Below are 134246 nucleotides of genomic sequence, written 5' to 3' on the forward strand. Positions count from 1 at the left end.
GGCTTTTTCAACTTTTTTATACCAGCAAAAATAACCAAAAGAAACAATAAATAAAAGGTGCTAAAGTTAACATTAAGGATTCAATTGTAATATACTGACAATCTGGGAATCCAAATCCTCAAGCTCTCTTGATACTCACAGGTCTCTGCAAACTATGAAGCAAATACATAAATAACTCAAAATATGATTGAGACTGTGAAAGGCTTTTTAAACTAAGATAACATGATCCAGATTAACTTTTTTTTTTTAAACACAAGAATATATGAATTGTCTACACCTGAATAAAACATATTTAACAATTAAAAAAATTAACAACCACAAAAATGAAAAACTTTAAACAAAAGTGAACATCATTTCATTTTAGGGCACACAAAAGCCCCTTGCAGTAGCTTCCAGTAGTGGCCTTACTGTTGTGTCTCCCTCCTACAGATGCATAAAATGAAGTTCAACTCCACACTGAGATGATGGCTAACAGGGCAACATAATGGTCACATACAGCAAAATGCCACACCCTGGTCATGACAATATATCCCACTGCAGAGTCTCCATCCTGTGCAGGAACAGCACACAGAGATGTCATTCTGTTACACATTATTCAAAAGCTACTTTGTGGCCACAAACTGCTAGTCAACACTAACCTTTCTGTCATGTAACGTTTGAAAAATGGGAAAGCTTTGGGTTTTTATAGTTTAACTCCTTGTATTTAAATTTTTAAATGACAAGGTTACTAAAACTCATGCACGCTGCAAAAAACGTCATGCAGTAGTTAAGGTAAACCATCCAAGCAGTTTTTATTCATTAATATTCATAAATACACACAGCAGCTTCATTAGAGATTTTTCATTTTTTTTCCTCTTCAGTTTGAATGTGGACTATTAGGAGAGCCTTTTGCATGTCAAGGTACAGGACACAGAGCTTTTTGCTCTGCACTGCAGCCTACATTTACCTGCTAGAAGTAAAAATTAGTTAAGTGGAAATGATTATCATATATATCTTTTCTCTCTTTCTTTTGAATGTACACAATGTAACAAGAGTGACAGACCTGAAATTACAATCACCAAAACAAACCCAAGATAGTTGTTGTCCACTTTCATTGGCAAATACAGCACAGAGGACATTGTCTGCAAAGTGGGATGTCATCAAAGAGGAGGTGGAGGAGGCTCATTTCCTTTATTACTCTCTTTTAAATTTAGGTTTTCTAAAGCAACATCTAGAGGCATAATATCTACACAGCCCATAGCACCAAAATCTGCAATCTCCCCCCGCTCATCCTCATCTGAGGAGGAACTTTCTTCCTGCATCAAAGTGGACAGTAGAAGCTCCTGAACAAACAGGCTGCAGTCTGCCCGTTCACTTTCCATTGACTGACGCTCTGCTTCCGACATCTTCGGATCATTCAACCTGTACAGCAGCAAGGGAAGAGAAGACAGGCAGTTGGTAAAAGCCCTTTTCACTGATGACACTACTGACAGGCACCAAAAGGCACTCAAAAGTCACTCCTTCATGACAGCCCTGCTTGCCCTTCCACATGTACAGCTTTGGCAGCCTCTGACCACCCTTTTCCTGTTGCTACAATAGCATTCAAAGTGGAGCCTAAAGTTAGAAGAAAATAAACTATTTGTGAGGTTTCTTGCTATTCAGAAGTCTTTTAGGGAGGGCTGTTGTGATTTCCTAGACACTCATTACATGCCCATTTTGTTTCTAGGTCAATTTCTGAATTCACATATGCCACAGAATAGATGACTGCATGTGTAAAGCTTAGGGATTCCCAAAGCACAATAGAACGATCATTCCACCACTTCTCCCAGGTCACAATGCATGCCCTGACTGGCAAGGAAATTGCTCAATCCAACTCTGAAAGTCACTGTCATCTGTGACACTTGCAGGTACTTTTGATTAAATTTCTCAAATAATAATGAGGTTTTGATTGAAAGATGTCACATGGTGTTATTTTGCACTTAAGACAAAAATCAGATTGACTCAAATCCAGGTTTCTTGACACAGGAGTTGTTAAAACACCCACACTCTTTCACAATACCAAACAAAAAGAATATGTACAGCAGGGCATGGCCAGGGAGATGTAGAAAACGTTATTTAGTGTCAATAGACAACCTTCTAAAAGCACTGTAATAGCATGGTGGGTGACTTCTCTTTAAAATAACCCTGGGATCCAAGTATAATTTCTAAGCCAGATAAGTATTCTGTTAATTAATAGCCTCCCTTATCTGCTTTGTTATTGAGTCTCTAAAATAATTTATGTATAAACGGCTATTCAACTTCCAGCTTTTACTAAAGATCAATTTCCTATTGAACAATACTATCTTCTGATTCTCTCCCTCTCCATTACAACTCAAGTGTATATACTTGTATCACTGGAAATGCACTTGTTTTGCTGGAAGTAGTAGGGGAAACAAGCACAATTTAGTTAAGAAATATTTTTTTTGTTTCTCTTGAAGTTGAGATGCAGCAACTAATGTTTACCCATTTCTCAGAAGCAGACAGACAGTAGGTTTGAAAAGATGTTACAAATGCAAACAAAAGCAGAGTACATTGGCTACAGACTTGAAGAATCTGGCAGAAGTCCCCTACCTGAGCCATGACTAACTTACTCAACCAAAACCCAAAACCAGCCTCCTTTTCAAGGTTTGCAGAAATCCATACTCAAGTTTATTCCTTTGAACACGTTCTAGCTGTGTCACAAAAAGTACAGTGCCTTGTGAGATTGCCTCTCCTTTTTGCAGCACTAGACCACCACAGAGTATTTCTGCAGCCAGCTCTGGGAGCTGGCTTTCCACAAGCAAAATAATTCCCCATGCTCCAGCTATAAACCGCTACTCTCGGATATCGAATTACCAGTTTTACCTCCATGCTACAAATGCGGATGAAGCATTTTTTATATATATTACATATTCTGTGACCACTGTTGATGTCTACCATGAATATTCTGTATGGTGAATTAGCCTGTTAATTCTGCAATGTATCTGATCAGCCACTGCTTTACAAGGGCATGTGCCTAACAAGTTTCATTGAGCTCTATGTCTCTATTAGGGCTAAGGCAAACAGAAATGGTAGAAGTTACCTTGTAAGAAGAAACTGGGAATTCTGGATAGTCTGTTGACTGTTTTCTGTGTTAGATGTGTTGGTGGTTGTTGTAGATTGTGTCATAGTGGTGCTGACATTGATCGTGTTGGTGCGTCTAGTTGCATTGCGTGCAGTCTCCAGTTGCTGTCTTGCTGCCTGCGCATGTTGTCGTTCCAACTGCAGTTGCATCTGCAGCTGCTGTAACTGAGAAGCAGAAGGGCCAGAGGAGTTGAGCTGTCCTGCTGAACGCCTCACACCTGACAGCTGAGATAAAAGCTCTGCCAGAGAAGAGAAAGTTCTATGATGAGAGATCTTAAATAAGCATTACACAATAGAATAGATACACCTTGACTTCCAGTGCATAAACTCCTTTTTAAAAGCAATAAAATCAAACAATGCTGAAGAGCCCATGAAGCTCATGAAAAAAGTCCTAGCATTCAATGTCTCAAAGCATAATGAAGATAAAGACTTATTTATGCAGATTCATTCCAAGTAAGAAGACAAAATGTAATGCCTTCAAAATAACAGGAGAGCTAATCTACAGGAAACGCCTGGCCAATGACGTCCTCTGCAGCAGCTCTCCGAAACTTCAAGTCAAAATAGCAGTTGACTAAGAAAATACTTAAAATCACAACCAAAGCCAAAATTATCTTCCTCTCAACACATGTTCCCTCAAAACACAGGCTTCACTTTCCCAGTATCTCAGAGGGAAGCTGTGCTGCAGCAAAGAAAAAACATCATACCATTGTTCCAAACATTTTTTTAAAATACTTACTTAGAAAAACATATTAAAGCATTGCCTCACATCAAAACTGAAGTGGTCAAGCATTTGTGCTGTATGATTTTTTATTTCTGCTAGAAGTACAGAGATGGCCTAGCAATTAAAAGAACTCTGTCCATAAATCTTCCAGTTCAGAGGGATGGAATACTTATAGCAAGTTTCATCCACAAAGAATTTTTTGAAATAAATACTAGCAGCAAATTACTCCTCAGTGCATTACTGCAGCATCTCTTCTACACCCTGTGAAAAATGCACTTATATCACCTGCTTGCTGTAGTTGATACAAGGGCAGAGGAAGTAGGGGATGATATTGCTTCTGCCCCTCATCCCTACATCACAAAGTTACTATATAGGTCAATTTTCCTTCCTTAACAAAATACGGATCCTTCTAAATAAGGCTTTCTTTGAGGAAATAAAGCAAAATGTAGTTGTTTTCCACATCAGGAACTCAGGATGGTCAAGTCACTTTTATCAACAGTGACAGCAATATCAAGATTAAATAACTTAACTCCATTGCAACTACTAGAAAGTGCCACAGGGGGAAAAAACATCTTAAAAGCATAATGTGTTATAACCTCCATTTGTTTTAATCAGAAAAATTTTGATGGTCTTCCCTACTTATTACTCCAGTAAAAGGGGAGCCATATCAAACTTCCAAACAGGATTCAGATGTATTTATTCTCACTGCAAGTTAAAGCGTAAGTTAAACCTTACAATAGAGCAAGAGTATTTTGGAAGCAGATGTGAGGTTGAGACAGTGAAGTGGTGTAAGGAGGGCATCCAGCTCAGTGTGCAACTGAACTCTGAATGCAAAAACACAGCTTTCACCAAAAAAAATATTCAGAAGAATGCCATTTTATACCACATTTAATGTTGTTAAGTGGGGAGGCCTTGTGAGGCTGAAAACAAACCTCAGCAGCTACATCACATTTAACTGAGCTGAACAAGCTGCTCTTGCAAGAGAAAGTCAAGGTCTTGCATTGGAGATGTCACAAACATCCTCCTTCCTTGCACAAATCCAGTTCTTTTCAGATCTTCCTGTGACCTCACTTAACATTTCTTCTCTTGATGGTATACTTCATCCCAGCTAATTTAATCAGTTAGATCTGGTCACAACAGGCCAACAGGGCACCAGAGGCAGTAGAAGGCAGGCAAGGGGACCATGATTAAGGAAGGCAGTGGAGCCACAGCTCCCCTTTCAGAGCCAATGCCTCGTTAAGATGGCTGTCTGTCTACCTCCCTCTGAAGAAGTCACAACATGATTAAATAGGAAGCTCCAGTTTAAGCATTATGACTTCTTGGCATCTGAAGTAAAGGTAGATTATGACAGAAATTCTGAGGTTTCCCTGACACACTGGCATGGTCAAAGACCGCTGCATAAACACATTTAGATTTCCCCCTAGGGAAAATTATATTTGGTTTTGGATTTGTCTTCATTCTCTATTTTTTCTTTCCCATAAAAAAAAGTTCTTTTCACATCAGAGCTAAACATACACCAAATAAGTTATTCCTGGGAATCCTAAAGACATCTTCATTATTTCTGGTGTTGAAAATGAGACACCCTTTCCTCCTCACAGTTTTTCTAAACTTTACCAAAATACACTGCAAATGCTTGCAACAGTACATTTATGTAAGAATTTCCAAGTACATAAAAAAAGGGCATGATATTAGCAAGTCTGTCATTCATACAGCAGCCTGAATGCAAACTGAACATATTTTAAATGTCCATTAATACTCAAATTCAGCCAATTTCATCTTCATTGAAACAGATACTTACTTCCATAAACACCTTTATCCACATGACAATTAAAATGAGATGTATTGAAACAGGTGATGGAAGTTGGACACAATCACTTGTAAAAATATATACCTGTGCATAGATTAGGTTTGGGAAACTTATACTGTCTAGAACTAAAAGCACAAGCTACAGGCAGCAGTTTCAGCATCTCCATGCACAGGCCCTGTTGACAACCCAGCCAAGCACATGGCTCACGTGTGAGCAGCGATCAAATCACACTTGCACTGTGGAACATATCTATACATGCAGATTCATAACAACTGGGCAACTATTATCATTCTGAATTTTAATTCCTCCATGTAAGAAGGAAACTAGGGTAAAATTAATGGTTACAGCTCTTACCAGCTATAGGATCCATGGCTTCCCTATTGCTTGGAGAATATGAACTCTGAGAAGATGAAAGCCCACCAGAGGAACTGGTAGTAAAGTGCATGTTTGATCTACGTGCACGAGGGCCTCCTAAACCCCGGCCTGGGTGGAACATCCTACGTACATGCCGAACACCACTGGATTCATCGTAACCAAGAAGTTAAGAAAACAGAACTGTTTGGCATCGACTATTAAACAGCAAGGACATTTGATGGGTGAAATACACAGGTGTGCACTGTTCCTCACTCCTAAAATAATGATTCAACTTCTGAAGCAAAGGTAAACTACACTGTAGCTATGGTGCAAGTAAGACATACTGATCTGAGCTCAAGATACCTAGTGCTGTGTACACCAAACTCCCAGTGTTTCTCCAACTTTTTGTAGTGTCTACAAAAAAATCAGCATTACTTTCTTAGTTTTTGTAGATCAAAGTTTTCTACTCACTAATCTGAAAACTGACATGCATATTCACCCAAGCTTATTACAGAGGTTTTTATTCTCCCTCCCCAATTCTTAAGTATCAAAAATAATAAAGCTTCTTGCCATTCCTATCAAAAGTGCATAATACTGTATTCCTTTTGACTTCCATACTTCATTATTTTATCCAAGTTTTATCACTTCAGTCCTTAAGATACTGAGGTTTCTGGAGTATTCAGCACTTTCATCACACCCCTTTCTTTCACCTTTCCTCTTTTAGCCAAAGAAATAGCAGTAATTCCAGTTATGATAATGATGCCTTTAATTTTCCTGGTTTACCCTACTTGTCCATATCAGATGCTTATATTTCAAATCATACCTTTTATACACTTTCTCATATAAATTCAGACAATCAACAAATTATTTGAAGATTTTTTTTTGTCAGAAAGTTATTAACATTCATTCTTCCAAGACAGATAAGGCTTCCTTTTATTTTAAAAATTCCAAGTATAATTCACTAGTGCAAAATGAAATAGCATAGGCTTGAATATTTTTATTTTACTGTTACTACACTCTTAGCTTAGATCCTCCCAACTCCCATCTTCTTTGTTTTTATAATCACAGATTTATCTAGGTTGGAAAAGACCTTGAAGATCATCCAGTCCAACCATTAACCTAACACTGACAGTTCCCAACTACACCATATCCCTCAGCGCTATGTCAGCCCGACTCTTAAACACCTTCAGAGATGGGGACTCCACCACTGCCCTGGGCAGCCCATTCATTCCAACGCCTAACAACCTGTTCTGCAAAGAAATGCTTCCTAATATCCAGTCTAAACCTTCCTTGGGGCAACTTGAGGCCATTAATAGTATGCTTACTACTTATATGGTATCCATTACTGTACAAGAGTAATGTCCAATGTACTTTTCACAAAACACAGAGTGGAAAACCTCAGGGCATCATGGAGGTCAAGAACTTAAAACTGAAAGAAGTTACTAGACTTCTCATGGCAAGAAAGAACTTCTGGCTATTACAAAAGTATTTTAGAGAACGTTTGCCTCTTTCAAACTCAGTTACACTACAGTGTGAACCACTTAATATCTAGGGTGTAAGAGGAAGATCTCCCCTGGCACATAACATACTCTGCCTAGCATAGGGTGCCTTTCACCTCTGAGTGTACTAAAACTGGATGCTGCTGGTGAGGAGATACCATATTAGATGGACTAATGTCCCCATGGTGTTTGGCAAGCTTTTCATAACTAGACCTGGTAGAAAGGGACAATATTGGGGGATTTTTCAAGCCGACACAATACTGTGGTATAACTTTCCTAATTGCAGCTTTTAAAGTGCTTTGAGATAAACCATTCTTTAAATACTTAGCTAAGTGTGCACCAAAGTCTCATGAGCTATGCTAGAGTAAGAAAAACCTTTGTAAATCTTAATTTGTGACAAACAGATAAACTGAATAGTCATGTGAGAACTATTTGTATGATTGATGCTGAAAAGCTGTATTTAATAAATTTTCAAGTATTTTCCTGCTGAAGTAAGAAACTGGGCTTTAAAGAGCTGTCTCTAGACTGTATGAATAAAGGACATACCTTGCAATGGCTGCACAAGGTCTATAACAGGAAACACATGCAGCCTTCTGGGACAATTTAAGAAAAAAACACAAAAAAACCAAAAACCAAAATAAACCACACATGTCTAATCAACACTTGGAAGATGAGGCCAGCCACTCCTCATAACTCCAGGAGTAAAAGCTTACCTCAAACTAACAGAAATCCTCACTCTAGAAAAAGTGCAAGCAAAGAGAATCTTCTCTCTTTCCATCTCCTTTTTGTACATGAAGTTTGTTACACAGCATGGAAAGTTGTTCTGTACAACTTTAAATTCATATGATGTTTGGAACAGCAATAAAATGGTATTAGAGACCAGCTCTCTCACAGCTCCATGACTTTGACAGTTATTCCTTCCTACACCACCAGACCTTGGATGAAAAGGGGCATCTCTTCTTTTTTTCCTACTTCAGACCTGCCTGTTGCTAGATATGATGTAGAGCCCAGCATGGAATAATCACTTCAGGATACACTTATGTTTTGGAGACTTGACAACACTGATCACTAAATAACAGTGTACAAGCAAAAAATTCTACATGCATTGTTTTTAATACTGATTCATGGACAATGTATTCCCAAAATATATCCAAGATAGATCCATTTTGGTATGACCAACATTGAAGCCTTACTCTGTATTTGAAAAGATCGATTTTGCTAGCTCAAACATTCCCAAACTAAGAGTCATCTATCTGGTGGCATCTCTGATACTGGAGGGGGAGAAAAAACTGCAGAATCACCAATTCTAATCAAACACCTCGTTCATTCCAGTAGGAAATTAATTTCACCCTTAACTTGGAAAATTTAAGCTTCCTGGACTACAGAGCAGTTAAGCTCATGTTGGAAGCCCACACTTTTACCTTTGGTACATTGCTATGTAGTTAATAGGGATGTAAATTTTGTTAGAAAAAAAGCATATTAGAAAGGTGCTATGAAAAACTCACAATTGGTAGAAAGAGCAGAACTAAACTTACACAAGAATTGCTCAGTGACTCACTACACCAGTTATCAAGCAACACTGAAAAGCCATCTAAAGGCCAGGAAAGATCCAATGGTCTGGAAGATGCTCTCCCCTCAATCTCATCCCATCTCTACCTGAAAGGGAGGATGACAAGACCCTGCCTTGGGGGGCATCTGACCATGGAGGACCTCCCTGGACACTTCTGATCAAGCTCACAGGACCAGAGCCACTGCATTCAGCACTCTGCTCCTCCCAACCACTAAGAGCCCCTCTCCTGTCCACAGGGAAAGGTGGAGATAACAGCTTTTATCTAACTTTGTAGTGTTCTTAGCATTATTAATTACTCCTCTGCAGAGCAAATAAATGTGAAAGTCCTTTGCACTGATCCAATTATTCTGTAGTAACTAACATGTGGCTTTAGCCTGTCCTGACCCTAAAGTCATGGTAATTCTAGCAAACTTAAAATGTAATCAAACACAATCAAAACTGAAACAGAGCCATCTTCCTTAACACTGTCTCCCTGCTGCTAGTATAATAAACTCTACTTGCTAGGGCTTAGATTTTTTTTTTCCTTTTTTTTAAAATCTTTTTTAAAAAGCCACTATCAAAGTAATAAATTTTTTTTTTGTCTGTCTGTTCAAATGAGCCACAAAGGAATACTTCAGAGAGATTACTTACTGTATGTAGGCTATGTACCCTGCATGTCATTTAAATAAAAAGCCCAAACCAAAATACTTTTCATCAGATAATCTGGGATGGGGGGGTGGGATTAAAAAAAAGAAACCAGCTCTTCAGCATATGTTCTTCTGTATAACCTGTTGCTAAGCTAACTGAAAGACAACATCCTATTTCCCAGCAAATCTAAAAGTTTTCTGAGTTATATTACAAAATCTCAGTAACACTATGAAGTTATATTATTAAAACACGGTGTTAAAAGTAGTTTAGAAAGTTTAAAATCATTTCTCAAAACCAGCTAAGCTTGAATCATCCTCAGACTACCATCTTCATGTCACAAATATTTAACGAGTACATAAAGCAGTAATAAGTCTAATGATCAGGCAGGATAAACCACAGTGCAAACAGAAAAACCTCTCAAAGTTCTTTAAACATTTTCACTGTTAGAGCAAAAAGCACTATCAAGTATACTTACAGTCTGTTCACAGTCTGGTATTTATAATTTTCTAAACTAGCAAATGAACCTTTATATTTTTGACATACAGATCTTTAGCAGCATAAGTTCCACGAAAACCAGAACCTTTTTACTATAAAAATCAAAACAAGTCATCATTGCTGCTACATGAAACAGCCTAGCCTTTCTGCCTCAACTTGGAAAGGATATTAAATCTCTAGGAGCTCTGTGTTCCAGTGTAAGATGAGCTGCGAAGTCATCTGTGACATGATTCGGATCCCCTCCAGGTAATGCTGCACATATTGGACAAATCTGAAATGACAAAGTGAGAAAAAAAAACAGCTTTACAAATTTTACACAAAACAGACACATCGAGTCAATGATTAGATGTTGATTCTTATGCTTTAAAGAAAATCACATTCTAGGTACTCACAAACACTTGGATAACAATATATTCAAAAGACCCAGAAAACATATGCAAGTGCAAAAATTATTTTAGGAATCTTTATGATTTTCAGAACGCTATGAAAACCAGAGCTACAATTTTGAAATGCAATGTCTTGAAAATTAGTCTTTGTATGCCAGTTCTGCCACAGACAGCAGTCTGATTACACAGGATTACTATTGCCTGCTTGACACTCATCCCAGAGGAGTCAGAATGAAACTACATGTAAGTATTTGTTAAAGTATCAAACTGGGAACACCCATTCAGACAGTGTATAACTACAGGTCTGACAGAAAAGAGTTGATCTCCATGTCCCTACCACAACAGTATTTTGGGAGAAGGCACTGATGTCTTTTTTTTTTTTAAACGAAAATACACGTTAAGTAGACAGTGCCATTACAATTTCCATAATTACGACTTATTTTCTGAATGACCACAAACAGTTTGAAAAGTATCTTCCTTCTTTCTTTGAAATATTTTGCAGACTAATTTTAAAATTTTACAGATGGCAGACAAAAAAATAATTCTACATAATTATTCCCCAAATGTTAAGTGCTCAGTACTTTGACAGTTAAATGCAACCGCTGTCTATGAATTTACCTTTGTTCCTCACAGTCAAACAGTCTTGACTTTATGGAGCAACTCTGGCTGCAACATAAAGTCCAGGTTGCCTGTGCTCTTCATGCATACACTTAAATTGTTGACAGTAGATATCAAAAGATTGGGGGTGCTAAGAACACCTATACAACAGCATACACACCTATATTACTCTTATGGAGGTGAGGACAAGGTCTTGAAATAAGTTTACTATAAAATCTCCACTGCTTTTCACAGCAACTGCTACATTTTTAACGCCACCTTAATTTTTGTAGTCAGCTCTATGCAGAAAACCAGACATTTTAAGAGCATTTCGCTAGAACCTCTTCCCATTTATTTTTAATGTTCAGCATTCCTTTTCAGAGAACATCTCTTCCCAGATTTTTTACCACTACAGAAGCCATACAAGCAGACATGCTACAGAGCAAAGACATCTTATTACAGTGTAATATAATAAATACTCAACTATGCCAACATATCATACCCTTCAGGGATATAGGAATACATGAATATTGGACAGATGGTTCTGAAGTCCATAAACTTATTTATAGGCTACCTAATCTTTGAGAATGTCTTTCACAACAACAGGAGACAACACCTTAAAGCAATGTGGTTTTCGTTTAAGCTACTCTGAGGAAGCAGAACCCCAACATGAGAAGAACAACACACGTCTGAAAGCAGTGAAGCAAAAGAAAGTTCTTTTGCTAAGAGGACAATGGCATTATGAACAATGTGTATGTGCCTGATAAGAGAGACAGCCCTCAGAAAAAAAATCGACTAAGAAAAGGTTATAAAGAGCAAGTATCCTAACACTAATTCTAAAAATGAACTAAATGTCACAAACAGTCTGACTGGGAAAAGTTACTCAAGCATTGTTACATGCAAGCAAAAATTCTGTTAAGCATAAACTCTGACAAAACAAAGACTGTAGCGTCACAGATGAAACATGACAACTGAAAATCACTTTTAACAGAACACACACGAACAAATGGTGCAGACAAGAGGAAAACACCATCAGAAGCTTCCCCTGAAGTTATGATCATCTGTATTAAAAAAATCAGCATGTTACCCTGAATGATGTCTGAAAGATGACTGCAAAGTCCTACATCAATCATGTTCACAGAATACCTGCCAGTTTCCAGAAGTCTGCTTATATTACCACTACTTCCCTATTTAAATACAAGGTAACCACCTGAAATCACAGTATTTCTGTAACCTCAACAAGAGACACTGTAATCTTCAAAAATGAAAGAGAAACCAGACTGCCCTAGATAGTCTGTTTTTGTCTATTACTGCAAGAAAAGCTCTCCTCAATTTTATCAGTAACATATCCTAGTCCTTACAGTTCATGTACAAGGAGCCTAGCTACTGCCTTGCAAAACTCAAGAAAGTGGTTGCAGTACCATGCAACAATAGAAAATTTGTGTCTGTTCTGAAATGAGGTTCAGAGATGACATCTTATCTAGCAGTGGAACTGGCTGTTCCCTGGACACCCAGCCTCATGAGCTGGGACATGGGGAGGGGAAGCAGACTGAGGTCAGCACAATTAAAGAGGAGGTGGTCAGAGACCTGCTGCACCACTTGGATGCACACAGGTCTGTGGGACCAGATGGGTTACACCCGAGGGTGCTGAAAGAGTTGGCAGATGTGCTTGCCAAGCTGCTGTCCATGATTTACCTGAAGTCATGGCTGACTGGGGAGGTCCCACTGGACTGGAGGGTGGCAAATGTGACACCCATCTACAAGAGAGGCAGAAAGGAGGATCCAGGAAACTATAGACCTGTCAGTCTGACCTCGGTGCCAGGGAAGGTCATGGAGCAGGTCACCTCGAGTGCCATTGCAAGTCATATAATGGACAACCAGGGGATCAGGCCCAGTCAGCATGGGTTTATGAAAGGCAGGTCCTGCCTGACAAACCTGATCTCCTTCTATGACAAGATAACCCGACTATTGGACGAGGGAAAAGCTGTGGATATTGTCTACCTGGATTTTCGAAAAGCATTTGACACAGTTCCCCACAGAATTCTCATAGAAAAACTGGCTGCCCATGGCCTGGATGAGCGTACGGTCTGCTGGGTCAAGCACTGGCTGGATGGACGGTCCCAGAGAGTGGTGGTCAGTGGAGCTAAATCCAGCTGGTGGCCAGTCACACACACACGTGGTGTTCCTCAGGGCTCGGTGTTGGGACCATTTCTGTTCAACATCTTCATTGATGATCTTGGTAAGGACACAGAGTGTATCATCAGTAAGTTCACAGATGACACCAAGTTAAGTGGGAGTGTTGGTCTGCATGAGAATAGGGAGGCTCTGCAGAGAGACTTGGATAGATTGGATCAGTGGGCCAACGTCAACGGGATGAGCTTCAACAAGGCCAAGTGCCAGGTCCTGCACTTGGGCCACAACAGCCCCCTGCACAGCTACAGGCTTGGGGAGGTGTGGCTGGAGCTGTCTGGAAGAGAAGGATCTGGGGGTTCTCATTGACAAGCAGCTGAACACAAGCCAGCAGTGTGCCCAGGTGGCCAAGAAAGCCAACGGCATCCTGGCTTGTGTCAGAAACAGTGTGACCAGCAGAAGTAGGGAGGTGACAGTCCCCCTGTACTCTGCACTGGTGAGGCCACACCTGGAGTGTTGTGTCCAGTTTTGGTCACCTCAATACGAGAGAGATATCGAGGTGCTGGAGTGAGTGCAGAGGAGGGCAACGAATCTGGTGAAGGGCCTGGAGAACAAATCCTATGAGAAGCGATTGAAGGAGCTGGGACTGTTTAGTCTGAGGAAGAGAAGGCTGAGGGGAGACCTCATCACTCTCTACAGCTACCTGAAAGGACAGTGTAGAGAGGTTGGTGCTGGTCTCTTCTCACAGGTGATTAGCGATAGAACAGGAGGGAATGGCTTTAAACTGCAACAGGGGAGGTTCAGACTGGGCATTAGGAAAAAATGTTTCAGAGAAAGAGTGGTCAGACAGTGGAATAGGTTGCCCAGGGAGGGGGTGGAGTCACCATGTCTGGATGTGTTTAAGGGTGGTTTAGATGAGATGCTGAGGGATATGGTGTAGGAGAGAACTTTGTAGAGTAGGGCTGGTGGTTGGCCATAACACTTTCTCCTCAAGGCCTAAAATGGTGTTCCAGGCAGTGGCATGGGCCACGCCATGAGTTTCTAACGAACCAGTGGCTGCTTCCACCATTGTAAGCACATAGTGTTTGCCTTGCCGAGTTTGTGGGAAGAGTGATATAATGAATCTGCCCGGCCTTCCCATATTTATATTTTGACCATCGTCCTCCATACCGTTTGGCTTGATCGTAACACATCTCATATTCATGAATTACCTGTGCAGTAACATCCATGGTTAAGTCCACCCCTCGGTCACGAGCCCCTCTATATGTTGCATCTCTTCCCTGATGGCCTGAGGAGTCATGGGCCCAGCGAGCCATAAACTGTTCACCCTCATGTTGCCAGTCCAGATCTACTTGAGCCACCTTGATCTTGTGTCCTGGTTCAGCTAGGATAGGGTTAAGCTTCCCAACAGAGAGAGAGGGGGAAGGGATCTCCAGCCGGGTTATTCATACCATGCTGGTGTCAGGTCCAGGGGCGGTTCACCTTGCTCTTTGGCAGGCTTGGCGGCGGGAATCCTTTGTCCGTAAACCAGCTACCAGTATTTCTCTGTATATCTTTTATCTTGCTCACTGTTATTGCTGTTTATTGTTATTATCACTGTTACTGTTGTTGTTCAGATTGTTTTATCACTCTGTTGTATTAAATTCCTTGTTACTTTAGCCCGGGTCTGTGCCTAACTTCCAGCCCGACCGGCCGCGGGTGGGGGAGGGGCAACAGCAACGTGCTCTCAGATCCCGGCAGGAATTAAACCTGCACATCTTGGCAGCCTGATCCACAGGTTGGTTGTTCTGATGTTCTGCAGTGGCCTGGCTCTTGGGTACATGAGCATCTACCTGGTGTACTTTCACAAGCAGATTCTCTAGTCAAGCAGCAATGTCTTGCCATAATTCAGCAGCCCAGATGGGTTTGCCTCTGTGCTGCCAGTTGCTCCATTCCCACTGCTGTAATCACCCCCACAGGGCATTTGCCACCATCCATGAGTCAGTACAGAGGTAGAGCACCAGCCACTTTTCCCACTCAGCGGAAGGTCAGCTATACCAAAAGCCCACCGATACCCTTTTGGGTCCTTAAAATACCCTCTCCTGAGATAATCTGTGCCAAGAATGCATGGAGCGTCTGGGCCAGTCACAATGGGGTGTTTTTCCCACTCTTTTCCACTTAGGCCCATCTTGGCCTCCAATACAGTCAGCTGTTGAGACCCCCCCCGTCACTCCTGAAATACAGATGGGCTCTGCTCCTTTAAAGTTTGATGGCATTAGAGTGCATTGCGCACTAGTACCCACTACAGCCTTATACTGCTGGGGGTCAGATGTGCCAGGCCATCGAATCCAAAGAGTCCGGTAAACTCAGCTGTCCCTGTCCTCCGCCTGGCTGGAGGCAGGGCCCCTCTGCTGTTGGTCATAATACCCACTAATGACAAATGGGTTAGTGTGGTGTGCACAGGTTTCAGCCTCATCTTGATCACTCACTTCTTATGAATACAAGTCAGAAGTTCTTCTCATAGGATCATGAGCAAAGTCGACTTTTCTGCTCCGTTTGGGCACTTGATTACTGGAAACCGGAGCAGCATTTCTCCTGAAAGTGAAATGGGGAGTAAGAATAGAAAATTGAAATAAAATACAGAAACTAGACATTGAGTAAATAAAACTTAGGAATTAGAGATCTAGTAGTTATAGGTTGACCAAGTTAGAATGGAGTTGCAAGATAGGAAGGAATGGAGTAGCAAGATAAGACGACAGCCCTGGAAACTGGTTGAAACCAGCCCTGTGGTTTAGACTAAACCCAGGAGGCTACAAAGACTGCACTAGAAACAGAGGTGAAAAGTTCCACAGTGAGGAAGAGGAGATACTTTATCTCCGAGACCCCAGCCCATGACCACGAGGAGACACTGCGCAGGTGTAACTAGGAGGAGACCAGGACGGTGCACATGGAAATGACTTCTTAGAATTCATTATAATAAAACCTGTCTTTCTGTGGAGAGATCATGACTATGTACAGGCATTTTTGAAAATATCATGAATATGTAACACTTCGTTGTATAAAGCCAAGACAAATTACCATGGTGGTTGTGCACGTTTGTGGTGGAGCAATCCCCTGTGAGCCTCAGCTCTGGATAAACACACTTTTTAACCTTATAGGTTGTGGAGTTGTGTTTCTGCAAGTCAGAAGGACCACATTCTGTACTTGTTCTTCCTTCCAGCTCACATAGCTGCTTTTCTAGGGGGTAGGTAGGTTTGCCATCCCATTTCTTTATGTCTTCTCCATGGTCACACAGGCAACACCAACAGCTTCCCCCATGGTGTGTACCAGTTCCCTCAAGTAGGGAAACGATTGGTCCCAATAGCCGAGATTCTGGTCTGTGCAGGTGGGAAGTAGGACATGTCCTCTTTAATTTGATGGACATCTTGAAATAATTTGTTCATAGCTGTGATGATGGGGGAAGATACACTTTCTTTGTATTGTTGTAGTTGGCGAGCCAGTTCATTCACTGTTGGTCCCTATTCATCTGTCCAGTCCATTATTGCTAAAGTATTGGCATATGATGAAGGAGTGCTCCATACAGAAGTCCTCCACAGGGGCCAGGTGCATCATCACCCTGTACACTGTGAGGGAATTTCCTTGTGTATTTCTTCTTCTGTATGGGAGCAACTGACACTGTCATGGGTTGGTTCTCTGGATCAGCTACAGCACCTGTCCCCGGGCTTGTAGCAGCTGCAGCCTCTGTTACTTGGTTACCAGGTGCAGAGCCCTTCTCTTCCTCTTGAGGGTGCTGAACAGTGTTAAATAGCACTCCGTAAGTGTGGGCTATGCCCCAGCATGTTGCAGTATGCTGTGCCACTCTGGAATTACCCGGGGTGACAACATATTTTTTCCAAATATTCCACAAGTTCTTCAGGATTCTGCACCTGTGCAGGAGTGAAGTTCCAATACACCGGAGGTACCCACTGTTCCAGATGCTTGCCCATTCTACTCCACACGCCCAGCCACTACCCTGGGGTAGGTTTCCAAGTGATACTGTTAAATAGTAGCTTAACCATAAACAAAACCAAAACCACATTCAGGAACACACTAGCTCCTAACAGCACGCCAACCATGTTTATGTCAACATTCCAAATATATTTGAACCCCCAAAGTTTCTCAAACACACTGTAAATCGCCCCAGGGCCGATGACTGCACCCTATCATAGATGAGCATCACATAGTACAACAGAAACTTACAGAGCACAGCAACCACACCCCCACAGCAATAACAGGACCCAATGGTGCCAGCCTAAGCCAGAGGAGAGCCCACCCACCTAAATCCCTGGGCATGACATCACAAGGTATGAAATACTCCAATGAAAGTTAACTCCATCCTGGTCAAAACCAGGACAACATGGTCCTGGGCAACCAGCTGTAGGTGGCCCTGCTGGAGCAGGGGCTGGACAAGACGACTGCCAGAGGTCCCTTCCAACCTCAGTCAGTGTGATTCCTGCCCACAAGTACCTAATAGTGGTGTACTGCCAAATACCTGAGAAATCAGCAAGTATATGTCTTCTCTGTGACACTCTGAACATAAAATGGCAAAATTTAAGGGATGAAAAATTCTTTGAGTCGTTCTTTGAAAAACAGGGAGTGGGGTGGTATGAGGGCTGTAAAACAAAAGTGATTCTGTCCTTGTAAACTTCCCTTAAAGATTTAAAAATAAATATCCAAAATAAACCACAGCTTTGGATGGACAGAGATACTGAGAGGTCTACAAGTTCAGTATCGAAGCAAATAATTGCTTGAAAGCCAAAGACCCCAGACATTTAGAATCTGTAATATGTTCCTATTTAGTAACGTAGCCTTTCACTATTTACAGTAAGACTGCCGTATTCAAGTAGTTTTATGTGAACACACTAAACATTTATCACAAAAGCTAGACTCAAAACTTAGCACAAACATACACAATCATACTCAAGGATTATTGTTTAGAACAAAGATATAACAATGTTGCAGACTGACTCAGAAAAAGGGGGGTTTTTTTGTACACATACAACTCTTTCAGGAAACAGTGGAGTAGCGGGTGTCTAGAATCACAAATTTAGGCTTTATGTAGTGAGTTCTAGAAGTCACAGCTACAAACAAGGATGTGTCAAATTTTAAAACCTAGAATCTTAACATTGTGTGTCAGGAACATATCACTGACATCAAGTGGTACAAGTCAGAACTGCAATACCAAACCACCAAAGAAAGTCATCCAAATGTGGAATTTTCAATGATTGACACCATGTTTGCAAGCTGCAAAGTTATAATCTCGATGAGTTTTTCTGTAAAAATTGTAATGTGTAGCTAAATTAAATTATGATCCTACAGTGCAATTGATTGTGAAGCAGACTATTTCACTTCACGTTTTTAAGAAAGACCAGAACACCTTTGCATCTCAAAAAGGTAGACAAGCACCTTCACTATCACTCCTTCACACAAGATCCTTAATAGGCTTAGAAAGGTTAATTTTCTTCGACCGAATTCCTTGGAATTTATACAAACTAGAAGATTAGAATAGAGAAATGTGTTGGGTTTGTGTGGGGCAGGGTTTTGGTAGTGGGAGAGGAGGCTACAGAGGTGGCTCCTGTGAGAAGATTCTTGAAGTTCCCCCAGCTCCAAGTCAGATTTGTCTCCAGTCAAGGCCAAGCCTCTGTGGTAACAGATTTAAAAAAGGGAACCTGAGAGGAGGAGTTGTGAGGGAGATACCTATGCAAATACTAAGGTCAGTTGAAGAAAGGAGCAGGGAGTGGAAAGGTGCACCCAAGCACAGTTTCCCCTGCAGCCTGTGGTGAGAGGGCAGGCTGTCCCCCTGCAGCCCATGGAGGTCCACAGTGGAGCAGATGCCCACCTGCAGCCTGTGGAGGATCCCACACCAGAGCAGGTGGCTGCATGTAAGGAAGGCTGGGACTCCGAGGGAAGCCCATGAGGGAAGCCTGTGTTGGAGCAGTCTGTTGCTGGGAGGACTGGAGTCCGCAGTAGGGACCCACATTGGAGTAGTTCGTGAAGAGCTGCAGCCTATGGGAATGACTCACATCAGAGAAAGTTTGTGGAGGACTGTATCCCATGATGGAAGACCCCACACTGGAGAAGGGGAAGAGTGTGAAGAGTTGTCCCACTGAGGAGGAAGCAGAGACAACATGTAATGAACTGAATGCAACTCCCATTCCCTGACCCCTGCACTGCTTGAGGGGAGGAGGTAAGAGAAATCAGGAGAAAAGCTGAGCCCAGAAAGAAGAAAGGGGTGGGGGGTGAAGGTCTTTAAGATGTGGTCGTATTTCTCACTGTCCTGCTCTTTTTGATTGGTAAATTGGTGGTGGTGTGTTCAAATTAAATTGAAGATCTTTTTTTCCTCCCCAATTCGAGTCTGTCTTTTGCCCATGACCATAATGGGTGAATAATTTCTCCCTGTCCTGGTCTGAATATGAGCCTTTAGTTTTATTTTCTGTTCCCTACCCCTGAAGATAAAAGGAGTGAGCAAGCAACTGACCAGTTGCCCTCTGGACTTGAACCACAAGAACCTCCTCTTAGGCAATTTCTTTACAATATATTAGTGATGTGTAATCAACTTCAAGCATTCATATTTTTCTAGGAATCTATGGTACAGCAATTAATCAGACAAGAGTACCCTGGATGTCATTCTAATAATCTAGTTTCTCCTACTCCAAAAGACAACCAGGAGCTAACATTTCAGATTAAAGTATTCCTGTTGACACTTGGTTAAGTGTGTTTTTAACTGTGTTAAGTGTCCTAATGGTTAAGGATGAGGAAAACCCCTGCTTTAACAATAGTTTCAAAAGAATGACAGCTTTCACTGCATAGATATACTAGGTCCATCACAAAAGCTATCTGAAACCAAACTGTCTGCATGTCTTCCTCTCTCAGTTACAAAATACTGGCACAGCTATGAGCTTCCAGGACAATTACATACTGGTTATGAAAAGGGGTACAGATACACAGAATAACCATGAGAACATTCTAAACTTTGTCTTACAGGATAATAAGCTCCTAAACATGGCAGCTTTTACATCAGGACAACCAAACAGCAACCATAGAAGAAAGCAAGCTCATTATATTACAATACCCAGGAAACACAGAATTTTAAATGTCACTGTTGAATGTAGTATGTCTTCTCACAAAACATTTAAATGAACTCATGCTTTAAAAAAAAATAACAAGAACAGGAGGGTACCAATTTTCCAGAAGAGAGACTCTTCTTAATGTATTTCCACCACAACTGAAATCCAGTTCTGAAACTTCTTACCACTTCTGTTGATGTTTCTGCATGCTCAGAAGTAACATGTTCTTGAAGAGATGTTTCCGTATAACCCATTTTCCCACAATAAGGACAAGTAAAAGACTGTGGCTGTTCTACAGAGAAAGCTTCTCCACCATAGTACAAATCTGGAACAGAAAGTGTTTAAATAGAGGTTACTTCAAAGCAGTAGCATAATTAATTTTTTTCATGTAAACCTCTGTTTGTAAGTGTACTTCCATGTAACCACTGTCCGTTTAATCTGGTTTTAACTGAAATTTATATTTTAATCTTGTATAAAGGCTATAGGCTGATATTCAAGAAGTGTTCACTTACTGATCACAAAAAACAGACAGACTACATTTCATTTTCATTAGCAAATATAACATCGTTTTCTAACATTCATTAGGTGCAAAAACTTCTATGATAATAATGATGATATTGCCAAATCTTCACTTTCCCTTCACCCTTCTTATTCCATGTACAGGGTCATCTATGGTATTTTTTAAACATAAGATGATTTTTCAGAAGCTGACTCTCAACAGTACCTCAAAAATTTAGATTAAAATTTAGAAGTCCTCCATGATACCACATGTCAATATTTATGCCATAGCTGAACCACTACTTTACAATAAGCAGTGTTAGAAATGTCTCAAATATATAAGAGATTGATAGTGAAAAAGGAATCTGATTACGTTATACAACAGTAGCAACTTTAAGTTGTATTGAATTTAAGCACTTTTGCACTACTGATGAAAAGCAGGCACTTCTAAGTTGCTAATGTAGAAGTTCCCCCAAACTTAACATGAAAATTTATCAAACCATGCAAGAAAAGAATGCTTCTCTCTCATCTTCTGCAGGTATTATGTACTCAACAGGAAATGACGAATATACTTCACATTCACATCAAGCTAAAAAGTGTGATTTTCTTCAGCAAGTAATTTAAAATCTTTTCACTGACATTTTTTCTAGGACTTATAATAAGTAACTGAAATATTTTCATAGAATTATGAATATTCTGATATAAAAATTGGACAAGTCTGAACAGATACTAGAACTCATGTTCTGCACCACAAGGCAGTATCAGTCTACCCAATGCATTAGGAGTATGTCCTTCTGATGTTACAGCTTCCTGCGGTTTATGACATCTGCTACTGACCACTCTTTAGGACATGACTAGGAAGAGCAGAATAACATTTCTGTTTCTGCAGCCTTACAAAAGATGATGTTTAAGCTAAAAATGTACATACCTGTAATGCACTATATTAACAGATAGTATTTTACACATAACCAGGTTTTGAAACCTAACACTGCAAGACTAATACAGGAAATTACCTTCTTAGTAACATACTAATATGCAGAGTTAAAGACAGAGAACAAGATTGAATACACTGCAGAATAAAGTTTATGTTCAGTAGTCCTTGTTCCCCTTATTTTGAAACTGCTTCCAGAGAATTTAAATCCTGGAGGATGAGAGAAAGATAATCCTTTAATCAGGCATGCCAAGAAATGTCCAAGTAGACAGTCTTGCCAAAGAAGAAACACTACCTGATACACTGGGCCTTTTAACCGGTTCATCAAAATAACTGTCACATTAAGCTTGAGTACCGTTCTGCATCTTTGGTTCATTTATTCACATACATGAGGAAAACAATGTCCAACTAGCCAAAGTAAAAAGTTCCCAGCCAATTAAGTCTTAGTTCCCAAAGGTGGAATTTGAGATTCCATTAAAAGTTTTATACAATAAGGCACAGAAGTTACTTTTCATTAGAGAATGGAATTGTGTATCAGATATGATTGAAACAGAGAACTATACAGACCAAAAGTCAGCATGAATGTAAACTGGAAGACCTGTCCAAAAGATTAGCACCCCCATCCTGCTACCTTAAGGTTGTCTAAACAGTATTGACACAAACAGCTGCCTGGAATCATTATTAAAGGGAAATCCCAAAGGTCCTTGCACAACATGTATCGGGACTCAGTTCTGACTGCATCTGAGTCACCCAACACAGGAACAATGGGCATTTCCTTGACAAGTTGTCAGGCATTCAGCTGGCATCTGAACAAGAAGACATGTGATATGTCTCAATTCAAAGCATCTGTCCTTACCTGTTCCCCTATAAATCCATGAGAAGAATCAGTGAAGCTATGGAGAGGAAGGTCTATCTTCCCACATTTCCAGGAGAGGTTGCTGGCCAACATTTAAATATACCATATTCAACTGAAGATGAAAATACTACCGGATTGGAAGAAAGCCTCTCACAAACTCTTCAGTCTGCTTGTTTGGTTTATAACTTAAGTATCAATCACCTTTAGAGTGTGTTCTGAACGATCAAAAACAGGAACAACAGTAAATTCCCCCACGTCAAACTAAAACTATCTGTAGTTCTTACTTACAGCAAGCTTGTGATTATTCTATGAGTAGATTGGTGCTACAGTTACTCCAGCAGGTGACCAGAAAAACTGGATCTGAAGGAGGATTACACCTTTAGCATTAAGAACACTGACAGTCCCTATGTACAGGTGTTAAGCAACGTCACACTACAAGGATGAACCAATTAGATGTACTTACATGCACAACTACCTTTTGACTTCAACAGCTTCTCTAAAGTTACAGGACACACATTTTTCAGGAGTTTCCAAGTCTTCCATTTTCTCTTATTTACATGATATACAATAAAGACATACATGAAAATTAACCTGCTCCAAGTTTGAGGTGTTGTGGAGACTGTTTCAGATACAACAAACAGGAGATATACACAATTCACAGAACTTCAAGATTTTGGAACTCTTAAGCAGTACCACTTCAGTACATATTTTATTAAGTACTCCTCAAAGTTCCTCCAAGAATCACACTCAGACTCCCATTCTGATGTAGTCAAAAACATGTGTGGGTAAAAAAAAAATTACCAATATGCTGCAGCATACTCAAATATGATGAACTTATACATGTCATGGTTTCAAATGAGGAAAGCACGAACAAGGTTTACATGGGATAATGTTCTTAAGCAGTCACTAAAACTCTCTGAATGGATCAGCCATACAGGCTCTGGAAGAAATATTCTTTCAGAAAAATGTATCTGTAAGGCAAAAGATTCAAGATGATGGTTGACTAGAACAGATAAATGCAAAATGCTCCAATGAAGACAGATGAAAGAATCCTCTTTGCAACTACACGAAGAAAAATTCTAACTAAAGCAGCTCATTACACAAGTTGTTACAGATTCAAAAAGCTTTCTTACTTCTACAATATCATTGCAGAGAGGAAATGCAAACTTCAGTTTTCACTTTTTTGGTGTCCTAAAGATATAACAAAGCCAAAGCTTAGAAATAGGGCCAAACTTTTGAACTGAACAGTTAAGAATAATTCCAAATTTAACTGCATTTAATCTGCTTCAAACAGCACACAGAAACACTGTATTATTCTCTGAAACATAACAACAAGAACTTGTGCAAAAAAATTCTGTAAACCTGTGGGAACAATAAAAATGCCAGCTGCAAACACATCAAAAAGTAATGACAGTTTGTTCAGCTGATCCTCTACTTTCCCTCAAGCTTTGGTATGACCCTCATGTTGATGCTTACATACCTATTTACTGATTGGAAAACTGAAATTCTTCATCACTGCAAACATATACACACACACACGGAACAAAACCAAGCCGAATTTTCCTTTGAGGACTCTAGCTGAGCGGACTCATTTCTGGAAAATTTCCAAGTCCTGGCATGTTATATACTGATTGGGATAAAATAAAAGATGATGATTCAAAGGGGCAAGCTAATGAAAGAGGGGCTCAACATCTTATTCTTTAGAGGATCTGCATATAAGAGTAACTTTTGCACCTACCACCTAAAGATATCTCAAAATTATCAGATTGTCTAAAAACCTCTACCTTATAAACCCCACTACTTCATGAATACATGTATTTTCAAGTAAGGTAGAAGTACCAACTCCAACTTCCCAGCTCAACAAAGGGCACAGGGCCACAACCAGTCTGAGATGAGTGGTAAATAAATTAGCATGCAGGTAAAAATAACTTTTCCTTAGATATGTTATTAAGTCAGTCCAAATTTCAAGAATTCCAGCAGTATATATACTGTCCTATCACAGAGGGGAGAGATTTGAAAAGTACTGTCAAAACCTGTGTTTCCAGTCCTTGCTTTTAGAGGACATGAAACAAGCCATTTATTAATTTAAAAATAAAAATATCAATTCTTTCTAGTGTCCTGATTATACTCCTGCATATTCTCCCACTCATACCTCCTCCCACATCTTTCTCATAATACACAGCAAACTTACATGCATATCCTAAATAAGTATGCCTTCATCTGGGAAAAAAAATAAATTAAAATGCACCTTTCAGAAGCAAAATCAGTCACTGGCAAATCCAAATTTTTCCTTTGAAAGTTTATACTTCCTTTTTTGCTCCTCAACTTTAATCTCTCCCTTTTACAATCAAAAACTACCACTTTTCTGATCTGAAATACAGGTCACCAAATAAATTTTCTTTTAGACTATAACAAAAAAAGAGGTTGGTAATTAAGTGATACCATGAATCTTTGTGTCTAGTTTTAGTGTTGAAGTTACTTGAATGGATATTTCTCCACCTGTTTCAATTTTACAAGTATGTCAAAAATCCTAAAAATTAACACAGTCATATTACTGACTATTAAAGGCTCATTTGCTAAGAAAGACCATAACAATTAGAGGTAATATGGAAAAAAATTAAAAGGCCATGCCTCCATAGCTGCAGAAGCAAAGCAACCGACAAATGTATTACAGTTTCATCACTGTTATGATACAATTGACCCATGATCCCTTCTGGCCACAAAGAAAGCTTTCAGTTAATGTATTTTGTTTTTTTCTAAATACCTCCCTACACAAAATCAGGTAGTCCATACCTCTTCAAACTCCTCTCAACCTCTAAAGCCCTCTTCAAAGTAGCTAGGAAGACAGTGTTGCTTAGTGAAAAAGAAAACCAGACTAAACCACATCCCTCTAGGAGAGAATTCATTACCCCACACTGCTTATCATTTAGACTACAAAGGAGTAAAAGGATCAGAATACTGTCTAAAGAGGACTTAACAACAGTTTATGAAGCTAAGATTTCAAATTCAACTGTGTTCAGACATCATAGCTTTTCCTGGAAAAAACAAGAAACACAACCAAATTTAATGTGAAAACTAAACCAAAAACATGAGCAGTTTTGCTTTATTACCCGTCAATAGCTACAGACTGCTTGTACTTAACATTTAAATCTAATTAGCACATTCTTAAACTAGGCAGGAGGTTAGTAATGAGACAGAAGAGCAGTAGGATTCCTTAGATTAAAAAAAAAATAAAAATCAATCTTTCAAGATGATTTAGAGCTACATTTTATAACAGCTTGTCTTTGCTTTCTGTTAAGACATATTTTTTACAAGGGAACACAGCAGTCTGGAATTTTAGTTTCACTTTTCTAAGGTAATTTCAATTAGATATAAATGTATAGATAAGAATGTTGGTATTATAAAAGTTGTAGTGTATATGAATTTTTTTTAAATGTTTGAAGAAACTAAATCGTGGCAGCACACCACATTTTATAAAGTATGTATTTCCCTGTATCACTGATCAAGGAGTCATACTATTCAAAACAGTATTACTGTTAAAACCACTTTTCTGTTTTGCTGCAGATTTTCTGAACAGAAAACCGTTCTAAAACCTGCTAGATATTCTGCTATAAACTTAGAAATAATGCTTACCTACCTTCAATTTATAAACATTTGCATAAATAAAGGGGCCAACAGCAACCTTACAAAATTCATTCCAGCCCCACTTCAGGCAGGCAGGATGCCAGTAGGGCCAGGGAGCAGCTCTGAGGAGGCGCTGCTGGGTGCAGGATGGGCAGCAAGCTGAGCAGGGGCCAGCCATGTGCCTAGAGCAACATTAGGAGTGATCCCTTTGGCTCAGCACCCATCAGACTCATGCAGGCACTGCACATTGTATGAGGCCTACAGCGGAGACATCAAATTGAAGTGAGTTCAGCAGAAAGCTATTAAGATGGCAGGGCTGGAGTACTCACCCTGCAAGGAGAGGGTGCAGGGCCAGCACTGGTTCCACCTAGAGCAGACAGCTTGGGTCACCTAACAGCTGCCCCCATACCTACAGAAACAGGATCAAGGAGACAAAGCCAGACTATTCACAGTGCTGCAGTATGGGAGGACAAGAGGATATAAGGAAAAAGTTTTCCCCATGTAGACAGACAGTGGAATAGGATATCCAAACAGGCCCTGTGCCATCTCTACTCCTGGAGGTTTTCAGGACCCAAGTAGGCAAAGACCTGACTAACCATGTCTGATCTCACAGCTTAGAGCAGAAGGTTGGACCAGAAGACCCCAGAAATTCCTTCCAACCACAATTATCCTATGAAACAAAGATACACTATGATATAGCTGTAATATTCATCTAGACACTAATATTCTGTTAATCAACCAATGTTGTCCTGTTTTACAGACTGGAGAGATCTATTCCCAACAGGTGGGATCTCTACCCACCTCACTTGGAACTCTTCTACCACAAAGGCAGTGCAAGAGCCACGTCTGCTAGAGTAAAATGACAGCTTGGTTTAATCTGTAAACAGCTGCTCATTCCTTCCAACCAGAGCATCACTATTTCAATCTTCCACTAAGTTTCCAGTACAGCTATATCTAACAGGAAGAACAGCACATCCTCCATTTTTCTTCATGCAATTTCACCAGCCACCAATCTCAGCATTCCACCTCACAGCCACAAAGCACTGGGCTGTTTCCATGTGAGAAACACGTTGGCAGTGTAACAATGATTACATGCAGGTATTCAGATAGCCAGATGTTTTGTTTCCCCAAACAGACACTGTGGCCCTGAGCTGACCAACAGGCCTTTAGCTGCCTTGACAGCCTCAAAGCAGACCTCCACACACACCCTCTACCCATGGGCTACATCTAAGGTCTCACCATCTGGCCATGAACTATGCTGTAGCTGCACCCTGCCCTCTTTCTGCCTTGGATGGGTTTCCTGCATGAACCCCAGGGCTGACATGTTACACTTGCTTTGCCTGGGACTGTCAATAAGACCCACTCCTGTTACCAACCCTGACCTGCGCACCTCAAGTGAGGACACTGCCCCTGCCTGTGCTGTGGTCACCTTCAGCTCCTGTTTTGTTATTCCTTGTGGAGTAGTCCTGGTCTTGCTGCTTCCCAACGGTAAAAACCATGTGGTGAAGCTGTGAACAAGCACAGATGCTAGTGAAGATGGGAAAGAATTTGCAGCCCATCTACCAGTACTGATCAGCACCAAAACTGCAGATGCTGCTCAAAGGCAGGGTCAACTGGCTGGAAAGTAGCTCTGCTGAAAAGGACCAAGAGATCCCTGTGGACAGCAAGACAAACATGAGCCAGCAGTGAGCCCTTGCGCCACTGAAAGCAAACAATGACCCGGGCTAAATCCCTAAGAGAACAACCACCACATTAAGGGATGAGATATTCCATGTTGCTTGACACTTCCTAAGCAACACAGGGTTCAATTTTGTTCTCTCCAATTCAAGACATATATTGAAATAGAATGGATAGGATCTAGGGTTCACCAAAAGTGGTGAAATGTCCCTTGATGAAATAGTAGGCTTGGCTTGGCGGGATAGTCCAATTTATGTCATTGCTTCCACCAGAAGGTTGGTTCAGATGATCCCTGGTGTCCCCTTCCAAACAAACTAGACTATTCTATGATGCTCTGACTTATCAAGGTATGCACTTACCAGACAGATGTTGTTCAAGCAGTTAGGAAAAAAAAAAAAAAAAAAAAATCTCAAAAGCCTCAAGCTGATTTCTGGTAAAAGCAGTCAGACCTCACACTACAGATTATCAAGGAAACCATTCCTTAAGTAGCTTCCTTTGCCTAGGGCTTCGGCACAAAAGGTGGCAGGATCTTCTGTCACATAAGGACCTGAACTGACAAGTGAAGGTATGTATACTTGTTCTGTAGTTTTATCACAGTAACACTGTATGATTGGGGTAGAGACTTCTACTAACAATTTGTATTACTTTCTTCGCCAGTACAACCTCTTTAAAATGGTGGGCGTAATGTGGAAGCCACATGCTTAAAATCATAAAGCATTGTAACAGCTCAGGATTCTTTTTCAGGAGAAAGAAAACTGGAAAGTTTGCTATGAACTTCTCCATTGTCCTGACAAATTGTCCTACAAAAGGAACAAAAGTACAATGACTGCCTGGTAAGCACATTCCTGTTCTTTACACAGGCCTATTCCAGTTCTACTCTCTGACCCCTCAGAAATAAACTAATTGGATTTGTGCTTTAAAGGCCACTTGTCACTACATATGAGACTTTGCATTTTATTTTAAGCTCTGTCCCTGTTACTGCAGCATATCACTCTTGGTGTGTCTGTGAAAGTTTTTTCCAGTGTCTTTTGTGGGGACTGAAGAACAATAGCACTGCCATTGCTCTGCTTGCTTCAAAAGCAAGACCCCATCTTGTTTCAAAATTAATACTAGGTCATACATTGACTCCTGAAAGACAAATATACCACCCAGATGGCACAAGAGTGAATACGTGCATAGTCAGAAATCACTAGGGCTTTTTGTTTTCAGTGTTCATGTATGGGCTCCTATACTAGTCTGAGTCTTGAGGAAGGGTGGGAGAAATGATCAAAAAAATATCAAGATGACAACAAAAATATCCTTTAGAGAACCTGAAGAAGTCCACATTCCTGCAATACAATCTGTGACATTATTACAGTACCTAGGAATCCTAAAATCTAATCAGAATTTTCACTGAGGCAAAAAAACGTTTGTTGGGTATCTGTATGCAGCAGGGGTTTTTGGTAGCAGGGGAGGGGGCTACAGCAGTGGTCCCCTGTGAGAAACTTTGCAAAGCTCCCCCAGCTCCAAGTAGGACCTGCCTCTGGGCCAAGGCTGAGCCAATTAGTGATGGTGGCAGCACCTCTACGATAACATATTTAAAAAGGGGAACATGGGAGGAGGAGTCGGAGTTGTGAAGGAGAAACCTATGCAAATACGAAGGTCAGTAGGAGCAAGGGGGTGGGGGGGGAAAAGCAGTGCACCAGAGCAGACACTCTGCTGCAGCCCACGGTGAGAGAGCAGGCTGTGCCTTTGCAGGCCATGGAGGTCACTGGTGGCAGATGCCAACCCGCAGCCTATGCAAGACCCCACGCCGGAGCAGGTGACTGTGTCCAACAAAGGTCAGGACTCTATGGGAAGCCCTCACTGTTGTAGTTCAGCACTGGGAAGACTACAACACATGGGAGGGACCCATGCTGGAGCAGCTCGGGAGGAGTTGCATCCCATGGGAAGGACTCATGTTGTAGAAAGTTTATGGAGGACTGTCTTCCATTAAAGGGACCAAAGACTGGAACAAGGGGAAATGTGAAGAGTCCTTCTTAGGAGTAGTGGACTGACCATAACCTCATACAGAAATCAGGAGCCAAACTAAGCCTGGGAAGAAGAGAGGGGTGGGAAAGAAGGTGTTTTTAAGATGTGGTAATACTTCTCACTGTCCTACTCTACCACCTCCTGTGGTGGTGTGTTTGAATTAAATTGATGTCCTTTTTCTTCCCCTAATCAGTCTGTCTTTTGCACATGACCATAATGGCGAGTCATCCCTCCCCATCCTTATCTTGATTCCCAAGCCTTTTGTTTTATTTTCTCCTTCCCATTCCTGAGGGGGAAGGAGTGAGCAAGGAGATGTGTGGTGCTCAGTTCCCCTCCAGGCTCTGACCACAACAATATGTTAACTACTTTTACTCTGAAACAATCCAAGACTAAGATATGACCATCCATGTCATTAGCTGTCCACCACAAACCTGAACTTGGTCACAGCTTTAGGCACAGAGTACTTAAGCAAATTCCACAGTTCTGTATATAGACAGTACTGGCCAGAATAGTGATGGGAACTAGAGGTACACAGTCCTTTTCATCAGCTGCAGATGGACCTTGAGCAAGTGACCCACTGATACCCACATTCACTTTTAAAATCAGAAGAATTACACTTCCTCTGAAGTGCTTTTGCACTAGAAAGATCCCATATACTGCTTCCTTCTTGGTAAAACATTCACCTTTGACTAGTTGTCCACTTCCCTCCCCATCATCCACAAAACCTGTAAGTTTTCATTCTATTAAAAGCAGTTGTAATACCTTAGAATCAAACCTGATTACAGACAACAGTATTTAAGTTTGCCAATGGCCATGTAAACTACAATTCACACACCCACCTATACTAACAGCTTTCCATTCTGTGTTTCTACTGAAGTTTTCCTTATTTATTTAGGAAAACTCCCTACTCATAGTGTCATACATTAGAAAACATTCTCCTTTCATTTGGCTTCCCATATCACTAGGAAGTGACTGAAGACTTCATTACTTCTATGCCATTTAGTTTTACATTGCTAATCTTCCCTCTGAGATGTTATTTCAACCCATTAATATCCACTTCCTTAGAGATTTTTAATACTCACTAGAGTACAGATATACTGACAACACTGAAACAGGTCATTCTAGAAAATCAGTAATGGTAGAACCAGTAAATAAACCTAAGATTCCTTAGCTCCTAATTTTTTGGATGTTCCTCAAAGTCACATGATCTCCTTGGCTACACAAGACTCTTTGAAAAATTGTTGTAGCTTCTCTAAGCATCTGTACAACACTGTAAATGAACACTTTTTTTATGTCTGTCTTACATTCTACAGGGAATTGTAAGATATAAAAACATTTTAAGAATGATGTCACAGAACTTCCTGAACCTTAAGGAGTATGTTATTTATAAATATACCCTAATTCATTCTCTTCATCAAGCTTACAAGGCCACCAGTACTAGGCTGTCATCAACGTTTGCTGTGATTCGCAATTGGTGGTGATGTATTCTTTCCTGTTCTTGTTCTACAGCATTAATCAGATCAAACCAGGAGTCTTGCTGCAGAGCTGAGCTGCAGTATTATTCTTCCTAACACTGGTTCTGTGGGAGTAATGGTTGGAGATCATGCCATATGAAATTCCTAGAGCTTGTTTTCTTATTCTTCTTATTTAAAGGTGCCACAGTAGCATAAACACCAAGCAATACAGGTGGCCTTTGGAATTCTATTACCCATCTCAATACTTCACTGTGAACGTTTTTCCACCCTGCCATCTGCATGCTTCATGCAGACTTAAAATAGTAAAAAATAACCCCTCTCTGCCTCTACATACACAAATAAAATATATTAAACCAAACGATATGGTTATCAAAACTTCTGGAAGAGAAATATCCAAGTTGCAACGTTCTTATGAATGCTCTGGTGATAGGCATTTAAGAGAGTAGTGTTTAAAACAAGTTTCCTCATTGCAGTACACTGAAAGCTTTGACATTTAAAGTTAGTTTAAGGTTTCATAGCAAGCATGTTTCAGTCCTCATACCCCTATGATGAACATTTAATGTTTACAGCAATGCTGTCCTTTTAGCCTGTGTGCAACATCCAAGTGTAACTGTTGCTAAGGGACTAAGAAGTCTGGACTGTGCATCTCAGTGACCAGAACCCTGAACTAACATACTGCAGAGAATTCTATGTCATTAGTGAGACAAAAAAAAAAAAAAAAAAAGAAGCCTAAGAAAAATATACAAGCTAAAAAGGTGGCATGCATTTTTGATAATGCACTAAATTATTTCCTTCCAAACCCTGGATTCCCAGGGCATGGATTTCTGTAGTCATGACTAGACAGTCTTAGGGCAAGCAGAGGCCTGAAAATTAAAAGAAAATGGAAGGCATCTTCATTCAAAGGCTGTTTCGAGAAACCAGCTACATGTTTACATATATAGCTATTCTCTAACCTTTAAAGGAATAAAAGTAGATTTTACTTCTGTTTTAATCAAAAAGGTAAAGTAGTAATTTACAGATGATAAGACTTCAGCTTTTAAGAAGTCATCATGTTTAAAGAATTCAAAACTTAAAGAATACAGCAAAAATTGCTAAAATAATTATTAAAATGCTAGCTCTGTGGGCTTAACACAAAAACAAAATTCACATCCAGCACCAGCAAAACCTTAAAGCAGTGGGTTGTCACAAAAGTATCTGGTGAGATACAGCTTATTAAAAACATGATGCAATAGAAACAAGCAGCAGGACAGGAGACAAGAACAAATTTTTTTTAGTCTTAAGTATTGACATGACTTTACAGTCACAAACAATTCTTAAATTCGACCTTCAAAGGACTTCCAAGTAGACTACATGCCACTAATCTTTTATATTCAGTACAGCCCATCACTATCCTGCTGTACCTACAGTCCTACATAACCCACCATTGAATAACATTTTTACAAAATCTCACCAGCATTTTTCTGACTGTACACTGTGTCACTTAAGTAAAGCATATTGGGGGGAAGAAAGTTGCCACATCTTCTGAAGTGGAAGTTAATTCAGACTAGTCATTGATATTAAGTATATTTATTAGTCTGACAACCTGCTCTTAACAGACCAAAATAAAAAATATTTTAAAATACATATTCACCAACTAAAACACATATAAATCAGTTCTTTCATGCTAAAATCAAAGAAAGCATACTTGTTTCTTAGAAGATGAGAAATTGCTCTTGTGTGCTAATGGGGGAAGTGGTAAGTAGAAACATGAAAATCCATATTGTATTTGTAGACACAACATTGTAATAAATTACAAGTTTGAAATTATCACTTACCAAAATCTACTCTTGTTAGTATGCACTGCATTGGATGGTCAGTTGTATGCCTTGTCGTTGTTGCACCACTTTCATAACAAGTCGCACACAGATCGTAATCGTAGCAAATTAAACACTTGTATCTGCGACCTCGAAAATTTCCTTTTAAACATGCATCACAGCTGACACCTGTAAACAAAAAAGTTGCTTTTAAAACAGCAATAAATGCACTTTTATTAATAAGAGACAGATTCCTTGCTATTGCCTCTCATCAAGCAAGAGGAGACAGACATCTCTGACATGGGCAGCTGACACAAGACTCAATTTTTAAGTGTATTTATGACTTTTGAAGACACTGCTCTCCCAAAATTAGAATATTGAATTTTTGAAGTAAAACAAGGGCACACTCAAGCACCTGAAATAATCATAGGTTACACTATAAAATCTCTTCAAAGGCACCTTCCAACAGGTACCTTTATCTACACAGAATCATCTAGGTTGGAAAAGACCTTGAAGATCATATAGTCCAACGTTCACCTAACACTGACAGTTCCCAACTACACCAGATCCCTCAGCGCTATGTCAGCCCGACTTTTAAACACCTCCAGGGATGGGGACTCCACCACCTCCCTGGGCAGCCCATTCCAACGCCTAACAACCCCTTCTGGAAAGAAATGCTTCCTAATATCCAGTCTAAACCTTCCCTGGTGCAACTTGAGGCCATTCCCTCTTGTCCTATCGCTTGTTACTGGTTACAGAGACTCATCCCCAGCTCTCTGCAACCTCCTTTCAGGTAGCTGTAGAGGGCGATGAGGTCTCCCCTCAGCCTCCTCTTCTCCAGACTAAACACCCCCAGTTCCCTCAGCCGCTCCTCATAGGACATGTGCTCCAGACCCTGCACCAGCTTCGCTGCCCTTCTCTGGACACGCTCGAGTCATTCAATGTCCTTTTTGTAGTGAGGGGCTGAAAAAACTGAACACAGTAATCAAGGTGTGGCCTCCCCAGTGCCGAGTACAGGGGTAAGATCCCTTCCCTGTCCCTGCTGGCCACGCTAGTGCTGACACAAGCCAGGATGCCATTGGCCTTCTTGGCCACCTGGGCACACTGCTGGCTCCTGTTCAGCCAGCTGTCAATCAGCACCCCCAGGTCCCTCTCTGACTGGCAGCTCTCCAGCCACTCCTCCCCAAGCCTGTAGCGCTGCTGGGGGTTGTTGTGGCCCAAGGGCAGCCCCCGGCATTTGGCCTTATGGAAACTCCTCCAGTTGGCCTCAGCCCATGGCTCCAGCCTGTCCAGGTCTCTCTGCAGAGCCTCCCTACCCTCGAGCACATCAACACTCCCACCCAACTTGGTGTCATCTGCAAACTGACTGAGGGTGCACTCGATCCCCTCGTCTAGATCATCAATAAAGATGTTGAACAGGAGTGGCCCCAAAACCCAGCCCTGGGGGACACCACTCGTGACCGGCTGCCAGCTGGATTTAACTCTGTTCACCACAATTCTCCGGGCCCAGCCATCCAGACAGTTTTTTACTCAGCAAAGTGTGCGATTCTCCAAGCCATGAGCAGCCAGTTTTATCAGGAGAATGCTGTGGGAAACAGTGTCAGAGGCCTTACTAAAGTCAAGGTAAACAACATCCACAGCCTTTCCCTCATCCAATAAGCAGGTCGCCCTGTCACAGAAGGAGATCAGGTTTGTCAGGCAGGACCTGCCTTTCATAAACCCATGCTGACTGGGCCTAAGCATCTGGTTGTCTCGCATGTGTTGTATGAGGGTGTTTAGGATGGGCTGCTCCATCAGCTTCCTAGGCACCGAAGTCAAGCTGACAGGCCTGTCATTTCCCAGTTCATCCTTCCAAACCTTTTTATAGGTGGGCGTCACACTGGCCAATTTCCAATCTGTCGGGACCTCCCCGGTCAGCCAGGACTGCTGGTAAATGATGGAAAGTGGCTTGGCGAGCACCCCAGCCAGCTCCTTCAGCACCCTCTGGTGTATCCCATCTGGTCCCACAGACTTGTGTGTGTCTGTGTGATGCAGCAGGTCACTGACTGTCTCCTCCTGGACTGCAGGGGGGTCGTTCTCCCAGTCTCTGTCTTCTGGCTGAGGAGGCTGGATTCCCTCAGTACAACCAGTCTTGTTATTAAAGACTGAGGCAAAGAAGGCATTAAGCACCTCAGCCTTCTCCTCATCACTTGTTACCATGTTTCCTCCGGCATCTAGCAGGGGATGGAGACTCTCCCTGGACTTCCTTTTGCTACTGACATACTTAAAGAAACTTTTCTTGTTGTCCTTGATTGCTGAAGCCAGATTAATTTCCAGTTGGGCTTTAGCCCTCCTGATTTCCACCCTGCATAGCCTCACAGCCTCTCTGTAATCACTGTGTGTGGCTAGCCCCTTCTTCCAAAGGCTGTAAACTCTCCTTTCCTCTCCGAGTTGCAGCTAAAGCTCCCTGTTCAGCCAGGGTGGTCTTCTCTGGCATCAGCTTCTCTTAGAGCACCTGGGGACAGCCTGCTGCTGAGCCATTAACACTTCCTTCTTAAAGAGTGCCCAGCCTTCCTGGGCCCCTGTACCCTTCAGGAGAGTCTCCCAGGGGATCCTTTCAAGCAGGTGCTTAAACAAGACAAAGTCAGCCCTTCTGAAGTCGAGGATGTCAGTCCTGCTTATCCCTCACCTGGCCTCTCTAAGAATAGAGAACTCTATTATTTCATGATTGCTGTGCCCTAGTCGGCCTCCAACCGACACATCATCCAGAAGCCCTTCTCTGTTCAAAGAGGAGATCCAGCAGGGCACCTTTTCTGGTCTGTTCACTCACCAGCTGCATCAGGAAGTTGTCTCCCACATGTTCCAGGAATCTCTGAGACAGTCCCACTCTGCTGTGTTGTATTTCCAGCAGATGTCTGGGAAGGTAAGTTCTCCCACAAGAACAAGGGCAAGCAATCATGAGATTTCTCCTAAATGCCTACAAAATATCTCATCCACCTCTCTGTCCTGGTTGGGTGGCCTGTAGTAGGCTCCTACTACATCTGCTCTGTGGGCCTTCCCCCTGATTCTAACACAGAGACACTCTACCCTGTCTTCACTACACTTGTACTCAGAGCAATCATAACAGTCCTTAACATACAGAGCCACCCCACCATCTCTCCTTGTCTGTCCCTTCTAAAGAGCTCGTAGCCATCAACTGGCACACTCCAGTCATGGGAGACATCCCACCATGTTTCTGTAATAGCAACAACATCGTAATTCTCCTGTTTCATCACGGCTACTCTTCCTGTTTGTTACCCATGCTGTGTGCATTGGTATACACGCACTTCAGATGGGCTGATGTTTTGCCCCCTTCCCCCTTCAAATCTAGTTTAAAGCTCTGTCTATGAGCCCAGCTAACTCCTGCCCCAAGATTCTCTTCCCCCTCCAGGACAGGTGCATCCCATCTGATGCCAAAAGGTCAGGAGTTGACTGTTCAGTTAGGAATCTTGGGCCAAACAGTCTTGAAAGCTAAACAGTAGGAAAAACCAACAATAAGCAAAGCAACCACTAACAACAATCCACTAGTTTTTCAGTTTTTAGTTTCATACTTCCTAATACTTTAATTTTGAAGAACACCTTAACCATCCCTGACATTATATGTGAAGTAGAAATTAGGACCTTTTTCCATTTTAAATAACAGAAAAAAAGTTAAGGTGTTTTTTGAAATTAGGTTGCATCAGTTCTCTCTACCTTATTTCTTTCTCAAGCTCAATCTTTGCACTATAAGGTAGTCACACAGCCTGGGTCAAAGAAAGCTTTCAAAGGTTTTCATTTTTCTCTGTGTGATTTCAGTTCTCTCTTGGTTATTTAGTTAAATGAAGAAGAAGTGTCACCATCTTGTAATCTGTCAAGTCTAACACAAACTTCTTTCAGCTGCAGCAGCAAATTAAGGGCCTCCAGGAAAGAAACCAGTGTATACAATTAAGGCAAGATTTTGATCACCATCCTCTTTTTAGCATGAGCTAAGACACATTCTTTATAGCTTGGTACAAACACAAACAACTTTAGAGAAATTAAAGTGTTTAGTATAGACACATTAGCCTTCTTCCTACTTTTTTAAGCCTAACTTCCAGAGGACTAGTATTAATTACAGAAATAATTCTGCAATTTTTGTTGTGCTACTCCACTCTGTAGCATCTGAACAGCAGCTTTACCACACATAACACAAGAATGCAACAGTAAGCAATTTCTTTTAAATCTCTACTACTTGTTCAAACAATTGCATCATCACATTCAGATGAACAGTGGACAAAGTTATTTTATATTTTTTCCTTCAGCTTCTTTACGTACAGGGATAACTTAAGGTATTACACTGTGCTTATATGAACACTGAATCTATTTCTTTAGTTGCCTCACTCAGTATCTACTTTCAAAGCATCAACCAACATGGAATAGTGTATCAGAAGAAAATATTTCAAGAACCTTCATGAATAGCCTTGAAACCCTACATTTTAAGGATGGCTCTGTTACCATCTTCAAAGTTGTCTTTTTTCAAAATCTTTTTCACTGGACATGCTTTTCTCTGAAGCTTCATCCATAAACTCTGACGGATCTGTAACAATGTTTGATGGACACCGAGAGCAACCCACCTTCTGAAAACACCAGCTTATTAACTCTGTAGAATTAATTTATTTGCTTCAGCTCGTTTGTTTGCTTCTTTCCCATACAGATATCTACAAAATTTTACCTATGCAGCAACCATATCTCCCTGACAATGCATGCTATACACAAACCACTTATTGGATATTGGCAATATGACAAGTCTTTTCGTTGCCTACTAAACCTTCTGGAAAACAATTGATCAGCAAGTTAGACTTCACACTGAAATAAGCAGACTAGTTTAACCTAGAGTCTGTGCCGGACACTAACAGCTTTCCAGATTAACTACTTAAGCCATGGTTCTCCAGTAAGTCATATTCTCCCTACTTTTTTCCTTTAAACTCAGAACAGTTGATTTAATGAAGATGTAAGCCTCTTTGCAACAGTCAAACTACTCCTGTCACATGTTTGCTCATATATTCCTACTTGTGCTTAAGAAGTTTTCATTTACATGTTTTCTTCATGCCAATACTTCTCCATATCATTTCAAACTGCAATCCCCTTACACTTTGTGATGTTAACTTTGGAGAAACTCATCCATAAACATAAATTGCAACATAAAGTTTGTATTTAAAACTTAAGAACATTTCCAGTGGAAATGTACAACAATGTCTTCAAGCAACAGACTAATTTTGGATTTTATGATCAATTATCAGGAAATCTACAACCTGATTAAAACAGAAAAAAATAACATTAGCGTAACACATCACTATGGCTGGTGAAGTCAGACAAGAATAACAAAGTTAGTATGCTTTCTGTATCTCTCAAGGTTAACATTTTGCCACAACCATCACATTCTTCCCTTCAAGAAAGGGGTTTACAGAAGGGAATGTACTATATTACTTTTATATCCATTTGTGTAGCAGAGAATGAAAACTACAAAAGGGAAAATAATTAGATTAAAAGCCTCAGTTTGGGAGCTAAACTCAGTGCTTAAATCCCCAGACCTCCTCCTGAATCCAGTAGGACCTCTTTTCCAGAAGTCACATCACTTATTCTTCCCATTTTACAACAATCTCAAAGTCAGGTCTGCTACAGTTCTTCCTGTACTTCAAGCCTACTACTTGACTGTCAAAACCTCACCTAATACAATCTGGGATCTGGAAACTGAAATACCTAGGCAGATAACCTCTTCCCACCCTATTCTTTCTACTATAGTAATTACTTACTTTCTTATCAAAGCTTTAATTTTGTTTTTAATTTTTCTCTACTTGTATCTTTACATAAACTGAAATATCTTTCCCTGCACAAGTCTCAAACTCTCAAAGATAACATAATTTCAGTAAGTACAACATGTCTTTCAACAGATGCCTATCCAACATTTTCCCGTGTTTATCTTACATTTGCAAACACAGTTATGTTAGAGACTCAAGAATGTCAGATTATGCTGATGGGTATTAACCACAGGTTTTGATGAAGCAAACAAAAACTCAAAAGAGTAGCCTGAAAAATGTGTGACAAGGATTTAGAAACTCAGCATACATTTCTGACTTGCATGAAACACCAGTGACTTCTAAAAGAATCCTTGAATGAAATCCTATTAATCCTGAATGAACTGCTATTCAATGAGACCTTCTGATTCACCTTTCACAAAGCAACAATTTGGAGAAATTAGAGTAAAAAATATCCATTTCAGTTACGGACTACGTTTTCATTATCAGAGATGACAGAGGTGGCTTCCTCAAAGCTTTTTCTACTTTGTTATTGCTATACAAGTCACATATACTGCATAGCATATATCATATCTAACTAAAACCTTGCTTGCTCAATGACAGAGCATGTTGGGGGTTTTTTAATGCAACACTGTTCCACTAGAGGGTACTATTGTGTTAAAAGCCTAAGGAGTTTTGGTTCACTTCAATTCTCAAACTTCAAGGTCTGAAAGTTTCTTCAGCAGTATTCCCTCGCAGCACCAGTCTTAGCCTATCCAGCTTCACATTTTCGTTAAACGAATCAGGAGATACCAAATAGTCCCATTAATAAAATGTTTTATCCTTCAATACAAAATTCTTACTACTTTTGTGTCAAGCCATCTCACATCTTCACCTAAATCCAAGCCAATAACTTCAGGGAAGACATTATCACACAAGCATTTTATATGTAACATGTTGAATAATGATTTAAGAAAAAAAACTACCAAGGACAACTCCCATTCCCAGCACCCTTCATACTTCGTTTCTGATAGTCAAATATAATTTACTCTTACAACATAAAATTGACTTTGCTGTGAGTTAACTAAAACAGAAGCAACATGGACTTAACAGAGACTGGAGGGAACACATAACCTGATTTCATAATGAAGAGATGATGCTGGACAGACATGGTTCAAATACTACATACATCAGTCTTTGTTTTTACAGTTAACAAGCAAAAGCATGACACAAGTTAATGTGTCCTGAATGTCCCAAGCCATTACTGTCTTGGATGGACACCCATTTGTAACAGAGAAAAAGTTTTTTTCCCCACTTGGTCCCCTCAGATAAAATGGGTAATCAGAATAATATTAGAAGCCCAATAATCTGACTCAGATAAAAGTGACCTGAGAATCTCTGGAGAACTCAGCTTCTATGAGGAACATATGGTCAAAGATAAGCTATACAGAGACACTGGGGTACGTTCCTGCCTCAAACAATGTGAGCTTCTAAACTTAATCAATACTATGGATGTATAATTTAATTTTTAGAAACTTCAGAGAAAATTCTATCCACTAATCAGTAGAAAACATTTAAAACTCATATGAAGCCTGCATGGGAAGTATTCAAACAGTGAAAACTGTTGTCACTGAAGTTGCTCAGTTGTTTCTAAGACTGAAGATAGGAAAATATATGTCATTTGATACCATTAAAAATTGAAGTGTCAAATGTTTCTTAATAGCCTCATCTCTTAATGCAAACTACTGCCTAATTTGAGAGGTTAATTCCTAGTTAGGAACAGAAGCTTCTGTTGTTTCTGTGATAATTTCACCAGAAATTCAGCCAAACTGTAGAACTTTGATTTCTGGGTTTTGTTTGGGGTTTTTTCATTTACTAAAGCAGACTGTGAAAACAAACATCAAGGAGACCTACAACACAAAACCATATTCCACCACACTGGTAGCTCCAAGTGCTGAACAGAAAATCCACACACTGTACCACTGAAGTAACTAAAAATGCACCATTCCCTCACACATCCTATGTGCAACAGGGCTGAACATGCACTATCTTCTATAGCAGAGTGAAAGCAGCAACCAGACTAAGGCATCTACAAAAAGAGGTAGTAGGATTAAAGCTGCAAACAGGGATGATGTTGCCTTGGAACTGGAAAGAAAGTGAGGAGGAAAGGGAAGGAATCTGGCCTATGTTAGACCAGAAAGGCATTTGTTTTCTGAATAGCACTCCTCCTTCCTCTCTAGAGTCTGGATAGAAACAGATCCCCTAATCTCGTCAGCTCCCTGTTGTCAACAAGTTTCATGAAGCCTACTTGCAGTGTCTGGTACTTGTCTAGAGCTGGTCTCAAAAGAAAGAATCAAGCAGTATGGCTGGCCCAACAACTTCCAGCTTGGTTCTAATGCATGAGCATCAGTCAGCCTGCTACCAAAAGGAGTTTTTCCATTTTTGCTTTTGCTTCCCAAGTTGTGAAAGTTATACACAGAACAGTTTCAGTCATATGGGACATCAAGAACAAGTGATTAGTAAGCACTGCAAAGCACACTCAACACTATGCAGGAATCATGCAGGGAGGGAGAGAGAGAGATATCCCAAGAAACTGTCCTTTTCTCTCTGGAATTCCCCGATTCATTAATTTGTCATGCCTTCCAATTCTGACATCACATCAAGAACCTCACACAGCTGATGGCCTCATGCCTCTGTTTCAGATGTGTAATAGAATACATGTGTCTGCTTAATCCTCAGAGTAGCCCATCCTGTGCACTGAGACAGTCAGGGAGGAATGTCCCAGACACAAACTAGTATCTGGTCCAGTAATTAAACTCATTATCTTAACGCCCATATGTATGGGATGAAATAAAGTTCTGCTTCCTAACTTGAATTTGTAACCCTTATAAAGTCAGTCCACCCATTTCTATTTGATTACACAAATTTTAATAACTGTAGTACTAAAATCAGTCAAAGAATAAGATGACCATTACAACCATTTATATTTCCCTGAAACACCATTGAAAATTAATTGAATACTGAAAAAGTCACTCAAAATTTCTTCTCCAGATCTAACAGAGAAAGGCCACAATATCTAAACTTAAGAAGAGCTATTTTTACTCCTTAAAAAAGCATACTGAAATGCTAACAAAGTGTCTGTAGTTCTTCAACAGCTTAATCAAAAAACTCCTAAGCAGTCTTTGGGATTTACTGCTCACACGAAGGTTTTACATATCTCATATTGACCAGTAGATGGCATGCCATGCCACCAATGACGTTTAATCATCAGGTCCAAGAACTTTGCCACTATCAGTGCAAATATAAACACCAAGTGAATATTTTCCTTTTTTAAAATAGACCCCAGAAACACTGCTAGTTTCATTACTACCTTACCTGAAACTGGCTGAAAGAGGGAGGTTTTTTTTCTTACATCCCCAGATGTGTGATATAACAGCCAACTAGCAAACCTTGTGCAACCAATTTTTTTTTAATAAGCACCACCTTTTCAAAAAAAAATCCAATTAAAAACATCAGTATTAATTTACTGACCACCGTCTAAAAATTCTTGTAAAGTTCATTTGCCCAAGTACCAAATCAGTAATAAAGGAGATACTATAAAAATACTGAGGTTTGAATATTACGCATTAATTTATTCTGACTGGAAATAGGCCAAAACAGGTTCTGTACAAGCACACACCCATGAACTCAATTGGTTCTTGTCAATATTAAACATCTATTCTCTCTACACAATTAAAAAATAGCAATCACTTTCTTGGTAAACATTTTACATAAAAATCTGCAGATTCTTCCATATCTCTGTATTGCTGGGATGCCAGGCACGTAAACAAGAAATGGCTCTAGTGGTTGCTGAAAACTCTGGACTTACAGTCTAGACATCTTTCACCAAGCATCACTATACAGCCTATGATGCAAAAACCCCTACTTTCCTGACAAGTTAGGTGGAATACCGTCCCATCCTCCATAACAGAGAACAAACTTGTCTACACTGAAAAGACAAAGTAACACACATCCCTGTGCCAAAATACAGAAAGCAAGCATGAATGGAAAAATTTTAACAAGTTCATAAGAGTCCTGAAAAACTCCTTCAGATAATATGAGAAAGCAGCTGCAGAAAACCAATTCTCAAAACACATTTTTTAACTAGCCTACCTGTTTCTACTTAAGGACTTCTGGTTAGAAAAATACAAGTGTGGAATCCACCTTTACTGGAAGAGAGATATAACATTCAAAACCTCCTAGAATAATATTTGCTATGCCTTATTACTTTTGCAAATTACTACAAACCCCACAATACAGAAACAAACCACTCTCTCTCGATATATCAGCCAAAAAAAAAAAAAAGAAAAAAGCACATTAACTAGTTACTGACAAGCTAAATAAGGTTTTCTAGGCTTCATATCCTGATCAGACACTTTAGTTACTCCCTAAATTCAGGACAGGGAAAAGTAGGTTGCAGTTTTAAGTCCTGGCCTCCTACAGCACAAAGGTGTTTTCTCTCAGAGTACCACAGACTTCTGTATTTTCAACAAAAAATGTCAAGTATCTTCCAAGTATCTTCTCAGAATAGGGTGTTACATTTAACATATCTAAATATTTAGAAACCAGCAGAATTCTTAACCTATCATGAGAACTGATTCACAGTGAAAGGTTTTGCCAGACATATTTCAAAGCAGAACTTGACATAGTGTATATTGTAAAGATTTTTGATCAAGTAGATTTAGATTTCTAATTTAATATTTTATCCTGTCTCATGTTTCTTATCATTCAATGAATATAATTTAATTTGACCACCAAAACCATCACAACTTGAAAGCCTGATTAAAATCAAACAAATTGCAACATGTTTATTACAGTGCAGAAAGGTTATAATGTGGCAGCAAAGGGAACTGGCACCAGACATGATCTTATTTAACATCTCTGTTAATCTAGAAAATGGCAGAAATCATGTGAATTCTATTAACGGAAAATTACTTAAACTGAGGAAGCTGTAAACAGTGCCAGAGCAAGAAAATAACACTAACAGCACTGGGCTAAATCATGTATCTTAGTAAAATCAATAGCAAAATTTCTAATTTAATAGCATGGGACCAGGTTCCTGATTTTCTTTCAGGGGTAAACAGACAACAGAAAGATGCAGCTCAGGTAAACATCAAAAGAGTACTGGGCTAGGCAAGGGGTGGGATGGAATGGCAGGCAGGGAATAGCATTACACACAAATGAGTTTTATAGGTGTAAGAAACACTGAGAAAATCCTGAAGAGACATTAAACCAAAGAACTAGTACTTCTCTGTCAAGCCCTGCAAGAATTAAGAGGTAGTCCTCTCAGAAAACAAACCTTTGCATATTTTGGTTTACAGTGTTCAGAGAAACTGAAGAAGAATAGTGACAAAAAAAGCAAGAGCAAACAAGGATAACAAGACTCATGTCCAATTAGGCATGGGAGAGAATTGAGTAGTATGGGTCAACTGAGAAGTTAAAGTGCTTGAAGATTCACTAGCCTTGATTCCTTTTTTAATGGGCCACCATTTCAGGCAGATAGAAAAACATCAGTAGTCAACACACCTGGCAGAGGCAAAATTCATTAGTTTTCCTTGTAAATTCTTACCTTTGCAAGCAGCTTAGCAGAAATAAAGTACTCAGTTTAGGTACACCCTATGCATAGCTCTGGTGTCTGGAACATACTCAGCTTTACTTCCTTTTACACCATCAGACTCACTCTTGACCCTCTTATTCTTAAACATTACCTAAAGAGGCAAACATGGCAAGCTTTTCTCCCCTGCAGCACAGAGAAGAGGTTAAGGTTTAGCACAGGCAGCAATGCAGAAAGCAGGCAGCACTGGCTGGGCAACCATGAAGCTAGAAGTGAAAGGCAAAAAAGTTTTCATATGCAGCAAGCATTCCAGTTCTCACAGTAATACCTTATGATTACAGCATGTCTCACAGTAGCTGAGACTTACATAAAAGACTTGCACATGGTGGTCTGGAAATACATAAACTTCTCATGTCAGGAAAACACATCCAGAAAGCAGATGGGATAGGGAAGGAGAGAACAAGTGGTTCTCCACTAAAGAAACCAGCAATGGCTGATAGACCACAAGCAGGCATTCCTCCCTGTCACCCAACTGAATTCACAGGAGGAGCACAAGAACACTTTCAAGCATACAGAATCATCTAGGTTGGAAAAAACCTTGACGATCATCTAGTCCAACCATTAACCTAACACTGACAGTTCCCAACTACACCAGATCCCTCAGCACTGTGTCAACCCGACTTCCAGGGATGGGGACTCCACCACCTTCCTGGGCAGCCCATTCCAACACCTAACAACCCCTTCTGGAAAGAAATGCTTCCTAATATCCAGTCTAAACCTTCCCTGGTGCAACTTGAGGCCATTCCCTCTTGTCCTGTCGCTTGTTACTTGGTTAAAGAGACTCATCCCCAGCTCTCTGCACCCTCCTTTCAGGTAGCTGTAGAGGGCGATGAGGTCTCCCCTCAGCCTCCTCTTCTCCAGACTAAACACCCCCAGTTCCCTCAGCCGCTCCCTGTACGACCTGCGCTCCAGACCCTGCACCAGCTCCGTTGCCCTTCTTTGGACATGCCAAGTAATTCAGTGTCGTTTTTGTAGTGAGGGGTATGAATAGCACCACAGCGTCATAAAAGGAACCTATATTTCCTTGACACCATAAGAGTTCTACGCACTTGCAAAAATTACTGAGTTTCTCTGAAAACAAGACAGAATGATAGCAAATTTATTTTTTAAAAAGCGATAGGAAACTAAAATCTGCAGTATATTCATTTTAAGTAGTAGTAATGTTCTACTCTCAGCTTTCTCAGGCATTTTCCTTACTATGAACATAAACAGACTGCCTTGGCAACCATTTTTACACCCACTCTTTGTTACAGAGAACAGTTTCTCAGGCTGGTAACATGCCTGCAGAAACTACAATTGCTTATGATGTAAAAGCTATACCAGAAAAGTGCTGTGGGAAATGCAGTAACCTAAAGCAAAAGAGGTTTCAGGCCTAGTTTGGTCAGGCTTTGAGTTTGTTCCATTTCTCTCCCCTTTCTGATTCTGCATGGCACGCACTTCTTCGCTAACTGGTCATACATTCCCTGGACTGGCAACCCAGTAATTTGCTAGCCATACCAAATGTATACCTTTCTCCTTCTTCCTCTCGTTTGGAAGAGTTTCATTTAGTTTTATTACTTGTAGTTTCTTTTTTCCTCTCCTCTTATACCACATAAGCATAAAGAACCAAATATTATCAGAATATTACCTTCTGAACACTTCCCCAACAGTTCCATCCATCCTTTACACATATATATCCAATTTACTTTTCAGAATAATTTCCTAACCACTGTGTTTGAAAATAATCAGTCAGATAATTTTCCTAAATAGCATCACTAAACACTAAAAGCTATCACTGATTCATAGATCACAGTTCATGAATCTTCAGTACTTAAGTCTTTTTATGGTATTTAGCTCAATCTCTTCAGATTTATTTTTTTAAGAAAAAATACTTTAGAAAAATAATTCTGTTCAGATCTGTGCTCAAAGTAAACCTGATTCTCAGAAAAAACACTAACAATTGGATTTTTAATCCAACACACTAAAAAGGAAAGCATCACTTGGGACAAATATATATTAAAAAAAAAAAAATCTGTCAAGCCAGATAACAGGGATCAATTAACTGCAGAAAACATGAAACAAGTTCATCAGCTTCACTACTGTTTTGCTATAAAATCCCAATTATATTAAGAAATTTAAGGACAGGAAGGAAGCATTTGTTTTTATTCCTAAAACTGAAAGCAGCCACCTACTATTTCAAAGAGAAAAAACAATCTCTATTTTTAACTGTATAGAAGCTGGAAAAATATTAAGGTCAGTATGCAGAGCACCTATTCTCAGAGGGGGAAAAAAACAACTCTGAAGAAAACAGCCCCTGTGGTTTCAATATAACTCTTTTGTTGCAAGTAGAAAACGCGAAAATACAGAATAGAATCCAAACAATTAGATTTTTGTTCTATCCTGCCAAAATTTGGACTCCCAAATCCTCAAGTTAAATTTTAATACAGAAAATTGCCAAGCATTCTTGACTTACACCATAAGAATCATATAGGTACAATTCTCATCAGCTTGCTTCAGACAAAAAGCCTTCTGCAGACCCTCATCCTTACTCTGAATAGCAGACAGCACAGTTCAGTCTTGCTCTAGAACACAACATTCGGAATTAAACAATGCCAAAAACATTTGGAAAACTGCATCTGAACAAAGGATCAACAGCCAGATTAAAAGTCTAAAACATACAGTTGCAGGGAAACATTTAGTATGGGAATCTAAATTAACAAATGAATGGTAATTACAAAAAAAACATTTCCCAGAGAGTTCTAAAAATTTGGAAATTAAGCTTTAACAAGAGATGTTTTTATAAATGAAAAGAAAAATATAACTTGCTGTCTGTTATTTATTTGCTGAACTACAAGAATAAAGCAGGTGTCTAATAATACAACATTTTATCAAAACAGATTAAACATACCTCACTTCATAATTTAAGAAATAAGGAGAGGGAGTATCAAAGCCTATTAGGTCTCACTCCTTCCTTACTATAGTCTCAGATGCCATGCTGCAGTTACAAAATGCACGAAACACTATTTTAAGGATAAGGGAAGAATTAACTGTACAAACAAATCTGGCATACCTGCATTGAAAGAAATTTTTAAATGATATGCCTATTAAAAAAAAATTGAGTGTTATAATACAAATATATGACTAAGGCCTACATAATGAAGCTGGGGAAGCTGGAGATAACAAAGATACTTTCACTGTTTTACGTCTATTTCCAAATCTGGGAAGCACAGATACAGTGCATTCATAACACTGAAAACAACTTTTTCTTTACACTTGCAGACCAAGTTATAAGCCATGTCCTCCATTTCCCACTGGATACAGTCTAAATTCCACACAGAACGGTAGTTTTTGCCCACTAAGCTGCTGAGCTATTTCAAGTTCCGAGATGTTTATGAGAGAAAACATTCACCCAGATACTTGCATCTTCTGTAGTTAGTACCTTCTTTATACACACTATTTTTTTTTAAGACTGCTTTACTGCACACTCTGTTGGATACTCAAGTTTGGTCTGAGAATGCATTTAAAACATGCAACCAGTTTTACCACTAAAATTGCACAGACTTCTAGTTTAGATACCCATAACTGAGATTGGGTATGAGTGTGAAGCTATACATTCGCCTTGACAACCTTCAAGGTGGTGGTCACTGGGGAGCAAGGATGAAGAGATACCTTCAGCCTATTCAGCAGTACAGAATGTGACATTCGTAATGCAACTTCAAGCTGACTGTTACTTTAACAGGTTTTCTGAGCACTCTATGGACTGTTACAAAGCACCAGCTCCTACAGGAAACAGCAAGCTTTAACTATTTTCCCTCCAAACTCTGCTGCATGTGCTAAAGTTCACAGTTACCTTACTTCACCGATATACCTCTCAGCAAAGCAATAAAACTCAGAAGCAGTTAAGCACCTCTTACCTTCCCAAAGTTTACAATTCTACATTAATTCTTCAGTATGACACTGCACCTGAAATACTGTCACCATAGGCTATATTTTACAGGCAGTTTTGAATCTTTTTCTTCCCATTTGCAGGCATCTTTCAGTACAGCTAACACACTCACATACAGCAACTTAGAGCCTACAGTACAGCAAATAGCAAGTCCATTTTTCTTGTGTACAGTTAGAAGACACCTAACAATTGTTGCAATAGGAAAACAAAAGTATTCACAACCCTATTACTTAAACACAATTTCTTTAGGTTTTTTTACTCCAAAAGTCTGCTTCATCTTGAATATAGGTCATCAGATCACTCAGAGTATTTCCTCCACAGCTTCTCATTTCTGAGACATTCCTCAGAGTCCCAGCAGCTTGTCTAGAGTTCCTGGATTATCTTGAAGAAGCTATAGTATGGACCTTTACAACCGCCAAGATCTCCAACTGCCTAGGAGCATGAAGTATCATGCAGGTAGGAGCATCTTACAGATTAGGGAACTTTAATTCAATGTCATATTACAAAAGTTAAGTAAGTATCTGCTTTCTTCAAAAGCATTAATTTGTGAGTAATGACAATGGAAGGAAGGAAAAACAGGTTTGGAAAAAGCTCAACACAAAGTTTAATGTAAGCACTACAAACAATTTATCAGCTGCTGACATGAAATATTTGCTCTGAAAAAAATACATCATAGTATTCATCAGAGCTAGAATCTGGAGTCCTGTACCTCAATCGATTATCACCCCAACATACTTAACTCTCAGCTAGACAACTGTACTCTGGTATATAACTCAACAATCCACTCCAGCTTTCCAGTCAGTTTCCTTGAATTCCTAATGCTTCCAAGAACAAAATATTAACTAAGTTTTGAGGCACAATGAGAATGACACCTCCCACTAACTGGTGTTAATACTTAAAGAGCTAGATAATGTCACAACAGACTACAAAACAACCACACATCCTATTAAAATCCTCCATTTAAATTATTTTTTAAATGTGACCATCAGTTAAACTTGAGAATTTGCATCCTGCAGATCCTCTACTTCTAAATAAACTTCACACAGCAGTTTGGAATAACACAGGAACATTTATCTGTAGCAACCTCTGCCACTACAAATTCTAACAGCAGTCAATTATTCTAAGCAATCTTACTTGCAAATCCTCACTTATAAAGCCATTCTTCTATAGCAAAATTGCAAGCTGTTTTCTCAGCTCCTCACAGAAGTATTCCAGAATAAGGAACATTTGGTATGCTCTCAGATCCTGCCTGGAAATTCATAGGCCTTATGCCAAAACAATCTGGGAGAAGATACTTCCAGATCATAGTATCCATTCTTTCTGCATTCAGAGGGGAAAATAGGTTTATTCACCTTTGCAGTTTTCCAAAATTGAAGATAACCAAGGGAGAAGAGAGCTGAAAAATGTATCTGATCTCCTCCTAAGCAAAGACACTCAGTCATCTTAAATCTGTAAGGTATCTAATATAATTAACAAACACAAGTCTAAACTATAAAAAAAATGGTGCCAGTTTACAGCAGAAGTAACCAATTTCAAACTGCACAGTCAAGAGCTCAAACTACATTTTCATCTTAATCAGAACAGTACAAATGATAAAAGGGGACAGGTATAGAATTAAGATCACCTGAGCTACTTAGCACATCTAGACTGAAGAAAGTTTAGTAATGATGTAGAAGGCTCTGCATTCTCTATAGCTTACTTTTGCAAAGCTTTGGTGTTTTCAAGGGTATCCCCGAATTCTCATTCCCAATCTTATCTCATTTTCCACAGCTAGGTTTAGGGACAGTCTACTTTGGGCATGTGAAAAAAATAATACTAACAATAATTCCAGGTGCTAAGTCAGTGGCATTATTTACTCTCAGAAAGCAAAGAGATAAAGTCAGAAGAAACTTTGGAAACTGTAGTGGTAGAACTATGTCTGACCAGTTGTGACCTGTGTTCTACCACTGTTACTCTCTGTGAAGCTGCTCTCAGACTCAATTTCATCAGTGAATCACAAGGTGCTTCTCATTACAGAAACTTTCCACTTGCAGAGACAATCCACACCTCAGCTTGCATACTGATACACACATAATACCTGTACACTAAACACTGTTTGTGTTAGGCACATCTCATTGTTACTGCCTGTATTAAAAGCATATGCAAATATTTGCAATAATTCAAACATTTGCTTTGTTGGAAGTGAAAGTGAGATGATGATACCATAAGCACAGACAAGCCTTTGTGCCCAAACCACAGATTTCTTCAGAGCTAATTTCATTCTAACTATCACAAAAGGGTGTCCAACTGACAAAGGTTTATAGTCAGACTCACAACAGTTCAAATTCTTTCCAGGTGAACACCAATTTCTAAGCATGTTAACACACACACAAACTGGTAAGATGCAAAGAGTATATTACCAGTAAAACCGAACATTGTTTCTTACCAGAATTATTCATTCAGAAGACAAAGTTACTGACAATCACACAAAAAGTCCTTACATGACTATATCCTAACACACTTCTGACACTGAAAATTTTGTATGAGCTATTGCTGCTGAAGCTACGATACTTGACATAGGTATCCAGAGAATATCACCTGTTTAACAGCTCAGAGCACAGCTCTCCACCCAGCTAACCTCCAGGACACCTGCATTCAATGTCCAAGTAATTCTGATGTTGTTCTAGAGACACACCCATATGCTTACTCCCAGAAGCTGCTGTGAAGTTCCTGCCATATATCAAACATCTGGAGAACAACTCTCTTGGTCTGTAGAAGTACAGAATTTGTTTAGAAATTGGTTTATAATTACATTCCTAATATGAATATTTCAAACCACTTTATCCCATCCCGTCACATTAATTCATGTTAATTTCTACACTAACTGTTCACACATAAAGACTTCACCTCATCCTTTCACTTTTTTTGGGGTAAATACAGTCTAGGAGTATAGTAATAGTAATCGCCTTAAGCCAAGAATACTGGCTGCTTTAGTATCAATAAGCCAAAAGAAGTCAGACCTTAAATGTCATTTACACTAGGAATCAACTGCTACTGAAGAGTGTTATAAACAATGACTCTCCTCAACAAATAATTAAAGAATTAATCAGTCATAACCTGACTAGTAAGTAAAATCTTCACTACTAAAGCCACATGTCTCTAACAAAAACAAAACACAAATCCGTCTATGTAATAGGTCAGAGAAACCGCTGCCTAAACGTTTTCAGCAACAGCTATTCTCTGAAATAAGTGAGGGCTAGTTGTGCTACCAAGAAACACTAGAGATCTGCTTTTCAAAGAGGCTTATAGAGGCAGGCATTACAGTTCTATTGTACTTAACTCAATGTGGGTCTACACCTTCTCCAAGTATTTTTGAAAATCCCACCCTAGAGCACTCAGAGGTGCTCTAGTAGGAGAGGGAGATGATATCAAAGGGGAGGAAGAGCAATGATAAGGAAATAAGAGGGTGAAAGATTTCAAAGCCGAAGAAGGAAAGCAAAGAAGATAATTTATCCTACCAGAGACAGCACCTCTTGTCAGACAAGACAAGAAATATTGCCTCTCAAAAAGAATCTGGCACCAGGAAGTGGCAGAAGTGATGGGGGAAGACCAAATCCAACCTGAGGTAAGAAAACAAATGGAGTTGTGATTTTTTTAAAAACTTTGTTGCTTCATCTTATTTTTGCAATGTATTTTTTAAAAACTGGGATTTTATTTTTTTTTTAATTAATGTCTGTCTTCAGCTGGATTTTGTCAGTGATGACACTGGGATGATCCAAATCAAATGTGGAACAGGATCAACAGTATTTTGATAAAAATGTGAAATTCTATGCGAATTTTGAAGTCTAAAATAAATTTGAAATACAATAGGGAAGCTGTACGAAGTGATAACTGCAAACAGTATATGTCACTGAAATGTTACAATGAGTCAAAAACTAGGAAGAACAGACTTGCATCTATAAAACTCACCGCAGTGGTGTACAAGACCACTAACTCCTATCTTTAGGAAACTTTGAGTGCCTTCTGACAAGACATAAAATCTCGACCTGATATCCCACGTGCAAATGGGAGAAATACCATGCTGTTCTGTGTCCAGGTTCCCTGTTTAAATTGTAATAAAGTAGTTTTTCCCAGGTCTCCAACTGAAAATGGGGTGTCTCCTAGAGGCTCCAAATAAAGCAATCACAATAGAAAGACTTAACACACTCACAAAACTCACTGCAGAGTGACAAAGAGGCAATAAAAAGAGTAATTATCATACAAAAGCAAATCATAGACTAAAAGACTAAGCCTTAAAAATAATTATTTACATATTTTAACATTTTAAAAATATTAAAATTCCATCAAACAAATCCATCTTCCCCCTAACTCTCACTCAAACTACATTCTCACAGAAACCTAGGGGAAAAAATGATATGTTGGAGGCTCCAGTGACTTCTATCTATACTTAAAAATTAATTCCAAGCTAGAACCAATGACCTCAAATCAAGCTGTCACCTGCAACACCTTTGAAATACAATTCTGAGAACTATTGACACAGAGCAGTTAGGTAGCCTCAAGAACACTCAGTGAAAAAATTCTCCACAATCTCTTACATACTGTATGAAAAAGCATTTTGTTTTTAATCACCCTCTTGAATTCATTAAATACCTTGTTCTTGTACTTGGAAAGGGAGATTACATACTCTTACACAGATGCCTTTCTTTCAGACTCCCTCTCCATATCAGCATGACAAACACCTTTCCGGTTTCCATCTGTGCAGTAATTCCCCTTCATAGATGTCCTCAGTCACTAACAGCATTCTTTGAGTTCTCTGAACTCTGTGTGTCCAAGCTGCTCCAGTGCCTCAGTGGTGTTTCTGCATGGGTGAGGGACACTACTGCCTACATTTAAGCTTGTATACCTCTTCTCCATTACAAGTCCCATTTTCAGAACCTACAGCTACCAAATCTGACCATCTACTCCAAATCCTGTAGAAAGAAGAATGCATTGTGTGTAGAGAATTTCGCTTAAATGATTCCAAGAACAAACCCCACAAAAACTCACAACCTTGCTGATATTAAAATATACGTATCCTCATATCAATTCATGATCAGAATCCATTGGCAATGCAGTCTAACACAACTATACTCGTTTCTAGAAAAATACCACCTCACTCAGTGCACCAGGGCATATGGTGTTCAGTAAACAAACAGAAAAGTCTCTATTTATCATCACTCATCACTCTGAGCATTTATTCATCACATACTAGGAAAAAATTGCATTGACTATGGATTTTCTCACTGCCTTTTCCCTGCAAGCACTTCTCTATAGTATTAAAGCACAGCACAAATATCAATCCACAACACTTTAACAACACTTCTAAGCAGTATTTTCCTTCTCCCAAAATAGAGGGAAAACAAGGCATGTAAAGATTAGAACTGCAAGTCCACTGAATCCAGTTGCCCAATTTGAGATGCCAAGGATGTATTTCTCAGAATCTTTGATTTTCTAGAGTTGTTTTTTAAAACTTATCGCTTCATTAACTACAGTTGCAGCCATGAATGCTCAGATTCCAAAATCCCGAATCAGGCCTTCATAGTATAAGGAACAAACAGCTAATAGTCACCCTTAAATTCTTACTAAAGTGATGTGCCTAGCAGTCCGAAGCAGAGGACAGGAGGGTCGATCCAACTTTCCACAACTAAACTCCACTGTCAACACCTCAACCATTCTTTCTTTCTGTAATGCCTCTACCTGCTCATTTGTGATACACTCTCAAACACAGAGCAGTGGTCTAACATACAAAACACTCCTGCGCACCCTAAAGGAGGCAGGAGTGGTATGGAGTAGATAATACGCAACTGTGTAATTACACAACGCAGATACTCAAAGAAGGTTGAATTAGTGCTGTCTGTGCAAATACTGGCACATCCCAACTCCAAGTGCTATTCCTCAGATTTGCTGCTGTACCCAGCAGCTTCTTGAATATAGTAACATAGTTTTGTTATTAATCACTATTCATTTTTACTTCAATTACTGTTAAGAAATGCAACAATAAAGATGCAACTATGAACAGTGACACACACAACTCCTCCTTGTGTTATCAGTAATGTAAACATGCAAAGGTATTTGAAAAGCTCTCTTCTTTTTATTTAACATGTACAAATTTTATTTGTCCTGTACAGGTCAAGCAACTTGCATGGCTCTCTAAACTTCCCCCAAATCCCTTCTAGCTATTGCTAGTTCAAACCAACATTTGGAAGTATGTTGCTTCACCACTGTCTTCCCTCTTCATCCTCACGCAATAATGTTAAAAGTATCACAGTTCTGTTTCAGTTTTTCTGCTTAAGATACTAGTTAGCAACCTGTCAACACTGATCATTTAAATCTACTATTTTTCTCCAGTTTCCCAAAGAGTATTTGATCCATGGCATTATTTCCTATCACAATTCTGAGAGAAATATGGTCTCTACACATATATTTGGAGGACCTTGTTCACAGACTCCACAGGGACAGCAGCATATGGTTCCCACACAGCATGTTTCCTAAACCACCAGAGCCAGAAGCCTTTTTTAAAATTAAAACCTATCTTTCTCAAAACCAGTATCTTGCCAGTTAAATTATCACTGATGTGTCCAGCTCTTAATTATTAAATGATGATTCAATTTCTTAGTGAAAGCACACAGCTTAGTAATAAAGCAAATTACTGTGTCCCAGTATTTCTAATCATATTTGTGGCTGTTTATGTTTAATATTAACACTTTGTCCTAAACATAGCTCTCGCTAGTTAAATTATCATACTAACTTGTTTTCAGATACTGCACTACACCTGTAATTATACACATTAATATGCTACCATAGAGTAAAACTAAAAACAGTATGAAATACTTTGACATATAAAGTTAGAAAATGCTTCAGAAATTGGTGCAAATTCAAAAAACCTCACTGTTTTACATTACGCATACAACTTAATCTGAATTTATTTTTCTACAAAACAGATCTAAGTAACAGCAATGTACAGAAGAATTTGTGATTACGCTGTATTGTGGAATAGCAAAATTCCATGTTCGGAGGAGATGCGAGCAAAGTGCATCAAAATGCATCAGAAGCCAGCAAGTTGTGACTGGTCTCATGGATGCATGTTTCATTATAAATTCACCAACACAGCATCTTGAGTACTTTGTATGAAAAATATATTGTCTTGTTACCTGAATTAAGAGCTTTACATGCAAAAATAGATTAATTCTGTATTTAGTGGCAATTCTATAACTGACACTACATGAAGTAAGTTACTTACCACATGCTGAGTGATATTTGTCTTGACAGACACACTTTGTAGTACCCTTCTGCAGCTTTAGTAGGACACAGCTATTGCATAATTACAAGGGACAGGAATTACTCTTGCTTATAATGTTTTAAATAAGTTTGTTATGGATAAAGTTTTATTTATGTTTTGTATCATGAATACACAGAAGATGTCATCAGCCCAGACTCCCAATCTGCTCACTGTACAGCTAGGATTTCTTCAGTTTCAAAGACCAAGTTCTATGTATTTCTTTTTAAGATGTACTTATTTATCCTTCTATTAAAAATAAGCACTTGATTTAAAGATCTTAATGCAAGACATTCATACTATACACAAAAAAGAGGAGCACTGAGACTCCAGCTCCCTAGAATACAAAGGGCTTGTAGTCAGCACAGAACATTTGGAAACTCAACATGCAGTCACTGCTCTCCATTCCTAGCTTTGTTACCATCATCCATTCACAACTTTATTTCACCTGGGACTGGATTAACTGCAGAGCTTTGCTGATTCATAAGAAATCTGACAAATGGACACACAGCATCAAAAACAACCACCACCTGCATTGCTGCTAGCTCTCTGAAGCTTAAAGAACATGTCCCTTAGTGAAAGTAAGAAACAAAGTATGGAACTGGGGCTGGGAGTAGGAGGCAGTCTGCAAGACCGAGAACCAAGTGGTGCAGGTGGTGTGGTGCTGGGAGCCCTCTGAAGATGCTGGGTGTAGGGAACCTGCAGCCAGGCCCTTGTATGACCAGTAATTCTGCAGCAACCTAGTTTCACTAAGCTGCAAAAAATGGGTCTTCTAATGATATTCCCAGAAGTTGCAATTCTCTACTTTTCTGCTGTCCCGGGTGGTGTCTACTGCCATACAAGAGAATCATTGCTGGATGCAAGTCCACAGAAAGAAAATGTGTAATATACAAAATACCTTCTGGTATACTTTCTAGAGCATAAAAAATTACCTATCTGCTCCCTGTAGGCTGTCAAATATTACACCACCACATACTCCTCAACAGAGGGACTAACCCAGAGAAATTCAGCATGTCAATCCTATAAAGAGAACAACATGAAATTCAAGACCAGGGGATGACCTCATGTTGCATTCTAGAAAACCAAAGGCAGAGAATAGCTAGTCTCTTAACACCAAATCACAGAACAAAAATGGTTTTGCAATATTAGAAACAACTATCAACAGGAAGAGGTGGATAAACACTAACAGCTATTCTTGACAGTACTACCAAAGTCTCTCAAACACTGAATGAATATTTCAAGAAAAAGCAACAAGAATTCAAGTTCTAGTTGTGCTCATGTGTTGGGTTTGTGTGCGGATTTTCCTGAATTCAGGAGAAATGTGAGCCCAGAACTCATGTGTGAAATGAGAACACAGTAAAAAGGTAGGCTGCTGTCAGAGTTTTTCTGAAGGGTAACAAAATCTTTTTCTTTAAAAGGAAAAAAAACAAACCCACAACCAGTTGTATTTTATGGATATTACATCAAAGAAAACAGTCAAGAAACCCCAAGGGAAAGTAAGCTTAAATCTCCTTCAGATACTTCTTGGCCTATTTAAAGTCCCGAGAGTTTGGAATTCCAACTTCTCCAGCATTTACCCTTCCAGAGACATGCTTTCCCATCATAAGACTGGTACAGCATCCAGATTCTGCCAGGAACAATCAATAAGTCTTGTTCGTAACTTTGAGGATGGACTATTTTAAAGGTAACACACAGAAAAGATATAATTTATTGAACATGATTAAAACGTGCTTTCCCCCTATACCATATACCAAGGCAGCCCTCCCCAAACTAGTTACACTGGATCAAAAACTGACAGCTGTGAGTTGACAATACAGATCTGAAACAAGCATTACTTTTGAGTGTTTATTCTGTAAGGATTTCCAGATTTATAGCAAAATTAAGTCTCAAACCTCTTCTTTACGAAGTTGGAAAAGCACACCTCCCATACTAATATGAGTTACTCTAACCCTATAACTGAAGGTGACTAAAATAAAACATCCGTAGTGTAAACAGGAGAATCACTGAGAAGGTAAGAGACAGTCTAGATTTTTAATTAAAATATATCACAAGGACACAGTGACAGATGTCATTTTTAATCTCACATGGTTTCACATATGCATGTATGTGTGCACATACACACCTGAGGAGTCTACATCTGTGATACAAAATTACCAAAACTCACCCTCACTTATGAGGGCAGACACACAATTATTTCCATTCTTTTTAACTAGGCACATCTAGAAAGAACAAACACTGATGAACCTGCTTCAGAAACAAAGTATTAAGCCTGGTTTTGTTAAGACACTCATTTTAAAAGCATCAACAAATATACAAGCAAGAAAATGCAATTTTTCCTGCTATAAACAGAACCTAACACACAACGGAAAAACTCATGATATAGCCTTCATCAGAAACATGCTACAAAGAAAACTACTTTGAAATTTTCTCTGTCTTAACTGCTCAAGGACTGAAATGTCTTTTTAGCAAACATCATCTTTTATGACAGTTCAAACACTGACCATTGAAAAACGCTAAAGAACAACACATGATACTACTAGCGTATTTTTAACCTGTCCAGGCTAGAAAAAGCTTGTATTCTACTACAGTACTTTAAAGAGAGTATCATGGATACAAGTATCACAGCAGACACAGACTGCATAAACACACAATGTCACTAACAGCAACTTTGTGATAAATGTTCATTCCATTCACTAGTGTTAGAAACTGCATCTTTAATCGTAAAGAAATGCAGCATCTCCACCTTCATGGAAAAGATATTTTATGGGGATGGGGGTAGGGTGGTGTGTGAAGAGAGTCATAGAAATAATTCAGTACCCCTAACTTAATTTTAACTTAAAAAAAGCTAGTGGATTCAGGGAAGACAATTCTTTGATACTGAAGCACACATACTTGCACAGACAAGAAGTCTGTAAAACACTGTGACAGCACACAGAAAATTCATCATACATACCATTGGCCAGCACCTACCAACTAGAAGCCAACAAATATTGAGTTCTCCCATAAGGCTTCTGTCAAAACATTTTCAGATTAGATAAAACAGAGAAATGAGAAAATTGGTTAAGACAGAGAAAATGGAGAGAGGTGCTGAATTAAGTTCCTAACATGGCAGAAAGTTATCCTTTCAAGGTGACAAACCCTGGTTTTATGGAGTATTTCAATACTAGTCCAAGCACCTTACCCACTGTTAAGAAAGGACCGAAAAAAATCAAGCTACTTTCTCCTGTTTTCACACTCCCAACTTCTTCCTATAGACATTCCTTTTTTAGGTTCCAACTCTCTCTCCATTCTGCTCCTTTTGAATAATTCTGAACTACCAACCACGGCCATAAACACAGCGGGACCAGGGCAAACACACACAACACGTTTCTCTGATGGCTTCTCTTAACGCCTCCAAACATGCCACTACACCAGCACTGGTTTCCTCTGCCACGAGACAAAACAGAGAGAAAACAGGCAGCTCCCGGCGCTACCAAAACTCAAGCTACCCCTCGGCAGGGCCACGCAGACTGCCCGCACACCTCCTCCCCCAAGCCCCGCATCGCGGCCCGGCTCCTCTCCCCACCCGCCTGCGCGACCGCGGGCACCAGGCCCTCAGGCACCGGACCCCGCTCCCAGTCCGCCGCCCCGGGGTGCCAGGCGGCCCTCCCGGCACGGCCCCTGCCGCGCCGCCCCCACGGGGCGCCGTGCCCGACCTGACCCGCCGCGGCGGCCGACACGTCGGCAGGCCGCCCTGCGCCGCCGCCCACCCGCACCGTGCCCGCCGGGGGCGCCCCGCACGCCCGTCTTTCGGGCGGAGGAGCGGGAGAAGAGGGGCGGAACAGCTCCCCGCCGCCCCCCGGCCCCACGTCCGGAAGAGCGGCGGGGAGGCGGCCGGGCCTGCCGCAGGCCGCGCGGGGAGACGGGCCGTAACGGCCGCGGCCGCCTCCCCTCCCATGACACTGCAGAGCGGGGCCCAGCCGCCGCCCTCCGCCGCCGAGGCCTCCTTCCGCCGCCGGCTCCGCGGGCCCCACTCCCGGCGGCGGCGGCGCCATGATGATCGGCCTGAGAGGGCGCCGCGCCAGGCCCTACCGCCGGTCCGGGCCCCGGGACGCGCCCCCGCCGCCGCGGCCTGGCGCCCCGCGCCGCTCACCTTCATGTCGGGACATCCTAGTCCAGAGGCGGCAGCCCAGGCCCGTCTGGGGGCTCCCGCGGGCTGCTCGGGCGCCGCTGCGGCCTGGCCCCCCGCAGCCGCCGCACGCACGGAGCCCCGGTGCGAGGGGAGAGGAGCCGAGGGCAGGGCCAGGAAGGAGGCAAAACTACTAGAAGCAGCGAGGAGACGGCCTCCTTCCACCTCCACCCTCGCTCGCCCTGCGCGGGGCGGATCCGGCGACAGCAGCTTCCCGGGCGCCGTGACACGGTGACTCTGGGCCCCGCCAGCTGCTGGCGCCGCCTCCCGCTCCGCTCCGCCCGCTGCCGCAGCGACGGCGGGGCTGCCCACCGCGCCGGAGCGCTCCCGGCCCCTTTTCCTCCCTCCCTCCCTCCCGGGCCTCGCCTCGGGAGGAAGAGGAAATACTCCGCCGAGGCGGCGGCCCTCCCGCGCGGGCTGCCGGGCCGGGAGCCGAGGGCGGCGGCGGGGTCTCGCGGTGGGGCGGGTTCCGGGCGAGGAGACGGCCAAGGTGCCGGAGCTCGGCGGCGGTAAAGTAGCCAGCAGGACAGATCTTAAGCACGCTTTTTTATGTAAAAGGAGAGGGGGACGGGGGCGTGTTAAGACAGGCAGGGAGCAGTGCGCATGCACCGAACCGATTTTTCAACCACTGATCGCGTTACTCGTTCTGCTAGCTGTGGAGAACGGCTCGCTGCGGACTCCAGCGCAGGCACAGGGTCGATTTTCTTATTTTTCCTCCTTCCCTCTTTGTCGGCCCTGCAGAGTGCTCCTGCCAAGAGTGTGTCTCAGTCAAGCTCCAGCTCTGTAAGGAGGAGGAGGCCCCACGTGTCATCACACTCCAGACAAATGGCTCGGTCTCTCCCCACGAGAGCTCTCCATGAGAGCTTTTTGTCCCATCGTGGTGGCTTCCTGCCCTGTTATGACAGTAGTCTAGTCTTGAGATGAGTGAAGAACTTGTGGCATGGCTGTGTTCCTTCCCTGCTTCAGATGTATGAGGTACATGCATCAAGCATCTTGATTCTGTGCTGCCTTTCTTGCTATAACTTCCTGGCCTGTCCCCGGCTTTCGTCCCAGATAGCACCATTTCCTCATCTCTGTCCATGCTATTCTCACCTTCATTTTCTTGATAAGTTTTCACCTTCTAACCTGTTCATGGCATTCCTCGGTATTTTATCTCTACCAGTCCAACACTTTCAACTTCACCATCTTATGCCATGGCCGGCATATGTCTGCCTCAGACCTGCAATTCTTACACAGTCAAGTTGGTTAAGTACCTTCTCCTCAGTCTCATTCGAAGGCCATGAGGGCCCACATGCCAGAGCAGCCTAAGCATCGAGCTGCAGTGAAAGGCAGGAGTGAGCCATAAGATCTGAAAGGAGTAAGTGTCAACCTCATTCCTTGCACCACCTCCTTCCCATGCCAATAATACTATTTAGCCTCTGCCTCTCCCCACTACATGTGTATGCAAACATCTGTCCCCTGTACTCTGGCCACCTTCTTCACTTCTGTCTTTCCCTTGGCGACATATGTGGTTTCATAAGCACAGTGCCTACTGAGAAGGTAACCTGGATCCAGTCTGTCTAAAAGTCCAGTGGATTGTGGGCAGTTTCACTGGAAGCAAGCAGTAACTGTGTCTTGATAAGCTGTAGGAGAAACTGGGGGTCATCTTGACTGATGGGAGTCAATGGCTTCACTGCTTCTGAAAGCAGGGCAAGAGTCAGTGACCGTGCAAGGAGTCTGCAAGAAGTACACCACAGATGACAAAAAACTGAAAAGAAGTCTGCAACTGTCATAAAACTCACTGCCAAACTATCAAAGTGGTATCTCCAAGATAGTTCCAGAGGTGAAGCTGTGCCTGTCATGCCATCATTTCACAGCAACAGTGCACAGAGTGGGGCAGTGGATCATGTGTGCCCTACTACTTGATTTTAACAGCAGCATTTTTAATTACAAATGACAACTATCTCACCCAGATGCAAAATACACATCATCAGGTGCTCTTGGCTGATGCTTCCTTCCCGTCCCTAGAAGAGCAAGCTAGCTTGCAAGCTGGTAACTCAGCTGACTAGCAATATCTTATATCTGTGTGAGGCTGTGGTTCACTGTGTACATAACTCTGCCTCACTCTGAGCACAACGATTCTGTCTTGGCCTGTGCTCAGTTTTACCCAGTTTCTGGCAGAATGGCCTCCCACAGGAGCTTTTTCTCATGCAACTGAGAAGATACAGACTGCAACCCAGGCATTTCACTGGGACCTGTAGGATTCAGTCTTTGGTCATGGAAGACCTTGGGCTAATCACATCATCTCTCCATGCTTCAGTTGCAAAATGGTTTAATGACCTTTCCTGCCTTTATTAAGTGTTATTCACAGGGATGTCCCTTGAGTGCATGTGGTCCAGCACATCCTGGTGAGCCTTTCAGGACAAAACTTTTCTGAAACACCCCTGGTGCCAGTAGCAGCCAAGCAGAATTCTGTGGCCTTTCTCCATCTTTAGACTCCAGTCCAAAATTAAAACTGTAACCCTGTTATATAATAACTGTTTTCTTGCCTTAAGGCCAGTATCTACACCCAATGAGACAGTATAGATAAAAGCTTTGGTGCTTTTGAAATCACATTAAAATATGCCTGCATGTGCATTATCCTTCATGGGGATTTTGCTGATCATCTCCTTTGCCAATGTAGCAAATACTGCAAATGTAAGATTCCCAGGCTCCCAGAGATGACCATGTGACAACTCTGGCTGGTGTGGAAGGAGGTGCATAACAGAATTTGAAGATCCTGTAGAAGGTCATGCCCACCAGTAGGAAATATCTTCTTAGCATTAACTTGATAATTAATAGCCTACGCTGTCCTTGTTTTGAACATTTTTTTTTCTCAAACCCACACACTATTATTCCCCAGGAAGAATAAGAAAGAAAGATTTTAGTGAGGTTTATGAAGTTCTGGTGTGGATGGATCCTTCTGTCCCTAAGGGAAGAGCCTACTATAATCGGGTTTCTCATTTTTTCTATCTATGCAGCGGAAGGTAAGACTATAAAGCTGTGAGGAAAAAAAATTCAACATTAGTATTTTCCTGATGGGTAAACACAAGCTGAGAAATGAAAATTTACCTACCCAAGGTCATTCAAAGTCAGAGTCAGGCAAGGGATTAGAGACCCAGATCTCATAGCTAATTAGGCCGTTGTAAGCCACAGTGAAAAACAGAAAAATCCATCAATTTTCCCAACATGAAATCATAATATGATATTTTTTTTTTTTGCCTGGAAGTAATAAACCCCTCTGAATTAGGGAAGAGATGCTTGTGTGGCCTTGTGCAGTTCCTCTAGCTGCCACTGTGAAAGGATTCAGTGTCTGGATCAGAGCAGAAGAGTTTCAGATACTAAACTTAATAGTGACATCCTAGAGCAGAGCTGAGAGGTAAAACTGTTCCATTAGGAGTCATTAATCTCCTTGAAAACTTTCACCTCTTTGTGGGCTACTGAAAGCCCACTAAAACAGTGCAATCCCTACCAGGCTGCATCCATTTGAGGAAGTGATCTCTGCTTCACTTTGCTTGGACTTTTTATTACCAAGGTTGGGCAGCCCACCACCTGCAATGCTAGATCCTTGTTGGTTTGATGGTTCAGCTTCACACTTGGAGGTAAGATACGCTGTCACCACAGTGGTATAAAACTTACATAGATCAGTTGCTTGGTTCAGTCAGGTCATCATAAAATAAATAGGAACTGTGATTAGATACTTGCTCAAGTGTTAAATCTGTACACTGGCACATGTCAAGGTCTTCCACTACACTTTTTTTCTAACAGCTACTTTTATGCCTTGTCTTGCTCAGTAGTCATTCAACATGCTATAGAGCTGCTTACTGTGTTCAGCGTGATCTGTAAAGAAAGATTCTAAAATCAAACTGAAAGGCATTCTTGCTGCTTTCCAATTAATAAGGAAAGACCTGAAACAACTCTGCATACCTAGCATCTTCTCTTTTGTTCTGATGTCTGCACCAAGGACAACTGTTCTGCCATGCTAATGGACTGGAAGACACGAAGACTCTGGGAGTCCTGTGGCTGTATGCTAGATAGGAAATGCTGTTTCCACATAAATACTTCTTGTGAACTGAATCCTTTCACATTCCCAGGCCTACTGACAGTGTCTCGCAATCCAACTTGAAACTCTCAGAGCACTGAGGAAGAGCACAAGCAAACTTGGTGTCATCAGGAACATCAGATAGCTTTGCTTAGTGGGTCTCATGTAGAGCTTTTGTGATGTAATACAAGCATCTTGCTGGAAGAGGGCAGGGATTGAATTTTTAGCAGAGACATCCCTGCTGTGGGAACTGTATTTGGCTTTGGAGTTAAACTGAGCTAAGCACAACTAAATGTCCTATAAAATGCTCATCATCAGTTTAAACTTTTGTTAGAACTCTTCCTTTTGGATGCTGGACACCACTAGGATGTGCAATGCAAGTTCTACAGCAATATGCCCATACTTCACTGGCAACAAGCAGCTATGGAAGCTATTCCATTTTTCAGACACACAGTCTGGATGTAGATGTCACATCTGCTGTCTTTCCTGAGCAGTGTCACCCCCATGTTCACCTGCACGTGCCATGAAACTGCTGCCTTCTCCCCGGAAAATCTTTGTGGAAGCTGGACAGGTGCTGTGAAGAGGTTAAACTGGTATGTACTTGTACACAGTCAGACATGCATGCAGACACTGCACAGAATTCTAATACACTGCTGCTCTTTTCCTTTTATCAGCAAATATATCTAGACTTTGGCAAATTGCGAACTCCCTTGTTAATTTCCTCACTTTTCCAGACCATTCCACTTTGAAGTTAGCATTCAGACATTATCCCTGATCTTTATTACTGAGAGCTTTCATTCTTCTCAGCAGTTTTTGATGTTGGTTAAGATACCAGATGTTGATATAAAGCTAAAAGTGCCCCAAATACCTCTTTCCAACTTTTCTGGCCAAAGCTTTATGAAGAATTTGAGTCAAAACAAACACTGAAAATTCATCAAATCATTCTGTCCTCTTACAAAAATATTCCAAACTGACCATATACCCTTGAAATGGCATGGTTCCAGCAGGCACACTGTTCTTACAGGACCTAAAGTCATGTGTAGTAGGAAATAGAAACAGCTTTTAAAAATTCTACAGATTCCACCTCTGCTCTCTTCAGAAGAGGACAAAGAAAAGATAAATTTATCTTTCCTTGAAATTATTATTACTGTTCCTTGGGAAGTCACTGCTGAACCAACTGATATTCCTCTACTTGGTAGCCACAAATGTGACTGGTTTTACTCCATTCCATGTGAATGAATCAGAAACATCCCAAGCACTGTTCCAGCAAAGAGTAGATATCAGGGATGTATCCTGTTTACTCACAAAGCCCTGTTTCTGTGAGCAGGAGGAAGCAGATATCTGCTCATCACTGTAAACACTCTTTCCTCTGCTGCTCAGATATATTTTATGCCCATGTTTCTTGGGGCCATACTGCAATACCGGTTCAGCTATGAGTTATATTTTTATTACCCTCTGTTTTTTTCTAGCCTTTTCTTCTCTGCTATCCTCACCCCCTTTCAAAACAATACCTGCTCTTAGGCAGACTCCCTGTGAATTAAAATCACTGAGTGACCCTATCTGACCTTTCTGAGTGCTGCTCTGTGCATCTTCTTACAGTGGATGCTGCTATCTGATACAGGACACAAGCTGCTCTTTGCAAAGCACAGTGGTTAATCTTTGGATCTATATGCCTCTATTTCAGTAAAATTGAAGCCAGCTGCTACCTTATGCCTAGACCTCTCAATTCACCTGCTGGGATCATGGCACTACCACTCAACTGGTAGCAGAGTGCTGGCATAGAGCCGCAAATGATTATATGCTTGGGAGCCCTCCACAACAGCCATGCACCTGGGTTGTAGGTACCTGCAAATGGTCATTTTGCCTCATTTTGCAGCAAAGAAATGGTCAGTGCAAGAAGAAGTCAGCAGAGCCAGTAAGCACCATATGTTATGTGCCACAACTCTGACTGGAGGCACATTTCCAGAAGGTGTAAACTGGCCACAAAACCCATGCTCTGAGCAGAGGGGTTTAGTCACATGGTTATTGTAGAACACCAGGACTCAACAAAGTCCAGATCTGGTACAAGGTGTCCAGTGTCAGAGGAGACATCATTTCAGTTAATGAAAAATTGCTCTCCAATTAACACCAACAATTTTTAGTGAAGATGACCATTTAGCCCCTCCCAGAACACTTGTGCTTGAGCTATGTATTGACTTACCAAGCAGCTGATCTTCCATGTTTAATTAGCAGGTGTGAAATTAATGGAGTTGCATGGAGAAAGAATTGTCTTAGTTACACTTCTTGCCTGCACATATCCGGCAGTCAATGAACTCAGGGTGAATTTGACACTGCCATCTAGCGATTAATGTCCACTTTACTGCTGTGCTGCAGCAGAAAAATGATACTGCAAAGATTTTAATTCCCCGAGGCTGAAATCTTATGTAGGCTTATATCGCAGGACTGCTTAAGGAACAGTGATGGGTGACACACATAATGGAGCACAAAGTCTTAGCCCCAAAGAGCTTATACAGGACACCTCACACAGACATCTAGACATCCTGAGGTAATGTTCCAATTGAAATCTGGTGAAGCTTCTATTAGCTCTTCATGCCAAGTACTTACAGAAACCTAAATATGTGTGCGTGCACCCTTGAATTTGGCCGCCTTGTCCTGAATGTTCACATGCAGACACTTGTGTGCCTCTTTACATACTAGAACGCCCTTTTTTTTCCTGCCTTTTTTTTTTTTTTTTTTTTTTCCCCTTTTCTGCAAATGCAGGGCCCACCCTAGCAGCAGAAGGTAAGGTGTTCTTTTCAGAGCAAGCAAAGGGAGGCCCAGAACTTGTAAACATGTTCCTCTATCAACAGTGTCATCAACATCACATTTGGTCCAGAAATAGGTTCCTAATTTTCAAAAAGTCTTGTGTCCAAAGAGTATATGTTATTAAGCTAAGTGATGCATTAAAGTAAAAGGATGCTAAGAGCAAAGAAGCACTGAATAGAGAAAATGACCCCATCACTTTCACACTGTGACTTCTGCGAGTAAAGATCATCCCTATTTGAATCACTTAAGCATCAGATAACATATTGTGGAGAAAAGCAAATCATTGTCTACTTCAGAGATTTCTCTGCTTCAGATTTCATCTACCGTTCGCTTATATTGTGTAGGTACCCATAGAGAGTGTACTCATGTAAATGTACATAGAGTACTTTAAAATGGCAATGCTATTCTTGACTAGAATTATACAGACCAGTCCAGACTGCTAGGGATTCTGGAAATAACCTGTTATAAGACAAAAATAATGTGGTTTTTACATTCAAATGTAATTTTTTTTTACCCTTTGCTGTTAGAATATACTGTACCAAAAGCCTAACAGTACTGCCTTAAAGGGAGAGAAAATGCTTTCAACTTGAGATATTTAATAGAGATATGTATTTACAAGAAAAAATTAAAATATTGAAGGATATGTGACACCTGTGGACTAGAAGTAAAATGTCATACTGCTACATTAACGGGCTTGCCAAAACTCAGTCAAACATCATCTTATCTCGGTTTTCCATATCAATTTGCCTTAAGCAGAAGATACACCAGGGAAACATGCTGCCAACCCAAAAGCCGCAATGGTAATCACCAAATAAAATCACACATGAAATAGAAAATGCAAAGCACCCATCTTAACCCACAATGTCAGCAATGTGCTGAAGGCACTGTTGTTCAGAAAAGGGCATGAGCTAGGCTAAAGAACATTTTTTATATTATTGCATCCACTATGCCGTGTCAGGGACAACATCTCAGACATGTGGCTAAAGGTATTTTCTCTCCATTCACATGCACAGGGCAAGAAAACCACAGATGCAGTATCTCCCCTGCCTAGTTTGAACTCGCACATGGGCAAGTCCACCAGCATTTGCAAAGCCTTCATGTGAGCCTGTAAGGGATGACTCCACACCATCACTTAGTGTTGTTCCCTTACCCCTTTGTTCCAAAAGCCACAGGACCTTTCAACCATTTTGTGCTTTTGTATAAGCCCCTCATCACCACTCCACTGCATGAATTGCCTGCTAGCCCTTGGACAGAAGTATTTCATGTGGCAGGAGTGATTAGAAACATCAGTGCTTCCCTGCTGGAGGATACTGCTCTCACAGAAGGTCCAGCTGAACAGCACACTCCTAATCTGCCTCAGCACAACCAGACAGCAACTGATAGAAGCATTTTGTGCTAGCTGAGGTGGTTTTGTACTGAACATCTGATTAGGAAAGACTTGGGTACTGTTTTGTCAGCCAAGTTGCAGAGACAATAAGGTGGAAGTGAGTACCAGCTTAGACAGACAGACAAAAAGGCACAGCTAGACCCGGGCAAGAAGATCAGTCTTTGATGAAAGCAGGCATAGGAAATTATTTCACATGCTTTAATAATTCTCTGTACTCCACTGAATGTTCTGGTTACACTGATTTACAAGGGACAGTTGTACCAATACAGTTTTCCATTTAGGCACAGTTCTTCAGTAATAAAATTGTACACAAGAGTTACATCACTACACACAATCAGTAACAACAGTTAAAAGTATTCTTGTATAGGTGAACCCTTAGAACAAATCAGTTTGGTGTTTCCTCTGATCATAGGTAGTCAGTACCAATGCCTACAGGTTAAAGTCATCTAACACTTCCTACTATAAGATCCTTTTCTCTGTAGCCCATACATTCTGTCAAGCTCCCACTACCATAGGAAGATTCTGTCTGAGACACATTTTTAAAATCAAAGTCTTCATAGCTGCAGTTGCAACCTGGCTGGGCAGACTATTGTCTTCCCAGCTCTTTCAGCTCAGTATTTCTGAGTATGGCTGACCATCACAGAACTGAGGGGCCTTTTGAAATCAGTTTTAGAGCTTCCTTGCAATCCGAATGACAGTAAACATAAACATTTGAAAGAAAAACCTGAACATTTCTGTTAAAACATAGTGACTTTAAAAAAAAAAACACAACAAAAAACAACAAAAAAACCCCCAACAGCTGGACTCTAGTCTCCAGCATGTTTTTTTGTTAGGATTTGCATGATTTGTTTGATCACACATTTATTTTACATGAGACATTTTTCTGTTAGCGTACATATCTGGTTATTCCTTCATTGATAAATTTAGAAGTGGCATTACCTTTGCAACTATCATTGTGCTTGTATAACCAGCATAAAACTGTATTAACCTTGTTAGTTAATGACTCCTTACAGTTACTTCTAGACATCATTTTCAAGCATGAGAATGCTGTAAGTTGACCACACTATAAAATAGAGGCTTGTCAGAAGATCCCACCGTTCTTGACACAGAAGCACAGCAGGGCTAAATCTAAGATCTTTCCCCAGACCACAAGTGACTGACAGGTCATATTCCAAAATACAGTGTCCCACTGTTCATCTTCTTACCTTGGGATGAATTATTGTCTCTGAAATTCATACAAAGGTCTTTATAGAATACTCTTGACTTATTCCAAGTGCCCTCTGAATTTTGTTTATAGATATGGGAACTTAGTAACACCATATTCAGAGGACAAATTCTGTTCCCTCTACATTGATGATGTTTATTTTAAGGTACTGAAGACCTTGAACATCCTGAGTGATCAGTACTCTGTATTTAGTGTAGCTTCAATTAGGAACAATTAATGGGGGTAGAAATATACACTTTTTGTTCTATGCCAGAGCTTAAGAGCAGATAAAAAAATCTCCAAAAGTTTGAAGTTCATGTCCATTTTAAATGTTGACGTGTCATTACAAAGATGTTTTCTCTACTGCTGCTCAAGTGGCAAAAGCATTAAAAAAATCAGATATTGTTTTAAATTTAAAGAATGCATTAATGTATTTTAAGCATTTAAAATCTCCGTTACATTTAATTACAGCAGCAGCTTTTAATGTTTAGTATCAGAAAGACTGTTCATATTATGGAATAAATATTAGTATTTATTTGTTCTCTTTATGATCACCTCCAAGAAAATACGTCATATCAGACAAGCACTCTGTGCTAAGAACACAATTTACAATAGCCATTTACTGAAAACAAGGCAGATGCAGCAGTTTTCTTGTACAGGTACACACACTCTACAGTTCTGTACTGCAGGTGCCTTATATCTTTCCAAAGAAAAGGAAAAAAAGTTCTTGGCTGAATATATAAATAGAAAAAAACATGAAAAGCCTATAAGAGCAACAAGGTTAAGACATTTAATGCAAATAGGTCTAGATGAAAACCATTCCTTCCCTTCAAGTTCAGTGAAGGTAACGTAACATAACCAGTTAGTTTAGTATCTTCTGACCTATGCCTTCAATTTGGTCTGGTTACAAAAGATGAAGAAAAAAAAAATTCAGACTTGCAGCTGTCCGAACAGAATTCCTAGAAAAAGCTAAGTGGATCCTCAAAGCATTGTTCCTGACTGTTCAGATAAGAATTCATGGCTCCACTGAATACATCAAGTATACTGAAAGTTTCTGGAATGAGAATACTCCAGTGCAAAGGCCACCTCAGTGCAACAGAATCCAATCTCCCTAAAAGGGAATATTTTATCTCTATTAGCATCTGAGAAGAACAGACTGTGCACATTTAAAGACCAAAAGAAACACACTAAAAAATTTCAGATAAATGCTTTGTTACCTATTTTTATTACAAAATTACTTGGTGTTAGTTTCATACAATAGCGTGTGCTGTCAGTGTTGCATAGCTGCTGCCACATAAGGCAACAACTGCAGCGCCTGCTGGAACTAACCAGAAGTATGTTACTTAATAGCCACGACTCTGAAGTTACCGGCAGTTGTTACTGCAGGATCTGATGTGACTGTTAAGAACCACAAGTGGATAAGTCAGGGCATGAGAAATTAATTTAGTGCCTTATATATAGTAGGTACAACTTTATGTATTTATTATTAGGAAACAAACCCTTTATTTGGTACATTTCAATAATTAAGCCTTAATAAATTTCTCAACTGCACACAGAGCTATCACCAGTAGCAGCAGTGACCCGAGACTATACAGCACTCTGCACTCAACTTTCGTTCTGGTTGCAAAAAAGAAGCGACGACGACACTTCAAAACGGCGATTTCTGTGATTCTCATTCAATTTGTGTGGCACCCATTTGTCAAGGTTCTTTGACTCTTCAATCTTCTGCAGATGCTCAGAAATAGCTGATACGCTTGAGTTCTTTTGCAAGTTCTCGAACAGTTGTGCGTGTATCTGCTTCCACCAGAGCCTTCAATTAATCGTTGTCAATAGCAGAAGGACGTCTGCAACCTTCTTGATCTTCAAGGTCGAAATCGCCACGTCAAAATTTCTGGAACCAAAGTCGCACTGTCCATTCATTAACACTTCCCTGGCCATATACCTCACTGATGTTTCAAGCAGCTTGCGCTGCATTACGTCCAAGTTTGAACTCGTACAAGTAGATCTGTCGAAATTGCTGTTTTGACATCTGAACTTCAAACCTCCAAAATTTGTCAAAAACGCATTTTATGTTATAATTTAATTATACAGCATGAAAGTTCATAACATGAGTTTTTCAAAAATATATAACAGTACGCCAGTCAAGAAGGTACTATGCCTGAAACATATACAATGAAAAATCACGTTACAAAACAGAAATTAATTTCTGGATAGCCTGCCATTTCATTGCAATACCTCTTCAACAGGGGAATACTACACTGGATTTTAAGTTAGCTGATAAACCTACTCAGAACTGCTTTAGAACAGCTTGACTGTTTAACTCTGTTTTCTTCCATGTCCAGTTACTGATGCTTGTCTGCCAGTGTGCTCTGCTCAGGGCCTGAGCTGTGCCTGTTCTGAAGGGACCTTCCAATGTATCTCCAGTATTCCTTTCGGATGGTGTCTTTTTCTTTAGCCAGAATTTCACACAACTATGAAAGAAAATTGAGAGGTTGGAGTGTTATACCAAAAGCTTACAGCAAACTTAATTATAAAATGCATACAATATATGTTTCAGCCAGTATTACAAATGCCTTTCTTAGCAACATTTGTTTTACTCACCGGATCTGCAACTGTTCAATGACCTCAAACTGATGTCAACTCCAATTGGTAGTCAACCAATCTGACACTGCACAAAAATCTCTCTAGTCCAATTTCAGTTGTAACTTCTTCTCCTGGACTCCTTTTGTGCCTATTACTCATAATCTACCCCAGTTTATTCAGCCTGCAGTGTACTACAGTACACTTGTGACTTCCTGACAAGCTTGTCTTTTAGTGATCCAGTAGGCTGTAAACCACTTCATTCAAAACAATGGGGGAACATCCTGCACTTAAATCTTCGGTACTCCTGATGGACTGACAGGAGATAATTTTGTTTATGGTTTTTCTCTTAGCAGACTGTCCCGAAAGGATTCTCAAAGTCAGTAACCTCTCAAAACATGTCAGAGCTGGTGCTATATGGATACTTCTACATATTCTAATTTTTGCTTTATTTTGATCTGTGTGAGTAGTGAAGCACAGCAGAAGTCAACCCTACTCACAGGACATGCTGTGTAAAATATATATGGTATAAACATTGTCTACAAATGTTCTACTCAATTCCCTTTTATTAGACAGTTAACATTGCCTTACTCAGAGAAACAGAGTTGAGAAACAGGAGCTTTAATGCCTAAATAGATGAAAAAGTCAAACTCAGTGAAGTAGTATAAAGGGACATGAATCTGGGAGGTACAACTGCACACACTTACACTCTGGTCCTGGAACACAACAAAGGAAAAATTTTGAGAAAGAACAATGCTGAAACACAGAGACTCCAGGCAAGAACTGCATCTCTAACTACTCTGAGTTCCAGTCTGTCCCACAGTGAGTTCCCTGAATATGAAACACAGGGAGATGCACAGCACTGCTAGAGGTCATTTATTTTCTGTAGGAAATGGTGCCTGACATTCCTTACTGATGTCCCCAGTGCCTGCTGGCCTTTAAGCTTATTCTGCCAGCTTTCTTAGAAAGAGCTAAGAAAGTGCAAAGGGAGTTTGAGATTCTGTTTAGATACAGATTCTCTGAGAACAAGATTCATTAACCTTCAGAGAATATAGTGAGTTCACGCTACAAACTTAGCACTGGAAACTCCATTATTCAAATATCTCCTTTCTTATGCAGGCAATATTAGAAACCTTCCTTTACTACCAGGTGAAGAAAACTTACAGTGATTTTGTAATTGGCAAGTTATCATTTATAGATAAACTTATGAGACCCTTGTGATTATCTGGCTTTCATGTTCAACTCTTCATAGAGCTCCTGTGATTAACAAGTAACCTGTTCCATTTATGAAAATCAGTATCACTTTTCTGGGATATAAAACAAGAGCAACAGATGGCATCCCTAAGAAGCAAACCCAAGCTCTCAAAACGTACCTCCAATGCCTTATTTAGTGTTTCTTCCTTGTTATCACACTGGTTTTCAAGCATATCTTCATATAAGTCCACAAGAAAGGCAATCAGATAGGGTGAACTGTGGCTGGGCTGTAAATTCAACAGCTGCTCTAACAGATTTGGATACTTTGAAAGACCACGATCCTGTAGAATCCTAGAACAGAGGTTAATAGGCTTGAAACAATGTCTGGGAAATACAGTGTGAAAAATTACATTGTTACGACTCCTTTGTTTGGAAATCAGTTTTGAAATAAGGGTGCAAATACAAGTAAGGCAGAAAGTAAGCAGCATGCAGCAACAATACAACTTAATGTTGTAGTAAGCTAGTGTAGTTATGCTCAAGTGAACAGAAAATAGACTGAAAGCATGCTTATTACTTCCTACTCTATGCTCTTGACCCAGTAACATTACCAGTCAAGTTTTTAAAAACATGAGAAGTACTAGTAATCATCCCACAAGAATACAGGGCCAGAAACTCTTGAGGAAAGTTACAGAGAAATTAGGTTCATGTATTGACCCCTTGTGGAGGTTTTTGCCTACTTGCTTAAGCACACACTAGAACAAGCAGCAACAAGCTCTTCCCAGTTAAGAGCTAGGCATAAGACAGCCACAGATATCCTCTTTGCCCCACAGAGAAGGACGTCTCACCCTTTTAAATAGTTCCAAGCGCTCTCATTATGTGGCACTGCTGTGATCATCTTAAGAGTGTATCTGTGAGAAAAAAGGTAACAGGTCATGAATGCAACCACTAACAATGCAGTTAGAAATGATCTGAATGTGCTCAGACACTCCCAAACACATGCCTCTAGTCTGTATTTCAGTCTTTTTGCAGATCATCTCAGCTGGGTCATAGATCAAAAATGTATCGCTGCAATCACTGCAAGTCTCAGAGAGGCAGACACTGTGAGAACTGTTTGAAATTCTGAGTGTTCCATTTGCTGCATTTTATACAATAGTAAAAGAGTTCTCAAAATTATGAGCAGTAACACTAAGAAACAACGTGACATGCTATCCCGGTATGCTAAAGGAGTAACTTGTGTCCTGATGCTCAGAAATGGCGAGGGGCTGTGAAGGACTGGAGTAATCAAAGCCCAGGGGGCACTATCTTAATATGACTGCATGTGCTATGTTCTGTATGTATTTGCAGAACTTTTTTCATGAGGCTGCACTTGACCAAACCCACAGAAAGGCAGAGCTTGAGGTTTCAGCTTACACAGCCTTCTGCAGCAGTTCTATTAAAGTAGCAGTTAGGCAACTTCTCTAAAAGCAAAGCAACAAGAGGGACCTGCCATACATTTGCAAAGCCACATTTCATCTTCACAAAACAAACTTTACCTTCTGCCCTTCCCCAGCACAACCAGGCATGAGGCTGCTTTTCAGAGACAGCAGATATTTATAAAAAGTTCTGTAAGCAGTACTGAAAAAAACTAGCCAACCCTAAAACTTTTTTAGCCTTCTGCAGTCACTATGACAAAGATCAAGTTTATCAAGCAACAAGCAGGCTAACTGTGGTTCTGTAATGACATCTGAGAAGTCTTAACCTTAGACAGTCTGATTCTTAAGATGGTATCCAATTATCTTGAACATAGCACCATGTATAAATGGATCAAAGGAGGCTGTTGGATTTAACCTCTGGAGAGAAAAAGCTGTAAATATCCAAGCCTAAGTCATGGAAATTAATAAGATTTATTAAGCTGCAGGAAAGTTATAAATTGGAAGAGAAGTATAACTTAGAGCAGTTTGCAAACACAATCATAAAAGGTGGTGGAGGCTGGGATCCCCTACGAACAATATACCAATGGACCTATTCAGAGACTCAGTCTTTCTTCTCAATAATAACTCTGAAAAACTGCAGTATCTTCTTTCCATTGCTTCTTCACCTCTTCTCATAAACATCAATCCTGATCAGTGGTCTGAGATGTGAAAGCCACACAAGGAAGCTTCCCTTACCATCAGTAATAAAGTAAATGGCTAGAAACCCTGTTTGTTTTCAGTTACAAACATACCACTTCAAAACAGTTTCAACAGTTTCCTCAGAACAAGCCAACTCACAGACAGTTGTCTTTGTGCTGACCACATACCCCTGAAAGCTCCTTTCTTATTCCAGCTGCATCAAATTCCTCACAAAAGGCAACTTCTCTTCCTATCTCTTCCTACAGTTCATATCCATGTTATCTTTAAATCGTTGGGGTTACTCTCCTACTAAAACAGCAGTTCAGTTTAACACTGAGAGTGCCTCTCCTTCCAAGCTTTCTAGGGTTAGGATGTAAGACACTAATAAACAGCGCAACTTATGTGGTTCCAGTGTCACAGATCTTCTGCAGGCTGTTCCACTATAGCCAGCTGATTTTATATCTTTACACTTGTACACTTTACAGGCTTTTTATAAAGCCAGATGTTTTGACTGCACAACAAACAGCAGGGTGGGAGGAGATTCATGAGAATAGCTCACTCAGGTTAAGCATAGTTTGCTTCAGTACTACTGAACAGCAGTTCTGAACACATCTACACATGCACTAATGCTTGATCTGCTAGTCATGAGAGTGAGCCCAAAAACTGCATTAAAACCAGGAAAGACAAGCCCACAGGGACTGTCAAAGTATTCCTTTGCTTTCATGTCATGGAGAATGCTTAATGTGAGCATAAGCAGCATTACTAACTGGACTTCTCTGTCTAGGACTGCTGGATCATCATAGCCAGTGGTATTGAAAATTACGAAATGTCGTTGGTTCCAAACAGAGTTGTTTCTCACATCTTCCCTCAAAAGCTGGTCTACGTATTCCAGTTCATTGTCCCATAATTTGAACTCCTGTGTAAAGAGAAGAAAGAGAGAATATCATAATCAAAAGGTTTTATTTTTTAAAGTATGTTCTCTTTGCTCTTAAGTTCTCCGAACATTAGATACAGAGACTTTTTTAAAGAAATCAACACAAAGTTCAAAGAAAAATAAGAAAGGGTGCACTGGGAACACACTTCACTATTCAGTTGCATACAATGGTATTAGCTCATCACTAAACTCACACACGTAACAGTAAGCAGCCAAGGACTGACTATTTGGAACTTGCTTTCTAAAAGGCAAGTTTATGGCTAACCTCTACCACACATTAAAATGCAATTATTTTTCCCCCTTCAGCATTAAGATACAAAGAGCCAAATGCAATTCAAATTGTGTTTTAAGACAACCTGAGCACGTTTTCTAGTGAATCAAGAGTTCTGTGGATACAGTACCTGAATAACCCATTGTCTGTGTTGCCATGCGTGGTAATTTTTGGCATCTTGGTTAAGAATGTCAGCTATGAACTCAAGCTCTTGGGATGGATCCTGCAGCCATTCCACCAACACCCGTCTGTGATGCCTAATGACAAAAGGAGAAAACTATGTTTAGAATAGCCTAAAAATTTTTTGTGAACATGTGGTCTGTATTAAATCAGTATACAGCAACTCTACTACCTAGAAAAAACCCACTAGTTAAATACTTCAAATTAAATATACTAAAACATTTTAGTTGACTCTGACAAACACATGATGCATACTTACACTGTAACAAATTTTAACTACAGATACACATTCGCCAATCACCTCCTTTTAGACAAGTTATGTTTACTTGAAGTGTTTGCACTTTTAACACTCATAGCCAAAGTCTTCAACAGAATAAAATTTACTAGTACTACATAATTTCTCTAGCAATAACAACACTGCTGTTTTGTCTATGCCCATTTGCTTGGGAAAAAAACCCAACAACAGGTAAGCAAACTCTGAAAGTCAACAAAAGAAAAAATATTAATTCCTATTTGCTTTTTTCCTTGCCTTTTCATGAGTCATTTTTTTGATCTGTTAGACTTATTTTGACAGTTTAGTAATTGAAATTAAAAGAAACCAAGACTTTTTAGCATGTCATAATCATGTTTAGAACAAACTGCTAAAGAGGACTTTGGCAGTGATACTCATGCAATTCCATTTAACTCCTCCACTACTACCACTGCAGCAGATGCAGGAAGCAACTCTTAACAACTTTTAGGATCAGTGATCACAACTTATTCTAGACAATTTACAAAACAAAAATTATCTGAAAAAATGTTAAGAACTGAAAAGAAAATACGATTTTACCAGACTTGGTAGTTCTTTGGCTGATCTTCAATGATAGCCGTAATATACTTAAGTTCCTCGTGGAGATCCTTTCCCAAAGACTGCAGGAGGACCCTCCGGAAATGCCTGTATAAAAATGTCACACATTTGAACACTGACACAGGCCTTTCCTAAAATTCACAGAGAAGAACATATACAAAACTTTGTTCGCAGTTCTAAAGGAGTTAAAAGGAGTACAAAAATCTAAGCCATGTATCCAGTTCTGTTACAGCTCATTTGATTATTGAACAGTGGAGAACTGGAATACAACTGCTTATAACATTATGTTATCTAAGGTAACAACAGTTCTGTTTCAGATTCAATCATTTGTTTACCCACACTAGTCTTATAATCACAAAAACTACGACTCCCATGCTTAAAATAATGTAAACTTCGATTTTATGCAAGTCAGTGGAATTAAGACATACAAGAGGTACTTGTTAGCATGCACAAGTTAAAAGGGCATAATACAAGTATCAGAAATGCACTGTTTATTCATTACCTAATTGAAGATTAACCTGACATCTTCTAAAATGCAGTATTTAATAAGTATACAAATATTTAGCAAGAAATGGCAGCAATCATGCTTTTATGCCTCTTCTTGAACTCAACCAAGGGCTTCTTCAGCATTTTGCCAAGGTCACATTATCAGGTAAGTAATCTAATTTTAAACAGCAAAGTTCTTTTTGTGGCTAATCCTGACCTTGATTGATAATTTCCTGAAGGCCAAATGAATGAAAACCACCAAATCAAAATGAGACACAGAAAATACTGAACAAAGGCCTTATTTAGAAGTTCACTGGGAGACTACACTACTCCTCTCTATAAATTCAACTAGTCTCAACTAGACTAACAAAATTGTTAGAGAAATAAGGGGTTGGCAATCAAATGATGATAGAAATAATCCTGAGATTATCACTTACCATACTGTGTAATTTGCAGCATTTAACTCAAGGGCATCTGCTGTTAGCTTGAAAGCTCTTTCACTTCTCTCGTCCCGCTGCAGAACAGCCCGGAAGTAATCATAGACATCTTGAACTAAACAGATAACAGCATCTTATCCAAGGTTGTGAGACAGTGGCCTGATTAGGGGGTAAGGTTAGTAATCCTTTCAAGTTACCTCCTATTTTGTGTATTCTAACTATATCTCTTTAAAATTATAGCTCTGACAGCATTGCTGATCAAAACCTCTAAATTATTAGTATACTGAAAAGGTGCAAAAATGCCTTAAAAACACACCACCTGAAAAACAGTGAAACACTCAGAAAAGTTCCTTGCTGCTTACTCACACTATTTCCCCAGTGCAGTAGCTTCATACATCTCTCTTCCACTTGTGGGTTAGAAATGCCTTATTATGTGAATTAGACTGTCTGTTGTATTACCTTTTAAGCCACAATATTTTAAAATAAAAACTTGGCTAGTAACACTTCAGGTGAAGATTCAAGTTTGGAGATGCTTGGTGTATACATCAAATACTACCACCGTAACACATTAAATATTTTTTCATAGTACTGTGCGAGAAAGTATGTTATCCAAAACATAGAAAGTTGCTTTAGATAAGCTAAGGTCAGACATGAATTTAACCACCTTTTCTGTGTACAACATGTTTAAAACTTACATTTTTCACTGTAGATGATCTGAACAACAGGATTTGGCCCATCATTTTGAGGGACAGGTTCAACGTCTGCCCATTCCTTCCTGTCCCTGTAAACAGACGTTTTTGTTCTTTCAATGCTTCTGAAAAGCACCAAACGTTCATCAAAGCACTACACGCACAAATTTATGTCCACCAACACATCTTTGTTCCAACGGTGGCTATTATTGTCGCTATGTTATTGTCTATGACACAGACCAGCACATAAACAATTAAAGGGGGTACTGGCACATGTAATCGTATTATTAATATCCAGCTGTAAGACAACTTGGGAAAGTCATCCATCACCCGACTTCAGGCTGCCCGAGGCGCAACGCGGGGACCCGGGTCTGAGCGATTCGCGATACACGCCCGACACCGCCCCACGGCCTGGCCCTGGCGCCCCGCGCCAGACCTGACGTGCCGTCACGCCACACGGCGCGACACGACATCCCCGCCCTGGCGCCCCTGTCGGAGAGGCCGATCTCGGCGCTCGCGGCTGTGCCGGCGCGGCCGCACCTGTAGAGTACGTAGCTGGCGTCTTCCCCCTCCTCTTCTTCTTCCCGCAGCTGCCCGAAGCCGCTGTCCGGCTCGCCGCTGCTCTCCCCGTCCGGCTGCAGTTCCGCCACAGCCATCCCCTCCGCCGCCATGGCCCCGCTGCCGCTTCCGGGGCGGTGCGGCAGAGCGCCGCATGGCTCGCCACCGCCTCCCCCGGCACGTCGGGCGGGGCTCGTGCGGCGGGGTCGTGCCGCGGCGTTTGCCCGCCGCCGCGCAGGACGGTTCCCCGCAGTGGGAACCCCGCAGGACGGACCCGGCAGTGGCAGCGCCCAGGCTTTAGTTTTAATCCACGGGTCTGCTAATTAACCGTCAGAAACGTACCGGGATGGGCGGCGGGAGGTTGGGTCGGGCCCGGGCCCGGGGTACTCTTCCAGTTCGCTTTTCCCGTTCCACCATGCCCTGACGGAAACCGACGAGGGTCTGCCAGCGTTGTGCCCTGACCGGCAGTCACGTCCCTGCCCACACGTTACAGGGCAGTGCGCAGCAGTTACTTGGGTGGCTGGTATTTGTTGTGCTTTATGCTTGGTTTACGCTACTATAAACTAAGAGACACGAAAGGCAAAAGGAGGCTTTTCTCATGCCAGCGGTAGCATATTTCCTTTGAGAACCCACTCTAGCACCAATATTGGGGTTTGCAGATGCAAGGCAGTGAGACCAACGGCACCGGACTGACACCGTGGGAATGCATGGGGGGACAGAGGTTCTGGGGAATGCTGCTGCAGCAGCTGCTGTGGTAAGTTAGAACGCTGCGAATAGCAGGTCCCTGGCATTACCCATGCTCAGGTGCGCTATGGTGTCGCAGGCATGGTGAGCTGTGTTTCCTCCCCAGTGGAAACTCACAGAATGGCATCGTTTCAGTCGAACTTTCTGACAGGGCAAGGCTGGTGAATCTGGTCTCCGTAAAAGGTGGAATTAGACGAGGCTTTGGAACAGCCAGTTGTTACCAGTGGGTGAAATTGTGGAAGGCAGGAGATCCTCTGAAGTGATGTTGGTCAGTAGAACAAAGTAGCAGACCTGAAGAAAGTAATTAGGAAAGCAGTTGACCTGGTGTTACAGGTTAGTAATCCAGGGCATGCTGAGATGCTTTAGGGAGGGGAGGGTTAAAGACAGGCAGAGCACAAGTATAGTAAGGGCCATGCATCTGTGCTGTATATTCAGGGAGGTGGGAAATCATTCTGTATGTGGTGCAAAAGGTTAAAGTCTTTAATTCTGGGGTGATGAAGTTGAAAGGACGGTAGGTGTGTCACATGTTTTACAATGATTTTATGGAAAGAAGAATGATGCCAGAGCAACAATGAGGGAGTATAAATGCACAGATGCAAATCGAAACACAAGATCCAGGACACAGAAGAACTGGGCCTGTAGGTGCTACTTCTGCCACTGAGCATCTTTGTCTCCTTTGGGAAGTTACCTGACAGCTGTGTTTTCCCTGCCTTTCTGCTTTTTTTCTGCCCCATTTTAATGGTACACTTGGGGACTTCATTTGTTTCTGCTGAGATGTTCGTATAGTGACCGGAGTGCATAGTTTGGTTAGTGCCTCTGGATGTTACAGTAATACAGACTATAGTAATATCATAATGGAGAGGAAAAAAAGAGCAATCTGCTGAAAGGTTGCTTTGGACTATAGGACCATGAATAGCACAGAAAGGAAATGGAGAAAGACATACCTAGAGGCATGATATACAGCAGCAGCTAAGTGAAAGAAGAAAGTTACAAAATGCAGAACATTCTGAAAAAAAGAGAAGAAGAACCAAGACAGGCCTAAAAAGGAACATGGTATATTATAACCAGATCAGAGGAACTGTGCACATATGAATGAGAGAAACCTCAAAGGCAATAAATACTGTTTTGTAAGAGACAGAGCAGAAAGGAAAGAAGTCACTGTTCCTGACCTGTTGAGGCAAAGGTTGCATTGTGAGTTCATTAGACACCAACAGATCTGCATGGGCAGAGGGCACTTGAGACACAGATCTTTATTATTAGCTCTGCTGTTTGAGCAACAGTTTGGGTTTTTTCGTCGTGCTTTCTCCGGAACTAACAAGTAATGACCTGCCATTGCCGCTGCTTATGCTGGTATCATCTTTACCAGCTATTTACATGGGTTACAGACAGGCTAGATTTTGCAATAGGAGCTAATTTCCTCAGAGTGTCATAGCAGGACAAGAAACAAAAGTGAGCTGTTCTGATGCCAGCCACTGGATGGAGCTGGTCCAAGAAGATTTTGCTGATAGCATAGGGCAGACAGCAGATAGGGTAGCTATCCCACTGCCCTTAGGACTTGCTTCTACATTTTCAGTCTGAACCTATAGGTGTTGGGGTCTGTGGACTGCTTCTAAAGGCTTGAGGAATGGTAACTGAGAAAAGCAAGCCGGTTGCAGGAAGCTAAAGCATGTTCCAAACAAGTTGTGTCCTCATGAGAGCAACTTACGAGTCTGCAAGTTAGGAAGTTTGAAAGCCATGAGTATAACTCGCATCAAAACCAGTGCCAGAAAGAATGTGGCGACCCAGATGGAGCTGCCACGCAAACATGCAGAGCTTCAGGTCTCGGGCTGCAGGGAGTTCCTGAGCCTGTCGGTCCTGCCGGAGGGCAGCAGGGGCAGCACCTGTGTGCACTGCCGTCAGCTGGATGACCTGCTCATCCTGGTGGCGGAACTCAAAGAAGACGTTGAGAGATTAAGAAGTATTAGGGAGTATGAACGGGAAATTGACCGGTGGAGTAACACCCTAGCACCCCTGAAGCAACAGGGGATAATGGAAGCTCCAAGCGAGGCAGGTAATCCCTCACCCTCTTCCTATCAGGCAGAAGGAGGGGCCCTAAGAGACGAGGGAGGCTGGAAACAGGTCCCTGCTCGGGGAGGCAGGAAAATCCTCTCCCCACCTCACTCACCCTCCATGGTGCCCCTTCACAATAGATTCAGGGCCCTGGAACTTTTGAACAAAGAAGCGAAGGAGGAAGAAAATGAGACAAACGAAGAAGACCAAGGTTCACTAAGGCCAGGTCACTTCAGACCAGGTATTAAAACCAGCTCTGAAAAGAACCCCAGAAGAGTCACTGTAGTGGGTGACTCCACTCTAAGGGGTGTCGAAGGCCCCATATGCAGACCAGACCCGCTTCACAGGGAAGTCTGCTGCCTCCCTGGGGCCCACATCAAGGACCTCACAGCAACACTCCCTACCCTAGTGAGACCGAAGGATTACTACCCTCTCCTGGTTTTTCAGGTAGGTAGTGATGACATCACCAGGAGGTGGCCTAAAGCAATGAAGAGAGAATTCTGGTCCTTGGGAAAACTGCTTAAGGGGTCGGGGGCACAAATTGTGTTCTCCTCCATCCCTTTGGTTGGGGGGATGGATGAGGAAGATTACAGGAGAATTCAGCAGATGAATGGGTGGCTCCAAGACTGGTGTTACCATCAGGGCTTTGGATTCTTCAATCATGGGTTGGTATACAGGGCACATGATCTTTTGACATTGGACGGGATGCACCTGTCCCAGAGAGGGAAGGGGATTATGGGGCAGGAGTTAGCTGGGCTCATTGACAGAGCTTTAAACTGGATTTGAAGGGGGAAAGGGGCAAAACATCGGCCCATCTGAAGTGCGTGTATACCAATGCACAGAGCATGGGTAACAAACAGGAAGAGTAGCCGTGATGAAACAGGAGAATTACGATGTTGTTGCTATTACAGAAACATGGTGGGATGTCTCCCATGACTGGAGTGTGCCAATTGATGGGTACAAGCTCTTTAGGAGGGACAGACAGGGAAGGAGAGGACGTGGAGTGGCTCTGTGTGTTAAGGACTGTTATGATTGCTTTGAGTACAGGTGTAGTGAAGAGAGGGTTGAGTGTCTTTGCATTAGAACCAGTGGGAAGGCCAACAGGCCAGATGTTGTAGTAGGAGTCTACTATAGGCCACCCAACCAGGACAGAGAGATGGATGAGATATTTTATAGGCACTTAGGTGAAATCTCACAATCGCTTGTCCTTGTTCTTGTGGGCGACTTTAACTTGCCAGACATCTGCTGGAAATACAACACGGGAAAATGAGACCAGTCCCGGAGATTCCTGGAATGTGTGGGAGACAACTTCATGATGCAGCTGGTGAGTGAACAGACCAGAGAAGGTGCCCTGCTGGATCTCCTCTTTGAACAGAGAAGGGCTTCTGGATGATGTGTCAGTTGGAGGCCGGCTAGGGCACAGCGATCATGAAATAATAGAGTTCTCTATTCTTAGAGAGGCCAGGTGAGGGATAAGCAGGACTGCCATCCTGGACTTCAGAAGGGCTGACTTTGTCTTGTTTAGGCACCTGCTTGAAACGATCCCCTGGGATCCTGATGTCTCCTGAAGGGTACAGGGGCACAGGAAGGCTGGGCACTCTTTAAGAAGGAAGTGTTAATGGATCAGAAGCAGGTGGTTCCCAGGTTCTCTAAGAGAAGCGGATGCCAGAGAAGACCACCCTGGCTGAACAGGGAGCTTTAGCTGCAACTCGGAGAGGAAAGGAGAGTTTACAGCCTTTGGAAGAAGGGGCTAGCCACACACAGTGATTACAGAGAGGCTGTGAGGCTATGCAGGGGAGAAATCAGAAAGGCTAAAGCCCAACTGGAAATTAATTTGACCTCTGCAATCAAGGATAACAAGAAAAGTTTCTTTAAGTATGTCAGTAGCAAAAGGAAGTCCAGGGAGAGTCTCCATCCCCTGCTAGATGCAGGAGGAAACTTGGTAACAAGTGATGAGGAGAAGGCTGAGGTGCTTAATGCCTTCTTTGCCTCAGTCTTTAATAACAAGACTGGTTGTACTGAGGGAATCCAGCCTCCTCAGACAGAAGACAGAGACTGGGAGAACGACCCCCGTGCAATCCAGGAGGAGACAGTCAGTGACCTGCTGCATCACACAGACACACACAAGTCTGTGGGACCAGATGGGATACACCCCAGAGTGCTGAAGGAGCTGGCTGGGGTGCTCGCCAAGCCGCTTTCCATCATTTACCAGCAGTCCTGGCTGACCGGGGAGGTCCCGACTGATTGGAAATTGGCCAGTGTGACGCCCATCTATAAGAAGGGTCAAAAGGATGATCCTGGAAATGACAGCCTGTCAGCTTGACTTCAGTGCCCGGGAAGCTGATGGAGCAGCTCATCCTAAACACCATCATGCAACACATGAGGGACAACCAGATGCTCAGGCCCAGTCAGCATGGGTTTATGAAAGGCAGGTCCTGTTTGACAAACCTGATCTCCTTCTGTGACAGGGCGACCTGCTTATTGGATGAGGGAAAGGCTGTGGATGTTGTCAACCTTGACTTTAGTAAGGCTTTTGACACTGTTTCCCACAGCATTCTCCTGGTGAAACTGGCTGCTCATGACTTGGACAATCATACACTTTGCTGAGCAAAAAACTGTCTGGATGGCCGGGCCCAGAGAGTTGTGGTGAACAGAGTTAAATCCAGTTGGTGGCCGGTCAGGAGTGGTGTCCCCCAGGGCTTGGTTTTGGGGCCACTCCTGTTTAACATCTTTATTGATGATCTAGACGAGGGGATCGAGTGCACCCTCAGTCAGTTTGCAGATGACACCAAGTTGGGTGGGAGTGTTGATGTGCTCGAGGGTAGGGAGGCTCTGCAGAGAGACCTGGACAGGCTGGAGCCATGGGCTGAGGCCAACTGGAGGAGTTTCCATAAGGCCAAGTGCCGGGGGCTGCCCTTGGGCCACAACAACCCCCAGCAGCGCTACAGGCTTGGGGAGGAGTGGCTGGAGAGCTGCCAGTCAGAGAGGGACCTGGGGGTGCTGATTGACAGCCGGCTGAACAGGAGCCAGCAGTGTGCCCAGGTGGCCAAGAAGGCCAATGGCATCCTGGTTTGTGTCAGCAATAGTGTGGCCAGCAGGGACAGAGAAGAGATCTTGCCCCTATACTTGGCGCTGGTGAGGCCATACCTCAATTATTGTGTTCAGTTTTGGGCCCCTCACTACAAAAAGGACATAGAGTTACTCGAACATTTCCAGAGAAGGGCTACAAAGCTGGTCAAGGGTCTGGAACACATGTCCTATGAGAAGCAGCTGAGGGAACTGGGGGTGTTTAGTCTGGAGAAGAGGAGGCTGAGGGGAGACCTCATCGCCCTCTACAGCTACCTGAAAGGAGGTTGCAGAGAGCTGGGGATGAGTCTCTTTAACCAAGTAACAAGCGATAGGACAAGAGGGAATGGCCTTAAGTTGTGCCAGGGAAAGTTCAGACTAGATATTAGGAAGCATTTATTTACAGAACAGGTTGTTGGGCATTGGAATGGGCTGCCCAGGGAGGTGGTGGAGTCCCCATCCCTGGAGGTGTTCAAGAGTAGGGTCAATTTAGAGCTTAAGGATATGCTGTAGGTGGGAACTGTGCTAGGCAAATGGTTGAACTAGTTGATCTCCAGGGTCCTTTCCAACCTAGATGATTCTGTGATTCTGTAACTGAGTTTTAAAATGATGGACCAGACCAAAACCCAGTCGGATCACAGTAAATCCTTCTATTAACTGTACTAGGCTTCTGATCTGTTTAATTCACTGAACTGCACAGTTCTTGTGGCATGCTGGCTTCAATCCTCGCAGCCTTGGGGCATTCTGAAAACTTTAGTGAGGCCTGCAAAAGCATTAGTCTGTCTTAGCATAGATCTGCTTTACAAAATAATACTTGAAATTTCTAGTGTATGTCTCCTGGCTCAGAGTCAGTGGAGATCACTTACATTACATGTCTGATATCTGTAATCACTCTTCACAGAGATTATTAAGACCCCACCCAAAGCTTCTACTTAAAAAGTATGACTGCCAGCTAGGACCTTTAGGAAGAAGCACAAATAGGATGAAAGATGCAATGAAGCTCTAAACAAAGAGTGAAAGATAAGTCCTTTCCATGATCCTCCTGGAAACTACGCTAGGACACATGGAAAATAAGGAGGTGATTGGTGACAGCCAGCAGGGCTTCACTAAGGGCAAATTATACCTGATGATGGGGTTATAGTATTGTTTGATAAGGGAACAGAAACTGATGTAATGTATTTGGACTTGTGCAAAGTATTTGTCACTGTTCCGCATGACATCCTTGGCTCAAAATTGGAGAGACATGGATTTGACAGATGGATAAAGAATTGGGTCGATGGTTGCACTCAGAGAGTGGTGGTCAAGGGCTCAATGTCCAGATGAAGATCAGTGACAAATGGTGTGTCTCAGGGGTCAGTATTGGGACTGGCACTGTTTAACATCTTTGTCAGTGAGGTGGACAGTGGTGTTGAGTACACCCTCAGAAAGTTTGCTGATGACACTCAGCTGAGTGGTGCGGTGACACGCTGGAGGGAAGGGATGTGCCATCCAGAGGGACCTCGACAGGCTTGAAAGGTGGGCCTGTGCAGACCTCATGAAGTTCAGCAAGGCCAAGTACAAAGTCCTGTACAGAGTCAGGGCAATCCCAAGCACAAATACAGGCTGGGCAGTGAGTGAATTGAGGACAGCCCTGTGGAGAAAGATTTGGAGGAATTAGTGAATGGAAAACTGACTATGAGCTGGCAATGTGCACTTGCAGCCCAGAAAGCCAACTGTATCCTGGGCTGCATCAAGAGGATTGTGGCCAGCAGGTCAAGGGAGGTGATTCTGCCCCTCTACTCTGCTCTTGTGAGTCGCCCACCTGGAGTACTGTGTCCAGATTTGGAGCCCCCAACATAAGAAGGACATGGACCTGCTCGAGCAGGCAAGTCCAGAGGAGGGCCACGAAGATGATCAGAAGGCTGGAGCACCCCTCTTATGGGGACAGACTGGGGGAGTTGGGGTTGTTTAGCCTGGAGAAGGCTTCAGGGAGACCTTCTAGCAGCCTTCCAGTACTTAAAGTGGGAGGAACTCTTCATCAAGGAGGGTAGTGATAGGATGAGGGGTAATGGTTTTAAACTGAAAGAGGGTAGATTTAGGCTAGATATAAGGAAGAAATTCTTTACTGTCAAAGTGATGAGACACTGGCACAGGTTACCCAGAGAAGCTGTGGCTGCCCCCTTCCTGGCAGTATTCAAGGCCAGGTTGGACGGGGCTTTGAGCAACCTGATGTAGTGGAAGGTGTCCCTGCCCATGGCAGGGGATTTGGAACTAGATGATCTTTAAAGTCCCTTCAACCCAAACCATTCTATGGTTCTATGAAATAAATATGTCATGTTGTAGTGCTGCAATCTCAGTTTTCAGCCTGGTAGCTCAGAGAGAAATCAGAGCTCCACGGTGCAGTATGTGCAGCGAGAGGTGGGTGCTGCTCCAAATGGCTTGCAAGCAAGCATAGCTATGGAGGAAAGGGGGCAAGAGCCAGCACGGAAGGGGTCACTTAAACTGTCACAGAGGGCTCAGTTTGGTTTATCCACTGGGTACCCCTGTGAGCCTCTCAGGAAGGCTGCAGGCATGACCCACCATAGAGTCAGGACATGACCTGTGTTCATTTGTGCAATTTACATCACTCATGCATTTCAGTCGAGGCACATCAGGTGTTCCCTCTGCCTCTGCGATTCTTCCTCCCCACTCACCCAGGTAATCAACCCCTTGTACCTCCCCTGCCTGCATGTCTTGGTTACAAGCAGCAGGTATGGCACTTTCCAGTGATTGTGTATAAATAAAAGTACATGTGCAGAAGTGTGTAGGTATCAGATATCTCTTTGTTAATACAAATGTGTTTGTATGAGGTAGACGTGTTGTAAATACAAACATGCATGGTTCATGTATCTGCATTGGGTGGGTAAGTACGGGCTCTGCCCTGAGCCAGCAGTACCAGCCTGTCGAGGAAACACCTTTCACTGCAAACAGCAAATGCCAAAAACTGCATAGAGGGGCCCAGCCTCTGGAAACACCGAGCTGGCAGACAGGACTGTTTCCTGATCGCTACGAACGGCCCCGCGGCAAGGCTTGGTGCGAGCCTTGGCCTCAGAGGGGTGCTTGCCGCAGCTCTGCGCCCGCGGGACGAGGGATGAGCTCTCTCCCGGTGAGACGGGGCCGGCTTTCCGGCCGCCGCAGGAGGCTTCCCAGTTTCCGTGACGCGTTTCTTTTCCTGACAGCCCTCTGGCTTCATGCGGTCAGTCTGAGTCCTCGTTAGGATAGCACCGGCTAAAATAGCTGCGCTGTTGTAAAAAGAATAAAACCAAAAAACCGTTGTTATGCTAACAGCTACAGGAATCAGTGACAGGGTCGTATTTGTCTTTGGGGGGGTGTGAGTCCTTGCAGTGCGGGACTTGCAGAGAGATGCGGATAGTGATGGCGCTCTTAGGCCGATTAGCCCTCTGAGTTTCCTTCTCAGGGCCAGGGGACCCGAAAAGAGTCGACACCCCCCCGCCCCGCTGCTGGCAGCGCTGGGCGGAGGGAGGCGCAGAGCCGCCCCGGCCCGCCGCGGGGCGCCGCGCAGCGCTCGCCAGCGACCGTCCCCCGCCTTCCTCCGCGCGCGAAGTAGGTGCACAAACTGAAACTGGAAAAAAACCCCACCACCGAGCCACCCCAATCCCCCTCACACCCAACCAGAGGGGAACGGCGGCGGTGAGACGGGAGCGACTTTCTCGGGGTGAGTACAGCGGGGGCGACCGGCTGGAGGATGCCCGACAGACCGGGGAGCAGTGCCGGAGCTGCACCCCCAGGGCTGCGGGACGGGCTGAGCCTCGGGGAGGGAAGGGGCGGCCTTGTGGGGACAGGTACAGCCCCGGCTGGGGTCCTGAGACCGGAGAAATGCAGAGAGGCAGGGCTTTCCTTCGCGGAGAGGCGGCAAGGAGAGCTGGTTGCAAGTTTGGAGGGAGCTGCTGCTCCAGCGGGACAGCCGGGGGATGGGGGGTGGGTTGGGGGGGTGGGTGATCTCTTTCTTCCCTCAATCCTCAGGGCTTCTCTTTAGCCTTACCGAGCTGGGAAATTGCTGCAAGGTCAGCTTTGCCCGCGAGGTTGGGGCAGAAGAGAGCCTTGTGTGGCCCGCTCCAAAAACGGATCGCACTGTACGACCGGGTAGAAGTACAGAGTGTTGGGCGCTGCAAATGCAAGAATGAAACCATGACCTATGGTAATACCCAGGGGCAGCTGGTACAGCACACCCACGGTGTGAACAGTTCCCCCTCTAGAATACCTAAAAATGTGACGATTGCTAGACTTTTACCAAGGCAGGGCATAGAGGGGCATTCATTGGAGTCTTTGCCATGCACAGGGTATTAAAGATACTGTTCTGCTCCAAGGTGTGCCTTGAGTAGATTTTCACCAACACAGTTGTGGGCTGAATTCAGCCCCTTCCCCCCCTTATGCCCTGTTTTGGCTGTAATACAGGAGCCACAGAAGATGCAGAGGCTTTCCAAAAGATCCTACCTGATTTGTGAAACACTCAGCTGGCAGCCATGCACTTTTGTGCCCACACAAACCCTTCAAAAGCAGCTGTCCTATGCAGTGCAGAACTCACACAGCATGGTTTCATGTGAGGTTTTATTGAAGAGGCTTTTCTGATGGTCACTGGAAAGAGAAGAACTCATGTTGCAATGGAAGCAGAAACTGGATCATTCTTATGTCTCTATCTGCCAGAGCCACGGAATTAGTATTATGGCAGGCAGTAGTTTTTGGACCCATCCCTCTTAGTCAGGTTTTTAGAACTTTGTGAATGAGATTAGGATAGGGGGAAAGCTGGCAGGTGCACGCACATGGAGACAATACAATCATATACAACTTTTCGTGATATATCAGCCTAAATTACAGGAGGCATATCTCTGAAAAAGATGTTTTGAAATAGCATTTTATTAAACATTTTTTTGGTGTTTCTGCTTTCTGAGCTTTTAGTACACATGTGTTTTAAACTTTACTCCTCTAAGTTGAAAGATAAAGTCTTACCTTTCTCCCATCTTTTTTTTTTTTTTTAAGACAAAGGTGGAATTTGCACCAACTTCTGTTGTCAGGAGTTTGGATTGTCACACAGTAACATCCAGCATGCAGCAAAACAGTAGGGCTCTGTGAAAGCTAAAAAAAAGCATTGAGGAAGGAGAAGAGTTATTTGAGGAGAGTCAGACTGGCACAGATGTAGATTACAGGGGAAGGGAAACTTGTTAAATGTTTTCAGGTGTGGAGAGAGTTCGTCTGTGCGCTGTATGATTATTTTCTCTATGTATTGGTCTAGATACGCTGGTGCACAGCAGAAGTCCCAGACGACCGTCGTGTAGTAAGTCCCAAGGCCAGATAGTTGTGTGCCTCCTCCAGAAGCATTTTCAGGGCTTGCCCATGGAAGAAGTGTCTTTCATCGCTCATCTGTGTGTGAGTCAGCTGAAAAGCAGCACGGTTTGCCATCTGAATCTCAGGAAAACAGCTGCCCTTCCCACACGGGGCTGAGTCAGGCCCATCAGTGTCTCTGACACTGATGGCAAGGATGGGAGTATGTGTAACCTTGATTAGAGAGGATGCCCAAGTCCAAGATGACCAGGGGGAGAGTGGATGCCTGGGGCTGTGCATGAGAGAGCTGTTTTGTTCAGGCTGCCATTTGGGTAGCTGTCTCAAAATGTGGCTCTGGCGTCTACAGAAATATATGGGTAGACATCAAGCTAACCACTGAGCTTGAGGAAGCAGTCTTATTAATGCTGTACCTTTTTTTCAGCAGTGGTCACCATGAAGATGGGTAAGGATGGAGTGGGAAAGACCTGCAGCAAAGGCTGAAGACTTTAAACACGCTGGCCTTCCTAATGTCTAGCTCTAACTGCTCTGGCAGGCCTGGCAGTGCAGCATGATTAGGATGAGAAGGAAGAAACTGTGGGCATCTTGCTTCTGCATTGCAGCTGTCTTTTTCCTTGTGGTGACACTCCAGGTACAGGGGCAAAGGGAAGGGGGATGCATGAGATCAATCTCAAAGTATGACACAATTCTGCCAGATGACAGAGAGCATTGAAGACAACACATTTTCCATGCAAGTCTGTGCTTTAAGAGTAGTGTTTAAAGCAACTCTGTCAGCAGCATTGGCCTGGTGCTAATAGCTGACTCCATAAGTGGCATTGCACAAAGAACACCTTTCTTGATTAGCTCCTCAGCTCCTGGAGAAATTTCTCAGGAGCAGTATGTCACACCATGCCATGTTGCATTGCCTCCATCCAGCACTGCCTCCCCTGTTCATGTGTTTGACCTCATTAGGCAGGGAGTCAAGGCTGTACCCATTTCATATGAATGTGGCAAATAGATCAGAGAAATCTGAGCACATCAATAAGTGGAAATCTGTCCATCAGTCCTGACTCAAAGGCAATTCTTAGCATTAGGAAGTCCAGTAGCTGCTCAGTAAAAAAATGCATGAGAGAAAAATCAATGTGGAGGCATATTAATTTGTGGCTGGTGCAGGTTACCCTAGATTTTTCTTAGAAGAGAACAACTTTTAGACAAATTGAATCAACCATGGCTGGCAGTCATCGGACTGTAGGAGACTTCAGTCATGAGAGGGCCAGGATCTGCCCCAGAGATGTCTTTGTGCTTGGGCTGTGCTCTGAACTGAGGCTCTGGTTCAGACTGGTGCCTCAGGTAACTCCCAGTGGAGCCAGCAGAAGGACCTCTGAAGCTCTCCCAGGCCAGCTGCCTATTCCACGTTGGAGCCATTTCTTGGGGGCAGACACTGATGCTCAATAGTCACTTTCAGTTCTGTTCCCCTGAACAAGACATCCAAAGGTGATATGGCTGTCTTAGCATAGGAGCAATGCTAGTAAGTCTTTAGGGCCTTTGTTGGGATGGTCTGTGACTCTGCTGCTCCTGCACAGCTAAGCAGGTTTGTGCCTAGCTGGGATTCTTACCTTGGAGTGTTCACTGGATGGTGACCCTTGGTGCCCTCATGCTGGGACTGCTGTAGCACAAGCTGTCCATATAGTTGGAGTGTGTCAACCCCTAGGTGTTCAGAGAGAGCTGCTAGAAGTTCTGTGCAAATATAGAGACTCTTTAAATTCTGCCAAGGCAAGATCTGTAAGCAAAGATGGAGCATGGTCCTGGAGAAACTGGGACCTGAAGTAGTTATAGACTTATCTCAATTATATTGCTGCAGTTATATCTTGTCAGACTATTAGATAGATGAATCTTTTCCCCAGCTAGTGTCTTGTCCACTCACCAATGTGGGAGTGTTTTCTGAATTTTTCTGTGCACTTTGCACGGCCTGCTGGGTGTGCTGTCCCAATATCTGGTTTTGCACAAAGCCTGTTTAGTCTAGCTAGAATCAGTGTATTCTGTTACACAGTGAGAGTGAATGACACAGCAAACAGCAAAATGGGTATGCGCATTAAATCTATCAGGGGTAAATGTTTTTCAAACCACTTAATATAAACAACACTCTCCTGCTTCCCAGTATCCTCCTCCATAGTCATCCGATAAGTGAAAGTGCTGTGGCCAAAGCTGTCTGATGGGTTTGAGTTCCCCCATCGTTCTTGCAGCTGTTCCTGGGGTGGCATTATGCATTGCCTGTGAAGGTGTATGCACAAAAAGCCATTTCCATGGTATCAGGAATGTCTTTGCCCCACTGAAGCGAAGAGCAGGAGCTATGTATCCTGTGGCGATACCTAATGACACCATGCCTGTCACTTTGCTCAACAGACTTCTCTGTCCCACAACACTTTTATGGCAGGTACTACCTGTAGAAAAAAGTTGTGGCTTCATGACCACTAGAAATCCCACATATTTTCTGGGGATTTCTGTCTCATGGCTGATGGTGAGCAGTGTGAGATTTCTCCTATGGGTGGAGGATTTTTAAGGTTCCTCACAGGGTTTCAGATATGTAAATGATGGTTCGTACGAGTATGTCTTTCGCTTCTATGCATACAGATGGGATTTTTTCCCTCTACCTAGGCATGAAGTTGTAGTCACATTGTCTTTAAGACCTGTCTGCACCTGATTTATTTAGTCAGTGGCTTAAAAATTAATAGGCGTGAGTACAGATGGTTGCACAGAGACATGAAAACTTCATGTTTTGTTTTTTATTTTACAGTTGATTTCCAGTACAAAAGGGCTGTTCTTGGTTATGTGCTTTTTTTCCAGGCAGAAAGCAATTTTGTCTTGTTAAATCATATGTGATGTGGCCATATTTCAGTACAGAAATGTATTTCCTGCCTCCTTACAAACTCAAATTAAAGCTTTTGCTGTTCTGACATAAATCAGCTGGATGACAGCTGCACATGCAGACTTACTTAGTGCTTGGTGCTTAAACTCTTGATTTGTCAAGCAGATGTCCTGGCTAATGACAGTGATGTGCTGTGATATGTATGTTTATTTCCCTGAAGGTTGTCACTGAACTGGGCAATTCAGAGAATAAAGAGGTGGTATTTTCCAGTTTACATAGTGGGCCCTTGAAACCTTTGGAGAGACACGCTTTTCAGTTTAAGAAGCAGGAACTTCACAGCAGCTTGAAGACAGAGACTGATGTAAATCACTATCCCGTTCTGCTCTGGTGGTCTCCCCTGACTGGAGAGACAGGGAGATTGGGTCAGTGTGGAGAGGATGTTTGCTTCTTTACTATCAACAAGACCTACCAACACAATCAAATGACAAGAGCATTTCTGTTCTATGGTAAGGATCTGTTTCTTTTTGAAGAAGTAACTTTCCTTCCACCCCAGTTATTTTCCTTTAGAGATTAAATAATCTAGGTGGCAATCACTGAGAGCAGGAAACTTGCACAGCTCATTGTGCTAAACTTTGCCTGGTGCTGAATCCCATAAGTAGAGATCCAGAGATGCATGTTCTCTGTAAAAGTACTCTGAAAACTGACCGTGCGCACCTGTGGGATGACTATTGCCTTGTCTCATGCTGCTTTCTAATCACATGTGCTCCGTGTTTATGGGAGAAAAGATAATTTCCCATAGTTGCCAAGTCATGGAAAGACTGTGTGAGATCAAGCCAGCTTTTTTCAGACTTCTGGTGTGTCACCCCTAGCAGAGGTTCTGCAATGTTTTTGTTGCACTTGTTCAAGTCTTTTGTCTTAAAATAATGCCCTCGCTGGTAACTGTGCAGCTCCGCTGCCTCATGTGCCAAGAGATTGCTAGCAGACTGTAAATGGAAAGTAGTGAAAGAAAGCCATTGATTCTACACAGAGAGCAGCAGCTAGTGCAACTTTCTGAGCTGCTCTGGCTCTCCTGCCTCAGAAACTTCCCACTGTAAAGTCAGTCTAAACCCACAAAAAACGCATCTTTTAAAAGTAGGCCTTATTTTGTTAATTTTGTTCTTTTTCCCTACACAGTTGCTTTTCAGAGAAAAAGTGAATTTTAGATGGAAAAATAAAGTCAAATGCTTTTCTCTGACTGGCAAGTTCAGTTCTGGAAACAAAGCAAAATAAAACAGAATCCTGAATCTCATTCACTCAGTCATGATGCAGGTGAACTGGAAATATAGGAGAGAATGGCCTTTAGCTTGGTTGTTAACATTGAACCAAAAACTTCTCAACACTAGTCTTTTTAGAGCTCCAAGTATGCCAGCTTTGTCACTTGATAATACAGTGGTCAATCATGAAAGCAAGGGAATAGCAGCAAAGGAATGAGAAACTGACCCAATTAAAGACAAGGAAAGCTGGGTTTGCATCACTTGAAGGCTCTAAAGTCTGGTTTTGGTCTCTGCTAGTAACTCTGTCTATTTCAGCAGTAAAAGGGCTATTACTGTTCATTTTTGGCAGGCTTGTAGACAAGGTTAATTTACTTATTTATACTGAGCAAAAGACTCTCCCTGTAGTTTTTATCTTTTTCTGGTGATGCTAACTATGAAGTGTGTAAAGACAAGCGTCAAAATATGCAAAAATGTTACTTATTTTTAAACCACAATAAATAATCTCACAATGCTAAAACCTGCAGAAACAAGGGTCATAGATGGTATTGAAGATGAAAAAAATGCTGTGTCGGTACAGAAAAGCTTCTCTCTCTCTCTCTCTCATAAACACACACACACACACACACACACGCACACTGACTTTCATGCACTGAGCTGTGGTCCTGCAAAAAGGCAGATTTTTGTATTTCAGAAATTCCTTGTAAACAGATTTCTGAGAGAAGACTTGAACATCTGCATTTCCATGCTAAAGTTTGAATAGGACAGTTTTGCTTTCCAAAGAAACTGCATTAATTTTCCCCTAATACTTGGTCAGTGAACTAGTCAAGAGAAGAATGATCTAAAAATTAGGTAAACCAATATGCAAAAATAGGAGGTACAGATATTTGCCAGCAGAACTGCTTTGCTAGGAACACCTTCCTTTCTGCAGCTTGTCCTAACTTACTGTCCTGGTCTGGGAAGCCCCTAGGTGTAGGTCATGTCAAGTACCACCATCTCCTGTTTGGAAGTGAGATGTGGCATCCACTTGCTAATTTTGCCTCCGTTTTTGGTAGGGATTCCCAGCTCCACCTTTTCAGTGTCACATACTTCACAGAGTTTTCTGTGTAGCATGAGCTCCCAATGCAACCGAATGAACATGAACTGGATCGGGTGCCATGCTGTCAGAGCCTCATGAGGTGTTGTTCCTAAGGGAAGTGGATGTCTAACTTTTCTGTGCTGGGGGGTTGAGTCCTTGGATTATGAATTCTGAATGAAAGATGTCTCCTAAAATGCAGAGCATCTCCTGACAGCATCTGTCTTTCTCTTCTGCACTTTGCCACATATCTAAGATATCCTAATTAATACTTGGAAGTTGAAATTGCTCATAATTGTAGTCTTGTGCTTTTTTTATCCCCTCATAAGCTCCTTTATTTCCTTCCTCTCATGGAATAGAGAACATGCTGATGTTATCTTCCCTTTAATCCTTAAAAGCTATTTGTCTTCTTGCTGGATTGAGATTAAGTGTTATATATTAGCATCAGTCATTCTGATGTGCTCTGATCCATAGTGCATTTTTTCTGTAAGTTCTCTTTGCCTGATTGTCTCCTTGTTTAGTAAGTTTTACGTGTTGCATTTTTGTCTCTCTCTCATCCGTTTCCTTGTCTCAATCTTTCCTGCATTTTCCTTCCCTCTTCCCTGCAATACTATCTTAAAGAGGGAGCAGCTTATGAGAGACAGGGCTGAAGTGCTATGGTTTCAAACCACAGCATTTTATTATTGTCTATATGCACTGCTGCTTCTCTTCTGGGCATCACTTAGAACAAAGTGTTTTCAAGGCCAGATAGGCCTTATAAACTTCCCTGTGAGCATATGATTCACTTTCAGTTTTCCTCACCTTCTTGTATCACTATAACACATCAAAAACAGAGGCAACAAATAGCATTTTGCATTTTTCAGTGAGTGGCACAGCTTTTTAGTGTTGAGGGTTTGGGACTACCCTTCAGTGGAAAACAGAAGTTCAGATACCTAGGAGCCTTAAAAAACCTCACCCGATGCTCTTGAAGGATCTTGTGCTATAGGAGGTCTTTATGTTACTGGCAACTAACATCTATCTTCACTGCAGTAGTGAAGTCTTATTTTGGTTTTATAAGGTCATCCTTGGAGTCATCCTGGCAGGCTAGTGCAGCTGCAAAGTCTACTGGGCATTATTTTTCCTTCTTTGTATATTAGTATTTATATCAAAATTGTGCTGGACTTTTGCTTGCTCCCTCTTTTTTCCTGTTAGTGGTTTAGGTCAAGTGTAGAACAGAGTGAAAAAATACAGGTGTGACTGGGATGGTAGAATAACTTGTCCAAAGAGGAGGGATTTGTGGTGTTTTCTAAACCTGCTCTTCACTGTTTATTTCAGTTTATGAACCTCCCTTGTTTGACAATACCAGTTAAACGTTTTGTATACTCAGTGCTTGTACTTAAGTAAAACAAATACAGTTACAAGACAGTGAGGAAGTGTCTTGATGGAGATTCATCAGCTTTGCATTTAATCTGCAGTAAGGCTAGTTGTATGAGTGTGTTAGAGCAGTACTGAAGGGAGAGAGCAAGGGTCAGATTCACGAGCTGGTATTTTGAATTCAGTTCTGCACAGATCAGCCTTTGAGAAAAAGCTTCTAGGTTTGTCCTAAAGCTTCCATTTTCACTAAGTTGTTTTGGAGGCTCACTGTTCTCACGGGAGGATGCAAGAAACTGCAGTGCTCTGTTTTTAGAGTTTAGGTATGGTTCTTCTACTATTGGCATTAGTTTGAGGATCCAAATTTCTGCCAGAAGCTACTTCTTTGTGTATCTGATAGGCAGCTCTCTTTGATAAAATAAATAGACTGGCTTCCAAAGTCTTTATGCTATCATGTCTTTCTGAGACTTGAAGTAATTCTTGTAATTTTTCCCCTTAACCCTGTCCAACATTTTAGCATCCCTTTGTTGTTTTGCTACTAATAGAACCAAATTAAGCCCTGCAGTAACCATTTCCTTCACATCATAGATAGAGGCAGTACCATCTGTTACCCTGTTTACAGAAATGGGATTATTAAGTATCTTATTAGTCTAATTTCAGTGCATTAAAATGTAAAATTCCTAGTGAGCCTTTGAAATGAGAGGCATTTAAACCAACATGACCTTAAAGGAAACCATTTCCAATATTAACTACTGATCCCCATTCTCTAGATTCTTCTGCTGCCAAATTCGGTTTTGTCTGTCCTAACACTCCTTTGTTTTTGCATGAATTGCTCTCTTTGCAATACTGCCTTGTAATGTCATAGATGTGATGGTTGTAGGGCTGATATTTAATTAAAACTAGATTTCTGTGTCATTGCAGTTAGTGTTGCATGATAGATAGGGCCAGATCAAACACTGTTTGCTTTTGCCTAGGTACTGACTTCAGTATAGGCAGCCTACCCCTCCCTCGTAAAGACTATCATGATTGGGCCCTTTTCCATGAAGAGTCACCAAAAAACAACTACAAACTCTTCCACGAACCAACCATCACCTTATTCAACCACACTGCAACCTTTAGCCGCCATTCTCACCTACCATTGACCACTCAGTACCTTGAGGGTATAGAGGTCCTGAAGTCATTGAGGTACATGATCCCACTGCAGGTGAAGAACAGCCTGAGGAAGAGGCTTGCACCGCTTGTATACGTGCAGTCTGACTGCAACCCTCCTTCTGATCGGGATAGCTATGTGCGTGAGCTGATGTGCCACATTGAAGTAGACTCTTATGGGGAATGTCTGCATAATAGAGAACTTCCTCAGCATCTCAGAAATCCGACTGCCATGGATGATGGGAACTTCTATAAAATACTGGCACAGTACAAGTTCATTCTTGCTTTTGAAAATGCTATCTGTGAAGATTACATCACCGAAAAACTCTGGCGGCCACTGAAGCTGGGAGTGGTACCGGTGTACTTTGGGTCTCCCAGCATTGTAGACTGGCTTCCTAGTAACAAAAGTGCAGTCCTGGTATCCAGTTTTTCACATCCTCGGGAGCTGGCCCACTATATCAAAGCACTGGATACAAATGACCAAGAATATGAGTCCTACCTACAATGGAAACTGAAAGGGAACATTTCCAACCCAAGGCTACTTACAGCAATGAAGGAACGCAAGTGGGGAGTGCGAGATAGCACCCAGGATAATTACATTGACACCTTTGAGTGCATGGTGTGTAACAGAGTGTGGGAAAACATCAGAAGGGAACATAAGGTACGTGTGACTTTGTTCTTGTGTCTCAGAGAGGCTTTAAAATGGCAGTAGGCTTAGATTTGTGCTAGGAAGTTTGGTTACCAGATTTCTGGCCAGCCTACAATCACTGATACTGCAATGCCACTGTGTTGTGCATCCTCATGTCAAAAGGTGTTGGCAAAATATGTGGGTGCATGGCCAGAGCATGTGTTCCTCATACTGCTGCAGTGCTTGAGCTCATACACAGTTATCATTGAGCTGGTGGTCATTTCAGCAGAAGGCTTAAATTGTTCAGGGAGGAAGTTTTTATCTGGCTACAGAAAGTAGCTTAACTTGGTGACTTGCTTTAGATGACCTGGAAATTTTGGAAACAGTTTGTCCAGAGAGGTTGTGAGATCTCTGTCCTTGGAGGCGTTCTAAGACTCAACTCAGTACTGCCCCAGGCAATTAGATATGATTAGACCTTTTTGGAAGGGGGAACTGGGCTAGATGATCACTCGAGATCCCTCCTGATTTAAATACTCTCTGGGTCTGTGTATGTGTGCATACATTCAAACCTGTAATGACAACATGCCATTGTCTGTAGCCACATTTGATGACTAAACATTGAAACATTGATATTTAAGACAGGCTGTGTGCTTGTGAGAAGAATTGGACCTGTTCCTCCTGGTCTAATCCTCTTGAATTATGCTGATGAAGACCAGATAGAAATGACTGTCTTATCAGGAAGCCCAGCACTGAGCATCCCAGCAGTCTTGCAAGGTTGCCAGCCATGACATCAGAAGGCCATTTCAAAGACACCATGAAGTGTTCAGTCTCCTGAGGCTACTAGCTGTGGTGGATTTGGCTGGTGTAAACAGAGCATTACATGGAATTAGACTGCAGCTAAAAACTCTAACCACGTATATTTCCGAGTTGACGGATACCCATTTTAATTGCCACATTACTTTAAGGTTTCCAGATTTCCATACCAAGAGTTGGTAGCCATTTTTTAAACTCTTCACAAGCTCACTTATCATCATGAATCAAAAAAACCCTTTTGTGTCCAGTAATGAAACTAGTCAATGGCTTTAGTATCCTACAGCTCTCCTGTATCCATTAGCCCATGTTTTAGCTGGTCACATTCTGAGCAGTACACTATGTGGTCACCCAGTAGAAGGGAGGTGAAGAATGCATTTGTTGTTACTAAGGTGAGCTGAAGTGATAGGAAAGGCAAACTGGTAAGCATCACGTTTAACCAGGCTTTCCTCTTTGAATCTGGTGCAAATCTGGGCAGATGTCCTCTCTTTATCATAGAAATACAGCCATGGAAAGGTATAGAATGTTGCATACAGATAATCCTTCCCCACACTTTTGTGTCTCTCTAGTCAAGAAGGTTATAAAGACCAGTGTACTCTCCTTGTCAGATTCATGATTTGTTTTCTGTCCTTAAAAAAATATCATTAAGTGTGTACATATTTAAGTTGAAAACAGAATATAATGATAGAACTCCTTGCCTTATAATTTCAGTCTGGTAGCCTGATCTGAGACTCAGGCTTTTGTCAGCATGACTGGTCTTGTCCTAGACATTTTGGGGACAACTTCTACTCTGACATCCACAGGGACATGACTAAAGCCTCATGACTAGAGTAGTGGGAAAGAAAGCGTCACTGACTTGCTTTGATAGTTTACTAATGACATAGCACCTTTCTTCTCTCTCTGCCAGGGTCCCTGAATAAGCCTTTTTATTTCTCTGCATTGCCAGGGATGGCTGCCCCAGAGTTGGAGGGCTCAGGTTAATCATCTGAACTGCCCCAAACCAGAGGCATTCTGGTTCTCGTCTTCAAACAACAGCTGGACTTCTCTCCAAGAGATGTGGATGCCAAGCTTTGAGCAATCCAAGAAAGAAGCCTGGGTGCTAAGGAACCTGGTGGAAAGGAACAGGAATTTTACAGCTAAAGAATTTTGGATGCTTGTATTCAAAGAATAAACACATCAATCTGTAAAACAGAGTGAGCTCTTCAGAGGAGTCTATGGAATTTTCTTTTGTAGGTGAACTTATCATATGTAGGATTGGTAGCCAAATGAAGTAGACCTGTAAGACTGAGACTCAGTGCTCAAGGAGTACTAAGAAGTGCTAAACAATAGAATCACCCTGCCAGGTCATATGTATACATATATATATTTATTTATATTTAGAATTATGTTATTCATATTAACTGTCATTAGTTCAGATACTTGAGCATTAAGGCACAACTTGTCAAAGTTATTGTCAAAACTTGTTAAAGCCCAGTTTTAAACACACAGTTAATTCCCATGAAACAGATGGATCTCCCTCTATCTTTAGATACATACCTGTGTTCATGGCCTCAGGACCCCTTTTCCCTCAGACCAGGACCCTTCTTTACTGCATTGATAACCACAAGCTGGAGAGCAGCTGACACCATTACAGTTGTACAGCTTCTGTGCTGCTTTGGAGGTAGAGGAAAAGCTTAGGACTGTGTCCCTGGCTAGCTGTTTATTGTCAATTTTCCTGGTATCAGCAGATTTTTAGGGATTTGGCGGGCTCTGTGTCCTGGCACTGAGTGCCACTGTAAAATGCATTAGTGTTTGGCACAAGGAAGCACCATCTGTCAGTGTCCAGGGACACTGAATGAGAAATGTGCTGGCTCAGATTTACCCACATCTTCTGCTAAAAATAAGCAAAGCACATGAATATCTCCACTCCCCAGAAATAGGGTTGGCCTCAGTCTGACTTACCTTCTTGCTTTTCTGATAATGGACTAGTATTTGTGTCACATATAAACATGGAATTATGTGCTTGAAAGGGCAGGGATAAAACAGAGTCCATTGGTGCTGAAGTCTTCAGTAGGCACAAGGAGAGGTAGGCAAGCAGCATCCCTGTTTTAACACAGAAAACCCCAAATTACTTTAGCTAACAAGGAAAAAACCTAGGTGGTCTTGGTCATCACTTGCTGAAGGACACACCTCGGCTTGGCATGCAGACTGTTGCAGTTTTCATCCCAAATTCTGTTGACCTCAATCTTTGGAGGAGTCAACTTCCACAGGATCTACTGTGGCATTACCTGGGTGGAGCTGTTCAGATGAGGGACAGTCAGTCATACACTTGCCCATGTATGATGACACAGGAAAATATAACTACTAATATGGAGTTCTTCACATTGCTGGGAAGGCAGATTTTCACCTGTCTGATAATTTCTGTGCAATTGTTCCTTGTAGCAGGCTATTTTAAGATTGCTGTCAAGCATCTGGCTGTTTTATGAATGGGTAGCCATGAGGAAGAATGTGAATAGCATTTACACCAAAAAATTCAGCTGCAAAATTTGCTTACCTTGGAAAAGTTTCCTCTACAGAAATTTCCTCTCCAAATAGCTGGTGAATTTTTTATTACTTTTAAATCTAGCATGAGAAAGAGCAGTTTTGTGGCCACAAACTGTATGGTATTGGCCATTGTTTCTATGAGCATGTACTTAGTTTTGATTAAGCTAAACAGTCCCACCAAAATTTCTCACCACTAGCGTTTTGCCAGTGTTGCACACAGCATGTGTTGGACATGTCTTAAACTCTTTCCCAGTGATCTACAGTGCAAATTACAACTAAGTTCCTCAAATGAAACCCTTCAGGAAAGTAGCATTAACACCAGACTTAAAGGCTTTCCTAAATTAGGACCGAGAGCTGCACATAAACCTCACAGCATTTGCAAAAGGAACTGCTGAATCCCTACCCATTGCCATGGATCTCTGTTTCTGCTGCCAGGATAGCAAAGAATATCTGCAGCATGAAGGACTAACTTTTTTTGGTTATGGTCTGCTGTCAGTGAAAAAATCTCAAGCCAATCTCAAAAAACCTCAGGAGTTGCACAAGTGAATATTTTTTTTCTTTGTTTCTGTGGTGGAATCTGTCATATCCTGAGCTTCCTGAGCAATCTGATAGATATTATCCAAAGATATGATGGATATTTATCTCAGTATATGGTGATTATCCCTCATTTTACTTTGGTGGAGTGGGAGGGAAAGGAGACTGAAGTAACTGGTGGTCAGCAGCAGGTGTTTCAGAAGAGGTAACATGTTCATCCACTGCTATACACAGTAGAAAGATGAGTCTCCAGAGCAGCTGGCTGGAGCTGTACTGATGATTGAATCTCAGCATCACAAGATCCTGCTACAATGCATCCTTTCTAGAGAATAAACATGAAGCCTTTGGCTCCCACAGCAACATAAATTCAGCCTCTTGGTCTTTCATTATCCTTTAGAGCCTTTTTTCCTGTGCTGAGTGGAGAGAAGTCTTAGTGAACGTCACACTGGGAGACATGGCAAAGATTTATGCAGGCTAGTGAAATTAAGACTTGTGAATTTTAAATTGATCTCTTTTCTCCCCCTACTGTTCCGAAACGGAATAAGCAGAAACAGCTAGCTGGCCATTCTATTTTTTTTTTTTTTTTTTTTTTTAGCTGATTTTCTAGCCTTCTTGCCATGTACAGGTTTGTAATTCTAGCAAACAGAGGAATTCAACTTGTTTAACAGGCTGATATATATATCCTGGATGGCACAGCCCTTTTTCAGGTTTTTTTTGCCTTAGAAAGGCCATAGCAAAAGAGCTGAGAAAAACTGTATTTCCATCAAGAGCTGATTCTGGATGAATGAGTGAGTGCATGCTTCCCATAGTGGTAACAAGTTGTCCTGATTTCCCCTGTCGTGGGATATAAGACACAAAGACAGTTCCTACTGCCTGCATTTATTCCCCTGAGCCCCTGTCCCTCAGCTGCCTCGGGAGTCGTACATAGTGGCCTCTGAGCCTGCAGTGGGATTTGCATTAGAAATACTGATTGAGTAAAAAAATACCTAGAGACTAGACTTCCCCTTCAGAACATGCCTGCATTCAGCTTTGAGGTGTCTCTGAGGATTTGCAGCCATCCTGACAGGAATGGGAGAGCCTGGTGAAAGAGGCGGTTAAACCTGGACACGGTCCTCCTCCTCCCTGTCCACAAGGAAAATCAGGACTGGGACAGGGATTGCTTTTACCTTCCCACTACACTCCCCTGGCCTCTTTACTTCATCCTCACCTTTCACCTCCCACTGACATACCTGTGCCCTTGTGCCTCCCATGACATCTGGTCGTGTAGGGAAACAAAACACGGGGGTTGTTTTTTCATTGCAAACATCTGCTCGCATTTCTCCACTTCATTTTTGCTGTGTCAGGGGCCTGAGTGTCCTCCTTGTCCTCCCTAGGGTCTGGCTGCTTGTGCTGAAGGCCACCTCAGACCCTGTGCAATGATACCTGGGAGCAGGCTGTCAGGAAGCAGCATGAGAATGAGCTGGGAGAAGCCTCACCTGAAGCCACCCCTGTCATGCCAGAGCTGTTTTTGAGGTCCTGTGTCCCTGTCCGGGCTGTGCTGTGCCACGTCTGTGCCTGGCCATGGTGCTGACTCTGACCAAAGTTCTAGACATCTGTCTCAGTCTTGACCTGCTCTGTCCCTGTGGACCTGCTGGGCAATCACTAGGGTGTGACTGACCCTGCCCTTCATCACCACCCCTGCCTTGCGCACTCTGCCTGTGGTGCAGCATCCCCTCCACCCCGGTGGGCATGCTTCCCAATTGGCTCCACTCCCAGTGGATTTTTTGTGCCCCAGCCAGGGGCCACTCCAGAAGTTACTGCTGGTGGGAAAAGCTCCCTGGAAATACCTGGTCCTGCCATCATGAGGCTTCCTCCAACTGTCTTAAGCATTGCTTCACCTCTTGGTGAGCTGGTCTGCAGCAGATGCCCTCACACCACCCTTTGTGTTGGTCCTCCCCTGACCATTACCCACAAGCCTTTGATGGCTGCATCTCCTCTCCCATGCCAGAGTGTAGTGCAGTCGGGCTCATCCTCTTCTTATCGTGCTCCGCCTTGCAGTCTTTCAGCACTCCAGTGATGGGGGTGTCTCCTCTACACCGCTTTGATCCCAAGTGTGCACAGACTTCAAGCTCAAAATTTATGTCCTACTCTGAATTCTGTCTACTCGACCTGTTTTTTTCCCAGATTGGTTCATTTTTGCGTCTTTGTTTACTCTTCAAAAATCGCCTTAACATTGACACTAGCCAGCACACTTCCCTTGTTTAATTTCCTTTAGAAGGACCTGATGGGGTGGAGGTGTTAACACAGATGGAAGCAGATCATAGGAGATTGCTGTGCTAGGCATACATCAGAGGAACAGTGGAGTATTTACCTCAGAAAATGAACAGCAAGCCAGTGTCTCGGAAAATGATGAGAGAAAAGAAATATAAGGAGGGCTTTGTATTCATTTCAATGCAAGACAAGCCTTGATCCCATGCTGTGGGTATACAACTGTGCATTGTGGGCTACAGAGGTCAAATCCTAGCTTTCTTCCCTCATTCAGTATTCTACAGAGAAATGAAGCCAATTGCTTGCTTGGGGCAGGCATTGAAGAAAGCCAAAGATCTCAATGCTGAAAAAGCACATTTGCAAAGCACGCGATACTCTGTTTTAACAGCAGTGAGGCGTTAGCTCAACATGAAATACGATGAGGGTGGCTCTGTGCTTCTGTAGAAAAGCACGTCACTAGTTTCATATGGCTGACATAGTAAAGTGACATACCACACAGCTCTGTGGAGACTGTTTCGAAAAACAGACTGAGGTTAAAGCCAGGCTCTCTCTGCGTAACTAATGGAAAGAAAGAGCTCATCTGAATTACCCTTCGCAGGAGCACTTCCTCCAGGAGCAGGAAGGGTTGAAGGCCAGGTAGTGTAGGGTGGTGTGGACATATGCTGCTGTGTGCTGCTGGTCCCCCCTAGGTGTTTTTAAACCACTGTTACTGAACTCTCATGTGCAGACTCATTTTCACTGTGTCTACTAGACTCAGGGTTAATGAATTAATTATTAAAAACCTACAGCTGTTTTCCTGATCTCTTAGCTCTCTGGCCTTGGAAAAATACAGGGTGTAGGGATGGCTATTTTGCATCTGATCGATCAAATGTGTTGAAAGCAATCTTGTTTAATGTATGTACATATATTCTGAAGGGAAAAACTTACCTGAAGATTCCTAAGGTTGCAAATTAAAGTAGAATGAAAAACACTTGTGTAACTGGTCTTTTTAAAAACAGAGGGTTTGCCCTGAAATGTTATGGGAAGTTGGGGCAACACTGAGCCCAATCTATTTTGCATTCTCAGTCCCATCGCAAAACCAGACACAAACACAAATTACTTTCCTTCTGCTTCCTTTCATTTGATGTCCATTCTGAAGCTGAAGTGAGGTGAGAGTCTGGGAAAAGCACCACTGAAGAGACTTAGCCAGAGGCTGTACCCTTCTGCCAACGCATGGGGTCTCTAACCTGTGGGGCATTTGACTTGCCAGCCTAGTAGTCTTCTATACACAGAAAGCTACTTTAAATAGCAAGAGTCTTTGTGTTGCTTTCAGACAGAAAGAAACCTTCCTGGGCCCTGGATCCCCTGGGTATGCAGGTCTGTGGTCCCATGGTTCCCCAGGGTGGGAGGAAAAAGTAGGGCAGTAAGCTCAGAGGACTGAAACATGCGGCACACAGCAGATTTGGACAAGCCTAAGGTCATCTCTGCTTGATGGGCTTTGCTGCAGGCTCCAGGGCAGTTTGGTAGTTTCTTTAATCTCCCTTTCTATCTGTGTGTTGCCTGCAGAGAAGTCAGCTCCTTCTGGCCCACCAGCATGTGTCCTTGGGCCTCCAGTGGATGCTGGCTGTTGCAGTCTTTGTGGCAGGGCAGGGTCCAAGGCAGCTTGAGGTGCAGCAGCTGCAACCTGGAGATGGAAGTGACAGTGCATTGGTAAAAATACAGCAAGCCTTCCAGGGTCTTATGAAGATAGTTGTATTTTTTCCCCTTGCTGGCAACCCTTCTAAATGTTTTGGTGTGCACGCTTTGCAGTTTCAGATATTTCTTTAGCCTAGGTAGACCTCAGAATACCTTTTTTTTCTTTATATGGATGAAGAAATGCTCTCATACTGCACTCCTGTCCCAGCACTGGCACATTGAGAAAGCCACTGTACAAACTGTACAGCAAGACCTGTGATGAAACCAAGACTTGGCAGTCAGTGTAGGACTCCCCAGGAGAAGTCATAGGCTCGCTAAAGATCTGTTATCCCTAGGATCATGTGTGCCTTTTATAACTATGCCAAGAAATTCTCATTTTGCATAAAATAAACTTTCCATGGAGTGTAAATTATGAATGCACTAAAATGTGCTGCTAATAGTCGTTTGCATTCAAAGCTATTATTCACTGTTCCTGGCTGATGCATTTGTCATTTTTCCAGAGTCAGCAAAAACACATCCTTTCTGTTCATGCAGTCTATTTTGTGCGAAGACCACAGAAACCCATAAAGATCCATTCCAGGGGTGGAAGCAGGGCACACAAAAACCCCGGTAATAAAGGAAATAGATTGAAACTGACCAGAAGAGGCCCCTTCATTGCCTAAAAAGACAATTTTAGAATTAAAGAGAAACCTTTCTTTTTCTGCCTGAGAAGTCAGAATTATACTGTTGGGTCTAATGACAAGCCCACAGCCTGTCGTGGTTTGAGCCCAGAGGGAAACTGAGCACCACTCAGATGCTTGCTCACCCCTTCCACCTCAGGAATGGGAAGGAGAAAATAAAGCAAAAGGCTCAGGAATCACGATAAGGTCAGGGAGAGACAACTCACCCATTATGGTCATGGACAAAAGACAGGTTCGTTAGGGGAAGAAAAAGGACATCAAAAACACTAACAACACCACCCCTTAACAAACAGTGAGAAGGACAGTGACAAGTATTACTGCATCTTAAAAACACCTTCCCCCCATTCCTCTTCTTCCTAGGCTCGGCTTTGCCCCCCATTTCTCCACTGTGGCACAGGGAGGGTTTGGCAGGGAATGGGAGGAGTGGCCAGTCCCACTGCTCCTGAATCCTTGGACTCTTCCCCTGATCCAGTGTGGGGCTCCTCTCATGGGAGACAGTCCTCCACCAACTTTCTCCAAAATAAGTCCTTCCCCACAGGCTGCAACTCTTCTCAAACTGCTTCAGCGTGGGTCTCTCCTGTGTGTCACAGTCCTCTGAGACTGAACAACAGCAGCAGGGTCTTCCCATAGATTTTCGGCCTTCTCTGGGCACAAGCTACCTGCTCCATCATAGGGTCCTCCCTGGGCTGCAGGGGGACAGCCTGTCATCTCACCATGGGCTGCAGGGGAGTGTCTGCTCCAGTGCTGTAGTGCTAGGGCCTGAATAATAGGCCCTGAAAGAAAGTTGACCTCTAGACGAACCTCACAACAAAATGTTATCCCTTATTAGTATCTGCTAATTAGTAAAATCTGTATTACCATCAGTGTTTATTAATTAGTATCTGATCGTTATCAAAATATGTATGCTCACTAGTGAAAGATGTAGCTTAGACAAAATGTAATTAGGAGTGAGGATGAAATGCTGTGAGAATGTGTATCCAGCTTCCCTTGTTTAGCCTTGTTCAAGGCTGAGAACCCACATATTTGGCTTTGTTAGAAACTCCCTTGGTTCTCCCCTCTGAGCCCTGGCCAGGCTTTGGGTGGAATCCAACAGGAGGATTAAACCAGATGTTTCAACTCAAAGAAAAGTGTAAGTCACTCTGTCATGCTGATTTTTGGTATATAAGGCTGGGCCCATTTGCAGCGACTTTGGAAGCCTCACCCATGGGTGGACGCACCGCGTAGGATTTCCCACTTGCCGGGACAGGCTCTGCAAACCCTCGCTGTAACCGGGGCTCCCCAGCATCTGCAGATCTGGATGATAGTAACGTATGCAAGTGGTGATGTATCTTTCTTAATCACTGTTCTCCACATCATGTAGTAATCATTAAGTGCATTGCCTTGCTTATTCTTATTTTCTATAATTAACTGTATATAGTAATAATTAAGTGTACTATTCTGTATTTTTCTTACTGCTTATTTTCTGTATTACTTCATTATATCCTTATTAACAGGAAAATAAGCCTATTCTTTTCACTCTGGTGTCTGAGTTCAACTGACACCCTCCATCAGCAGAACAAGTGGACCTTCCCCACTTCCTCCTCTTCCTTTCTTCCACTGACCTTGGTGTTTGCATAGGTGTCTCCTTCACATCTCCTCCTCATAACTCCAACTCCTCCTCCCAGTTTCTCCTTTTAAAATATGTTATTACAGAGGTACAGCCACCATTGCTAATTGGCTCCGCCTTGGTGCAGAGGCGAGTCCAACTTGGAGCTGCCAGAGCTTTAAAAAGCTCCTGTCCCGATCCTATATTGTGGGGGATTCTTAAACGATCCCAAGAGAGAGATTAAGACACAAACGAGGTCAGATGCTGTATAACCTTATAAACTTTATTTTCAATAACAACTCATAAGAGCAATAGGACAGGGAGGAAAAGAAAGGAAAAAGTCAGAATCCCTAAGCAAGAGCATGGTAGAGGCACAACTAATTACCACCACCACGACCAGGGATCTAGCGATGTTCTGCTGGCTCGATGATGCTCCACATTCCTGGCTCCATGTTAGTCTCCAACAAACAGCATCCCCCAACAAACTTCCCGAGAGGAGTACGCAGTCCGTCCTTTTATAGTTCCCATCCTCACGATTTGTCCGCCCATTTCCACGGGGCTCGTTGTCGTATGTGCCACCCTGTCGTCCTCCATGCACGCATGCCCAGGTGTCCATGGTGGTTGTGCTGGCGAGGGACCGATCTGCGATGCCTTCAGCCTCTGCAGTCTTCCTCACCGTGGTTTCCCCTCCACCCGGCTAGCACACAGGTGCAGCTTGATGAGCACTGCCAAGGCTGCTGCTGTTCTTGCCTTGGGCGGATGTCATGGGTTTCCTTGGGGACTATTTGTCTCTTTCAAAGCGTACTCCTGCACAACAGGATGCTGAGGCCAGGAAGTGGTGGTCGTGAAGCAGCAGTGTTGAGACAGACAAAAGTCTAAAAGGTCCCTTACAGCTCCTCACAGGTTGCCACTGCTGTATCTGCAGCACCTCTCCCTCTACCACACCTACACCATCCCCTCCAACCCCAACAGACAGCCAAAACATGACCAGGAATCTAGGCAGCGGCCAGAGGCACAACATCTTGACCGTGACCGCAGGTTGTAGGTCACTTGGAGTGTGGTGTGGCAGAGGGACTACACTTTTAGTTTGGTTGAAAAGCCTTGCTCCAGCTTCAAATGAGTGTCCACCACAGAGAAGCTGGTCCCTGGGCTGTCAAAGCACAGGGGACAGGCATGCCTGACAGCTTTGCTGGGACTGTTGTCACTGGGGGAGGGTTCCTCTCTGTTGTCAGTAGTGTTTCTTGCTTGCTGGGCTTGCTTGGGATGCCTGCACAGTAAGCTAACTACAAAATGACAATGTCAGTCACAGCAGGAAAGCACAAATGGAAGAAAAGGAAGATGTCAAATCCATACAACACTATTAAAACACTTTGTTGTGAGAGGCTGAGTTTACAAACACCAAGACTTGGTCTGACAAAGATCCCAGCCATGTACCAGGTTTCCTCATTTGGGTTTTCTTATTTAAAAGCAGTGAAACCTCAGTATACTGGACCCTCAGGAAAAAAAAAAATCAACAACACCAGAAGTTGCATGACAAAACGCAACTAATAAATGGACAGTTAGAGGTTATTAAAGGAAAAGGTGTTTTAGTAAAAAACCTTACGGAGTTGGTTGGTTGCTGAGAGAAATACATAAATAATTCAAAAGAATCACCAAAGATGACTGAAGCACGCTTAGCAGAGTTTACAAGCACCTTCTCAGAAGAGCACTGTATTGGAATAAACCAGGGTCGGTGGTGGAGAAGAACTTTCTGTAATGGCCCCTGGTGGACTGAGGCAATATTGCATTAAGGTAAAAATTCCTATAGGTTTGGCAACTTGCGATTGACAGCATGGGCATGGGAGTGCGAGTGCAGCCGTCCCCCCTTCCACAGAAAGTCAGGCTTTGTTGCTGCCATGCAGTCGGGCCTGGGTCCTCAGGTGGGCTGATGGTATTGGGCTGAAGCTGTCCCTCTGTGCCTAGGCACTGTGGTGCCTAAAATCAGGCAGAGAGGATTGAGACAAGTTTGACTGCTGCAGTGGCTGCTGGAGGTAACAAATCTCCTTGCCCTCCCAACGTGCAAGGAACTGGCAAAGCTCTGATGACATGAGTCATTAAGCAGTCATCCACTCCTGAGGCACCAGGGACCTGCTGGGTAGCACTGGGAGGAAGGAGGTTGCAGGGGGAACCTTCTGCCACAAGTCTCATGGTTGGCCTGGGCAGGTATATTGTGTCTCACTTGATCTGAGCACCGCAAAACAGCAACCAGAAAAACAAGGCTGAGTGGGAGGGAGACCTCACATGGACACGGATCCTAAAAAACCTAGGCAAAGTATGACCTTCATCTGCGTTTTCTTAATATGTATCTTTACGACGTGCTCCTGACAATCTCTGCTCTGCTTACCATGATGTTAACTGCAGGTACTATTACTTGTGACGAAGAAGCTGAGTAGCTGTGATAGAAAAAAAATCAATAGAACAGAATTAGATGAAAAAAAGGGAGATGGGGAAGCAGGAATAAACCTTTTTTTTTTTTTTTTTTTTTTTCCCCCCTCTAGGAGGCCTATGACTAATAGCCAAGCTTTTCTGACAGTATTTAAATGTGTCTAAATAGATGTGTCTCCTTTAATAAGGAGAGTCCTGACAAGAGGGGAAATTAATTGAACATGATGATTTAAAACATCATGTTTAATCATGATTTAGACCAGAAAACAAGGAGCTTCAATTTAAATTATTGCCTACATTTTGCTATGTGTGGGCTTTCAGGGTTATTTCTCCTCAGAGAAAGTCTGATTCTTATTTGCTGATAAAATTCAACTTATCTTTTGGCTGAGCTGGGGATAAACTCAGGACCCACAGCTATTCTTCATTCAACTGAGTTCGACATGTTTATTCAGATTAATAATTTTTACTTTCTTTATGATGCTGGAGGCTAATGAAGACCCATTTGTTTTTCCTAGTTAATGGTTGTTTCTTGTGATCTTGGTTAAACAGCTTCTGGAAGAGAACTGGCATTCAGTTAGCCCTGAAACAGCATTTCAGCTAGAGTTTTTGTGTTGGTTTAAGCCCTGCTGGGACCGGAGACCACGTTGCCGTTGCCCCTCCCCCACCCTCAGCTGGTCAGGCTGGAAGTGAGGCACAAACCCCACGTTAAAATAAGAAGAAATTTAATACAACAGTGTAACAAACAATCTGAACAACAACAGTAGCAATGATAACAACAATAAACAGTAGTAACAGTGAACAAGACAAAAGATATACAGAGAAATACCACAATGGACACAGCCAGCCCGCGCCTGCTTTCCTGCCACCAAAGCCACAATGGAAAAAGTTCCCGCACTCCCTCGCCCGGACCAGACATCAGCATGGTATGAATAACCCGGCTGGAGATCCCTTCCCCATCTCTGCTGGGGAAAATTAACCCTATCCTAGCTGAACCAGGACATAATCCACCCCTTTATTCTATACCATCTGCGTCATGTCCAGCTGCCATTTAGCAGTTAACAATAACAAAATAACAATTTACAAAGGCACAGCATAATTCACGGCATGTTCTCACCCAGAATCAAGTCCCCCTGTGGTACTCATCGGACCTCTCCATTGTCCTGCATCACCCACCAGGTACACCCAGGTCCTTGAGCAAAAGCAATCCCGTGGATGGGTTTGCCTTTACCTTTGCCTGGCGCAGGACTAAACCAGACCATTTTTCCCAATATATTCCTCATGCGCACCACAGGGACTTTATCCCCATCTACAGCACGTGGAGGTTTCGACTGAGCCGTGCCAGCTCGACTGGCAGATCCTCTTGTGTTGACTAGGCAGGTGGGCTTTGCTAGATGCCTGTCCCAGTCTTTGAAGGTCCCACCTCCCAGTGCTTTCAATGTGGTTTTTAACAGTCCATTGTAGCGCTCGATCTTCCCAGAGGCTGGTGCGTGGTAGGGGATATGGTAGACCCACTCGATGCTGTGTTCTGCCCAGGCATTTATGAGGTTGTTTCAGCAGTGGGGTCTGTTGTCTGACTCAATTCTCTCTGGGGTGCCGTGTCGCCACAGGACTTGGGTTTCAAGGCCCAGGATGGTGTTTCGGGTGGTGGCGTGGGGCACTGGGTAAGTTTCCAGCCATCCAGTGGTTACTTCCACCACTGCGAGTACGTGGTGCTTGCTTTGGCAGGCCTGTGGCAGTGTGATGTAGTCGATCTGCCAGGCCTCTCCATATCTATATTTCAGCCATTGCTCTGCATTTCGTTGGGTCTTCACCCGCTTGGCATGTTTGATTGCAGCACACGTCTCCCATCCGTGGATGATCTCTGCAATGGTGTCAATGGTGAGGTCCACCCCTCGATCTCGAGCCCACCTGTATGTTGCATCTCTACCTTGGTGGCCCGAGGTCTCGTGGGCCCACCGGGCTATGAACAGTTCACCTTTGCGCTGCCAGTCCAAGTCCACCTGAGCCACTCTAATCTTAGCAGCTTGGTCTGCCTGCTGGTTGTGTCGATGCTCGTCAGTGGCCCGACTCTTGGGTACATGGGCATCCACATGGCGCACCTTCACAACGAGGTTTTCCCCATGGGCTGCAATATCCTGCCACACCTCAGCAGCCCAGATGGTTTTACCCTTACGTTGTCAGTTGTTCTGCTTCCATTGCTGCAACCATTTCCACAGGGTATTTGCCATCTGCCCACAAGTTGGTGTAGAAGTAAAGCCTCGGCCACTTTTCCTGCTCAGCAATATCCAAAGCAAGCTGGACGGCTTTCATCTCTGCAAACTGGCTCGATTCACCCTGTCCCTCAGCAGCTTCAGTGACCCGTCATGTGGGACTCCACACAGCAGCCTTCCATCGTCGATGTTTTCCCACGATGCGACAAGACCCATCAATGAACAGGGCATATCGCTTCTCCTCATCCGGCAGCTCGTTATATGGTGGGGCCTCCTTAGCACGTGTCACCTCCTGTTCTGGTGACATCCCGGAATCTTTGCTCTCTGGCCAGTTCGTGATCACCTCTAGTATCCCTAGGCAGCTGGGGTTCCCTATTCGAGCCCGTTGTGTTATCAATGCAACCCATTTACTCCACGTGGCATCGGTTGCATGATGTGTGGAGGAGGCCTTTCCCTTGAACATCCACCCCAGCACCGGCAGTCGGGGTGCCAGGAGGAGCTGTGTTTTAGTGCCGACCACTTCTGACGCAGCCCAAACTCCTTTGTACGCTGCCAGTATCTCCTTCTCAGTTGGTGTGTAATTAGCTTCAGAGCCTTTGTATCCCCGGCTCCAAAAGCCTAGAGGTCGGCCTCGGGTCTCCCCAGGTGCTCTCTGCCAGAGGCTCCAGGTAGGGCCATTCTCCCTGGCTGCGGTGTAGAGCATGTTCTTAACCTCCTGCCCTTCCCGGACTGGCCCGAGGGCTACTGCCTGGGCAATCTACCGTTTAATCTGTTCAAAGGATTGTTGTTGCTCAGGGCCCCATGCAAAATCGTTCTTCTTGCAGGTTACATGGTAGAGAGGGCTCACAATCAGGCTGTAGTTCGGGATGTGCATCCTCCAGAACCCCACAGCGCCCAGGAAAGACTGAGTCTCCTTTTTAGAGGTTGGTGGGGCCATGGCTGTTATCTTGTTTATCACCTCCACTGGGATGTGGCGACGCCCGTCTTACCATTTTATTCCTAGGAATTGAATTTCCCTTGCAGGCCCCTTAACTTTCTTTTGCTTAATGGCAAAGCCGGCCTTCAGGAGGATTTCAATTATCTTCTTTCCTTTCTCAAAGACTTCCTCGGCTGTGTCCCCTCATACAATGATGTCACCAATGTACTGCAGGTGTTCTGGAGCCCCACCTTTCTCCAGTGCAGTATGGACCAGTCCATGGCAAATGGTGGAGCTGTGGTTCCACCCCTGGGGCAATCGATTCCAGGTGTACTGGATGCCTCTCCAAGTGAACGCAAACTGTGGCCTGCACTCTGGCGCTATCGGAATGGAGAAGAACGCGTTAGCAATGTCAATCGTGGCGTACCACTTGGCTGCCTTCGACTCCAGTTCATGCTGGAGCTCCAGCATGTCCGGCACTGCAGCACTCATTGCTGGCGTAACTTCATTCAGGCCACGGTAGTCCACAGTTAGCCTCCATTCGCCATTAGGCTTTCTCACTGGCCATATAGGGCTGTTGAAGGGTGAGTGAGTTTTGCTGATCACCTTCTGGCTTTCTAGTTGACGGATCAGCCAATGGATGGGGACCAGGGAATCTCGGTTGGTGCGGTACTGCTGCCGGTGCACCGTCCTGGTAGCAATCGGCACTCGCTGGTCCTCAACCTTAAGCCACCCCACCACTGAGGGATCCTCTGAGAGGCCGGGTAAGGTGGACAACTGTTCAACCTCCTCCAGGGCAGCTACACCAAAAGCCCACCGGCACCCTTTTGGGTCTCTGAAGTACCCTCTCCTGAGACAGTCTATGCCCAGGATGCACGGGGCATCTGGGCCAGTCACAATGGGGTGCTTATGCCAGTCCTTCCCAGTCAGGCTCACTTCAGCTTCCAGTAGGGTCAGCTGTTGGGATCCCCCTGTCACTCCGGAGATGCAGATGGATTCAACCCCACTGTAGCTCGATGGCATCAGGGTGCACTGTGCGCCAGTGTCCACCAAAGCCTTATATTCTTGTGGGTCTGACGTGCCAGGCCATCGGATCCACACTGTCCGGTAAATCCGATTATCCCTTTCCTCCAGCTGGCTGGAGGCAGGGCCCCTCTAATCCTGCTCAGCATCACTCACCTCTTGTAAGAATGATTTACTGGTCCCCTCAAGAGTGTCAGACATAATATTGGCCATTTTATTCTGTCTGGCGGATTTCCAACTGGACACTGGAGCTGCGCTTTTCTTGGAGGACTCCCCTTTCCTGATGGTCTTCCCTTTCAGCTGCTCTACTTGTGCAGCTAGGGCGGCAGTGGGCTGTCCATCCCACCCCATCATGTTTTCTCCATGGTTGCAGAGAAAAAAACCACAGGGTGCCTTGTGGTGTGTACCTTCTGCTGCCTTTCTCTTGCGTGGGGCAATGTTTACTTCTAATGGCTGAGACATCAGCCCGTGCAGGTGCAATGTAGGACATGTCCTCTTCCATTTTCTGGACCCTTTGAGACAGTTCCTCCACAGCTGAGACCCAGGAATGTTGAGATGAAGGGAGATTTCCCTCGTATTGCCGGAGCTTGCCAACCACTCCATCCACTGTTAGAGTGTGGGTGTCTGTCCACCAGGACACTATTGCCAATGCTTTCGAGTGTGCTTCTGGTGCGCTCTTCAGGAATTTCGCCACATCAGGTGTGTGCAAGGGGCCTGATCTGGGTCCATGGGTGACTGCTCATCATTCAGATCACCAGAGATCATATCAAACACAGCCAGTTCCATGAGATTCTGAATTCCCTTCTCAATGCTGGTCCATTTGCTTAGCTGACATAGGATATCATCCTTGTAGGGGTGCCTCTCCCGTACACTGAGAAGGAGTCGCTTCCAAAGGCTGAGGGTTTGAGTCTGTTTCCCTATTTCCCTATCAATGCCAGCATCCTTGGCCAAAGATCCCAGCTGCTTGGCCTCTCTCCCCTTCATCTCAAAAGCACTGGCTCCATTGTCCCAGCATCAGAGCAGCCAGGTGCAAATCTGCTCGCCTCCCAGGCGGCCGAAATCTCTCCGCATATCTCGCAACTCAGTCGGGGATAGAGATCGGACGATCACCTCTGGCCCTTCCTCCTGTTCCCGTGCTGGGCCTGGCTCATCCCCATCCCTCATTTTGCGAGCTGACTTTCTGGTATATTTGGTTTTCTGTATCGGGGTGTCTGATACTGGCACTGGCTGGCTCTCTGGTTCAGCTGCTGTGCTGCTGGAGGCGACTGAAACTGACTCTGCCTGTCCCCCCGGCCCAGATACTGTACCAGTAAGTTCATTCTCAGATCCTGCAGCCCTTTCTCCGCCTTGAGAGCAGTGAGTGGTATTAAAGAGGACACGGTAGGCATGGGCAAGTCCCACAAATTGCAGCGAGTTGTGTCTCCTGGGTTTTGCCAGCTTGGTAACACACCCTTTCTAAACACTCCATCATCTTATCAGGGCTCTGAAATTGTTCGGGAGTGAAATTCCAAAGCATTGGAGGTTCCCACTGACTCAAGCCTTTGCCTATCTTTTCCCACACCCCTTGCCACTCACTATTATCTGACCTCGGGGCAGGTTTCCAGGTGCTGCTGTTGTTAGAGAAATGTATCATGGCCAAAACCAAAATCAGGCAGACATTCAGAAAACATTGTGCCGCAATCACACTAGCCTGCAGGCTCCAAGGATAATTGAAACTCCCAAAAACCGAGCGGATCTCTTCCCCTGGCTCGCCCATAGAGGGGGTGAGACCCCTAACAAAAGCCCAGGCAGCAAACAGGTACCGGCCCCCCCCCCCCCCCCCCCCCCCCCCCAGCGATGCAAAGGCATTATAAGCAGTCAAGAGCCAGTACAGCAAAAAGAGACCCTTTATACATTTTCCATCGACAACAAACATCAGCACTGGGATCATACACTGGGTATAAGATTAATCCAGCCCCAACACACAAGCAAGTGGGCCAGCACTGCAAACATTTTCTTATCAAACAGTACAAATACAAACAGAAAAATGACACCCAACAGATTGCTCTAACACACTCTGGTCAAGGTCTGTCCCTTATTGATTGTTATTTCAACCCTCTTGTGCCCCATGTTGGTGCACCAAAAAGGCTGTGTTGGTTTAAGCCCTGCTGGGACCAGAGACCACGTTGCTGTTGCCCCTCCCCCACCCTTAGCCAGTCGGCTGGAAGTGAGGCACAAACCCTGGGTTAAAATAAGAAGAAATCTAATACAACACTGTAATAAATAACAATCTGAACAACAACAGTAGCGATGATAACAACAATAAACAGTAATAACAGTGAACAAGACAAAAGATATACCGCAATGGACACAGCCAGCCCGTGCCTGCTTTCCTGCCACCAAAGCCACAAAGGAAAAAGTTCCTGCGCTCCCACACAGGATCTGACATCAGCATGGTATGAATAACCCGGCTGGAGATCCCTTCCCCCTCTCTGCTAGGGAAATGTAACCCTATCCTAGCTGAACCAGGACAGTTTTGTATATGTGGACAAAGGTATCTCATTTCTTGCTTTTTCCTTTGTAATTACATAAGGTACTATATGCACATTGCAAAAGAGAAGGTTTATCAAAACATGTTCAACATTTAAAACTAACTGATTTATTAAACAAAATGAATACAATCCTTAGCCAGTGATTTGAATTTAGCTGCTGGTCATAATGACCTTCAAGGTTTAACAGTAATAAATCTCATCTTACATCTTGTTTATATTCATAGATTAGAAGAGGAAAATTAAACTACTCTGCCTTTCTTTTTACCTTTCAGTTCTCAGTTCTGAACAGCCAAATAAATGCTCCAGAATGAGGAAAATAGTCTCTCTGCACCTTTGGAAGTGACTGCTCTCTCAAGCTGACTTCATCTTTTTAAAACACCCTCTTCCCCAGGGCTCAGATAAGGATTTCCACTGGTTCAGGGTTTCCTTTTCCCTCCAAAAAGCAGCTCTGTTATTTTTAACTACTTTCACCTAATCTGATTTTAAGCAATTTTGAATGCTTTTGAAGTATTATAAAGAAAAATTACTCGTATTTTCATGTACATAAATTAAAAAAAAAAGGCAAGCAGCCAACTTATTTTCTACCTGCTGGTAAAAAGAAGGAAAGACTGGTGTTCCCTCTAACTGAGGTCTGCCAGAGATGTTTTTCCTCTGAGCCACTGAGAGACTGAGTAATAAATGCAGCTGATGCCCACAGGCAGCCCTGCTGCTCTCATGGCAGCAAGTGAAGCAGCCTGAGATGGTGACAATGGCATATGGCATTGAGCCAGCCCAGCCAGGAGGAGCCCTACATGATATTGCCCCTGGTGACTCTGGAGATGCTTCAGATGAAGCAAGCCCATTAAATGGCAAAGCTAAGGATATGTTCCAAGTCATCAGAATCCCATGGTCACATGTGCTACACATGCAAGAACTGGTGCAAGGAGCATGATACCCGGGGAAGGTGTAGCAGCAGTGTGGTGAGGACAGAGCTACTTTCCTGTAAAGCCCAGATATTCAATGCACAAGTAATATGCCTTCCTATGACTTCCTGGCTCAAATCATACAGAAATCTGAGGTGGTAATGACTGCCTACCATGGCCTATTTCTGGGCTGATAGATGGGTTCATAGTCCAGCTCAATACTGTCACAAGATCTGAGCCAGTGTTCCAGCTCCTGGAATAATTTCTTCACTTCCTTTACCAGAATCATGTAGCTTTACTTCAGGTGAGTGTCTTGAGAAGAGCATACGGGAGCTTTTCAACAGGACTCCACTGCAGCAGCAATGGCTGGTTTTCAGTTTTAGTGGTTAGAGTTTGAGACTGAAACACAAAAAAGGTTAAACAAAAAGGGTTAAACTAACTTTTCCCCTTTAAAAGCATAGATTAACAAACATGAGTTTATCAAAGGGAGAAAAGAGAAAGATAGCACGAAGAGAACCAGGTACCACAGAAAACAATCACACATTTTCCGTTGTGTATGGATCTATATTTTAAGTACAGCAAATAAACGAACAGATTGATTCTTTCTCATTAGTGACATTTTAGGACTTGTTTACTGTCTTCCTGGGTAAGTAAATTCTGCTGCTTCCTCTAGCTGATTTGCATTTGTCCAGCTGTTCCTGCTAGGTGCTCCAGCTCTCCTCTCCCTCTGATGGCTTCTAGCTTGTAGCTCTGTAACTCCACAGCCAGCGTTAGGTCAGCTTTTACCTTCTGTAAGACCATGTAGAACCACAGGTAGCCCTCCTGCATGTCAGACTCTGCAGCTGCTTAGCAGGAAAACCTGTTTTCAGTTTAGCAGAAGAAAAAAACCAAGTAAGCTTTCCATCAGTAAATGTGAAAAAAAAAATAGACCAGAAATAAAAAAACGCCCACCAACTTTAGATTATATTAAGCACTGAAGTCTGTACTCCTTTCCTGTGCCTATACCTTAGCAAGGTGGGAGGGTAAGGCTGAACAGTTAATTCTTCTGCTGCAGTTGCCTTGCTGTCCTGAGGGCAGTCTTTTTCTCTGTTTCTCCAGGTCTGCTTCTTCTTCTGTCCTGCAAGCTCTTCTGTGTCCCCACATCATTACCCAGCTGAAGAAGTCTGTAACCCCTAGGGTTCCTGAGCTGCACTGTGCAGCATCCACAGCTCAGACAACTTCTTGGAGATGCAATTTCCTCCTGTAGCTTATTGTGAGAGTGTAAGGAAGAACTCACAAAATAAATGCAAGTGACAGTCTTGGCATTTAGATGTGTTTTTTTAAAATTATCTACTCTTAATCCCTGTACTTTTCAAGAGCCTTGAGGGTCCTGCTATCACTCTGTGTTCTTTAAAAGAGATAGATTGAGCTAAACCCTGCTCCACTGTTTGAATCCATTCAGATCACAGCTGTTCTCCTAAGGCTTACTAGCAATCCTGTAAAGTGATCCATGATGTTAAAAACTACAGAGCTGAAGAGGCCAGAAGCTTTTAACAGCTCAAGGTGTCTGCTGGGGTCTCTGTCTTCTCATGTGGGCTCAGGAATGACACAACACCAATATGATGATCAGATTGTTCGTTTATTCTCTGATTCTGGTTACATTTATAGTACACGAAGTTCCGTACATGCGCTTATCTGTCCTCCGATAGGCTGCATGCTATCTACACGCGCTGTCCACGCACTTCTACAAGCATTTGCATTGGTTAATTGTATTTACGTATATAAAGCCCCAAACTTGACCAAACTTCATTATCTTATATCTTGTTTTGCTCAAACTGGTGTGTTTTTGCTGACCACAGCTATTCTGTCTTTTGCTGACTTCACCTTTGGTCTTGTATTATTCTGTCTGCATTAGCTTCCATCTAATGCAGCCCAAACTCCAAAACAGGTGTCCTTCCAGCTGCTATCACAAACATCTCACAGAGCATGCCTCAGAGGTATGCTTGAAGAAATCAAGGAAATCCGCTATGGGATGCAAAGCACTGAATGGAGAGAGAATCTGTGAGGCCAGGCCTCCACTGGCAGGATCAGATCAAGAATTATCAGCAGGTCCCTGAGTACATGGGCCATCACTAACACCCATTCATCATGAGGCAAAACCCTCTGCAGCACTACAATGGGCCTTGCCTGTGAACTGCTGTTTCTCTAAGCCACCCTCACCTTGGGTGGTGAACTCTACTGTCTCAATGCCAAAACTGGAGACTGGATGTTGTGATCTCCGTGCTAGCACTGCCTGTCATCCCTTGGCTTGTGTGAGGCTGAGGAACTAGGGGAGAAATTCAGAGCCTCAAACTGTCGATAAGATAGGTGATAAGGACCTGGAAAAGCTTTCAGGAGAAGAAAAATGCATGCAGAAAGAACTGGCTATGCCTCTTCATAATGCAGCTTGTCTGCTGGCACAGGAGAGGAGAAAGGTCATAGAAGAGTGTGCCAGCTCTGAGCTGGGAAAAAGTACCTTGTTCAGATTGGCATGGCCTACAAGGTGGATTTAACTAACATCTGGTGTGTCTAAGAAAGGATCACTACAGAAATCAAGAATGCAATCACAGAGAAAAACAATTCCAGTTGCTTGGCATACCCAAGAGACAGAGCAAGGGCAAAATTTACAAGTGCTGGTCTGCACTAACACCAGAGGCCTGAAAGCCTGAGAGTTGTGTGGCTCTGTGGTTGTTAACTAGTTCCTATGACCAGATGACATTCACTGGAGGGCTGAGTGGGAACTCAGGTGTGAACGTGCAGATTCTTGCTGCTCAAGGCTCATAACCTGTCATTGGGGTTATGTCAGCAAGGCTGTCACCTGGCTACTGGAATTACCAACCAATGGGTGACTTTTACATTCCTGAGAAGATGATAGAAGTCTGCAGTCAAGACTAAGGAGAGAGAGCACATGGGTAAATAGTGTACTGAGAAATAACAAGTATGGTTTTGTAAGGCTGCATACTGCTCCATTTGCCTGATGGGGTTTAATGGAAGGTCCTCTGCGGGAGAGCTGAGCACGCACACGACCAATGTGATCAAGCAATGCCCGTTTATTACAACTAAGAAAGCCCTTTTGTAATGTTTTCCCGAACACGTGAGTAACATGCAGTACAAGTCCTCAAGCTTGGACAGTTAAATTAGCCCGCGCTTTAAACCTTCTTATGATTGGATAAAAAGTGCCACATCAGCCGTGCCAGGCTTCCTGCCTTGTGTAACTGCCTCTTCCGTCCCAGCCCCTTCCAGGGGTTGTTTGTCTCATTGAGTTTCTCCCCCCTCATTCAGGGTCACATCCTTATTGCATTCTTGCTCGGCTGAGGCTCTTATCAGTCCTGTTCTCATGCAGGATTGCTCACATGGCCATTCTCTTGCAGAAAGTCCTCTAGAATCCCAACATATCCCTATTTTTGTTTTTGAGCAATCCGAATTTCTTGCAGGCCCTTTTGTACTGAATGTCTAATACAAGAAACTAAGCACAGCAAAACAACAGCAAGCATGATAACTACAATAATTACAATAATACCGCTTTGTAACAACTCTTTCAACTATCCTGTGATTCCCAATGAAGCAAACCATTTTAATAAGGGTGATGTTACAACAGTTAACTTCTTCATGTTATCTTTCAGTTTTCTCAGATTCTCATAAGTAGATACCGAATGACCAGATAAATCCATACAGCACATTCCTTCAAACCCTTCACACCCATGCCCTTGTGCTAAAAGCAAAAATCAATGGCAGCCCTATCTTGAACTACAGCATGTCTAAGACTCTTGAAATCAGTAGCCAAATCACCTATTTTATTTGATGTCAAGTTCATTAGCAGTCCAACATGCAAGATGAGTGACTAGTTGTAATGCCTTTTTGGTCCCAACTGGAGACACTAGGGAAGCAATGATGTTTGTAGGGCTATTCCAAAATTGCACTCAATCATCACATCCAGGTCCTAGCTGGAACACTTGTCATTTGGACCAATGGCGTTTTGTATATTTAAACAACATTCTGTTAAAAAGATCAGTCACGGTTGGCTTAAACATATAGTTAACTTTCCCAAATAACGTGGGCCACCTATTGGTTTGGAAGGAATTCCAGGCCACACTCTGTCCCCACAGATCAAGAAAGTGTGGTCGGGTAAACATAATCCCACTGTGTTATTGCCCCAAACATTGGAATACCGACATTTTGGGGGACAGTAATCACCAGGTTGGTTCCCAGTATATGAAGGGTTGCTTGGTGACACTGTTTGGCTGACAGTCAGGGGTACATTAGAATTTACTAATAAGGCAGCTATTTTCCCTCTCCCTTTAAACACTATTGCACCAAAGCTGGGTAGCATAGAGCCTAACAAATCTAACTCTTGTGGTTCAATCATGGTTTTGTTAAGACTCATAATGAGCTGACCTTGCCAAAAGGCTGTGGTGTCCACGTGCCATTCTCCTGCTAATCAAACATCTTGTTTTCAACAGTTCAGCTTCCTTATCTTCTTGCTATGCATGCAGTTTCGCAGCCCCTTGGCTTTGCAGGTGTTCTTCACATCAGTTACAGCCTGTTGTTACAGTGAGGCCACTCAGTCTGGATCGCTCACAACATGTCTGTTGTTTTCTAACCATTCCAGGAATCCCTCTTTGTTTTTAAGCGATCTAGACCCCTTTTATTGTTCGGTCCATTGTTTTCACAAAACACTTCAACACACAGCTTAACATCATTAAAAGATTACAATGACAATCAAAACTGTTATTCCATATAAAACCAAATCCTTTAACCATCCAGTAATTGTTAACCTTTTAGCCCAACCATTATTAAATATTCTTCCTTCTTCAAGATGTAAACCCATCATGTAAGCATCACTACAAAACCAAGTGTCATCTACTGGTACTGCTGAAGGAGTCACATTTTGCCATCCTAGCTAGACTGTCTGACTATACCACCCATGTGTCAGAGTTGTATAAGGCCAATGCCTCCCAGATCTCCTCTTTCTTTGTTTTGCAGCGGCACCTGCAAGACTTGTTTGAGAGCTGTATCAATCAAGGGTTAGACAAACTTCATAACACAGCATACTTAGAATAGTTCCACAGAAGGCTAAAACAATACAGCAGTTACAATTACTAGTTAAAAAGATAAGCTTGTTTCACTACCCATAATTAAGGGATATGACTAAATACTACAAAATAAACAGTAAGGAAAATACAGAGTAGCACACTTACTTAATGGAGTACTAACATTCAGATCTGCAATCTCTGGGGAACCCTGGGTGCAGCGAGGATTTAGAGTGCCCTTCCTCGCAAACGGGAAATCCTACATGATGCGTCCATCCATAGGTGAGGCATCCAAAGTCGCTGAAAGCAGGTCCAGCTTCTAAATCAGCAGGCCAAAATAACTGGCACTTTTCTTTGAGCAGGAACATCTGATTTCATCCTCCTCTTGGGTTCCACCCAGAGCCTGGCCACCACGCCAGGGGGAAAACCAAGGGAATTTCTAATAAGGTTAAACACTTGAGCTCTTAATTCTTAATATTTCCAAACAAAGAAAGTTGAATATACACATTCTTACAGTGTTTCATCCTTATTAATAACTACATTTCATCTGAACTACATCTTTCACTAGTGACTAATAAGCCTATATATTTCATTAAGGAGTTGCAATTACTGTTAGCATTTTCTCTTAAAAGAATTGGCAACTGTAGTGTAGTTTGTTCTGCTGCAGTAGCAAACATTACCCAGACATTCTGCTTAAATGATCAGTCGAAGAGACCACAAACAATTGGTACAGGGGCATCCACAGCACCCACAGCTGGATCCTGAGTGCTGGCTGCCTCTCACGCCTCAGGTATGGTCGCACACACCTTGCCATTAATCACAGGGACTGTGACCTCTGAAGACACAAGCATAACCTCTTCCCCAGGTTATTAAAGAAAATGGTCCTTCTCAGTTACTACTTTTTAAGTTTTTTGTTAACACTTGAGCTTTGCTTTGGACTTCTTCTTGATCTGGTATCTGTGATGAGAAATGACACAATATTGGTGGCACCTGTGAGACAGGGGAATGTTTAAAAGGTTCATTACATATAATGCCTTATTTAGCCTTTTGTGAGGTGTAGATTGATACCCTGCATCTCCCCCTTTTTGTTGTTGTAACTTGCCAGGTATACGCTCCACAATGGCCTGTCCAGTCAATGAGTGGGGAATGCCAGTCAGATCACTGTATGGCAGGATGCAAACAGTGCTCCAGAAAAGGTGTTAACAGACACATGTACATATTTAACATTTCAAATCCAGATAAGTGAGTGGCAACTGACTGGCATAATTCTGAGGAGGTGAGTCCCTAAGGGTCGACACCACTTCACTGTTGAAGAGATAGAGTCTTTCTGGTATTCAGGGCAAGTTGCAATAATGTCTTTAGCCTGATACCTTGATAAAGAAAAATATTTTCGTATTGCCCTGGCATTCTGGTGGAAAAAATGCATGTGAAATCTGTGCTTGCTTGAAGACATTTGTATTAGCCACGGTAACATGTGCATAGTAACCGGAACAATGATACACACAGGTTCCTGACCAGCAAGTAATAGTAGGCGCTGCCTGCCTTTCATAATCAGTTAGGCAAACATTTCTGGACAAGTAGTGATTTTCTTGTGCAGTTGGTGTGACAAAAAAGGTCCATTCAATAACAACAAGAGGTTCACTAAGTGTTTCATCCCACTGAAACAGCAGAGTATATGGCTGCCCTGGAGCCAAGACCTCTTCCCCCTTTTTGTTTTTGCAGAAGCGCTTTCAAGGTTTAGTGTGCTCTTTCTACGATGGCTTGTCCCGTGGGGGAATGCAGTATACCTGTGATGTGACGTATACTCATGATGCTTGTCTGTTTGAGATGGCATTAGCTATATGGTGGAGATCATGTTTCACTTTCTCTGTAAGTACTCTGGGTAATGTCAGTGAAGGATCTCTTCATAAAATATCAAACAAGCTATGCAGATCATCATCAGTTAGGCCGAACAATAGCCGTATCCAATTAATGGTTCCTAACAGTTTCTGTAGATCTTTTAAAGTCTTAACATCAGTTTTAAGTTTAACCTGTTGCAGGACAATTGTCCAGAAATTCTCCAGCCCAGGTACTGCCTGATGATGACATCTGTACCTTTTCAAGTGCTATTTGCAACTCCATTTGAGATAGTGAGTCTTCAGTTAAAGCAAGAGCCTTTTCCATGATCTTCTGTGTTTCTGCTGCAATAAGGATGTCATCTATATAATGATAAATAACAGCCTGGGGGACCTGGTGGGACTTTTTTATGTCTTATGGTAAAACAGCCCAGTGGTACCATTTTGCAAGTTCACTAACATTAATAGTGGGAACAGAAAAGGCAAATTTAGGTGCATCATCTGGATGCAAGGGAATGGTAAAAATCAATCCTTTAGATCAATTATTACAAGATGCCAGTTTCAGGTAATCATTGTTAGAGACTGTTAATTTCAGGTGATCATTGTTAGAAACATGAATGTTGGAACCAACATTCATGGTTGTAAAGTACCCTTATCCTCCATGGCATCAATAATGTGTCAGAGATCATGTAAAAGTCACTATTTACCACTTTTCTTTAAAATAAGAAACATCAGAGAGTTCTAAGGGCTGGTAGTAGGTGCAATGTGTCCTGCACTTAATTGTTCCTGAATTAAATCATTAAGGTGGCACGAGTTTTCCCTTGGCAAGGGCCACTGACCCACCCACACAGGTAATTCTGTTTTCCAGGTTAGTTTCAGGGTGGTTTCAGGGTGGGTTGTGCTACAGTGGTGATTAAGACAAATTTGATCCAATTTGAGTTCCCCATTGAGCCATACAGTCACGACCCCAAAATGTAATAGGGGTTTCCAATATAAATGGATGAATATTTGCTACCCAGTTTTCTGGGCCCCTGAGGAGAAGAGGAGGAGAAGGCAGAAGAGAGAGAGAAAAAGATCCAGGACCAGATTTTCAGTAGGCGGAAATCCGTGTTGCTTAACTGAAGTCAGTGGAGCCACATGGAATTACACCTGTCAAGCTTTGGTCCACAAAGGCTGCAAGAGACCTCAAAAGCAGTAAGTGGACTTTATCCCTGTACACAGCACTGGTGAGGCCGCACCTCGATGACTGTGTTCAGTTTTGGGCCCCTCACTACAAAAAGGACATTGAATGACTCGAGCGTGTCCAGAGAAGGGCAACGGAGCTGGTGCAGGGTCTGGAGCACAGGTCGTACGGGGAGCGGCTGAGGGAACTGGGGTTGTTTAGTCTGGAGAAGAGGAGGCTGAGGCCTCATCACCCTCTACAGCTACCTGAAAGGAGGGTGCAGAGAGCTGGAGGAGTCTCTTTTACTAAGTAACAAGCGACAGGACAAGAAGGAATGGCCTCAAGCTGCTCCAGGGAAGGTTTAGACTAGATATTAGGAAGCATTTTTTTTGCAGAACAGGTTGCTGGGCATTGGAATGGGGTGCCCAGGGCAGTGGTGGAGTCCCCATCCCTGGAGGTGTTCAAGAGTCGAGTCAACACAGTGCTGAGGGATCTGGTGTAGTTGGGAACTGTCAGTGTTAGGTTAATGGTTGGACTGGATGATCTTCAAGGTCTTTTCCAACCTTGATGATTCTGTGATTCTGTGATAGACTGCCAAACTTTATAGCCTCTCTGCGAAGAGTCTTGAGGTCAGAAAATGCAGAGCACAAAAATGTTTGGTCATATTAACAGGCTTCACTTGCTGCTGGGGTGTGTCACCTCAAGTTTGCTGTTATTGAACACATTAATCACGTGGCCAGGTTGAATGTGGAAACATAAAATCAAATGCGGCACATTAAAAATCAATCAGAAGTGTCCTTGTTCAGCTAGAATAGGCTTAAGTTTACCCAGCACAGAGGGGGAAGGTATCTCCAGTCGGGTTATTCATACCATGCTAACATCAGGTCCAGCATGGCAGCGCAGGAAGCTTTCCTTTGTGGCTTTGGTCCAGGGAACCATGCGTGGCGGGTTGGCTGTGTACACTGCTGTATTTCTCTGTATACCTTTTGTCTTGTTTACTGTTATTACTGTCTATTGTTGTTATTATGGCTATTGTTGTTGTTCAGATTATTACACTGTTATATTAAATTTCTTCTTATTTCAACCCAGGGTTTGTGCCCTACTTGTGTCTGAGGGTGGGGGAGGGACAACGGCAACGTGGTCTCCAGTCCCGGCAGGGCCTAAACCAGCACAAGAAGTAACTACAGGAACAAATATGTAGACTGAGAAGACATTGGGATCTAGCACAGAGGGAATATGAGAAGAGACTACCTTTGATTTTAAGAGCTGGGAACTCTATTTGAAGGGAAGAATGACATCATTTTCTAGCTATGCCAGTGATAAAGGTTTATATGAAGAGAGATCATTACATCAAAACCATGGAGTCATCCACCTACCCCACAACAGGTAGAAAGACACAGTGTCAGCTTGTGTTTGCTTAGACCAGGAGTTAAGCACACATGGGGAAAAAACAGGTTTGATCTCCCAGGCTTGTGCAGCTCAGGTGTAGGTTGACCACTAGGGCTCAGGGTCTGCAAACCAGCCAACATCTTAAAAGCAAACACTCCATGCAAGCAGCTGAAGGTCACAGCTTAGCTCATGTTTCTCCAGACACAGCATGAATACTGTGTGCTCCTTCTACAAGCAGGCAATGGCTGAGAGGAAGAGTCAATTGGTTTGGAAAGAACTTGGCCACAATTTCAACCTTTTTTAGAGGTTTCTGCTTCTCTTCAGCAGGGTATATGGTAGAGCAGATACCTTCTACTGAAGAAAGTGAATATCCGTGAATTTCAATGTCATACAACAGCCACCTCTAAGGTAGCCTGAGGCATTAGTGCAGCAGGACACGATAGCCTGCTTCCTCAGATTTTGTCTGTGCCTCAAGCTACTGACAATACTGGTCACTATTTGATGGGGCGTGTTAACATCTTTGCCTCAGCATGCCCCTTTCCCCTTTATTGATTGCTGCTTCTTTTTTGAGTAACGTCCTCTTGGCTTTGCTTTAGTTCTTGTTTGCAAAGAGGAGGGGCCTTCTATAGCGACAGAAGATGGGTTTAGCCAGTACTGGAGACCACAGGTTGCTTAGTGGATTATGTGAAAAACTAAAAAAAAATAATAATTGTGTGAACACAAAGGTGCATGAAAGTGGAGGCTTATAATGTTTGAGTCATGAGCTAGGCAGCTAGTTTACAGTGTCTTTGTAAGAAGGCTTCTTTCTCCTTTTTGCTTTTCCTTCTCTGAGTAATTAAAAATCTACTGATAACTGCTGTACCAGTAGCTGATATGTCAACGTTGTTAGTTCTTCCGACAGGGTATACACTGGGCTGCCAAGGTAAATGAGCACAGCTCCACCAAAGTCATTCAGATGTCTTTGACTTGCAACAGCTGAGAATCATTTTTACTAGTTAAAATGAATAACAACCCTGACAACCTGGCTTGAATCCAAATTGCAGTTCAAAATTTTATGCAAGTTGTTGGAAGGAAATTATTCTGCAAGCTCCAGGGACTCCTCTGGGACACAGAAATTAATGAGCAGCACTTAAGTTTATCAGAATTTAAAAGAAAAATGTCCTCTAGCAGCAGCCAGTATCATCTCTTTGTTGCATTAATCTTCAGAGATTGGTGCACATTTCAAATATGAAGACAAAATTTATATGAGAAAAAATATAATCAGAGATTTGCCAGGAAATAACCACTGCCTTTTGGTGCAAGGGCAAGAAGATACTGAAAAATACATGTTTATCTATATAATTCTATATAATACAAATATACATATCCATCTATCTATCTATAGATAAAGTTATTATGCATTACGTATATTACACATATTATCTGCAATGTGTCTTTCCATTGCAAATACATGGTGTGGATGTTCAAAACAGACACAAGGCAGCCCTTTTTGAAGCACATGTGGTGAGACTGGGAAATCTTCTAGCCACAAGAAATCCTTGAGTCTGATGACTTCACAAGACTGAAAATTTGCCATTTATACAGAGTAAAAGAATGGCAATTATAGCAACTACTGCACAGTAGTAGGAGGAAGAGAAAAATGGGGGGAACTTGGCTCACCTTCAGGTGTCCTGCAGTCAAGCTGCCTCCTGTGCGTAAGGGAAAGTAGGTAATTAAGATTAATACTCATGAAATACAGCCCACTTGATGTCCTGGTTGTGACCAGGATGGAGTTAACTTTCATTGGAGTATTTCATACCTTGTGATGTCGTGCCCAGGGATTTAGGTGGGTGCGAGTGGATCTGGGGTGTGAGTTCCTGGGGGGAGGCAGTCACCGTGCTCCGTAAGCCACTGCTGCATTTTACCCATTTCTTTTTGGACTCACTATTTTTACTGTTGTTCTCTTGTTAAATTTAGTCAATTCTTTCTTTTTATTCAACCTACAAATTCTCTTTTTTTGTCCCTCCCCTATTTCACTGGGGAGGGAGGAGGTGAACGGCTGGCCATGTGGTAACTGGCTGCCAGCTGAGTTCAAACCTCAACACTTGAGTACAGAGTGTTGAATCCAGTTGGTAAGAGATGCCACGAAGTCTGCAAGGAAGGCACAGTGCTCCTGAGGAGTCATAAATGTCCCTATGCTGCACCCTGCTACTATGTGAGCCCTCTCCTTCAGAAGGAAAGGGATCACAGAATCACAGAATCATTCAGGTTGGAAAAGACCCTTGGGATCATCGAGTCCAACCACCAGCCCTACTCTACAAGTTCTCCCCTACACCATATGCCCCAGCATCTCATCTAAATGACCCTTAAACACATCCAGGGATGGTGACTCCACCACCTCCCTGGGCAGCCTATTCCACTGTCCAACCACTCTTTCTCTGAAACATTTTTTCCTAATGCCCAGTCTGAACCTCCCTGTTGCAGTTTAAAGCCATTCCCTCCTGTTCTATCGCTAATCACCTGTGAGAAGAGACCAGCACCAACCTCTCTACACTGTCCTTTCAGGTAGCTGTAGAGAGTGATGAGGTCTCCCCTCAGCCTTCTCTTCCTCAGACTAAACAGTCCCAGCTCCTTCAATCACCCCCCATAGGATTTGTTCTCCAGGCCCTTCACCAGCTTCGTTGCCCTCCTCTGCACTCGCTCCAGCACCTCGATATCTCTCTCGTATTGAGGTGCCCAAAACTGGACACAACACTCCAGGTGTGGCCTCACCAGTGCAGAGCACAGGGGGACTATCACCTCCCTACTTCTGCTGGTCACACTGTTTCTGACACAAGCCAGGATGCCGTTGGCTTTCTTGGCCACCTGGGCACACTGCCGGCTCATGTTCAGCTGCTTGTCAGTTAGAACCCCAGATCCTTCTCTCCCAGACAGCTCCAGCCACACCTCCCCAAGCCTGTAGCCATGCAGGGGGCTGTTGTGGCCCAAGTGCAGGACCTGGCACTTGGCCTTGAAGCATATCCAGTTGACACTGGCCACTGATCCAATCTATCCAAGTCTCTCTGCAGAGCCTCCCTATCCTCATGCAGACCAACACTCCCGCTTAACTTGGTGTCATCTGTGAACTTACTGATGATACACTCTGTGTCCTTATCAAGATCATCAATAAAGATGTTAAACAGAAATGGTCCCAACCCCAAGCCCTGAGGTCACCACTTGTGACCGGCCACCAGCTGGATTTAGCTCCACTGACCACCACTCTCTGGGACCGTCCATCCAGCCAGTGCTTGACCCAGCAGACTGTACGCTCATCCAGGCCATGGGCAGCCAGTTTTTCTATGAGAATTCTGTGGGGAACTGTGTCAAATGCTTTTCGAAAATCCAGGTAGAAAATACCCACAGCTTTTCCCTCGTCCAGTAGTCGGGTTATCTTGTCATAGCAGGAGATCAGGTTTGTCAGGCAGGACCTGCCTTTCATAAACTCATGCTGACTGGGCCTGATCCCCTGGTTGTCCATTATATGACTTGTAATGGCACTCGAGGTGACCTGCTCCATGACCTTCCCTGGCACCGAGGTCAGACTGACAGGTCTATAGTTTCCTGAATCCTCCTTTCTGCCTCTCTTGTAGATGGGTGTCACATTTGCCACCCTCCAGTCCAATGGGACCTCCCCAGTCAGCCATGACTTCAGGTAAATCATGGACAGCAGCTTGGCAAGCACATCTGCCAACTCTTTCAGCACTCTCGGGTGTAACCCATCTGGTCCCACAGACCTGTGTACATCCAAGTGGTGCAGCAGGTCTCTGACCACCTCCTCTTCAACTGTGCTGACCTCAGTCTGCTTCCCCTCCCCATGTCCCAGCTCATGAGGCTGGGTGTCCAGGGAACAGCCAGTTCCACTGCTACAGGCTGAGGCAAAGTAGGCGTTGAGCACCTCAGCCTTTTCCTCATCCTTAGTTACCATGTTTCCCTCTGCATCCAGTAAAGGAGGGAGACTTTCACTAATCCTTGTTTTGTTGTTAATGAATTTATAGAAACATTTTTTGTTATCTGTAACAGCTGTAGCCAGGTTGAGCTCTAGCTGTGCTTTGGCTCTCCTAAAGTTCTCCCTGCATAGCTTCACTACATCTTTATAGTCTTCATGAGAGACCTTCCCCCTCTTCCAAAGGCAATAGATTCTCCCTTTGTTCTTGAGATCCAGCCAAAGGTCCCTGTTTAGCCAGGCCGGTCTCCTTCCCCGCCTGCTTGTTTCCCCGCAGACGGGCACAGCCTGCTCCTGTGCCTGTAAGACTTCTCTCCTGAAGTATGTCCAGCCTTCCTGGACTCCCATATCCTTCAGGGCAGCCTCCCACGGGATTTTGTCATTCAGCCTTTTGAACAGGTCAAAGTTTGCCCTCTGAATGTCTAAGGTGGCAATTTTACTAACCCCTCTGTCTCTCCAAGGATGGAAAACTCAATCATCTCATGATCACTGCACCCTAGATGGCCTCCAACGTTTACCTCCCCCACAAGCTCTTCCCTGTTCACAAGAAGCAGGTCCAGGAGGCACCTTCCCTGGTCGGCTCACTCACCAGCTGTGTGAGGCAGTTATCCTCCACACATTCCAGGAACATCCTGGATTGTTCCCTCTCTGCTGTGCTGTGATCCCAGCAGATACCCAGGAGGTTAAAGTCCCCCACAAGAACAATGGCAAGTGACTGTGAGATTTCTCCCAGCTGTTTATATAAGGCTTCCTCAACCTCACTGCTCTCGTTGGGAGGTCTATAGCAGAATCCCACAGCAAGATCTGCTTTACTGACCCTTAACCTAATCCAAACACTCTCAACCCCGCTATCACTGTACTTGATTTCTGAGCTGTCATAGCATTCTCTAACATACAGGATGGCTGGGGAAAAGAAGACATGATATAGTAAGAAGGAGGGAGACTGGTTATGGTATGCCCTTTTCTGTCCACTTTCTCACTGGTTAGGACACTCCCTTCTATTTCTTACCCCATTCACTATTTAAGTCTACTGTGTGAAGCTAAGCAGCCAACAGAGGCTGTGAGATCACTCTGAAACGTAGTGGGAAAATATACTCCTTGTGAAAGGCAGATTGTAGATTCAGGTGTCTCCAGGCAAACAGGGGATTTGAACACAACTCTTCAGTTCCTTTTTGATGTGCTAGAAGCTAAGGAGCACCCTTACTGGTATGAGCTTGTACATATCCAGAGTCAAGAAGGTCTACTGCAAGATGACACAGCATTGGACATGCCCTGAAGCATGTAGACATGTGTCACTGTACTTCCTCCAAATGTTGCAAGGACCAGACTCAGAAATTTGAGCATATCCAGGTCCTTAGCCACTGCTGTCCTGTGGTCTTGGCTACATTATGCCAGAAACTGGAGTAGTGAGAGAAGAGGAAAGGCATTGCTGAAAATATACCATGAATCTTCAGGGTTAGCACCAGCAGCTCGACTTCTCACCAGAGGCAGCTGTGTGAGCATATCTTCGTAGGCTAAGCCTGACACAGGGC

At 42.8% G+C, this 134246-nt stretch overlaps 3 protein-coding genes across 3 annotated transcripts; 1 reads left to right on the plus strand and 2 right to left on the minus strand.

Annotated features, from left to right (window-relative positions):
- Positions 1 to 766: 766 nt before the first annotated feature.
- Positions 767 to 60395, minus strand: KCMF1 (potassium channel modulatory factor 1). The gene is made up of 7 exons (XM_074932749.1): positions 60031 to 60395; positions 33277 to 33444; positions 20577 to 20716; positions 10363 to 10464; positions 6003 to 6177; positions 3080 to 3359; positions 767 to 1401 (listed from the first exon to the last, which is right to left on the minus strand). Exons 1-7 carry the CDS (start codon positions 60044 to 60046, stop codon positions 1140 to 1142), a joined length of 1143 nt encoding a protein of 380 aa, XP_074788850.1. The 5' UTR covers positions 60047 to 60395; the 3' UTR covers positions 767 to 1139.
- Positions 60396 to 70717: 10322 nt separating this feature from the next.
- Positions 70718 to 79916, minus strand: FNTA (farnesyltransferase, CAAX box, subunit alpha). Its single transcript, XM_074932435.1, has 9 exons — positions 79771 to 79916; positions 79237 to 79322; positions 78542 to 78656; positions 77601 to 77705; positions 76722 to 76848; positions 76154 to 76302; positions 74142 to 74204; positions 73476 to 73647; positions 70718 to 71993 (listed from the first exon to the last, which is right to left on the minus strand). Exons 1-9 carry the CDS (start codon positions 79899 to 79901, stop codon positions 71865 to 71867), a joined length of 1077 nt encoding a protein of 358 aa, XP_074788536.1. The 5' UTR covers positions 79902 to 79916; the 3' UTR covers positions 70718 to 71864.
- Positions 79917 to 89260: 9344 nt separating this feature from the next.
- On the plus strand, positions 89261 to 101241 carry POFUT3 (protein O-fucosyltransferase 3). Its single transcript, XM_074932259.1, has 5 exons — positions 89261 to 89341; positions 91391 to 91594; positions 94029 to 94314; positions 98458 to 99293; positions 101017 to 101241. Exons 2-5 carry the CDS (start codon positions 91514 to 91516, stop codon positions 101239 to 101241), a joined length of 1428 nt encoding a protein of 475 aa, XP_074788360.1. The 5' UTR covers positions 89261 to 89341; positions 91391 to 91513.
- The last annotated feature ends 33005 nt before the right edge of the window (positions 101242 to 134246 follow it).

The sequence above is a fragment of the Athene noctua genome, chromosome Z (assembly GCF_965140245.1).
Source record: "Athene noctua chromosome Z, bAthNoc1.hap1.1, whole genome shotgun sequence".
Lineage (NCBI taxonomy): Eukaryota > Metazoa > Chordata > Aves > Strigiformes > Strigidae > Athene > Athene noctua.

Coding starts and splice junctions, on each gene's coding strand:
- KCMF1 (XM_074932749.1), bottom strand. Junction 20,717..33,276: donor ACTAACAAGAGTAGATTTTG/GTAAGTGATAAT, acceptor TTTCTGTTCCAG/ATTTGTACTATGGTGGAGAA. Junction 10,465..20,576: donor CAGAAACATCAACAGAAGTG/GTAAGAAGTTTC, acceptor TTGTCATTTCAG/ATTTGTCCAATATGTGCAGC.
- POFUT3 (XM_074932259.1), top strand. CDS start 91,514: ATGATTAGGATGAGAAGGAAGAAACTGTGGGCATCTTGCTTCTGCATT. Junction 94,315..98,457: donor AAGAGCATTTCTGTTCTATG/GTAAGGATCTGT, acceptor GCTTTTGCCTAG/GTACTGACTTCAGTATAGGC. Junction 99,294..101,016: donor ACATCAGAAGGGAACATAAG/GTACGTGTGACT, acceptor CTGCATTGCCAG/GGATGGCTGCCCCAGAGTTG.
- FNTA (XM_074932435.1), bottom strand. CDS start 79,901: ATGGCGGCGGAGGGGATGGCTGTGGCGGAACTGCAGCCGGACGGGGAG. Junction 78,657..79,236: donor GATCATCTACAGTGAAAAAT/GTAAGTTTTAAA, acceptor TTATCTGTTTAG/TTCAAGATGTCTATGATTAC. Junction 74,205..76,153: donor GTCCTAGACAGAGAAGTCCA/GTTAGTAATGCT, acceptor TTTTTCTCACAG/ATACACTCTTAAGATGATCA.